The sequence below is a fragment of the Perissodus microlepis genome, chromosome 19 (assembly GCF_051167445.1).
Source record: "Perissodus microlepis isolate ML-2025 ecotype Zambia chromosome 19, ASM5116744v1, whole genome shotgun sequence".
NCBI classification, from domain to species: Eukaryota; Metazoa; Chordata; class Actinopteri; order Cichliformes; family Cichlidae; genus Perissodus; species Perissodus microlepis.
Window position 1 is genome coordinate 20,325,834 of NC_140479.1, and position 142,474 is coordinate 20,468,307.

A 142,474-nucleotide genomic window follows, 5' to 3' on the forward strand; every position below is an offset into this window, starting at 1 on the left:
ATACAGCAGAAGGTTTCTATTTTGATGAAATTACTGGTGAATGCCACACCAACGCCACATCAGTGTGCCACCAGTTTTGTTCTATGTATTTTTTTTAAGTTATGCTCTATTATTTTAAAATCTCTTTATGCTTGTGCCCTAGGAGGAGGCTGAGGCTTTCCGGCTTTAGTCAGATTTAGATGAAAGAACAGAGCAAAGGAGGGTGGAGTTAGGATTTTGTATGTTTAGGGTCAGATCATTTCAGTTTATGTTTTTTCAAACAAGGCAAAGCCAATGCGAAAGAGGCTCTCTGTTTTTAGTCTGTTGTTCTGAAAACAATGATTAATCTCTTTATGCATGAAAAAAAACTCCCATCATGCATCTGCATGTGAAGCGACAGGAAGGCTCATGCTGCGCTTTGGAACCAGAGCACATTTTGGCTTGAGGAAGACTTGAATTGACAGTGCAATTTTGATGTTGTTTATAACCTTGCAGCATATATTTTTTTGCTTTTCTTAACACGCCACTGCACTTATTCGAGAAGGACGCAGTGTCCTTGTGCCTTCCAGCAGCCGAATTGAAGGCTGTGAAAAGTACATGGCAGAGCTCTATCTGCTCTTCTCATTACTTCGCCGCAGCAGCTTGATGTGGCTGGCAAGCCTCATTGTAATAACCATTAGGAATTAGGTTAACAGCCTTCAAACTTGAGGTAGTGACGTCGCTTCGTGCTTATATTCCTTGTGAGCCCCCCACTGTAAAATACACACATGCTTTCAGTTTTGTGTCACTTTGTACCCTTGATATGTGACATCAAATTTTTTTTTTTTTACTGAATTTAGAAAACAGAGAAAACAGCTAATTATGCACACGCCCAAAGTCACTGGGAGCAAGTGAAAGCTGAATCGCTCCTTGTTTTAAGATCGCACAGATTTTATGGCTGTTTTTCATGTAGTTTAGTGACAGCAGTCATTTAAGGAGTCATTTGAGGTACTTCTTGAGTATTTGCTTTTTTGGTACTTCACTATCCAATAATTATTGCAGCATTTATTTCACTATATTTGTCTCACAACTCTTGTTAGTAACTTTGCAGTTTCAGATTATTAATGGAGTCATATGTCAATGCTTTTTTATTGCATAACACAGGGATTCATATATACTTTTTTATTGCTGCTAGTGTCCAATTAGAAACTCTTATTTTGGAGCATAACTCTTTGCAGATTCTTCATATGCCCCACAAAACAAACACGGGCTGAAATAAGGATAAAAACAAGCATGGGAAGCCGTGACAGGGCAAAGTTTCTTGCCTGACCCTTCTGCAGAGGACATGAACTGGCATTTTGAGGCCTTGCATGTTCTTCAGGCCTTCATCCGTATCTAACAACAGCCTGTGGATTTCACTAAAATCCCCAGAGAGTAGCTGGACAGCATTACTGGCAATGCTGGTGATGTTTGTGCCTGTACTCTGCAATGATAACAGTATTTGAGGGAAAGCTTTTCGCATTTTGTCTGTTTCTGTGCGCTCCACTGCCTAGGAATCGATGTTTTTGGTTTCTTCGACATTCTGGCCGAGGCTCAACCCACACCCAGCAGAGGCACATAATTGGCGGTTGATGTAAGGGGGCCCGGGCCGAGCACGTGAGTTAAAGGCTAAAGATACACCATCACTGCTGGGATACAAATTTAATGTTTCAATAAACTCCACGGACCACTAAAAACTACTTTAAACTTTATGAATGGCAGCCTTGACAGGGGCCTATGTGAGTGATTGGTGGGGAAATTATAGGGTCCTGAAAACAAACAGGGACCCAAATGGTGCCGGAAGCGTAAAAGTAACTGAAAAATGGCAGCGGTAGCTTTAGAGACGAGAGCTGGTGTCTGGGAGGTCACCAGTTTGAAATCCAGAAAGGCAGAAAAACTGGGGGGATGTATGAGAAAGCGCCTGTTGGGTGTTCTTTGACAGATGCCAGGTGTAAATGCATGTAGCTGCGTGTTAACATGAAAGCTTTCCTCAGCCAGACACCGCATGGTAATCTAACGTAAATTCTTTTGACTTTAGGGTGTTTTACCCCCGTAAACACACTACATTTGCTGTGTAATTAAGCCGATAAGTTGGAAATAGTTTGAAATTTGTGCTCACTGCCTGCTTGTGAAGTTATCGCCGTTCTGGCTGTTGAAGCTGGTGCTAGACGCACTTCTGAAAATGAGGACTTGCTTATTGCCAGTGAAGCGAGTCGAATGCTACTTGATTTGATTGCTTCTGTTTCCATAGTTCAGTATGCTGTATGTTTATTTATAGAAAGGTCTGACTCAGCTGTCATTTTCGGGCAGCTTTCTTTAGTTTTGCAGAGGAAATCAGGCCCTCAGAAGTGCAGCAGCCAGAAACTAATTGAATGAGAAGTACTCAGCCAGACAGTTTATGGGGTGCTACAGGGCACCCAATTTACTTCAAAGGTAAAAAGGTCATAAGAACATACAGATATTTTTCGCATGCTTGTTATGTCCTCAAGCGAGGAGGCAATCTTTGCTCGTTATCGTTTTTATCATGAGGTTGTTTTTTGGGGGATTGAAACAAACAAACGGTGAAACAGAGGACAGACTGCTGAGACTATCTGTTTACTGTGGGATCATTTAAAGATAGTGAAATAAAACGACCTTATTGGGATTTTCAGCGCTTAAGCATAGGTGGCAGAGTCCTGTATTTAAGGATAATGACTAATCCGCTACATCGTGCCTGTGAAAATTTAGGGTTTCACCGTCTGTATCAGTGAATGCAAGAGAATCTGTTAGAGTGTGTGTGTGTGTGTGTGTGTGTGTGTGTGTAGGAAAGTGCTTGTGAAAGGCAGGAGGAGCAGAGGTGGATTTATTATTTATTTGTCTTGTCTGTTCATAATCACATCTGAGTCGAACGTGTGGTGGGGGAATGACACTTTGTGTGTTTCAAATCCAGAGTGACAACCAAGAACCATGTTTACACAACACAATGTCACCTCACTTGCAGATTGTTAGCACTGCGCCATAATGACCGCTGGAGAGACAAGACAAGTGTTGTTTCTGTACACTATATTTGGGAAGAGCCATGTCTGTCTCAAAATAAGTGTTGGGGCTAACCTGTGAGTTAGCACCCACACAATTCACAAACCTTATATAAAGACACGGCCACAGGAAGTTAGCTAGAGTTTAATGTACAGCGTATCCAGAACAATGCCGGGGCCGTGGCTCGATCGCTGTGGTTTTGAGGTTTGTTTTGCTGGCTGATGAACCCTGTGTGGGTTGATACTTTGACTGGGCCCGAAACAGTAACCCTAACTGTGTCTAAATGGGAACGAGTCCACATTATAAAACACTAACAAACAATAGTGTGCTGTCTACTTTCTATAAAATATAGCTGCAGTAAAAATAATAGTGCACACAGAGTTTTCTCCTTATAAGGTTTAAGTTTGTTATTTGGTTTGGTTGATTCGTGATGAAGTATTGACCTGACACAGTGTCTGCAGGGATAGGTTTCAGCCTCATGGCAAACCTGAGTGATGTATGGATGGATTCGACTGTTCCCTTTAGAGGTCGCCACAGCAGGTCATCTGCTTCCATCTCACCCTATCCCAGCATCCTCCTCTATCACACAAGCTTCTCCTGTTCCTTCACTACATCCTTGAATGTTCTCTGTTCTTCCTCTTTTCCTTCTGTCCGGCAGCTCTATCGTCCCAACATTTAAAGTTTCTATTCTCACTAACATACTCCTACCTTTCCTTCCCTCATACTGCCTTACAACATGCCTTCCCTTCTTCTCCTCCTCTGTATTTGGCCAACAGTAGCATAGTTTCCACCATCACCGTCTTGGCCAGCAGCACCAGAGGCAGCCTTTGGTAACCCGGGCCCTGACTGATCCCGTATGGAAATCTAATTTTTGATGATATACCTGTTTGATTTGGCAAAGATTTTATTCCAGACTCCCTTCCTGACAGGCCCTCCCCATTTATCCTTGCTTGAGACCAGGACTAGGGGCACACTGGATAGTGGTTTGCAAATGAGTTTTATATCGTTTTGTACTGTAGGCTCAAACTTGGTATTAAACTGGTTATTCCAGTATTTTTATACACAGTCTTTTGTAACGGCTTCACCCCCTTAGTTGCCCTGAGTCAGTGCAGCATTGGATCCGAGTTATGTCATTGTGCTTTGTTTATTTTATTGAGTTTTATTGTTTGTAATTGGAAAAGAAAAAAATAAAGTCCAATCACCAAACGGAAACTGACACATCAGAAAAACCAGTAATGAAAGACACACACTAACCTCTGCAAAATATTATAAAAACGACAAATATGCAGCTGGTTTTTAAACTGAACTCAGATGTGACCAAAAATCTGAAGCGTTGCCATAAAAAACCAATGTGAAAGTATTCAGTTGGCTGGCTATTTGAAAAACAGTTATTCAGACGAATGGCTCGCTGCAGATGTTTTGGAGTTTGTTGTTGGTAATCCACAAACACAAGAACATCCCAGAATAAGTCAGGAGGGGAACACACAAGCTGGCAGTTGGCGTCTCATTGTGTTTGTTTAAGGGGTTTTTGGGACCAGACTTTATATTTGCAGAATATTTCGAAGAGACGGGCCAAAGGTGGATCCAAAAACATTTGTGTTGAGTGAGTTTGTCCAGAGCTTTACATGGGTCGGGACTGTGGAAATGGAAAGCTGTCTGACACAGCATGGGTCCGAGGTATTTCTTCTTCAGTGTATCGTTTGATCGCCTACTATAAAGGAAAATATAGTGCATTAAACTTGCCTAAACACAGGTCATGTGAGACCGTCCCTGACATTTAGACAAAACAAATCTGTAGTGAAACTGTAAGAGAACTTGTAGCCTAAAATAGACAATTCTGACTAAATGTCCACATTTAGTCAGAATTGTATGATGTAGTGCCCGTGTCTGCAGTTCTGCATGATGCTGTGAAATTACAAGCAATTTAAACTTTTTTTTCCTGACAAAAAACATGGTTTAGCACATCTTTAAAGGAGCTATTAGACCCAAATTTACATGAAATGAGCTGTTGAAACACCAAATGCTTTGCAGGTAACTTGGAGTTCAAGCTGCTGTACAAGGAATGTGCACGCTTAGAACTTAGAGGCATATAACATTTTTTGTGTGCTTGTACATAAAATTCTTACTTGCGTGACTTGCGTGACTAAACCTTAGGTGTCTGCTGGGAGGACTTGTAGCCGAGCTTCTGTGACATCCAGCGGATTGAAGCTAAGGAAACAGGATTTTATAATCTTCTTGGAGGGTCTAGATGATTTATTTTTCCTACAGCCAGTAATACATCCAGCATTGCAAAGCAGAACAAGGAGTTTGTCATTTTGTTGAACCATCAGTTTCGCTTTGGAGAGTCGAGTTCACTGTGAGGGCTTGTCCCCTCGCGAGCAGAGCCAAGTGGTCTTAAACACAGAAAGAGTGTGAGTCATTGTGCTCTGTAATTTAGGCGCACTGCAGCTGTCTTAAGTGACCACGACTGGAGACCTGTTAACCGGCCCGATCTACATGTAAGACTTTCCTTTCCTGTTAACGTACTAATTATAATGTCACTTCCAGCTCTCTCCCTCAATTGCAGCATGTATAGCTTTAACTGCAATGACAGCTTGCTGCAGGATCTTTCTAGGACAGGCCTGATGACTATTTTGGGTTTCTGACCTTCTTTCCCGACAAAGAGCCTCTGTTAATCTCTTCTATAATTTCTGCACTGATTTTTTTTTTCTGGATAATGCAGCTACTGTAAATACTATTTTCCAAGGTTATGGGCTTTTCTCTTAAACCCTGTAAATATATGTCTTCCTCTATGGCAGTGAGTTGGAGCTGGACAGTCAAGTGGCACAAGGTGAACTGCTAACTCGGCTGAATGGGACACATAAGACTTAAAAGACTTTCCAATTTGTCTTTTTCTCAGCTATTTACGGTTCTGTATTTCAAACAAAATCTCCAAATGTGGAAGTCTGAGGTCCTGTGGTGAAGGAAGAGAGAATTACAGTCCTAATACTGCTGCGCTTTTTCTGCTACAGTGTTTACATTGGTCTAGTCACTTTCTGGTCAGATTGCAACAGCATGTGGTTGAGTAAAACTGTGGTTGTTGCTGCCGCTGCTGTTTGAAACCCATCTTATTCCAGACAGACAGGTGGACTCTGTCTGGAAACTTTTGCAGTCGCATTTAGATGGCAACAGCTTTCTCAAGTGGCTTTCTAATAAAGGGATAGAACATTTGATCAGACATGTTTTCCCGTAAATGGAAAACCTCCTCACTAGCAGATTGTGCTGCCACGTGCATGTCACTCAGTGTGCCAAAACTGGCCATTTTTAGGTGGTAAGTACTCGGGCAGTGAATGTTTATTTTATTTTCAGCCATCTGACTGGTTTTTATAAGGTCAATTTGTGCATTTATATAAACACAGATTACTTTCTAATAATTTGGGGTATATTGGTATATACTGTACTTAATTTCACAGGATCACCAAAGAAAGCTAGTCGCAGCGTGCATCTGTGCTGTGCTCAAGCACAGACTTTAAACATATCCTAAATAAATTAATGCCAGTAGTAAACGTTTGCATTTTTGCATAATATACAGTGTAATATTAGCATTTTATTTAGTGCAGTGTTTCTGGCCTTACTGCTAACTCCTAAAAAATAACAGTATTTCTGCTCAATACTTTCCTGTGCTCAGGAGTTATTAGATGTCTTTGTCTGTCTGATGCAGAACAACAGTGTGAACAGTTTTTTCCAAGTTTTTACAGCGTTTGTTGAAACTGGAAACAAGTCGATAAGAGTGATGTCATCATAAAAGATGAACAAAGGAATCATGTGATCATCTGTTTGTTGGGGTTGTTGTTTTGAAGCCTTTAATTTGGCATTTTGGCCTTAACCGTTTTGACGTTTTGCAACTTGATGCCATGAGTAGGTGGTGGGTGGTGGGTTTGACTGACAACCTGAGGCCACTGCACGCTCATTTGGTAGTAATTTGTCAGTCATCAAGGAGCCACACCATAAAGCCTGTCCTGCTTTATTGTCTGGTTTGCTCTGTGGCACAATAATTTACGTATGATGCTGTATTGAAGGAGTCTTAAAACTAACAGCTGGGACCATGCAGTTACTTTCCTGTAGACTTCTATACAATCAGAATTCTTTTTAACAACTGAGGTCAATCCCTGCTGGCCATTCGGGTCATGATGATAGTATCGCACACTGTTGTTGCCGATTTGTCAGCTACTCAACCATAATGGGAACATTCTACCACATCCCAAAGGTGCTCTATTGGATTGAGAACTTGTGACTGTGGAGGCCATTTAAACACACTGAGCTCATTGTTAAATTCAAGAACCCACTCTGAGATGATTTGAGCTTTGTGGCAGGCTCCAGCAGCCATCAGAAGATGGCACACTGGTCACAAAGGGATGGGCATGGTCAGCAACAATGCTCAGGTAGACCATGGTGTTTAAATGCTCATCGTTTGCCAACAATATATCCCCCACTCACACCACTGAAACTCCATTATGCTTTTGTTTTGCATTCAGAGATGCTCTTCTGCATACCTTGGTTGTAACAAGTCGTTATTTGAGTTACTGCCTTCCTGTCAGCTTGAAGCAGTGTGGCCACCCTCCTTTCATCTCTCCCATCAACAAGGGATTTTTTCCCCAGAGAACTGCAGCTCACTGGATATTTTCCTTTCTGTGGACCATTCTTTGTAAACCCTTAAGATGGTTGCATGGTCAAATCCCAGTAGATTAGTTGCTAAAATATTCAGACCAGCCTGTCTGGCACCACCAACCATGCAGCATTCAAAGTCACTTAAATCACCTTTCCTCCCCGTCCTGATGCTCAGTTTGAACTTCAGTATGCCTAAATACATTATATGTTTGACATAAAAGTGAGGGGTGATTTATGAGTGACTGGAAAACGTCTGTTATCGGTGATTACATTGCATTTCTCATGACTGGATTGGCCTCTTTTGTCGCCTTGTCATGCAAAAATTGCATACATTTGCTCTTTTCCTTGCTGAAATGACAGATTAAAAGCCTAAATGAGATAAGTTTCATGTTTGTGTTCTTATTTCAAAGCCCTTCACTTTCACTTTATCACAGTGCGAAGCCCCTCTGTTGAGTTTGATCCCCTCTGTAACCTCACAGACAAGCGGTTTGCTTCATTGAAATTAGACTAATTATATTCCACACCTCTACACACGCATTTACTCTAAGCTGTACTTTCACTAGCCATTATCTCTTTAGTGTTTCATGACTGTGAAACACCCTCTTCCAAATTAAAGGTCGGAAATGTGCCAGAACCTTACATTATAAGCAGGTTTTTTTTGAGAATTAAAAGCTGCTCAGTCGCTCCAGTCTGTCAGTCTGCACCAGTTTGACATCAGCCGCCAACTGAGAGTTTAGCTTAAGCTGCAGACTATGAAAATCTGTCTTTTCCCTTCAGCTTGTGCAGAGAGAGCGGGAGAGCTGAAATGTGCTTCCACAGACATTTTGGGATTTCTGCCCTGTGATGAAATGCAGCGATAGACTCTAAATGTCAGTAATCACCTGGGGATAAAGAAAAGAGACTGTTATGTGTAGTCATACAGAGGTGCACAGACTTTTTGTCAAAAATATTTTCAAATCAGGTCCTAGCTGGAAGGTGTGCTCAGCTTTTTCAAATCACAGCCACTACAGAAAACTCAGTTTGTTCATCATTCACACAAAGTATTCTTTTTAAAACTTGGCGGTTTCTGGTTTTATTCATGATTTGAGATTTAAAAAAAGATGTATCTATTACTTTGTAATAATGTAAGCAGTGTCTTTAATTCATAATTCAATTATTAATCAGAGTTGGCACTCTGTGCATGTGCTCTATGTAAGATTAGACGACTCAACATAAGCCATAAGAAGGAAGCTTAGACGATACAACACAGACCAGTTTGTCTTTTTTCTCGTCTAATCTAACATTCACTAAAGTTTCAAGACAAAGGGTTGAAAATATATAAAGCAGTTTTTGCCACAGGTTATAAACACAGCGTGCAAATGCACTACCCTAGATTTTATGGGCTTTAACAACAAGCCCGCTCTGGTTTACTCATACATATAATAGTGGCTGTTGCCATGGTTTTGTTGCTTCGTTAAGCAACATGTTAAGCATACACAATGTTATGTTATAGAGCTGAAAGTTGGTTTTGGTGTTTAGACAAAGGAAAGCTAGAGAGCTTTATTTAGGATGCTGTGATTCACTGTGCTTTTCCCGCAATGACGGCCGCTCTTTGATTTACATCTGGACCCACGGAGTTTGAGCAGATGCTGAAAGCTATAGTGGATACATCATTCACCAAATAATCCATCACTGACAGAGTACATCGATGACCAGACGATAGACCAGAAAAAGCTGAAGGAAGTAATTAAGTAGTGTTATACTCAAGTAACTAAATCTACAAACCTTTTAAAAAGTTCACCTAAAAATGTAGTGATGAAATAAGGCATCAGTTAAGATAATTTAGCGTCTTTGCTTTTTTGAGAAAATCAAATCCCTAATCTAAAAAAATTAGGGATAAATACATTTCTGGTATTCAAATTAATAGTTTTCCAGTTAGTTTTTGCATTTTGTGAAGTAATAGATAAAATCATGGCGAAAAGAAAGGTTTTACTTGTCAGTACAGTACGTCATTTTTAAAAAATCACCTGGTCTTTACTGAGTTTTAAAATTAGGCAAATAAACATCCCAGAAAGTTCATCTCAATTTCAGATCGTGTAAGGTGAAGTTATTATGTAGAAAAGTTGGTACTTCTGTAATATTTTTTTTTAATTATCAGGCTGAACTATCTTTATTTAACACATTGGCTTTAGACTGAAATAAAACTGCTCAAGTGAAATTTATCTGATTTATACCACATTTTTAAAAGCATATTGCTTTCCAAGACCAATAAACAGACTTTGATAACACAATAGAAGCTACTGTTCACAAAAAACGTCAAGTTAACAACTAAATGAAAAGGAAAATTCGACACTACAACCCAAATTAATGATTTAAAAAACACTTTTTACGTGTGCGTTTTGTTTTGTTTTTTTTGTCTGAGTACATGTTGTACTCTTTGAGAATTCTTTGCGTTTTTTTAGATGCAAAGTGATGCTTGGTCACTCTTGAAATACTCTCAAGTATGGGTATGTGTTGGTGCATGTGACCACAAACTGCAGAGATTTTGTGCTGTTTCACATCAGCAGAGAATCGGGTCGTGAAAGACTTAATGAAAGCCTTGAAATAACCTTCTCTCGATGCCTGCGGAGATGTTCGATCTGTAGAAATAGAATTGTAATTCTATGCTTAAGTACAATATACCCCTAATTTGTCAGTGCTCTGATTGGAGCTTTGATTACTAAATATAAGTTTATGATAGGTCACTGGATTTTTCTTCTGCTGTAGCGCTGTGGAGACTTTTCAGTAGATTAAATGAGGTCTTTTGGGGTGAGTATTGTATTTCATTCTCCCCTTGGGATTTTATTGTGTGGGTTACAGTAAGTTCAGTCCTTGATAGCACAGGCAGAGTGTTTCAGACTCCAAGAGACGATATTGGGGCTGTTGGGACAATTTTAACTGCTTGGCCTATCTGTTGTGGTGAAGGGAGTGTTTATATGTAGGGGAGGATTGGTGCTAACTGTCTAATTATGTATGGCCTTACGTTTCAGCGTTCCCAGGGTACAGTAACAGTAACTTGATGTAGCACGTGCTCTGTAATCAGTAATGTCAAAGACCACATAAGGCACACTCTCACAGATAAATCTTCAATTTGGTGCAGAACGCACGTCCCCTCTTTTGTTGGAGCTTTAATTATGTTTCTTTCACACAGAAAAGGCCATTTTTGCAGGACTAAATTGATCACCTCCAGCTTGTTCAGCTTATATGTGATAAAGTTTATTTATATGAATCAGTTTTTAACAATAAAGCAGTTGGCCCAAACTGCAGTTTCTCACCAGCTTTTAGAGTACTCAGCAGATCCTTTTGCCTCTGTTCCCAGAGAGCCAAATGGGCCACACATGAAAGTTGATAGACCTGGATGTGAGACACGAGCTTCTAAATTCCACAAACCAGGTGGAAGGCCACAGCTCGACCCCATGAGCTGAGTACTTAACTCTCCACCTGAAGTTCTCTCATTAGAAAAGAGCAGTGTAAACACATGCAGCTGCCAAACAGCTTACACTTTCCAGAACCCAACTCTCATTCTGCATCCAAAATTGAGCCATTAGGCTTGCAAAGTACACATCATTAAGTTAATGCCAATTAAGTTGTTTCGGAATTTATCTATTTATGGCTGACTTCAGGTTAATGAAAGAAGTGTTTGAAAAGGCTTTCTGTTTATTTGAAAGTGGGGTGGGAAGGTGGATTGAAAGATATCTTTATGTTTTTATCTTGTCTTTGTTGATTTAGATTTATGTTATAGGGGCAAAGCAGTTTAAAGCAGACCATGAAACTGATTTGCTGAAGTGTTTAACTAAATGTTTTACTCGTTTATATATATTTTATATATATATATATATATAATTATATAATATATAATATTATTTAAAAATATAATTATATTAATATAATTAATATAATTATAATATATAATTCGCATGATAAGGTGGGGCCAGGTTTCACAATGAGCTCAATGAGCTCACCCGAAACCCTGGCTGATTGGGACCCACACCCAGTTTCACACCTTGGCTCAGGCGATTAGAGGATCATCAGGGGGTCCTTTTGTCCCTCTTTGGGGGGAAACTCCCACTGGGTTTAAATCTGGGACTCTCCACCATTTGACCTTAGAACTGAAGAAGCTTCTCGGATGAGAGGTGAAACGTCTTCAAGCAACTTAAAGAAGTCCAGACGCTTTTCTTTGCATGCTCCTTTGACTACGATGACCTGGATGACTGAGAACCTTCACAGACATACTCGTTTATATGTTATTTTTTTATTTACAGCAATATCCACAAGCAAGGCTTCAAAGTATTATTAATAGTTTTGATGCATGAAATGACAGTTTGCACCATGAGAGCCAGACCATCCCCTCAGCAGCTGGTGGAGACCAAAACGAGAGCTTAAAGAAATTCTGGAGAATTACTTATCTCCAAGCTCTTCTTTTGATCTTATCAGTTTTCTGTCAGGATAACCCCACAATGCTTCCATATTATTGAGGTCCAGGCTCTGGGGAGGCCAGTCCTGACTGATAATGTTCCACTGTGTGTTTTCTGTCCAAGTATGTTTGTACTGCATTGGCAGTGTGCTTGGGAGCGTTGTCTGTAGAAGCTGTTGCCAGTCAGACACTTTCCATACGGTATTACATTGTGGATGAAAACCTGATGCTCCTTTTCTGCATTAATTTTCCCATCTATTTGTCAAGAAACTGGCTGAATGCAGTGCTAAACCATGACAGAGTCTCCACTGTGTTTTACAGATGGCTGTGACGCTCACTATTGCCCGTGTCTGACCTCATCCCTAGATGTTGATGACAATTTGAAACAAAAATGTCAAATTTCAATTCGTCACTGCATAAGACTTGTTTCGCCCTGATTTTCAGTCCAGTTCTTATTAAATTTGTAATACCTCGGCCTTTTCACCCTCTTTCAATTCGTTAAAAAAGGCTTCTTGACAGCCACTCTCCAGACCATTTCTGATGAAGCTTCAGTAGGTGGATCAGTTGAAAAGCCAGATGTATCTCTCACATCCCGTGTCAAGAAAAAGCCTATTTCTAAGAGATGACTTTCAGACACTGTTCAGTGTCCTGAGATTTTTTAAGGTCACACTGCATTCAATGCTGAGATAAGTATTCGGCTAATAGCTCTTTTGGAATCACCCTGTTGCTGCAAAAACTGTTTTATGTCTATCAAACTATATTATCATTGGGATTTTTCAGACTCAACTAGAGAAATGGGAATAAAAACAAAAGAAATCAACAACAACAACAAAAGAAACAAATAAAAAAAATAAAAACATTCATCTGAAAATGGTCATTGGAAACAAAATAAGAAGAAATGAGGAATGGTTCAAGACATAGTACTGCATATTTGCTCTGTATCACCTGGTTGTATAAAGAACAAAATATTTGTTTACGTTATACATGGTGGTTTGCTTTAGGAGTATAAAAGTGGGTGAGCTTAAATTGCTTATGGACTCAAAAGTATGCATGCAGAACGCAGGTTTTTGATATATAAAACACATTCAGTTCTTCCCCATTTCCCCTAAAATAATAATTATAATGATGATAATAAACTCACTGTTCCCTCTCAATTTTTGTACCCTGCAAAATATTGGTGCAGTCCCTTTACCAGTTTCTTATATTTTTATTTAGTTCTTAGATAAACTAATTATCTTGAGGCAAATAGCTCAGAGTTTAGCAGCAAACGTGATTATTATGAAAGTTATTAACAAAATTGAGATATATCATAGCTCCCTTATAAAAATACTTAAATGCTGAGTGAGGTAAAGAGAAACAGCATGGGCCTTGTAAACTCTCTATATGACACAGTATGATGCATATAACCCATGCCTTGGAGCAGCAGGGCAGGGTGGGTGCTTGTGGTCACTGTCTCTGCTCTCAGTGTCTCCAGTGGGCCCCCCTGCACATTTAACCCAGTGGCTTTCTGCCAAACCCCAAGGTAGCACGCAATGAAAATGAGAGTGTTGCCTTAGGAGTTAAAAAAAGTTATGCTTTGATCATCCTCTTTGGCTGTTTATTCCCATGCTTGTTCAGCTATATCTACAGAATTAGTATTGCTGGTTAAAATGGGACTTTAAGTGCAATCGTTTAGGTTTTCTGCTACCTTACCATTATTGCTACCAAAAAGGTTGCAAATTGAGATTCTCCTTGTCTCTTGTCAACCACCAAGCCTGAAAAATACGTCATAAGGGGCATGATACAGTAATTTGTGGTTTTGGCTATAAATATGATGCATGATACATAGAGAAACACAGTATATTCATTTTCCCCAGAGGCTTTGTTAAGTGAGGTACCTGCTGCAATTTTCATAACTTTAAATATATAATGTTCCACAGAGTCTTTTTTTAGAGGTGTTGCCAAAATGAGGAGTACACAGAGATATCGTCATAACTTTTAAGGTAATTAACAACTAATTTTCTTAAATACTGAAGTAATCAAGAAAATAGATAGCTGGATAAACAATTCACTTCACTTCATTTCAACTTTTTATTATATAGCAACAAATTACAACAACAGTTGTTTCCATCAATCCATCCATTTTATTCCACTTATCCTTCAGGGATCAACCTGTCCCAGCTGCCATTTCAATCATATATATTTAGTTGTATTATTTATTGTATTATTTAATTTAGTTTAGTTACTGTTCTTACTGTCTTGGAGCAACTGTGGCCACATAATTTCCTCAGGGATTAATAAAGTATTCTGATTTTGATTCATAGGGTGCGAGACAGGGTGCACCCTAGACAGGAGGCCAATCTGACAAAGAGCTCAGTTGCCTCAAGGTGCTTTAAAGTGTAAGGTAAATGTATAACCCTACAATAATACAGAGAAATCCCCGGCAATCAGAAGACCCCCCTATGAGCAAGCACTTGGCAACAGTAGGAAGGAAAAACCCCTTAAAAGGAAGAGACCCCCAGCAGAACCAGGCTCAGAGTAGGGCAGCCAACTGCCATGACTGGTTTGGGGTGAGGGGAGGACAAGTAACTAATTTAGTATTAAGACAACAGCTTAATATTTTTATTGTCATTTATGTAAGTTTCTACCGAGATCACTCAAAGAAATTATAACTCTTAGGAAGCAAATACAGAACTTATCAAATATATAGATCAGGATTTATCACGGCATACAGAGATAAATGCAGAAATAATGCTCCTATGTTCCAATGCCAAACTGCAATGCAGTTCAGCTTGATAAAAGGCTAAACTCTTTTCTAGTCATGTTAGCAGAGCTTAAAACTGATCATGTGTTTGGCTAGTTGAGTGTCTGGAGCATCAGCCTAGTGGATAATCAAAACGCCCCCCAAAAAGTACTTTATTCTGAAACGATGGATTTCATATTCCTACAAGGTTACACAGCAGCAAAGTTTGGCTCCTACCAAAAAAGAACAAAGTGGGAGGCCCCGCTGCACAAATGAGACAGAGGGTAAGTAAATCAGTCTCTAGGTCGAGACAGAGATGCCTCACAGGTCCTTAACTGGCAGTTTCATTAAATGGTACCCATTATGGCACAATTGTGTTGGTGTGCAGAGTGGTTGATATTGTTGTGTGAAAACCTTTGGCAGTTTCCCCTTCTTTTGAGGTACATTGAGACTATGATTAAACTCACACAGAATGGTGCACCAGACGCTCCGCTAGCAGAATTTATTGCGTCTTTAATCAGCGGTTTTCGGCATGACAACTTCTGAAAATGGGCCTGTGTATGTCTGCGCAAATTCATAAATGGTTTATGAAGAACGATCTCTTTAATTACTGTCAGTTTCAACATTTCTGATCAATATTTATGTCATATGCTACATTTTTTGCGTGACCTCAAACTTTTTTTTAAAGGTTTTTTTTGTCACCTTAATATAGGATTCTCATATAGCAAGGGGACAAAACAATGTCAAGTATATTTTTAATTTGCTAAAAACAGTGTTGGAGAGAAAAAGTCCAAAACAATGTACACAGCTACATGCAAAAATCCAGACATCAGACAGTTCTTTTCCTCCTTAAATTTAGAAAAGCAAAAGCAGAAAATGTTCCTGTTTTCCTCTCTCGTGCTGACTTTGTGGTGACATGGATATTTATAATGGGAGACCAACGTCTGGATGCCTACCACTCTTTCCTCCATAACTGCTGATGTTTGCATCCAATCCATTCCTCTTTTATATAAAATGATCATCAGTGCCATCCTGGATGATCCAGGCTTGCACCAAATTGGAAATATTACAATAATTTAACTCATTTTAATGCACAGAATATTCTTTCTGCAGCCTTAGTTTATGTGGAAGAAGACTAATTCATACTTGTGCCTGTGTATTTTTACCTTGTGGTTACTTATGGCTATTGGTCAACACAATCAAAGTGGGAAAAACATTTTTTGAGGTACAGCATCACCACAAGTGCTCAAAACAGGATTAACGGTCCCTGAGGATATCCGTGAGAAGGAAAGAAGTGGACGTAATCACGGGCCCAGGTTACTGGTCATCAGCACAACCCAAAGATCAGCCAGTGACATGGAAGCAGCCCTCCCTGTCTGTCTATATAAGCTGAGAGGAACAAGTAAGAATCAAGGGAGGGGGGACACTCATATCTTTCAGCTGTCCATCTAAGATTGCTTAAGATATAAAACTAAATGCGTTGATTGTTAAAATTATAAGGAGCCGATATGAAGGAGGAGATGTGGCAATTTTCCTGCATCCACATGAAAGCAAGAAGTTAAAAATACAGTTTTTTGGGGTCTTGTGAGTCACGTCATTTTTATAAGAGCCTGAAGTTAAATATATCCAACCAGGGTGACACTTTTCAAGTTAAAGCTTAAGTCAAGTGTATTATTCGTGTAGCCCTTAATCCTAGCTACGCTCCCAAAACGCTTCTTAAGACCAACATTGTGGAACATCAAATGAACTTTAAGACCTGCAGTGAGAACAACGAAATCCCCCCCCTCCCCATTTATCTGTACTACAATTAGTCACTCAGCTCCAGCTGAAACCTTAAGCAGTCCAACCACATGCCCGAGTTAGTGCTGCTGCTTTAGGCGTCTCCTGAGCTCTTATCTCAAAATGCATCAGAATAAAGAAATTGCTATGGTTAGCCTTAATGACAAAATTACAGCACAAACAGACAAATACTTTATGACTTTAATGATATATGTTTAAGTGTTCAGATGATTTCCATGCTGTACATGTGGACGCACTGGAGTTTGTGTGATAGTTTTTGGAAGCTCTCTAATGATACAGGAATGATGCTGGGGAAAAGGGGAAAAAATATTCTATAGATGGTGCAGACATGTCATTTGCTTGCTCGTAAAATTAGTTTATTAAATTAAAGTGACTCAAAACTTTGACCACAGTGTTTACGTTCCAGTTTTAAACCTGCAATTGTGATTTCTATTTCAGGGTGTAATGAACGTTTATTAATGCTTGTGCTGAATAAAAAAAGTCTCTCACGTGCAGCCTCTCGGTTGTTGACTGTCTATTTCCAGCTCTGTGTACACAAATATACACAGTGGAAACCATGATGGCAGGGATGTATATATACAGCAGTGGAGGACGGCCATATTCCTTCTGGTCATCAGGGTGACCACAGGTGGTTTCCATGTAAAATACCACTGTCTGATCAGTGAATATACACCCCTGAGGGTTTTTCTCAATTGACTTTATTGCTCTTGCTGTCTACAATCTGTCTAAAAATGGTTGCCTGCAAAAACTGCATTGCTTGTTCTTTTCCAGTTTGAATCCCTGTGTTTAAACATTTTTTTTAAAATCTTAGTAGCAAAGTTGTCCTTGACTTTGATTCTGGTAGAGTCTGGCTCTATGATCAGATCAATCATCAGGTTGGAAGCAGAAATGTAAAAAATGAAGGAGATTCTTAGAAGTCCAGTGAGAAAAAAAAAAAGTCTGAGTCTGTTGTTATAATGCAGAGTAGCCCATGCAGCTTATGTGCACCACCTCACCTCGCAGGTTACGGACAAAGTGTGGTTCTGTAAGTTCTCCCTGGCAAACTCTACATTTCTGCTGCTTGTCCACTCTGAACTTTGTTTTTGAGACCTGCATCTGCAGACGAGAGAGTAACAGTGCAACAGGGCTCATAAAGAAAAAGGAGAAATTCAGTGTTCACTGCAGTAAAAATGTGAATTGTATCATTAAACTCACCCAAGTGACCTTGTGCCTCAGGAGCTCCGCCTGGGCCAAAGCCTGTTGCAATCTCACCATCTGCCTCTGGTGGAAGGTTTCCCTGAGGGATACGACTAAAAACTGAGAGACCAGTTGAACAGACCAGGACTCAGGAAGGAGCTGGAGTACCTTCTCCAGTGCAAAAACGTGAGGTTGGCTGTTAAGAAGATCCGCAGCTGCGCCTGTGAGATCCTTGGAGCTCAGGTAGATTTGGAGAAGAGTGAGCAGGAGGACCTCCCTGAATTGTGAGTCCTGGTCCTGGGCTGCCCTGCAGCAGTAGGCCTCTGCAGCCTGGCGGTCTTTCTCCTCGTGTACAAGCATCTGCAGTGCTTGGTAGTGTTCACCAGACCTACCAAGGAGAATGGCCTTTTCTGGGTGTAGGGTTGTTGACTTTACTCTGTCTGCAATGAGTTAAAAATCATGACGTTTACTTTAACTTGCTGCTAATTCCACAATGATTTATTTTAATACGCACACTAATTCACACACCATACACTGTGGAGATGTTATAGAATTTGGACTCCCATAGCAGCTGCTGCAGCTTCCCTCTGGTCACCCTCACTCTTTCATCTTCCTTTTGCAGCATCTGAGTAACATATGCCAGGGCCAGACGGTTGTGATGGCTCTCTTCCTGGGGGCAGATTACATCAATCATGTCTGCACATTTAATTTAGGTTATTAGATTAAGGAGCTGTTGGTGTACCCACCTCGCTACTTAAATCATGGATTAAGTACTCAAGATAGAAAATCAATGCCAGTGGAAACGTCTCCAAGAATGTGAGGACATCTTGTGTTTCAAATTGACCATCTGGTGGGCGCTTGATGAAAACCTGCACACCTGTCTTTATCAAATAAAGTAAAATGTATTTAATCACTACACTGGTTTCTACAAAAAAGGTGGTGCCATTTAGAGCTGTTGACGTATACAGTCGCAGATACATTTATATTCCAATAATCTTATGGGATTTATCGGCATTTAAAACAAGAATTTAAACATAAAAAAACCTCTGGCTCTGCCACTGACTTTATGTTTGACAAATTGCTGCCATATGAGCACAAAGTGGCCCTTGGTTTTTCAATCATATCTGCCACACCCTCATCAACTTCAGTTTCATTAAAACAAGACGATGACAGCCAAAATGATCAGCTCAAGGCTTCAAAACAGGAGTACATAAATCACTGGTTGATGTCCACATATACAGTATATGGTTTATGTAGATCAGAGACAGATTAAAGGAAAAAAACACCTCACTGTTTCTTAGTAAAGCATGGGAGTGGGACCATGAATCACTTTAGCAGCTTTAATGCACTTTACCATTTATTTATTTAGCATTTCTCAGACTCTGATGGAGGGATGGAATATGATTCTTTCTAAAGATAACCCCCTCTACTGCAGATGAGGGTATCAACGTCCTGGAAGAAGCCATTCCACCAATCAGACAAAGCAATTCAGATTTTCCTTTAATTTGTCACTTTTCTATGTCTGCAATACATAGTTGTATTGTACAACTCTGCCCTCTGCAGTTTGGTAGTGAGTGTGAAAAATGAAAAAGGCACCTCTTGGTTTCTTTGTAAAGTCCAATCTGCAAATGCCCACACGGTGTCTTTGTCTCTGAGCTGACTGAGAGTCGCCACGATGTGTCCATATACATCTGAGCAGGAAGAATCTTTACACAAGCCATCTGTAATCTTCATCCAAGTCTGGAAGAATACAACCAGTTAAAATACACTGCTTTCATACATCAAGTTTGTGTGAACATATGTGATGTTTTTTTGGATTGGGGGGGGGGGGGGGGGGTGTACCTTTACTGCATCAGTGTGCAGCCCGTGGCTTTCGTAGAGGGAACCTAAAGCAAAAAATCTGTAAAAAAACAAAACAAAACAAAAGAAGTCAAAATGATTCTCAAAAAGTAAATTATCTGAAATAAATAATCTAAAATCAAAAGCATGGTTGTGTCCTAAGCAAAATATTCAGATTTATAGGTGTGATTTCAGATCATTTGTATAACTAATAATGATTCATTTTCACCTGTGGTGTTGCTCCAGAACAGGGACACAGAGGTCCAGACTGCACTTATTGGGAAAAGCAACAAGCTGTTGGAGTTTTTCATCATCGTTCATTTCTACATACAGCCTCAGGAGGGTGCTGTCCACTTCCTTACTGCACTTCAGGCCTCTCTCTGTCCCCCTTACTGCTCTGAGAAAATCTCCCAGGAAGGCCAGGTAATGATGAAATTTGTTTCTGTCCTCCTTCTTGAGCAGCTGGAGATCTCTGCCCTTGTTTATTTGATCAAGATGAGATTGAAAGTCCTCGCTGAGACACATATCCGGGTACAGGCGGATGATTTCTCTCGGGTCCAGCTCACCTTTACTGTTCAAGTGGGTAATAAGTATACATTTTTTCATATGGAAGAAGCAGAAAGTACACATCTTTAAAGCAGTGTTCTGAGATTTATTTAGCATGTATTTTGGAGTGTTTTGTTACGGGAGAGGGAGTTTGGTCTCACATGAATAGATCTTTGGCTTGGGAAAAACCCTCCTGGTAAAAATGAGCAAATCCAGCCAGGCAAGTGATGGCCTTCTGTAGCTCCTGCGAGGGGAAAATAGTCTTATTTTTAAACCAGGCACATATTGTATGAGCATATTTAACGCACCAATATGTGAACTGAAATAACTGAGGCAGAAGACACTGTGACTCTCTTGAGGCTAAAATGTTACACTTCAAGAAAAACAAGTAGCAGAAAAATGGGAAATGTCTATGATTCATGATTGTGTTAATTAGCCTCTTCATCTTTAACCTGTAAGCTGAGATGTGGCACAGATTACGCTAAAAGTCAAACGCCATCTGCTGCCTTCAATTGCATTCATCGATATCGAATATACCTGCGTATACTCTCTGTAAGGTAACAAGTCTATGCTTTGACAGTCTGATCAATGGTAAATTCAAACCATATTATGCATTGCCAGTTGGGTTTGTAATGCATGAATCTGAAAGTCAATATGATTGTACAAAGCAGCCGGAGCTACAGCAGCACACAAGCAGGCAGCAAAAGTAAAAGATTTGGAGGCTACCTGATAACGCCAAAGCTATATTTTAAAATCAGTGTGATGTGAGTTTACATCCTTCAGTGTGCCTATAAATTCTGTTTCACCTTGTATGAGTCAAGTGGATGATGGCTTTGAGCCCCTTCCAGCAGCAATAAGGCCTCCTCAACCCTTTGGTGCCTTACAAGTGCCTGGATCTGCTCTTCGAATGGCACCAGGCTCAGGCTGAAAATGTCTCTCTCTGTGAACACTAACACACCATCTGAGGGGACATTTGCTTTTGGTTTTTAGAAACTCTCAGAAGGTGCAAGAACGACTGACTATATTTGAGCAAACTGAGACAAACATGACTACGTCTTTTAAAAACAAAAGCAGGCTCTTTGCGATTAATCTGACCTGGATCAGATGAGAAACTGATGTCGCCGGATTTACCTGAAGTGGAAAGTAGACCCCTTGCTCCAGTGAGACTCACAGTCTGTTTGCGTTGCTGATCCAACATGCTGTAAACAGACAACAGTTTGGGCTGCAGGCTTAGGACGTAAGGGAAACATGCCCCGGCTGCCAGCACCTCCTGAGGCCACTGCAGGGGAGGGCGCTGGCATATCCCTGTCTTCATCACAAACATGCCTGAGGGATGAGAATGGAGAAATGATATCTTGGCAAAATAAATATCCTCTGGCTAGATGGATTAATGACTTATGAGTGATATGAAATGAGCTGTTTTAGAAGCTAAGAATAATGGCACATGAATGTAAAGCCTGTTGGATATTTTGGCAGCTCTTACCTAAAAATTCGGGCCCATTCAAGAGGAATTCTCCTCCTCCCAGTGAGGTAACAATAACATGCTGCCTGCTGTGATTATGAGGAAAGAGCTCCTCACAGCTCCCAGTCTGAATATCACAGAGGAGGTACCTGTCACTGGTGGCAAGACACAGAGTTGCACCATCCACCGCCAAGGCCACAGGGTCTTGGAGCACAGAGACTTCCTTTACAACCTCCCACCTGTCCACTCCCACCACATGGATCCGGAGCACTTTCCTGCGGCTGGAAGACGTCACCATCTGCACACACGTCCCCTCCGATGCGAGCAATGAGTCGCACACCTCAAACAAAGACACATGCTGGATCTTCTTCAGAGCAGGAACAGGCTCTAAGGAAAACATGTTGAGGGCAGTAACGCTCCGGTCCCACAGGACCAGCAGATGGTTGAAAAGTGGGACTGCCCTCAGTTGATTTACAGAGTTGCTTGAGCCTAGTTTTCTTGCCCTACCTTCTCTGATTTTGGTCAGGCCAGGGCTCTTGTCTCCATTTGTGCTGCTTGTCAGAATGAGGTGTTGGACTGTTGCATCTTTAGTCCCTATGTAAACATTTTGGTCATAGCACTCAAGGCACTGGATGCAGGATTTGTCCTCTTTTGAGACTGCTCGTTTTTCATATATGTGAGCTTGTCTGAAGGCACTAAAAGCCATTGCAAAAAAGTATTAATGTTGAATAATGGGATGCAGTTCAAGCAGAAGAAAAAGGAGTTCTTTCAAAAGTCACTGATATATGCTTAAATCAAAGCTAAACACAGTAAGATGTTCCTACCTCTCTGTTGTCCAACCTTCCTCTAATTCCTCTACAAGTTTATGAAGTGTAAAAAAGTTACAACTACCCCCATGTGACTATATCCTGACAGGAAATCTATGTCAGCATTTTTTACCGCTCATCCTGCCATGTGAGGACACTTACACAACTCATCCAACAGCCTCACCAAGAAAACCAACTTTTACAAGTTCATGGTGAAGAAGATGGATATTTTTGAGGTGGCCACAGTTACGGCTTCTTGTCTTCTTGGTATGCACGTAGGGCTGAAGCGGTCACTTTGGTCAGTGGATAATGGACAAGCAGAAGCGATCTGCTGATCGTGGTTTGTTTGAGTTTGTTTACAACGTCCGTGAGATGGGCGTGATGAGGTCAAGAGGCAACAGAAACACAGCAAGGGGGATTGTTTTATAGCGATGATTGCCCCAAGGATGACTGAGAGAAGACACTGTGGTCATAAAAACAGAAAAAAAACCTACCACCACAGCTATATCTGTTACAGTGAACTTTGTGCCCTCTGTCCTCACTATGGAATTTGAGTTAAATATACAAAAGGCCCGGAGCAGATTAAGTTATGATGAGATGAACAAAAGCAGTACTAAAAAAGATCTATATGGCAAGACATATTTCACCTGAGGCAAATCCAAAAATCATGCATCATTTATTGTTTCTTTAGTGTGGATACGTTTATATCTAGGCACAACAGATGTACAATAAACTGCATCAGACAGCTAATGATTGTTTTGTCATCAAGAAAAACATACATGCCAGATTAACTTTAAAATCTGTGTGTGGGTGTGTGTGAGTGACATACAAGAGATTATGTCTTCTTTTTAAAAAAAAACAAACACACCAAAATAATGACACTTGAAGGCTTTTTATGTGCAAGGCATTCTTGTGCGAGACTTTCGTAGATCCACAGTATTTCTATCAGACAGCAGGCGTTGTTGTCATTTGGGTAGAGCTGTGATCCTGGCATGTAAAGGTCATTTGTCCCTCCCGCAGTCAGTGCACAAAATGTTGTCACGCTGGGTGAGGAAGCCACGTCCCACCAGTGACACAGAGCACTGCATGCAGGTGAAACACTCACTGTGCCACTGGCGTTCCTCAAAGGAGATGTACTTGGCTCCTGCCAGACCTGCATGCATCAGAGAGCCATGCATTTATGTCAATGTAAAATCATCACCTTGTGTTGCTAACACTCCCTCGACAACACAAACTTAAAAGCTTAAATGTGAGGAGTAGAGCACTTGCTTGGTATTAGATTAACTGAAAACTCACTAGTAATGGGCTTGGTGCAGCCCACACACTTCTTTGCGTATAGGTTGCTGAAGCACTCCAGGCAGTAGGGGTAATTTTCTCTGGTGGTGAAGCGCTGGCCTGACAGCTGCTTTCTGCATCCAATGCACAGAAAACACTCGCGGTGCCAGGGCTTCTCTTGGTAGGTCACCCCACCTGTTGTGATGGCCTAGAAGAAGCACAAGCAAGAGAAATAGAGCGCTTAGCAAAAAGAGACATACAGTGCTATTCCCATTTCTTCCCTTTATTCTCCTCCCTGCAGTGTGACTAACACAAAAATGCCAGAGTCAGGGGGATTTACTGTAGCACTCAATACACGTAATCCACTCAGCTGTAACCCTACCTTCTTACAAGCGGAGCACTGGTATGCAAACTGCTTCTCGAAGCAGGCCACACAGAAGTAACCGGTGTCTTTAGGGATGAAGGACTTGGTTCCTATTGGCTGCTGGCAGCGGTGACACAGGAAGCAGGTCTCATGCCAGCTGTTCCCCTTGTATTCCATTTTGCGGGAACCTGGCACACGGGACGAGAGCAGCTTAGTCAGCATATGGTCCCTCTATGACAGAAACACACCGCGGCCCAAAGCTGGCCTGCTTTGTCTGCAGGGAGGGGATGATGCAACTGAAATAATCTTGGAAAGAATTTTAGGCAAAGGAAGAAATTCTAGTCTTTTGAACTCTTTTTTTCCCCAATAAGAAATAAATGTGTGTAATAAAAACCATGACTATTTGTTGAATTTACATTTTCCCAGGCATATCTTTTTGTTCATTGTAGCTTCAAAGTCGATACTTTAAGAGGTTTCACCAATTCATTGCTGCCTTATCCTTAAATTTTAGCCATAACCTCTGAATATATATTTAACACTATATTATGATCTAGCTTTCAGGTGACATTATCCAGTACCATCATCACTGCATGTACCTGGCATGATGGTTTTCTTGCAGGTGGTACACTTGGAGGAGTAATCCTGTGCATGGCACTCAGTGCAGAGCAACAAATCATCCTTGGCGGCAAAGGCCTTTTCCACTAGAGAGCGGCTGCACTTGCCACACTTGAAGCACTGCTCGTGCCAGTGACGATCCTTATAGGAGAGATCCTGCAAATATTTTGCATGTGATTATTATTGATGTTCTGTAAGGCTCATGGTTCATTTAACAGCTCTAAAACTGAAATCCTTCCACATTTCTCATCTACAGACTCAAACCACTAACCTCACATTCTCATCTCGCACTACACTATTCTCACTGTCTACACTGTTGCTTCCTTACCTTGCAGTTACAGCCGATTGGTAAGGAGCATGCCTCGCAGTTGTTAGCGAACAAGTTCTCGTAGCACTTAGTGCAGTACTGCGTGTCATCTTTCATTATGTACTTCTTCCCCAGCAGGGAGTCTTTGCAGTAATGGCAGTCTAAACGCTCGCTGGTGGGCATCTTATTTGCTTTTCTTAGCTGCAGGTCAAAGAGAGCAGAAGGAGAGAAAAAAATGAACAATAAGGAAGAACAGGAGAGATAGGGAAAAGTAATAATAGTCCAGGCAATTTATCCTCTTTCTCATCAAGCAAGTAAAGAGGACAAGCAATTTCCCCTTCTTTCAAAAATAATTTAAAGGGAAAAAAAACAACAGTGTTGTATTAAAGAGTTCTCTACCTCAGTTGATTCAGAGTGAGGATGAGACTGAAGCCAGAGACTGCAGAGGCACAGGGATGGGGCAGGGATGAAAAGGGGTCAGGCAGGATTATGGGGTATCCACTAGGGGGGCTCTTCTATAAATACAGGCCCTCTTATTAGCAGTGATCTCCGGGGAGAATGGACATATTTCACTGCATCGTTCTGCACCTTTTAAGGGAGTTGATGGTGCGCTGATCTCTAAGCCTTTGGACTGATTTATTCTTTGTTGTCTCATCCCCCGAATGCAAAAAAGCAGAGAGATTTGCAACTTTAGCACAAGAAGATTACTGTTGGGAAACATGACTGACCACCATATAAATAATGTAAGGCTTCCAAATCAGTTTCACATGTATACAGACAGTACATTAAAAGAGAAGATTTGAGCTTGAAAATGCTAAATCTTTTCGACACACTATTATCAGCTTGGACAGTGGTACCATAGCAGAGATAGTTAGTCATTTGGATGCTGTAACATGTCTGGACACACTTGTGGCCTTTGTCAGTGCCTCCTACACACACAAGCAGTTGCAGATGGCTTATGAGAAGTAGGTGCCAGCAGCTTTGTGACTGCCAGGTACTGAACTATATTGCCAGGACCTCTCAGTGGCTATTGAGAGCACCTTGGCAGCACTTCAGAAGGGTGAAGCTGCGTGCTTGTGGGCCTTCAATCCATCCCCAGCAAAATAAGAGAGGAGGAGCAGTAATGGCAGTTTAAATGGTGACCATCCTGCTAATAGCGATACTCTTGTTACTCCTCTTGTTCTTTCCTACCCATTTAAACATTTAAATTCACCTCCGTCTTTGATTGACGGTTCAGTAATTGCATTTGAATCATGGAACATATGCTCCGATCAGTTTTCCAAAGGATCAGGGGAGTAGACATCTTCATAAAAATAGCCTGGGAAGACCACCAGCCCGACCCACTGGTTTAATCCCTCACACACACACACACACACACACACACACACACACACACACACACACACACACACGCACACGCACACGCACACAGGAAGGTCAGTGACAGTGATGAGGCTGACAGGAATGCAGTTTTGTGTAGATGAACTCTATTCCCCTTTGTCTTCTCTCTACATTAACTCCAGTAGCACTCCTTGTGAAGAAATTCATCTAGAATTACACTCTGGTACTAAATCCATTTTGGGATCAGCAGATGATGCTGGTACATGGTTTTGCAGTGTATGTAGGCGGTATCTACAAACCTCTGAGGGATAATGTAACACCATGCTATTTTTTTTTTACCTACGCTATATGTGTTATGTTAGGCTTTAAGCACAAAATAACAATTTCATGTCAGTAATTCAGGCAGGTTTTTTGTAATACATATATATATGTATATATATTTCTGATTTCAAGTCATAGCATCCTTCAGGTTCTTCTTAATTCTAAGCAGATCCACTGGATTACACCAAATTGTCTGGTGCTCTGGATTAAGTTATCACTGTATTGAATCCTTGTCTCCCGCTGCTCTTCATAGCAGTGGCTGCAAATCAAAAAGCCACACAAAATGTAAACAAACCAAGCAACCCAACTGTAGGACCAGTGCGGCCACTGCCTTGCGAAAGCTTCTAATCTTTGTTGCATTGCTTCTCTGTATGTCTGTCGTCATGTGACACGCAGGCAGGGAGGAGGTGACCTATATTCTCCACCAAACAAAAACTCTTACTCCTCTCCCTGAGTGTATTGCCATAATACGAAAACCATGAGAAATAAATTGCATGTCAACCGCCAGTGTTATTCATTGGATATTAAAGCGGAGATTATTGTTTATTACAGCTCTATCTGATAATCTGTGCAGGCATGGTTGTGATTTTATTATCGTGGCTTTGATTTGTATCTGATGGGAAGCAGGTGCTGGTTGTTGTCTCTTGGATTATTAACTTCTAGAGCAGACAGCGCCAACTCTGCCAAGCAAAGAGCTTGCTGATCTTGCATATTCCTTTTTGCCCGCATAATCCTCTGAAGTCAGCAAGTGGGCAACTGCCAACAGATTTCTTATGTGGCCTGTCAAGCCCCAATAAATAGGCCTTTATTTGACCTGGACTCAGGTGTCCTCTTATCTTAATGTATTCAGGCTTTACAATAATCAAATGATCGCAGAGAAGAAGAGAAGCATTTACTTTGGTGGCTCCTTTGAGGTGGTGACTTGTTGTAGACTGAGACAGATCAACACGACACAGTTGCATCTCTCTGAAGCACAAAAGCCTCACTGCACCAAAGCTGACAGCTGGTTGGCATGGTGATGACAGCATAAGTGGGATCCATTAGATTGAGATGAGGAGCTGCCCCAGTAGTTAATAAGTGGACTCACAGAAAGCTGCCCTTTGAGCAGGCCTCTGTGCTTTTCTGCCATGTGGAGAGTCTGCTTTCAACACAATATTTCTAACTGAACAGGATAGCCACACTGGGGGGTCGCCGGGGGGAGGAAAATACAATCTACTAAGTCTACAATCTCACAAAACATTACACCCCTTCAGGGAGGCCCCGTGAATGCCGGGGTAATGCCTTCACCAACTCTGCTCCTCAATCCCCACTCTAGTTCTCACCAAAGTGAGTCATGGTATGAGCAAGTGACAAGATGTGCTACAGAGCCAGAAATCTGATCGCATTACTAAAGAGGAGACAGAATTGTCACCTCTTAGGCATGTAGAGCCGGAGACTTTGTAGAAGAAGGACTTTGCTACAACCCACTGAAATGTTCTCTGGTGACTTGCCTTATTTTGTGGTATTTGGATCAGCTGTAGGTAAAGTTAGCGTTTCACTTCGAATGACAGTGTAGCGCTGAATGTTAGAATTTTTGTAGGCATTTGGAAGTATTTAAATTCTAACATGCCTTCTAGAAAGCTTCTCTTCTTTCTTCTGTGTTCGGCAACACCGTCCTGTAATGGTAGCTTCATGCTTACTGAAAGACAAGCAGTGAAGCATAAATAAACAAGTGTAATGTAAACATGCTTCAGATTCTTAGACAATTATAAAAAAAAAAAACCCACACACTCATTAGTGTGTCTACAGTCTACAAAAAACTGCATCTAACATAAAAGTTATCGTCTAGACTGCATAATATCATCAAAATATTCTGGGAGAATCTTATGGAGAAATTCTCAGATTAAACATTTTCAATTTTCTGTGTTTTATACAGTGAAAAATGTGGTTTGTGGATTTGTGAGATTTCCTAATCACTATATTCTGTTTTTATTTACAGTTTACGCAGCTTCCTTTTTTGGAAATGGGGTTGTTAAAAAAAAAAACTAGGATAGAGGCTAGAAGGAAGATGAAAGGAAATGCAAAGTGCAAAGTGAGTGATAATTACCTCCAGGTTCATCGGTACAAGTCATCTCTGATATGACCATTGTGAAATGTTCTGTATTGTGTGCAACATAGCGAATGTGAAATCTACGGTTAGGGACAGTGACCCTTGTCTGTGGCACGGACAATCTCCCCACCACCATCTGAACTTTCACATTAATCCCCAATTGACATGGATGGATTATTTCTGCCACTGATCTCAGCAACACACATGTTGACCTGTGGCGTTGAGTGGAGGTACTTGACAAAACTGTGTCATCTCTGCGTGGTGTATTGGATGACTGGAAATACCAAAGTACCAGTGAGGATATGGGGTAACTAACAACAGCCGGAAGATTGATTTGTAACCATCACAACACTCTCTCGTCCCTCTCATCAATCAGTTATCAAGGCTTTTGGATGGCTATTTATACCGCCGCCTGCATTACATGGCAATGTAGAACAGTGTGGGCATTGAGTGTGGAAATGACATTTGATATAGATGCAAAAATGCACATTAGGTAGAATCCTGCAAAATATTTCAAGCCAATTCTCATTTTTAACTTGAAAAATGAGAATGTTGACATAATATTTATAAGACAAATTTAAAGGAATAGTTAGGAAATAAGCTTATTTGCTTTCCTGCCAAGATGCAACTGATACAAATGTCATGTCTGTGTAAACGCTATGACACTACGGCAGCAGCTGTTTAGCCTAGCTTAGCTTAGCTTAGCATAGTTACAGGGGAAGCAGCTGTATGGGGATTAAACAGGTATTTGTTTAACCCCATTTAAAATGGTTGTGCTGCTTTTATAGAGCTCAGCTTCACTACAAGAGTTTGTTTGTTTTCAATTTTTATGCTAAGTTATGCTGGCTAGCTGGGTTTATAATAATAATAATAATAATAATAATAATAATAATAATGTATACTTTATTAATCCCTTAGGGAAATTATTCCTCTGCATTTAACCCTTTCACTCAGTGAAGCAGTGGGCAGCCACCAATCCAGCTGTCATGGTCCTGGGTCGTGCGACCCAGTGTTATCAGTTTTAGTCTATTTTGATGTTTATTGTTTGTTTAGGTTCATTAAGTTATTCTAGCTCATTTGTAATTATATTACCCTTGTGTTAAGTCTCCCTTGCCCTTCATGTGTTTATGTCTGTGTGTCTTATGTTGCCAAGTTCATGTTGTCATTTCTGTCATCTCCCTGTACTCAGTCTCCCTGGTTCGTGCGTCTACCTGTCATGCGTCATGTCTGCGTGGTTATGTTTAGTTCATGTCATGTCTAATCTCCATGTTTCCTGTTTTACTTTGAAAGTCTGTATTCAATGTCAGTGTATTTAGTTTCACTTCTCCTGTCCTGTCTTTAGGTTCATGTGTGTCAGCTGTGCTCCCATGTGTGGCCACTTCCCCTGATCATCCCTCATGTGTATTTAGTCTCTGTGTTTCATGCAGTCTGTGTCGCGTCGTCTGTGTTCCCACGGTCAGTCTTTGCAGTTATCACCATAGTCTCTGAGTCTTCTTAGTTTGTCACAGTACTAGTTTTCCCAGTTTAGTTATAGTCTAGTTTAGTCACGCTATCCCTGCTGTGTTTGTACACTTTGTCTTCAGCCATAATAAAGGCTCGCTTTCTGTTAAGTTCACTCCCGTCTACTCACTTGTGTACGCACCTGGGTCCATCACACACACCACCACACGGCCTGTCTCCACAGACCGTGACACCAGTGCCCAGGGAGCAGTGTGTAGGTACCTTGCTCATATAGAAGTGGATTTCCAAATGTGTAAAAGCAAGCATTATGTTTTTTCCAGATAATTTTACCATAATCCAGCCATCTTTTGTCATGTAATACATTATGAACGGGCATCATTGGAAAAAAGAAGAAAAAATCATTAGTATGTTCAAATCTTTATTTTCTTTTTGACACTATCAGACATATACAGTAAAACACAGCAGCTGGCAAGATACAACGATGGCAAAAAAAAATGAACTGACTTCTAACGGATTATTTCAGTGAACTGGCCTCAAATGGTACCTTCTGGAGAAACAACATCCCACCTAACCCCTAAAACTACAGCGTTTTTTTTTTAGGGAAACCAGGTCATATAGCATCTAGAGAATTACTCTCCGGTGCAGCAGCGATCCATGAACAAATTTAAACAGGAGGATAGACAAGCTAAAGCTCCTTTTCTTTGTTTTTGTGCAAAAAAAGCAAAAAAAAAGCAAAAAGAGAGAACATGAAGGAGACAGAAGACACCCAAAAAACAGATAAAAAAAACAATTCCTGTTTCAGTTCACTACATTGTTTGAATGCAGGGTCCACTATGACATTTGGAACCATACTCCATAAGAAAATAACTATTTTTATTCTATTTTGCATCAGTGGACACATCAAGGATGAGGTGTAACGCTATATTTAAAATAAATAAATAAAATAATTGAGAATCACATTTTCCATATGCAGACACTTACTCCCAAACAACACTGTGTTATGATGATTATACAACAACATAGATAACCTTGCAGCAAGCATGAAAACAGATCACATCTTTCACTGTTTTCTTCACATGGGAGCCAATTTCATTAGATCTTAGTTAATACTTACTTTACCCATATGTCAAAGTCTGCCCGAAACCATGAAACAATATCAGGCTATATATCTGAAGTCATAAAGTGGGATGAGAGTGCATCACTCAAATAAATAGCCTAACCAAGTCGATATACTATGTGCTCATTAAATGCTCTTTCTGCTTAATGCAGTCAGTCAGAAATGACAAATTTGTGTGGGAGTTTCATATTGCAGTACAATGGCTCTGTGCTGTGCTATCATCATCATCCACATGGTATCCAAAACACTGTGACAAAAATACAAGAGACAATAAACAATTCACAGCAATATTAATTAGCAACCTCCCTCTCACATAACAGTGACACCTTCTGTCGGATACCACCAGGGTAAAGATCTCCAATTCAAATCTACAAATGCATAATGACCATCTGTCTGATGGTGCGTGCCTGGAGACGTTGGAAATCCGAATTTTAGAGTTCCCAGTCGGAATTTGAATCTGGAACACCTCCTCAAGTGGAATTTCCCTCTCAGATAGTTGGAGCAGCCCATGTAGACCGAAACTAAGGGTCCATGATGGCTGCATTAAATGTACACAGTAGTAAAATTTTAAACTTTTAATCTGTACTGCCACTATTGTATATGTGCGACTTACTAAATAAGCCATGAATGTCTTTTTTAAGCACAAAAAGCAATTATTATGTTATATTGCCTGTGATACCTGAATGACTCTACCTTGCTATGGACAAAAACAAATGCTGTTTTTCGTACACACTAACTTGGGAGTGAAGTCACTCCTGATTTCGCATTAGTGTAAGTATGTAAAGATAAGTAACAGTTTGATTAGCAATGCAAATGAAAACTACATAATTTCAAAAAGACTCAATAAGTACATGACCCTGTTAAACCCCTTTCAGATTGGACTTTGGTAAAGAATGCATGGGTGAATTCATCACTAGTACACACTAGCTCTGCCTTCAACAATATAACAAGGTCCACGTAGACCTTCAAATCTCTAGTTACCCCAGTACCACTTATCAAGGTTATCGAATGCCTTGTATTCTTTGTGGCTTTGCAAGTAATCACAAGCCAGGCATGTGTGCTCTGCCCAAAAATAGGCCTTCTTTACTTTAAAGTGTCGCCGCCACTCAAAGTACCTGAGGTACATTTCCTCATTTTTGTCCAGGAGCAGCAGGTAATCAGCCAATTCCTTGGGCGAGCTGAAGTCGTCAACATGAATGAAGGAGTCTCGTGGGATAAAGTTCTCATAGTTCTTCCTGGGTGGGCCAAAAACCACTGGCACTGTCCCCACATTGAGTGGGTTGTAAAGTTTCTCTGTAATATAGTCTTTGTGGATGGAGTTCTCAAACGCCAGATAGAACTTGCAGCTGGCGATGGTGGGGAAGTAGTCTTGGTCAGAGATGTATTTCCCGAAGGCCTGTCCATATGCATGAACCTCAATGTGTTTGTGCAGTTCATTATAATATTTCACCCGTATGTGTAGCTGGTTCCAGTTGCTTACAATCCAGCACATCAGCTTGTTTTTGCTGGGTGGTACAAAATCCTCTTCCCCTTCTGCTGCTACGATGGACCCATAAGGCACTTCAATGTCAGCATCTCGATGGTAATTGAGAGTCAGATTAAACAGGTTCTCTATCCCAGGCAGCTGGGACGAATGTGACGGTGACTCAAAGTTCATCCATATCCACTTCTGGAACGACGGTCGCTTGAACGGCGGCAGATTGGACAGGTCAGGGCTAATGTCGCGGTGATGGATGACGACCCCATCAGACTTTATGTAGTGCTTCCTGTCTGCTGTGATGAAGCAGCCATCAATGTTAAAGAGAGAGCTGCAGAGGCTTGGGTCGTACGTTTTTCCGAAGGGCCAGAGCCAGATCAGCACAGTGGTCACGTTTTTATTGCTCTTGGTGGAGAAGAGGTTCTTGACCCGGTCTGTGGATACTGTTGACTCTACAGGACCTGATAACCAGCTTATAGAGGGTTTACCATACATCAAAAACAGAGTCACAAAGCATCCCAGTATAAAAATACCAAGCAGAAGGAATTGCAGGATTCTGTAAAAAGTTGTAGATGCCATATTATGTCCTAAAAAGAGCAAACCAAAGAGAAAGAACATAATCTCATGGACAGCAGGACACAACATCAAGATTAACCATCATATCATATTAAGGTTTTACATATTACCAACATGTAATAATGTCTGCTGGACCTCTGACTCTGAACAGAATCGATGGCTTTAAACACTTAGTGGTATGAATATCATAAATAAAAATGTGAAGCCTTTTACGCACTATCACAATACAAACCTGGTGGACACAAAGCACTTTGATGACTCTTCCCACACTGCGTAATCTCACCTTACTTGGCTACAGGTATGCTATCAACCCTGTTTGACAGGTACGCTATCGAACTGGTTTCCCAGTTTCTTGGATTCCTCCTTTTTTTCTCTTGGGATGTATCTACTTTCCACAATAAACATGCCTGTTTCACTCAGTTGTAGAGTGTCTCTAAGTGAGCGCACTTTCTTCACACAAGGTTTGATTTCTCTAGCTTCCAAAAGTTTTGATAGCATTTTATGGTGAAATATTGTCAATAGTAGAAATATAATTGACCTGACTTATGACTTATGTAGTGACCTTCCACCCTGTTTTTACTGCAAATCCAAAACTAGCCCATTCTTTTCATTAGTGATGTGTGGATCGATCCTGAAATATAGATTCCTCCGATACCAGTCATTTATGTTCTAGAGTCGATTCTCACATTAAAATATCGATATTTTAGTAATTTAGGGTAAATCTGTAGTTTATCATTAACAGGAACACAGTGGAAAGGAACTATAACATTCGGATTGTCTACATTCGAAGGAACTACTTCCTCTTCCGCCTTTCATAGTCATGTGCGAAATACGGCTGTATAAATGTGTGGCAGCCCTTGGCGTGCACACTCATAACAATGGCTGAGCATAATTGGAGTCATGTGCAGACGTATTTTACCTCCACAAACAGCTGAGACGTGGTTTGCGATACATGTGGCAAAAAAGTGAGGTGTTGCCGCAACACCACTGACCTTGTCAAACACCTCAGAGTAAATCATATCACAGAATATGACGAACGTATGTTGAGGCGAACTGAAGAGGAGGAGAGGGACAGGTGCTGCTGGGGCGAGACAGACGTCTCTCACGGAGTCCTTTAGTGCTGCAAGCAGGCAACGTGTTCAAATAGCGCACAACTTCAGGTTTTTTATTTCTATATGATGAACTCTGCATTATTAAGTGATAAGAACAAGTAATCTGATGTCCTGTAATCATTATGATGCTATAATTTGAGATACAATAAATAAAAGTTTTTGTACAGAGTATCGGTATCGGATCAGTATCGTCGATACCACCCTGAATTTTACTTGGTATCGAATCGGAAAGGAAATCAGTGGTATCACACATCACTACTTTTCATTCATTCATTTCATTCAAAGGTAATTCCTCAATAATATAGCTGATGGTTGATTCAAACTCAAAATAATTGCAATCACACTTTAACTTTTCCCCACTGGATTAATTATACATGATTTTTCTGATCTTTTTATGATTTCTGAACTGTCAGAATTAGTGTCAAGACAACTACTGTTTGTGATACTTTTTATGAATTGTATGAGTAATGTGTTTATTTATTAATTTATTTATCGTCAATCTTAGGAAAGCAGGGAAGGGCCTCAGCCAGTTGTTGCATTTTAAAATGCAATATGTTAATTGTCTAAACTGTCAGAATGTGCTGTTTTTGCACCTATAAAGATATTTATATAATACATACAGTATATACATATATAGACACATTTATATATGCATAACTACTGCGGTATTAATTTAGTGACTGAAAGATTGGGCACTTTTTGTGCAGCAAATATATGTTGTTGTGTTTGGAGTATACCTTTTAAAGCATATAAGTATTAAAATGTATCACACTGAGGTGATATACTAATATTAGTGGCAGACAACTGCATCGAATCTCTAAAGCAAGCATGTTGACTGTGACTGATGCTGTTAGGACTTTTAATATATTTGGAAAGCCAGTGTGTAATTGGCATGAGAGGATTGCCTTTAGTTGCAAGTGCAACGCTCTGGTTCTCTCTACTATAATGCCTCACCTCACCCCGGATTTATTTTTAGACTTTAGAGGTTTTATTTGATTTAGTGCTTAGTTCTGATAAAATAATTATAGTGTGTGATTTTAATATCCATTTAGATGCTGAAAATGACAGCCTCAACTCTGCATTTAATCTGTTATTAGATGAATTGGCTTCTCTTTATCTGATCATTTTTATTAACATCTAAATTTTACAATAATAGATTGCACTAAGGTGAGAAATAAATTTCATTACAGTAGATGTCGTTCTGAAAGTGCTGTGACTAAGTTGAAGGATATAATTCCTCCACTTTTATCTTCTTCAATGCCATGTGCCAACACAGTGCAGAGCAGCTACCTAAACTCTTGAAAGTCACTGTACTCCCTGGTTTAACTCTCAAAGGTTCACCTTAAAGTAGATAAGCTGGAGTCAAATTGGCATCTCAGTAGTTTAGAAGACCTCCAGCCTGGAAAAGAGCTTTTTGCTCCTTTTTTTTAAAAAAAGAAAAAAAACCCTCTAGTTTTCTTTTCAGCACTGACAAAAATTCAGAGCTCTATGAATTTATTCACAAATAAAAATTCAGCCATTAGAGAAAAATTACTAGTAACCATCTCACAGACTCATCATTACGTAAAGCTGCTTTAAACACTATTAATATTTTTTGGACTCTTGCACTCTGATTAATTCTTCTGAGTTAACTTCAATAACTACAAATGCTTTAATCCCAAATGTCACCTATCTCTAATAATAGGCTACATCCATTAAGATGCCAGTAATTAAACCATTACTTAAAAAGCCATCACTTAACCCACCTGCATGGACTGCTCTTTAAACTTCCCTTTTCTCTAAAATTCCTGAAAGAATAGTTATAAAACAGCTAACTGATCATTTTCAGAGGAACGGTTTATTTGTTTTCTCTGTAATATTGGAGGATCTTTACGTCACAATAAAAGGACCCTTGAGGCACCTTGCGGTTGTGTTTTGACACTGTATGAATTGAAATCTTATTAAAATTTTAGAACAGACCCCCCACATATTTCTTTTATATTTATTTAGAACAGAATACAAACACATACATTATTGGTGCGCAGTTTGAGTGCTCTTTTTCTCACTTGCCCTTGTGTCACATCTAAAATACACCTGTCACTGACAATTCAAGTTTAAATTTTGACTACACTTTTTGTATAGAAACATGTGACAGTGAAGTTAAATAGTGGGCATTAAGGCCAGTTTTGAGATCCTTTCCCAGGCCCCTTAACGCCCACTCACATCCTGGGCCATTTGACCTCAGGAAATCACATGACAGGGTGGGGCTAGGTTTCACAGCGGGTTCACCCGAAACCTTGGCTGATCGTGACCTACACCTGTTTTCACACCTGGGCTCGTCTGATTAGGTAGAGGATCAACAGGGGGTTCTTGACCGACTTGGGGGACACTCCCCTAGGACTTAAATCTGGGACTGTCCACCATTTGACCTTAGAACTGAAGAAGCTTTTTGGATGAGAGGTGAAACGTCTTCAAGCAACTTAAAGAAGTCCAGATGCTTTTTTTTCCAAACTCTTTAGACATCACTTTTTGTCTTCTGCTGTATGTCGCTTGTTCAGTGTGTACAACCTCTCAATTGTATGCTGCCAATTAACCTATATCAGTGTTTTGAATTATAGAACCCTTTAACATAGAATGGATTAATAAGCAGTGTAGAAAGATGTAAATGAATGAGCTTCCATTGTCACTGCCTCTACTGGTGTATACATAAGATATTAGCACTGGTTTTCTTCAGTGCTGTTTAGGGGCATTGACACTTGTGGTGGCTTTATACATATCACAGGCAGGGGATCTCATTGCTCAAGAACCAGCCGAGGATCCGCCAAGGATCCACCATGGTGTTGTCAAGATCAGCTCACCATTTTAAGTAACTGTATTTGTATGTCAATCAGAGATATCCTGTGTTCTCACTGGTGGTCAAAAAAATTTATCTCGGATCCCACACAGTGATCATTTCACTCATAGTCACTGAATATCCTTGACTTTCTGTGGGTTCTGGTTGCCACATTGCAGTAAATTGCTTCCAGTGTGGACATACGCTCCTAGAAATATCAAGGGTGCAGAAAGGATAACTGACAGTACTAGTAGAGGTGAGATAAAAACTTTTTAATAAGTCTACTGTGTCTTTCAATCTACAAGGTTTAATGTGACCCTTTTAGATATTTTGGCTGTTTCATTATTTGGCTAAAACTGGAACTTTTAGTAGACTACAAAATAATATATGTATATGTGGGAGGTTGAGCTGCAGTGATCAGATCAAGCCTGTTAAGTTATAATGTGTGTCTCCACTGTGATTATCATAAGAGGGAGCACTTTTTTTGCATTTTATTTTGATCTGCCTTTATATCTCTAAACCACCAAACTGTGACTACATGTAGCTCATTAACATTTTAGAATTAAAATATTGAATGCATTGTGATGTATTTTGGACACAGAAAGAGCGATGCATGAATAGTCTTCCATTTCACTCCATCTCTGGTAAGAATTACTTTCCAGCTACTGAAGGTCATTTCAAAATGTGATGCTATAGTAGAGCCACTCATTAAAATGGTTGCCTTTGACACTGCATTGAAGTTGATCTAAAGGAACCCCTTTATTGCCCCTTTACTGTAATAGGAAATAATTTTTTTTGCTATCCTGCAATTAAAGAATTATGCAACTGATACCAATGTGATTTCTGTCCAAAAAAATGAACCTACAGTCAGCAGCTGTTTAGCTTAGCTTAGCTTAGCTTAGCTTAGCTTAGCTTAGTTTAGCTCAGCTTAGCATAGCATAGTTACAGGGGAAACCAATGTATGGTTATTAAACAGCCATTTGTTTAACCCCATGTTAAAATGGCTGTTCTGCTTTTTGTACAGCTCAGCTTAGAGTTGTCCTGTTTTCAGCCATTATGCTAAGCTATGTTGGCTAGCCAAGTTTATATATAAATCCACTTATATATAAACTTGTTTAAAATGTTTAAAAGCAAGCATCATACATGTTTTTTCCAGACAGTTTCAGCATAATCCAGCCTATGTCATGTAATACACATCAGGCATCTCTTTAAAAAACAAAAATAAAGAAATACTACAGTACACTTTACAAATGTTTGCTCATTTGTCCATATCTTTATTTTCATTTTGACACTATCAGACATATACAGTAAAACACAACATTTGGCAAAATACAATGATTTGGCAAAAAAAAGTATTGATTGACTAACAGATTATTTCAGTGAACTGGCATCAAAATCAAATTTTTTTGGGATACCCGGTCATATAGCATCCAGAGAATCACTTCTGGGTGCCTCAGTGAACCTCTCACAGATTCAAACTGGACAAAAGAGAAGCCGCAGCTCCTTTTCTTTGTTTTTGTGCAAAAAAAAAAAGAGAGAAGATAAAGAAGACTGATGCTGCCCAAAAAGATAAAATGAAAAAAACGTTGTTTTTTTTTCTTAAAGTCACCAACCACATTGGACAAGAAAGCTTTGTTTTCATACATGAGATTGGACTGTACAATATGAAACCATGACTGGCAGCTTCATAGTTATCCTGTGGGACGTGCCAAGGTCTTGGAGGACAGTTTATAAACTCACAATAGCTTCATCTAAGACGACAACTGGCACAGTGAGTCACACTACTCGAAATGAATAAAAGTGCTGTATTTCTGCTGCATTTTGGCACGACTTTTTCAATTAGGTCATGCCAACAGGATTGCCACCAAATACAAACAAAGAAAAAAAAATCACTCCTCAAATGTAAAAGTGCCTCCCTTGATGAAAATGTCCACCTCAAAACCGTTAAAAGCATCATTTCAGATGCTCTTAATTCTTTTTCAAGTGTCTCTCCCTTTAACTTAATTCACAGCCACTCAAAGCACCGGGCATTACTTACAAATGTACAGCGCAGTCACAGTCACTTCCAGACAACAACTGCATGATATAAAGAGATTTACCATGAAAAATATATACAATGCTGCTGGAGTTCCCACTGTCTGCTAGACATAAAGGAATGATCTGTGTTTTGGGCTGGTTTGATCCAATTCCTGCTTCAGTTCACTACAGTGTTTATATACAGAGTCCACTATGGCATTTGGAACCGTACTCCATAAGAAAAATAATTGGTTTCATCCTATTTTACATCAATGGTCCCTTTGAAATTGAAGAAATGTTAACCTCACTGTTTTTATACTTTGACACAGAAGCTCATCTTGCATAAAATGTTGACAAGAATTTGTACAGTACTTTCTGTAAAAAACATAAATCTCTGTTAATAGCTGCTGCGTGCTGTTGCAATGCATTGTTCAGTGAATTAGCCGTTCCGACAACATCTGAATGTGATGCAACATCTGTGATATATGCAGATACCGAGCTGTCTTTTTGTTGTGTGGTCTCAAGGGTGTGGTGCAGTGCTAAAAGAATCAGAATCACATGGAAACACTCGCTCCCAGACAACACTGAGGTATGATGATTCATACAAAAATACGGGTAACCTTGCAGCAGCCATGAAGATCACATCTTTCACATCTTAAGTTATAATGTGTGATGAGAGTACAGCACCTAAGTGAAGAGCTTAAGCAAATGCTTGTACTACGTGCTCATTTTGTGCTCTTTCTGCTTAATGCAGTCAGTCAAAAATGACAGACTTTCCAAATTAAGATGCAATGTGAAGAGGTGTGTGTGGGAGTTTCATATTGCAGTACAATGGCTCTGTGCTGTTCTATCATCATCATCCACATGGAATCCAAAACACCGTGACAAAATTACAAAAGACAATGAACAATTCACAGCAATATTAATTAGCAACCTCCCTCTCACATAACAGTGACATCTTCTGTCGGATACCAAGGTAAAGATCGCCAAATCCAATCTACAAATACATATTGACCATCTGCCTTAGTGTAAGTATGTGAAAATAACAGTTTGATTAGCAGTGCAAATGCAAACTTGTAAAAATATGGGAAAAAAAATTACAGCTACATAATTCCAAAAATACACAATATGTACATGACCCTATTGAACCATTTTCACATTGGAGTTTAGTAAACAATGCATAGGTGAATTCATCACTAGCACAGATGAGATTGTTTTTTATCATATAATGCCTCATTTGAATAAATATTACATAAATATTTTCACTTTTATGTCAGCCCCTCTTCTCCAGCTAACACTTTCCCCAATGTCAGCTTGTGCCACTTCATAAGCAGGGGATAATAAAAAACAAAAACAAAACTTGCATCATGAATGTTATCGGAACGTTTATACAATCATGCAATCACACTACAAAATAGGACAAAATCATTTAAAAAAATAGCAGCAGATGAGGTTATGTTAAGTAAAACATGGTCAGAAATAATAAAAAAAAACTGTGCACTTGTAAATCATAAAAAATAAATAAAGAATTATAAATTAATAACTCAAAAGGCAAAGTAAGGCTTAACTAAAATTCAAAGGACAAAAAAAGAACAAGCTAGATGTGTCACTGGGCCTCTGAACCAATAGAAAGACACCATTAAGCTGCTCACGACAGAACAGCAACGAACTTTTGTGTTAACTGAAGGACAAAAATCTTACAGTACTGCCTTCAACAACATAACAAAAATCACACAGCGTGATGGCATCAGCCACACATGGGTAAATCAGTCCATTTGTTCACTTTATTAGTTTGTTTTGCAGTTTTCTTCATTAATATAATTCATTAATCATTTGGTTAAACCTAACACTGATATTATGAGGCGCGCACATAATAGCGTTGTGTGGTTTTTCTAAAAATGTTTTCTGTTATATTTATTATGTTTTTGTCTTTTTGAGTTACCTGGGTTTGGGCCGTGGCTGTTTCCTGTCTGGGAAAAAGGGATCTTCTTCTTCTAAATTTTTATTGGTGGTTGGCAAACAACTGAAAGGTGCATTACCGCCACCAACTGGTATGGAGTGTGGGGGGGCAAAAGGCATGGCTGAGGACTCTGAGAACAATAGGCCTGCTCAGAAGGACCAACCATGTGCTCATCAGGAACAGGGATGTTTTAGGTTTACTTAGGTTATTCTGTGCTTAGTTAATATTACAGTGTGTTTTTGTTTTCCCCCTATTGTGTGTAAACGGCCAAACCACTATAAAAGCTACTCTCTTTTGTCTTTGTAATTAGGGTGGTTTGTGAGTTAAGTTATGTCCACTTTGTTTGTTTAAGCTTCTGAAAAATTACTTCTTGTAGAGTTACATTTAGTTAACCTCTTTTATGGGCTTGCTACTTATGTTTTTGAATTTAGTCTTTTTTGAACTTTTTGAGGGTTAAAATAAAGAAAACCCTTTTTGAAGAAATTTTTTACCTGTGTACTTGGCTGCTTAGCCCCTCACACACAGCCCTTCAAATCTCTAACCGCCCCAGTACCACTTGTCAAGGCTATTGAATGCCTTGTATTCCTTGTGCCTTCGCAAGTAATCACAAGCCAGGCATGTGTGCTCTGCCCAAAAATAGGCCTTCTTTACTTTAAAGTGTCGCCGCCACTCAAAGTACCTGAGGTACATTTCCTCATTTTTGTCCAGGAGCAGCAGGTAATCAGCCAATTCCTTGGGCGAGCTGAAGTCGTCAACATGAATGAAGGAGTCTCCCTGGATAAAGTTCTCGTAATTCTGCCTGGGTGGGCCGAGAACCACTGGCACTGTCCCCACTGAGAGTGGGTTGTACAGTTTCTCAGTAATGTAATCTTTGTGGATGGAGTTCTCAAACGCCAGATAGAACTTGCAGCTGGCGATGGTGGGGAAGTAGTCTTGGTCAGAGATGTACTCCCCAAAGGCCTGTCCATATGCATGAACCTCAATGTGTTTGTAGAGTTCATTATAATATTTCACCCGCACGTGATCCTGGTTCCAGTTGCTTACAATCCAGCAAATCAGCTTGTTTTTGCTGGGTGGTACAAAATCCTCTTCCCCTTCTGCTGCTACGATGGACCCATAAGGCACTTCAATGTCAGCATCCTGACGGTAATTGAGAGTCAGGTTGAACAGGTTCTCTATCCCAGGCAGCTGGGACGAATGTGATGGCGACTCAAAGTTCATCCATATCCACTTCTGGAACGACGGTCGCTGCAGCGGCGGCAGATTGGACAGGTCAGTGCTAATGTCCCGGTGATGGATGACGACTCCATCAGACTTATTGTAGAAGTTCCTGTCTGCTGTGATGAAGCAGCCATCAATGTTAAAGAGAGAGCTGCAGACGCTCAGGTCGTATGTTTGTCCGAAGGGCCAGAGCCAGATCAGCACAGTGGTCACGTTTTTATCGCTCTTGGTGGAGAAGAGGTTCTTGACCCGGTCTGTGGATACTGTTGACTCTACAGGACCTGATAACCAGCTTGTAGATGGTTTAAAATACATCAAAAACAGAGTCACAAAGCATCCCAGTATAAAAGTACCAAGCAGAAGGGGTCGCAGAATTCTGTGAAAAGGTGCAGATGGCATACTCTGTCCTAAAAAGGGCAAACCAAAGAGAAAAATACCACACAGTCAGCAGGACACAACATCAGGACTGATCATCTTATCGGGCTTTACATACTACCAACATGTAATAATGTCTACTGGATCATTGACTCTGAACAGAATCTGTGCCTTTAAATACTTAGTGGTATGAATATATACTGTCTGGTGTGTAAGGCAATAGTTTGCTCAAATAAAACTGCTAAATAAAACTGGGATGCCTCCTACAACATATTGCAATACAAACCTGGCGGATTTTACTGAATGCTGAAATCCAAGCAAGAGTAGAGGTTGTGGGAATTTGAGGGAACAGCTCCTACATCGGATCGAAGCTTGGATTAACCTCCTCTGTGATTCGGTGCTCATAGGAAAACAAATTGCAGGTTGGAGCTAGAAGATGCTTCTTTGCTCTTAGGCTGAATAATAACGATCCTTAATGACTGAATGAAGTGTGTTTGATCTTGAATTTACTGGTCTTCTTAATGATGCCTCCTTTATACAAGCAAAAAGAGAAAATGAGAGAGAATCTATTAAGCCAGAAAAAGAGACAAAAAGCAAGCACTTTGATGACCCCTCCCATTTTGCCTACTCTTTCCATACTTGACCACAGGTATGCTATAATCAGTCTTGGCATAACAAATTAGTTTAGTGGCTTTTTTCCTAGTTAGTAGTGATATGAATTTATTTTGGACTTTCCTGTTAGTTGGCTCCTATGAAAGTTTATTTTTTATCACTAGTGTAAAAAAATCTTTCTCGGGGATACACACAGGTTTTAAGCTTGGACAGAGAGAGCTTCGTTAGCCAATTCTTGTTAGCTCATGAACTTTGAGTTCATTAGTGCAGTGGTGGTTCTTGAACTCACTTACTAGGTTTAAGACACTAGGTTTTGTGTAGGGAATCCACTGAGTCACCTGTTACATTAATGTGGGTAGAGATATATGCTTGGGAACACCTCAGTGGTTTTGATGGGATCACTGGTTTAACCAGTTGCCACTCACTTAACCCCTACTTTTAACTGCCTAAAGGCTAGGGTTAAGTTAGATGGTTTTGGTTGCGAGAGTAGGAGGACTGTTCTCCAGCTTCCTTGGCTTGTCCCTGACTTGTAATCGGCTCCTTCATTAGAGTCACTGAATCAGTGCCCAAAGGCTTTTGTCTTATAAACTGTAGAACACTTTGTTAGTAACTTGTTGTGGTGTAGGACCTTAATATTGCGACAACATATCGCGTTTGGTTAGGATTATTTGTTGCTGCTTTTGGTTGTAACTTGGGTTTTGGCTGTTATGCTCTTTTGTACTGGATATCTTACTATCGTCTGTGTCCAGTATAGAAACTTTGTAATCCTTAAGCTGTGTACACACTGGAACTGATTCTCCTGTTGCGTGTCGCTTTAAAGCTGGCAGCTGGTGGCTTGCGGATGTTTCAAATTCTGGTTGCCATATTTACCACCAGATCATATGTTAATTAGTGATATCCTACATTCTCATTAGTAGTCACTTCCATCAGTTGCCTGGGATTTGAAAAATGTTTACCCCAGGCTCCACTAACTTCATGCAGTGATAATTTCACCCATAGTCACTGAATGTCCTTGACTTTTCGCCATGTTGCACTTCCGGTTTGAAAATAGCTTTTTTCACATGTGGAACCATATGGAGGTTTGGGATATGACTGTCCAGTTAAGCTACCTAGCATGTCACTGTTTGCTTTCTAGTTATTCCTCCTCTGTCTTGGTCTGTTCTGTTCTCTTAAATATGCTCCTAGAAGTATCAAGACTGTAGAAAGAGTAGCTGACAGTACTAGCAGAGTTGATATAAAACTTTTTAATAGGCCTATAGTATTTGTCAGTCTATAATCTTTAACATGACAAGTGCCAGAGCAATGGCTTTTTGTAAAAAAGAAGCATATCTGTCATCACTTGGCTAACTGTCAAATACCTGCATCCACACACTCACCATGACTGAGCTAGGCATTGTACATTTCTTAATTCAATTGTGGTTCTTTCAAACTCCATTACTTTGTGGGTTTCCCTATGTTCTGTGCCCACTGAGCTACTTCATAGCGCCACAGAGAAAGCTTGTATTTCCAGCCTGCATGCAGAGATGAGCTTAATCTCTACAAACAAGTGTATAAGACAAAACAAAAGTTCTTACACAAATAGTCAGCTAGTCCTAGATAGTCCTAGATATCTTCTAAAAGTTTCCAGTTAGGCATGGATGTAGGTTGTTATTTTGGGTATCCACTGTGTGTTGTAAGAGAATGCTGCCACCTTAAGGCTGAGAAGAATAGAAGAGCTCTCTGGGGCTCAGCACACCTGCATTTGGCACAGAGGCCACACAAGCCTGACATGCCAAGTGCAGAATCAAAGCTTGAGAGACAATTTTTCTTCCATGCATCCCTGAAGCATATCTGAATCAGTAAAATCAAAGGAAAGGGTAACATGCATCCATGCTTCATCCAAATCTTTGACTTTGTTACACAGATATGCAGCCAGCGGACACACAAGTCAGAGATGGATTGAGATAAGAGCCAAATGAGTGCCACTCGTTTTAAAGGCTTATGGTATCAATACATTTTCATGTAGGGAAAATCCTCTTACAGCACTCAACCATGCCTCCTGTGAGCTGCAGTGATAAGCTCTGTGGTTAACAGAGGATGCATCCCATGCATGCCATGATGTGCTGGTGTCAATTATATAAAACACCCCATAGGATGGAGGTTGACCTGTATTGCAGTGATCAGGTCAGGCTTTTGAAGTTCCAGTGTCTCCAATGTGATTATTTAAAGAAGGTGCACAATGTTTTATTTATTTATTTAGATATGTCTTTCTATCTCTAAACCACCAAAATGAGACTAAGGGGAGACTCCTGCAGCTCATTCACATTTTAAAAAAAGCATAGCTGTGATTTTGTTAAATGCATTGTGATGTATTTGGGACACAGAAAGAGCACCGCATGGGTGAGTAGTCTGCAGCGAAGCCACGTTTGAAGTGGCTGGAGAGCAGTAAGGGGAGGAAAAAAACGCAGTCACACATTTTCTGTGGCAATATCAGTCACAGAAATCTCAAATCCCAAACAGCGTTTTGTAACGGGTATGCAAAGGCTAAAGCTGCACATGTACACCAAAATTGTTGTCTTTAGATTGCAACTCATAATTTCTGGAAGGAGCCCCGCACTGGCTGAAAACGGACACTCCATCTCAGGTGAGAATTAATTTCCAGCCACCGAGCACTGAAGGTCATTTCAAAACGTGACGCTGTAGTGGAGCCACTCTTTAAAATGGTTGTCTTTTGGCGTGACACTGCATTGAAGTTGATGGGAATAATAAAGATACACTGGAATATTTTCCAGTGCTGACTAACAGAACCTAGATAATAGCGCGCGGTGGGTATAATATTTACAGCTATGAGGGCAAGGTTTGAAATACAAGTCACATTCACGGGAGAAAAACATCCATGTCCCCTGCAGTGACTGAACTGTCTAGTGCATTAAACATTTAAAAATGCAGTGTACAATCAAACACCCCGGGGAAAACGAGAAGCGGTCTATATTTGTGACATTTGTTTTGCGCATTTTCTTTTTGGCGTTTGCAATTAGCTACAGATGATTTGCCTTTAAAATCAGGTAGAAGATCAGACATAGGATGCAAGGATGGGGGGGAGAAAGACTCAGCCAAGCATTTTACTCACCATCGCGACAGGCGTGAGTCAAAATAAAGCTTTCTTCTCATTTCCTCCTCCTCACTTTCAAAGACACATAGGAACATACGGAAGATGTGGATGCGTTTGGAATAAAAAATCGAGCCCGCACGCCGTGTTTGCAGCAATAGAGCCCGCATCCATCGTCTTGATCCCGAAAAAATGATGATACCTACTGTAGCAATGTGCGCTGAATCTTCTCCGCTGCTGCACACCGACGCAGAGAATGATGGCTGCAAGTGGAAAAAAAAAGGGGGGAAGAAAGAAAGAAAGAGGGGGAAATCGCGACTACCTCGTTCGCTTGCACACTAAATTCATATCTCGGTGTGCGAGGGCGCCATGTATGCTCAGGGATGTGATGCGATGTGGAATAATTCCCTGCTGGCTGCCCATGCGCTACCTTGCTCTGTTTACCGTGGATGCAGCTGCAGGCTGTGGCGGAGCGCTAGTTTGAGTGGGATGCTGCGATTCCGCTTTAGTACCATATTACACTTTAATCGTCTGTTTAAGGTTCTCATTTGAATAAGCAGGTCAGTCATCTCTGCTGAGAGGAAGCACGGGATCAAAAGGATTCACCTCAATTGGTCTGTACAAATTAATCTTTCAGTGATGTAAAAGCTGAAGTCTGATTGCCAGTTAGCGAGGATAATGCACCACAGCCACCTTCAGAGGCCCAAAAACACAATTCTGTTAATTTTCAGCGAGTTTATTTAATATTTTTCGCATTCTTAAATCACATGCAAAAACAACTTACAAAAAAAGTAGGTTCAATTATCTATACAGAGGCTCACAGATGCAGTTTGCCCCATTAAACCTTGAGCATGCCCCGTGATTTCTTTTAGCCAGTCAATTAATCATTTACGGGGTTGCTCTAGTGGTTTAATGTTGTAATTCAAAACAGTTGGAGGAGTCATCACAGGGTTCATTTCAAAATTAACGACTAAATTTCAGAAGTGCATCAACACGATTTTGCATGGGTCAAAACTTTTCTTACACAGCGTCGGATTAAAGGCAGCCTTGCACAACAGCAAGGCAAGAGGACATGAAGACGAGATCTTTGAGTTTGACTTCAGTAGGCAAAGCAACACCTGGATGAGCCAGAGTCAATTGGAAAACAAGTGCTGTGTGCAGGTGAAGCTCATTTGGCTTTTTTGGCCACAATCACCAAAGGTACCGTTTAAGAAAAACTAGTAAAAAGCATTTAATTGAAAAATAAAGCAAACACACACACACATAACTTGCCAACTTTTAAGCATGAAAGCTGTTGCAGTAATATTCTGATTTGGGAGCGTCGGGAAAATTGCCTGGATCGAGGCAAAAATAAATTCCAATAAAAGTCAGCAAATTCTGGATGCAAATGTTCCGCAGCCAGCCAAGGACGTACAACTGAGAAGATGCTGGGTTGTACAATTAGACAGTGATCTATAGCAGTCCTTAAAACTTGCTGTGAACTGCTCCAGGAATCCAAGCTGAAGCTGAATGGCTTTCACAGCCATGCTTGCTTATAAACCTGTGGGTAAACATGCTGTATGGCTGCGGAAGCCGAAACACCACCAACAAAAATTCTCACAAGTTCAAGTGATCTGGAAGAAGGACTGGGCTGAAAATTAAGAGGCAAGAATAAAAAGACCACTGTATGTTTTCAGCGGAGAGATGGCTTTGCTGCGGGGGCAGTTTTAACATAATGCATGATTTGTGCAGATGCAGCCAAACAGCTGTGGCCACGCAGCTGTATGCACTGATAGCACGTCTAGTAAGAGAAGTATCTGTTAGACTTGTACTGTACCATGGCAACAGCTCATAAATAAGAAGGCAATCTACTGCACAGATAAAAACCAATCTTGATTTTGCCCTCCATTCCCTCAGCTACAAATCTGTTTCAACAACTGAACTGCTATCCTTCCATCCCGCCGCTGTTTGCATCATTATGACTCATCTCAGATTTTAAACTGACATGTCTTTGAAATGTCAAAATGTATGTTGCAGGGTTTTTTTTCCCCGTCTTTTTATTTTCTTGTACTGTATTTTGGGCTGAAGCCGAGTTGAAAGCAGAATGAGGCAACAGCTTTATTCCACCAGACTGCTTTGTTTACTCGTGTCTCTGCCTCGTTCCAGAGTGCACTTTATTTCTGTTCGGGTCTAATATAGTCACAGATCACAGAACTGCAAAACATGCCTATGCTGTTTCGGCTGGTGAAAATCCAGGAATAGCAAAAATGTACAAGGGTGTGCAAACAAGCGTTAATAAGACATCAGTTAAATTCACAATAATTCGTTCAAGTGCAACAAAACGACATACATCAGCGCAGCCAAAATTAGGATAATTAAGTGGTTCACTTGCCTACGGCTTTGCAAATCATTTGGCTTTTCTCATAAAGTTGGTCTTCATTTGCATTTTGCTCTGCGTTCAGCAAGCAGAACTCCATTTAGTTTTCATTTTGTTTATACCCCCATGAATAAACATCTGCTATGGCTCTTAGTCATTTTCATTCCTGCCACTTTCGTCTCTCACCACCAAATATCGCCGCCCATTTGCGAGTTATTTCCAGGTAGATTGATGGTTTGTTGGGCAGATAGTCCAGATACACCGTCTGGCTTGTTTTTGGAATTGCCATTTCAATCTGAGTCCCCTCGTGCCACTCGTTAAAGGATGTTATAGAGATAAAATCAGGCCTGGCTTCCAGTGCTGCACTCAGCGAGGTTTCGTAGTATTTGCCATTGATGCGGTTTCGAGTGTTTTGGAAATTCCAGGGTCGAATGCTCGTGTCGATATATCCCGGGCCTACACTTGGAATGAACATCAGGTTGTTATCTTCACAGAAAGCTTTTATAGAGGCCCAGTTACGCTGCGTGGAACCGTAGGAAAAACCATTAGTGGCAAAGTAGGTGTAAACACCGTCGAACCCTGCTGTCAGGATATCTCTCTTGTCTTTCTCCTCCACCAGCAGTGCGATGAAGATGGCGTCATACGGGGTATCCCTGATGCTGTTGGTCTCGGTGTGCTTTAGCAGCTTGGCCCACTGCTCCGAGTTCAACAGATATGAGTCATACACATAGAAGAGCGGAAGAAGTTTGCCAGTGTTTGTCAAGTACTTGAAAAAAGCCGGGTGCTCTCCGTATCTGTGGAGGACGGGATCGGAAAAACAACCAGATGTCAAAGGAATAGAAAGATGAATCTAAATATGCAGATAACATTAATGATGACATCTGAATGACTCTGTGGGCAAAATCACTACTCACTTCTCAATGATGTATTTAACATTAGTGAACATGTTGACTTCATCCCTTCCTTTGTATGGCTCAATGTGAAAAGCTACCTATAACACACAAATAATGACAAAGATAACACACACACACACACACACACACACACACACACACACACACACACACAGGGGATCACAATCACAAATCCTTTCATTAGGAATATAATGACGTTTCATTCAAGCAACTGCTGCAATCTCTATACACACACCTTAATGTGGTATTTATGAGCCACCTCAAACAGCAAAGGCACAATGTCGTCTGTTGAATCCCCGTTGTCATCCTTCATATTGGGAGGATACCAGGAAACAGCAATGACACCTTAACATAAACAGTTACAGTATCAATATGAAATCTAAAAGAAAAACACACAGATGGACATTCATAAAGATAACTGGATTCATTTAATGTAAATGTGTAATAAATCTGTATTAAATGTGTGCCTGGAGCAATATTATTAGGCTTTCCTTGTATCAGTGTGTCACTATTATCATAGCTGCCGACACAATTCAATTAGAAGAGTTTTTGTTTGATAGTTGGGAACAATATGTTTATTTTGTGTGAAAAACTAAATTCTAACCTATAAATGTCTGTAGCTCACTACATAGATTCAGAATGATCCAAAGAATAGACAACATGTCATTCCTGTTTGAGCTTAACTGCATTGATTTATTTGGCCTCCTGGTCTCTGAGGTCATCCTCCATCAGCTTATCTCAGCGCCACCTTTTCGCCTAAAAGCCAAAGGCGAACAGGCTTTTCCAGCTGTTACTGCCACCAGGGCAACAACAGCTGGAATTTTCCGTGAACCCACATAAGCACATGTCTAACTGACAATAAACCACTTCTAAAGATAAAGGCATACAGTGTGGTGAAAAAGTATTGGCTCCCTTATATGCTTCAGACTTCAAATACATTTCCACACCAGGATAAATGCAAAAATCAGTTTTTTAAAAAATGATTTCCTTTATTAAAAGGGTGAAATAATAATAAAAAAAAGCTATCCAAACCTAACTGGCCCTGTGTGAAAAATGTTATTATCTCCTAATTCTAATAACTGGTTGTGCCAACCTTGGCAGCAATAACTGCAATCAAGCTTTTGCAATAACTAGGAATGAGTCTTTCACATCCCTGTGGAGGAATTTGGCCCACTCTTTTTTGCATTTTTTTTTAAAAATTCAGACACATTAGAGGGTTTTCCAGCATGGACGGCCTGTTTAAGGATTTGACTAGACCACTTCAAAACCTTCATTTTGTTTTTGTTTCATTCAGAGGTGGACTTGCTGATGTGTTTAAGATTATTTTCCAGCTGCAAAACCCAAGGTTTTTTGAGCTTCAGGGAAAAAAAGGATGGCTGGGCATTTTGCTTTAGGATTTTCTAGTAGAGAGCAGAGTTCATGGTTTCGACAATTACAGCAAGTCATCCAGCCGCCCGAGACCACCACACTACCACCGCCGTGTTTGACTGTTGGCATGATTTTTTAAAATAAAATAATGTGTTAGTTTCGTGCCAGATGTAACTGGACTCAAACCTTCCAAAAAGTTCAGTCCACAGAATATTTTCCTGAAGGTTTTGGGGATCAAGATGTTTTCTAAGAAATGTGTACAGTGTGAAAAAATTAAGACATCAGGAAGGGAGCAATATTTTTTATACAGCACTGTATATATTTTTACTAGCTTTTAGTCAAGTACGCGTTTAAATTTTTCTTACTGGTCTTTTATTTCTAGTGTTATTTCTATTGTTATACTTTATTTATGACTTCTTTTTATTCATATTTTGCCATCATTGCATTGCCTGCCTGGAAAGCACTCTGGCTCAGCTCCTGTTGTTTTAAATGTGGTATATAATTAAAAGTGACTTGATGTCTTACCGATGGCTGCTGTACGCAGCTGCTGCATATGAGCCTCTATAACAGAGGGGTCTCTAGAACTGTAAACCCCTAAAGCAGGGTAAAAGTTGGCTCCAATGTCATCAGGTGGGCTGTGTCTCCCTTGTGGATATCCCTGAGCTACCTTAACGTCCCAGTGTGGCAGCTGTGGATGGTCCCAGTGTATGTATTTTCCATCAATCTTTGGGTTTCCATACCACGTGTAGTAGAAGGCATGGAGGTAGTAATTTGGAGGAGGGAACTTCCTCAGTGTCGCTTCCAGTTCTGCATCCTTGTCTGACTGAGCTGCGCTGCTCATTTTGATCTCCTCTGGTTTTTTGTTGCGGTTTTCCCAGCTCTCTGGTTTGGGAAACCCCTTTATATCGGCTGGGCTGCTGAATGGAGAGTCCCGTGATATTAGCTCACTTAAGAACACAGTTATGGCGAGTATAAGCAACACCAGAGCAATTAATGTGATGCAAGACTTGCGCTTAAATCTTGCCATTCTTCAGTTAGTGCTTGAGGCTTTCCATAGTTCATTGTTGAGACACCAGTGAGTGACTGTGGTTGGATGGGGAGCCAGTAAAGCTCAGCCGGAGAGTTTTTACTCAGCCTAGAAATTGAATGATATAAGAGATGTGAGTACGTCTGTTGATCTTCCCAGAAGTGCCCAGTCATTAAATAATAGACAAAATTGCAGCTTTAATTATTTTTGCAATAATGTAAAGCTAAGTAATTTCCCATCTATTAATTAATAAAGCAAATAAAAAAGTGGAAATACCAAGTTTTATTTACACTATAAATACAATAGCTGGTTACAGTACGTCCATTACTGCAGCTTAGCACCACACAGTTAAAAAGCTAGCAGCATTAGCCACATGAACTCTACCTGCACTGAACTTCAGACTTGTCAACACCACACAGGCACCACAGGGCTGACACGACATCCGTTTTATTCGTCTACAGCCTAACAGTTAGCTTCTTCTTGCACTAAAACTATAACATTTTCATATCTCACATGAAACACACCCAGTCCAATGACTCGACCCAGCCCTCATAAATTATTTCCGCTGCTGGGATGCAGAGGACGAGACACAACCTACACTTCTGGTTTATTGCCTGTCCTGGAAAACGTCACAGATCTACAAACACACTGACCTGCGACTGCGACTGCACTGTGACCCATCCATGCGGTATAGGAAGCTGCCTCCTCTTTAGCTAACAACAGTCATAGAGGCGGTTTAACTGAATGACACTGAGTGACAGCGCCCCCATCGCCGTGGAGGGTTCATTACAGAAAAGAATAAAATGAATACCACAGGAATGAATGATGATTCATGATTTCATATTTACTCTACAGCATTTATTTGCAAAGGAAACAGTACTGCAGCACAAGTACGTAAACTACACATAGATCAAACATTAGCAAATGTAATTGCATGCATTGTCTTTTTTTTATATTATTATGTCCTCTTCTTTTTTTGTTGTTGTTCTTCTTGATCTTCTTCTTTCAACTGCTGCCTTTAGGGGCTGCTCTACATAACTTCCTTCTGTGCACCTTGTTTGAGGTCTTTCTCTTTTCCTCCTGCCTGGTTGCTCCATTTTTTTAATGTCCTATCCACTCCAATATCCACTATCCCTCCTCTTCACATGTCTAAACCATCTCAACCTTTTTTGTCTCTCTACTCAACCTGAGCTGTCCCTCTGACATACTTGTTTCTAATCTTGTCCATTCTGGTGACTCCAGATTAAAATCTTTGCACCTTCAACTCTAACTCATCCAAATCCATCTCCTGTTTTTTTGTCATTGCTGCTGTCTACAAACCAAACATCACAGCAGGTCTATCGTCTTGTCTTCATCCACACCGTGCTGCCTGCACTCCCTTCTTTAGTCCTCATGTGTACTGTCCATTGCTTTAGATCATAGGTGTCAAACTCTGGCCCGCGGGCCAAATTTGGCCCGCAGCCTACTTACATTTGGCCCGCGAAGCCATACCAAATTACTATCAGAGCTGGCCTACTGGTATTATACAGCTAATATATATATTGTTTAGTATTAAGCTTTGCTTGTTCCATATTCAGTTTTTCAGCAAAACGTGTTTGAATCCATAAGAAAAGATTCATTCTTATATCTGGAGGAATAAATATATTCCAATAAATATTAACGTTAGCCTGCGACTTTGTTCCAGTTTTGAATTTTGGCCCACTGTGTATTTGAGACACCCCTGCTTTAGATGGTTGACAGGTTTAAACTCATTTACCTTCACTGACTCCACTCCTTGCATATTCATTGTTAATTATATATCATATTGTAATGTTGTGTAAATCAAAGCATTTCTGTGAATGCAACATCAGTATTCAAACCAACAAACCTAATTTGAAACAGTGGTTTAACTTCAAAGATCAGATTTGTTTCAGTGAATAATCTTAACATTTAATATTTACAATAATTAGTTTGGAGTGATTATTCAATCAAATGTTATTCCAGAATTATCTGGGTAGTGACATTTTGAATGGAAAAACCAGTGACACAACCAAAGGAGAAACAGAGGACTCCTCCTTATCTGACCTTCTCCTATGTGAAGTCTGTGGACAGTGAATATATCCAGTGATGATGATAGCCTCCAGCAGTGTTTCCACAGGTTATGAAAGAAGATTATTTTGTGCACATGTTTACAAATAAATAAAAACCCCATTGCTATTTCTTTATTGTTCTGAAAGTGGTACTATGGATCATTGTTGCTTGGCTCTCATCTCATCTCCGCTTGGACCCTCACTGTTTTCTCTGTCACTGATCTCATTGTGTTCAGGCCTTTTTTCCCAGAGGGCTCTGAAATGGGCTTAGAGTTGTTTGGCATTTTTAGCTGCCTAAACTGCCACACTGGTTCACTTCTGCTGCATACAAAAGGATGGAGATGGGAATGTATGAATGAGTGAAGAGGGTGTGTTGAAAATATGAAAGGAGTAGAGCACTTTGAAGAGCTGTTGAATGAGGGAAATGAGAGTGAGAGGAGGACAAATTAAGGAAAGTTAGTTAGTGCATAGGATGAGTGAAGGGAAGCGAGGCCAGCTATGAAGAAGAAGAAGAGTAGGAATGATGGTTGATTCAGATGACATACTTGTGGAGGTATGAAGATGTCTTGGAGAGAGAGCTGTGGACTTTTTTTCCAGATTGTTTTTTGTTTGGGATGGAGAAGTGTGTTAGCACTGACTTTCAAGAAGAAGCACAATGTTCAGACCTGTAGTAACTACAGAGGGATGATAAGCTATATCATGAAGCCATGGGAAAGAGTTGATGAAGCTTTGTTAAGCAGAGGTGGTGATCAATGAGCAGCAGCATGGCTTCATGCTGAGAAAGAGCACCACAGATGTGATGTTTACTATGACAGTGCTGATGGAGAAATACAGAGAAGCTCAGAAGGAGTTGCACTGTGTATTTTTGTAGATCTAGAGAAAGCATTTGATAGGGTGCCAATAGGAATTCGGGAGTGGCAGTGAAGTATCTGAGGGTGGTGGAGAAGATGTATGAGCACAGTGAGACAGGGGTGAGGTATGTGGAAGGCGTGACCTTTGAGTTCAAAGTAGGGTTGGGATGATATCTGGGATTGGCTCTGGAGGTTTTCTGGTTTGCAGCAGTGATGGACAGGCTGAAAGATGAGGTCAGGCAGGAGTGGACAAATATTTATGTTTGCAGACAACATTGTGATCTGTAGTGAGAGGAGAGAGTAGGTCTAAGGGAGACTAGAGAGGTGGAGGTATGCTCTGGAGAAGAGAAAGGAAAGTCAGTAGATGCAAAACAGACTACGTGTGTGAATGACAAGAAGGCAGGTGTAACAATATAGATGCAAAGAGCAGAGGTAGTGAAGGTGGACGAGTTTAAATACTTGGGGGTCAAATGTCCAAAGCAATAGATATTAGACAAGAGAAGTGAAAAACAGAGTGCAGCTAAGGTGGAGTGGGTAGAGATGAGTGCCAGGAGTGATTGGTGACAGAAGGATAGCAGCAGGAGTAAGATGAAAGGTTTACTAGAGGGTAGTGAGGCCTGCTATGATGCATGGTTTGGAAACAGTGCCCTTGACAAAAAAAAAGATATACTGCACAAAGGATGTTGAATATTGACCTGCCAGGCAGGAGGAGTAAAAGAGGAAGGGCACAGACAAGATTCATGGATGTAGTGAAGGAGGGCATGAGAGGGTTGGTGTGACAGAGGATGTTAGATATAGGGTGATGGAGGAGAAGACAAAAGGACCACGCAAATGTGGACCTTCTCTTATTTAAGCCAGGAGAATATAAAACTTTAACTATATATTGTGACAAATAAGTGTACAGTGTGTAAAAGCTGCCCACACATTACAGTCAATAATTTAAAAACAGCGTTTAGGTTCCATCCATTTTATTGAATTTAAAGACTTTCAAACAAACTTGTACAAATTGCAAAACAGATTTTGGTAACACCTCATTTTAGTCTTATTATCATTATTAGGAAATAAATTAAGTGAAATGAAAGTAAACAATGTGAACAGACAACAAAAAAATACAACAAAGAGCAAAACAAAGTAGAAAGAATGAAAGAAAAGAGGCAACTGTTTTTCACAAAATTTCAACTGCACCTCATGTGCAGCACACTAAAGCTGATTCACCAACCAAGCTTATTGCTGGCCAGTGTCTAAGTACCTTCTTGTAGCAAAGGACACCCCATGTGTGGACTGCTAATATGTTGAAGCTCCATCCTGAAGTGTCTAATTTGAAATCATATCTTTTTTTTTTTTTAACTGTAGTACTGTATTTACACACCAGGTGGCAACACAATCATACAGTGATGCTAAAACTGCCTGCTCCGCCACCCACTCCCAACTCTATCAGTTTATCCTGGACGGCTGGCATTTTCCCACAAAGCTTCTAAAAAGCTTTGTGTTTGTTTTCACTGTGCTACATGCACGTTGAACTAAACACTTGTAATATTGTGGGGCATTTTGTCAAGCTTTTTTTTTTTTAAACAATGTAAGAGCTTATTTAGAATCCTGTGAAATTGCAGCCAGTGGTTTAACATTTCTTATCTTTATTCTCTCCATACAAAGATCCAGCTTTGCAGAGCACAATCTCCTTATATTATCTGCTCCCATTTAAAACCCACCACTGTCATAAATGCTTCTGCAAGAACTTAACCCACCACAGACATTCAAACATTCAAAAAGTCTCTCTCGCTCACCTTTCACTATAAATCAAGATCTTTTTTTTTTTTAAATGAAGGCAAATTATCCTAATCAGAACAAATATTAAATACACCAAAGAAAAGGTTAATGCCAGCTTTCTGTGGAGAGCGGCATGTTTTTGTGTGGGAGTGGAGCTGTGGCGCAGGGAGGCATTAACAGAGTGGAGAAATTGATGCCCAGAGGGCGTTGTTTTCGGGTAGAGCGTGTCACTGCCAGCAGCATCTGATTTAGCCTCTATATTTCATTCAAGTCGGTCTGTTCACATTCTCTGCTACTCATTGGAAGTTGCGCTTTCTCATTGGTTAAATATATAAAATGTGCTTGTGCACAACAACCACAAAGTGCACTGCACATGCTGTAACGAGTTTAAGATGTTAAACTGGATTAAAAGAAATGTTATTTGTGTCTAGGGAACTATCATTGCACAGAAACCGCAGTCTGAACTGAAACACACGGAAAAGATTCTCTCGGCTTTTTCAGAGGTCAAGGCAAAATAACGTTGAACCTTCATTTTGTTTTGAAAAAGATTTATGGTGACTTGGTCATGTTGCCGCTCTAAACAGAGTAGCCATTCCTTTACACAACACAGAAGCCCAGAAAACCAGAGAAGAAAGAAAACAAAAGAAAAAGCATTAGAAATAAAACCACCAAAAAAGATTATTTGTTAATAATATCAAAAATACCAACAAACAGGCAAAAAAAGAGAAAAAGATTGGTCACAGCAAATTTATGTACACGTACACATTAAGAAAAGAGCTGTCAGTGGAGTTGACGAGGGGTTGGTTGAGTGGGGAAGGAGGAGAAAAAAGATTCGGGCAATTAGATAAGCCCTGTATCTTCACTATACAGGGGAGTTACAGAGGGGTGCCATGATGGCAGACGGGGGTTGTATGAGGTGAGAAGGAGGAGGGAGAGCCACGGTTGTATGTTCACCTCTTCTTGGGGGCTTGGGTGGTGCGGGGTGGGGTGACAGGCCGGCCAGAATTTACACCACCGTACTGATACTTGGCCTTCTTCTCTGAGGGCTTTAGGATCTTTAAAACACAAACACAGAGAAATGTGTCACTGTCAGTTCACACACACACACACAAACACCCGAAAAAGGCAAATGGTTTTCACACTACCTGGAAGGAGCACATGAGGGATTCGTCAACACTCATCATGCCGCCTGCATTATCAAACTCCCCGCAGTAGTTTGGAGCAGAGAAAAGTGTGACCAGTTGGCGTTTGGCAAAGAACTCGTATCCATCCTCCACAACCTGTTAAAAGAAAGATGACATTATTCCAGCGCCTACAAAAAATCAATACCAAGAAACAGGTCTTCAGCTAGTTTCACAATCCAAGTTTGCTATCAAGGTTGAGTGTACGTAACCACCTACATCTGAAATCAATAAGAAAAACCAAATGCAGAGCTGAAATAACCGTGGGTAACTTAGGAACCAGTCTCCTGATTGTTCAGTTGTATGATCAGTACTTTGAGAAAGTCTTATTTGTGACAATCAACAGGCAACAGTGTCATAAGTGGATGACTCTTTATACTACAAGTGTTGCTCCTGTTTACCTTTCTCCATGCACTCCACTCCACTGGTAGGAGATCACGTTAAGCAAGAGACATCTATTCTATCTCCAGGCCATAAATGAATAAAGTGCCTCGTCATAGTTTGCATAATAATATTTTAAACAAGAAAAAATATTATAAACTGAGTGCCTGTATGTACAATACATGGGAGGAATACAGAGAACGAATGGGAGCAGGAAATTAGAAAGCTTCTATTAATAGATGTTTTCTGCTCTGTTTTCTGTGTCCTCTCATCAACAACATTAATTAAAATCGAGGATGGACATAACTGAAGCAAATGGATAAACAATTTTAAATCACAGAAAAAAAGAAAAAAAAAAAGGCTAATCAATATCCTAGCTTTGTGCCTACAGGGACTTTCACTTCACAATCAGACTCATACCCAATTCCACTCCCAATTACCTGGTGGGCTCTGCAGATGAGGTCCAGGTCATGCCGGTTTAGGAACTTACTGACCACATCTGCTCCGAAGGTGAAGGAGACCCCGCGGTCGTTCTCTCCCCAGCCTTGTACATCCTTGTCTGGATCTGACCACAACAGGTCACACAGCAGACCTGGGATACACACAGGTAGAAGATAGATGGACCCGAGGAACACAAAGCGGGGAAAAAGTGGAAAGGAGAGAATAAACAGACAAATGGAAAAATCTGCTAAAACCTTGGCTGATGTAACAAAGATGATCTACTGATGAAACAGTCATACACTCAGGAAGAGAGAGGCTGTTTTTTCCATTTAAAAATAAACTTAAATTCCTGGGAGGAATCCAGAGGAAGTGAACATGTTCAGTGTCAAGTACGAGCATACATCTAAGAACACGCAGGTACACACAGTACCTGTGTCGGGCACGTCTGTGGGCCTCATGATCCTGCGGATTTGCTCCATCGACTGCAAGTCCGGTGACAGCCCTGGAACAAAAAGGCAAAAAGATTGCTTTTGATTAAAGACACTATAGAGCTATTTCAAACACGGGTTAATAAAAAGCTGCAGTTCAGATTCAGGGCAGCGAGTGTCGACGGTAGCTCCCTCACCTCCATGGCAGCAGAAGATTTTCTCATCAATAATAGCAGCAATGGGGAGGCAGTTAAAGCAGTCAGTGAAAGTCTTCCACAACTTGATGTTGAACCTGCGCTTGCCTGGTGAAAGAAATCAAAAGATATTCTCAGAACTGAACTGCGCCTGTGTAAAGCCTCAGTTTATTAGTACTTACACTCGTCGTAGAACCCATAGATGCGGTTGATGGAAGCACACTCATGGTTGCCCCTGAGCAGGAAAAAGTTCTCTGGGTATTTGATCTTGTAGGCAAGCAGAAGGCAAATGGTTTCCAGGGATTGTTTCCCTCTGTCCACATAATCACCCAGGAAAAGGTAATTTGCCTCTGGAGGGAAGCCACCATATTCAAACAGCCTCAATAGGTCTGTGTACTGCCCATGAATATCACCTGAAACAGAGGTAAAAGGGATGAGGGGACAGGCAAGTAAGGGTGTTAATTTGACAGTTTAAAGGCAGGATGTTGTAGTCAAACAGAGACAGGTAGGAGGAGAATTCTGCCTAGAGGAAAAAAAAGTGTAGAAATATTTTTAATGCTGTGTTTTTCTACCTCCTGACTCCTACACGCACAACTCACTGAAGTTGTTTGGATTTCAATATAAGATCTGCAAGACATGTAGTTTGGTTGGGACATAAGACTGAGCCTATATTAGGACTGCGTGAGCGAGCCAAACGAAACACACACACAAAAACCATTAAAACTGTCACCAGAGCACACAAAGTAAGCTACTGAGGCAAAGAACGCTCGCAATCCACATTAATTACAAAAGGACATCCATCCAAAAATCCACACACACACATATCTACACAAACTTGCTTTAATTTTAACCACTCTCTGAGGATTAACGCTCAATCTCCTTCCTCTTTGACATTTAGACAGGCAGTGATGAGCGGTAGTCGCTCTCACCAGAGCACAGGGTCTCTGCAGAGGAGACTCACTTCATCACCTAGCCAAGACCTGCTTCCTTTTATATCCTCTTGCACCAGCTAAAGAGATGCTCTAATTTGGGCTAAGTGCTCCAGACACAGATGACTACAGAGAGGCCTACCAGAAAAGCGTTGCAATAATAACAGGCTTTATTATGACCAAAACGGAAAGCCAATTCATGCACCACACTCATTACAACATGGCACAAATTACAATGAAATGACAGCCCTTGTTAAGCAGTCCAGCTGTCTGGCCTTAAAATAAAATGACCAATGAAAAAGTAAATTTTATATTGAAGTCATATTGAGGTTGGCTGGCATGATTTTTTCCCCTATTTCACGGTGCCCATCAGGCATCCATGCACCAAAACCCAAACCAAGGCTGGCACCAAATCGTATATGGCTACAGGCCTACACTTAGGACAGCATGCAAAGGCACATTCTTCCATGCAAATAAATAATTTATGGAATAGCTTTAAGTCTGGCTGTATGTTATTTTCTGTTTTTGGTGTTCTTAGCTGGCTGGCTTGTGTTTCACAGCCTCCTACTTTATCTATTTATTTAAAGTTTTGCTCCAGACATGCAGCCCACTGGTCAAGATCTAAGGCATTTACACTGTAGTAACAACTTCATAATCCTTCACATTAATATTACAATATTGAAACTTGAGCGAATTACATATTAATGCAGACATTAATGCACAAAATCCAGGTCACAAGCTGTCAGTATGAAATCAGCAAAGCTTCTTAAAAGTCCAAACTACCACTTTAATTACTGTTTTTAAAGTGATATCTGGAGTTTAACCTGCTCATCAGAGAGACATGAGGAGTTGGTGGGTGGGGGTGGGGGGTAAGAGAGGGATCAGCATTTTTTTTGTTTGTTATTTTCCCATTTTGAGTTGTGGAGGGTGGCATAGTGACATGGTGGTTAGCACTGCCTTTCTGGATGGAAATTGCATGTTCTCCCTGTGCCTGCATGGTTTTCTGTTTTCTGAAGTTCCCAAACACATGTATCCTAGGTTAACTGCTGATTCTAAATTGGCCACAGGCATGAACGGCTGTTTGTCTCTGTTGTGTCTGTTTAGGGTGTTACCTCTTTCTTGCCCTATGACAGGGATAGGCTCATGACCTTGGACTGGATAAGAAGAAGAAAAATGGATGGATGTCTGATGGAGGTCAACTATAGCTTACTATTATGTTAACTTTAGCTGAGGTGTGATACTATGGCAACTTTTTATTTCTCCCTTCTGCACTGATGATGCTGAATATCCAGATTTTACCTGTACAAGTTTAATATATTTTAAATTACTATTAGTACAAGTCACAGCCAGTACAGGGAGTGCAGAATTATTAGGCAAATGAGTATTTTGTCCACATCATCCTCTTCATGCATGTTGTCTTACTCCAAGCTGTATAGGCTCGAAAGCCTACTACCAATTAAGCATATTAGGTGATGTGCATCGCTGTAATGAGAAGGGGTGTGGTCTAATGACATCAACACCCTATATCAGGTGTGCATAATTATTAGGCAACTTCCTTTCCTTTGGCAAAATGGGTCAAAAGAAGGACTTGACAGGCTCAGAAAAGTCAAAAATAGTGAGATATCTTGCAGAGGGATGCAGCAGTCTCAAAATTGCAAAGCTTCTGAAGCGTGATCATCGAACAATCAAGCGTTTCATTCAAAATAGTCAACAGGGTCGCAAGAAGCGTGTGGAAAAACCAAGGCGCAAAATAACTGCCCATGAACTGAGAAAAGTCAAGCGTGCAGCTGCCAAGATGCCACTTGCCACCAGTTTGGCCATATTTCAGAGCTGCAACATCACTGGAGTGCCCAAAAGCACAAGGTGTGCAATACTCAGAGACATGGCCAAGGTAAGAAAGGCTGAAAGACGACCACCACTGAACAAGACACACAAGCTGAAACGTCAAGACTGGGCCAAGAAATATCTCAAGACTGATTTTTCTAAGGTTTTATGGACTGATGAAATGAGAGTGAGTCTTGATGGGCCAGATGGATGGGCCCGTGGCTGGATTGGTAAAGGGCAGAGAGCTCCAGTCCGACTCAGACGCCAGCAAGGTGGAGGTGGAGTACTGGTTTGGGCTGGTATCATCAAAGATGAGCTTGTGGGGCCTTTTCGGGTTGAGGATGGAGTCAAGCTCAACTCCCAGTCCTACTGCCAGTTTCTTGAAGACACCTTCTTCAAGCAGTGGTACAGGAAGAAGTCTGCATCCTTCAAGAAAAACATGATTTTCATGCAGGACAATGCTCCATCACACGTGTCCAAGTACTCCACAGCGTGGCTGGCAAGAAAGGGTATAAAAGAAGAAAAACTAATGACATGGCCTCCTTGTTCACCTGATCTGAACCCCATTGAGAACCTGTGGTCCATCATCAAATGTGAGATTTACAAGGAGGGAAAACAGTACACCTCTCTGAACAGTGTCTGGGAGGCTGTGGTTGCTGCTGCACGCAATGTTGATGGTGAACAGATCAAAACACTGACAGAATCCATGGATGGCAGGCTTTTGAGTGTCCTTGCAAAGAAAGGTGGCTATATTGGTCGCTGATTTGTTTTTGTTTTGTTTTTGAATGTCAGAAATGTATATTTGTGAATGTGGAGATGTTATATTGGTTTCACTGGTAAAAATAAATAATTGAAATGGGTATATATTTGTTTTTTGTTAAGTTGCCTAATAATTATGCACAGTAATAGTCACCTGCACACACAGATATCCCCCTAAAATAGCTAAAACTAAAAACAAACTAAAAACTACTTCCAAAAACACTCAGCTTTGATATTAATGAGTTTTTTGGGTTCATTGAGAACATGGTTGTTGTTCAATAATAAAATTATTCCTCAAAAATACAACTTGCCTAATAATTCTGCACTCCCTGTATTTGTTTTGCTCACAAAGGTCTGCCAGGTTCATTTTACACTCGGTATGATCAATTCCACACTAAGAGCTACTGTATGACTAACATACTGATATGAATGTGAATTTGCATTTTTTGGTTTGTTTGTTTTTTTTAAAAAAGGGCAGCCTCTGCCTGCACTCTTACAAGAAAGTGTAGGATGTCAGTGAGTGAATTATTTACTTGGCCTGTTTCTGTTCCGTCAAAACAAACAGACAGTAGAAGCACAGAGATTATGGGTTCAAAACCAGTGCAGAAAATGGAAAGCTAAAAACAAAACAAAACACAATGCAGAACCACAAATTAGCAGGATTTATCTTCCAAGAGGACGCAATATAAAAGTTCATAAAACATTTTTAGAAAAACAACAGTGCACAACAGCATGGGCTATGTTGTCCATTTGTGGTACAAGCATTAGAGTACAGGTGTTTTAGGAATACTGAATAATACCGCTCAGAGTATATTTGTAAACACTAAGCTAACAGGGTTATTGTCTCGAACGATAGTATAGTGTGTTCAGGTAAGAATATCACCTTGGGGATCATGACGCACACGTCAAATTTAAAGAAAAACAACAAATGTAAATAAAACAGGTTCAGTACACAGATCAAGTTTTCGTGATCTTTAAAATATTACAGTAACCTAATACAGCAATGTTTCCTCCTGCTTCTAGAAACACGCTTGCTCCACTAGCTGAGGCCAAACCCTGTCACATGTTTTTTTTCCTTCTTCCTTAAGTTTGTCCTTTACCACTTTCCTTCAACAAAAATAAAATAAACAGCTGTCTGGTTAAAGACTGACCTTGCCGAATTCTGTGATTTAACGATAATGATGGTGCAAGATGCAAGAAAAGAATCTATTTTAGCGTCGCAGACAGACTTGCAATCAACTTACTCCAGGGTCTTTAATCAAGAAAACTAGAGACGTCTTAATTAAAGGAAAAAGTCTACAATTGAAACTGATTTGTGGTGCAATCTTGTGTTCTGTTCTAACTAACTATCAACACACACCCGCCTAATGTGCTCCCTACTGGGGACAAACACCACAGTCTCGTTAAGAGCAAAATTGCACCAGATTAAAGTGAAGTTTATATTGCACCTTAGCAGAATTTGTAAAATCTTAGTGATGTTTTGCAGTTCCAATAGCTTTAGGTCCTCTTTATGTTTCCATGGATAGTGTGTGAATTTATTCTAGCTGCAGCAAAAGGATAATAAACTTACTCTATAACTAAACTAAACAGGGGCTCAAGTATCCTCTATCACTCTCATTAAAAACACACAAGGATAGCATGTCTTTGGGCAAGTATGGAAAAGAGAGATAATTATCGTAAGCAATTTCTGTTTCATAGTTCATATCATTATACTTTCATATTATTCTCTTCAATTTGTGAACTGTTTGTGCTGCTTCTCAATCACTCCTTGTAGTCAAGAAGTAATAAAAGGTATCTTATTTGCTAGGGGTATAATAATTCTGAAACTGAGGCTCATAAATATAAACCAAGGATTTGGAGAATTGTTTCACATTTACGATTTATCTCAGGCCTGCTCATACACAGAGCACACAGCATTGATGTTTGTGGTCTTTCTTCAACTAATTCAACTGATTAACAAATCTAACCCTTTGGTTATTTTGCAGACAACTCTAATTACAAGATGGTGTTTTTTTTTTTTTTAATCATAGATTATTTTTTTGTAGCAAAAAAAATAAAAAATCCTCATCCTCATAATGATGGTTATTAGAAGTCTGTGTTTAAGTTTACACAGTGGCAAAGCTGCAAGCTTGGGAAACATTCACTAGTAGAATTACAATTAGCAGATGAGATCGTGTGCAAGTAAGTTCAGAACCTGATCCATGTGACCTAAGTAAATAATTGAAGACATTCACTGTTTGGTCTTTATAGTCAGTTCTTGCCTGCCATCACAGCTGTGGGTTAAAGGCAGCTAATTAGCCTGAGGTTATAGGTTCAAGAACTAAACATATAAAGTTACAATTACAAACAGCACCATCTAGAACTCATCAAAGTTAGACCTGTATGGAGAAAGGCAGACATGGCCTTTGTAAAGCTAGCTGTACTGATCACTGAGATGTTAGACATATAGACACCACCAATGTCAGCATTCAATTAAAATTCCTTACTGCTTCACTTACAATATAAATAGCGCCATCTGAGGCTGAGTGTTTAGGTGGTATACAGTAGGGCTGGGCGATATGACCCAAAATTCATATCTCAATATTTTTTAGCTGGATGGCGATATAAGATATATATCTTGATATTTTTTTAAAGACATAAAGTAAGAACAAAAAGAGAGTTCTTAGTCAAAGCTGTGTCCCAGATGTCACACAGGCACTTTTATTAACATACAGCATAGATGTACATGAAAAAAACTACTCAAAAATAAATTATGAGCATTTATTAAAAATAATGCTCCATAAATAAAAGAAAAGTATGTTGTTTTTGTCCATAACAAAAAGCTCACAATTGTGCAGTCAAAATGTAAACTAAAAAGACGCTGAGCATAATAACATAGGCAGATTTCACAGGTGCTCTGTTCCCAACTTCTACTGCGTGACTGACAGCCTGGAGTTTGAAATCCGCTTCAGGTGCCATTTATGGTCCTTATACACACACAATACGGTAATATTATGTTGAAGCACAGTGCGTATTACTACGCGAGGCTCCTCGGTAGCCGTAATGCTCCGACAATCCATCAAGCGGTGCAGCTCCGTAGCTTACCAAAGTCGTACTAAAACATTTTTTGAGAGATTGCTGAGCGCCGTGTTCCACATAAAATCAGTTCGCGGTCATCAAGCACAACCAGAATTCATACATAAGGCGCGCTGTCAACTTTTGAGAAAATGAAAGGATTTTAGGCTGTGCAGCCCCTGCGGGCTGCATGGCGTTAGCGTGGTTAGCGTGGTTAGCTCGTTAGCACGTTGACGCCGTCCAGCCCCACGCACGGAGCGATGCGCAGTAACTCGTTAACGGAGATTTGCCGTGTTCATCTTGTCGCTGCCTGCAGGTGAAGCTATGGGGGAGGAGGGGGAGTTGTGTTCAGTGAAGGAGAGGCGAGGCGGAGTAACGTTGCGTAAAGACAAAAGTGGACGAAAGAGAGGCAAACTTGTGGCTCCACAACTATAATTATAACGTATATATCGATATAAAGGATATGGTCACATCTTATATCTCGTATAAAAATATATCGATATTTTTAAAAAACTCGATATATCGCCCAGCCCTAGTATGATTCTTGAAAGTATTACTTTCAAGGACTGACACATGTAATAGAGAGTTCAGAGTTGTTTGAAGTTGCTGCAATACACTGGAGGAATGAGATAAAGCATGTGGGAGTGTGCAGAGATATGCAGGAGCCAGTTAGACACAGCAGCAGTGATGGCTATTTCAAACGCAAAGAAAGAAGAAGAAGAAGAAGCTCACTTGTAAAAGTGTATTTCTCTGCTTGTTTTTCATTTATCTATAGTATGTGTGTAATCTGTGCATATGTGTGAGTGTATTCTCTGTTACATACATGGAGCAGCTGAGTCAAGAGAGTAACAGTGACTTACTATATGACCCAGGATAAGACAGTGTTACCCGGTCTGGTTACATAAGTCTGAGCTGCATCAAAGAAATAGATTGCTGCTGTGGGCTATGCAGAGTTTGTGGTCTGTGCTTTGCAGAGTGGGGGTTTGCCATCAGTGCACCCAACCCTTTGCAGCCAGACTATAGCATTAAAAATTCAGATTATGTTGTTGTTTGACATTTCAAAAGGCCACAGAAAAATAATCAAAACCTACAGAGTACGTGTTAAACCAATTATTGGACCAAAGGGAAAACAAACAGAGAAAATATCAATGGTGCCCATGTTTTTAGGTTCCTTTAACTTTCTGTGTTCGTAAACAATTTAATTGAGAGTTAGGTCAGGGCAGAAAACACTGACCACAGATCTTCAGGGGCGCTTCCAGCTCCAGCAGGATGGGTTGGCTGAGGAAGATCTCCCTGGATTTGATGCAAAGACCCCGCACCTCCGCCTCTGTCATCTGGACTATCTTCCCCGGGCGACATCCCCGCACTAAGGATGAGACAAACTACACAGTCAGTGCTATTGTCAAGTGAGTGAGTTATCAACAATCAGTGTGTAAAAAAACTCCCAAAAAACAAAACAACACCAGCAACACAAACTTCATCAAAATTAGGCCATGACAGAATAATGCTTCACCTAAGGGAAAAATACTTGTGGCAGTATCACAAAAGCCAATAAACTGAGGGTGTAATGATTCTGTAGCCTATAGCTGCTTAGTCTCAGCCATAATTTAGAAACACGCTGCTTATTCTGTGAGAGCAGCTTGCATCTGAGCACTGGTGTGGGTTTATTGGCTGTGTAGCTGCAGTAGCTTAAGCCTACTTTCTGGCGTTCCGCCACAGCTCTGGGTGAAAATTTATCTTATAACGATAAAAAAGGGGAGTGAGAAATGCAAACGCTGGTTATAGTCAGCAGCTGAAACAGACAAAGATATGAAAAGTGAGATTATAACTTAAGAACTACTTGCTTGCCATCTTATCTGGAGGCTGGAATAGACAAAAGTTAAGTTTTATATTGTTTGGAATAGTCTGTGCCTGATATATTTGACATTTTCAATTTCAGGTCTGGAAAACTTAGTGTAATATTTCTGAATATTTCTTAAAGATGGTCTATAAAGAGCACATTATCAGTCACACAGCATTACAGCTATGCAAAATCATACCAGTAATCAGAGTCATCCCTGGCTTAGAATCAGCCTTTGGGAGATGACTACGCACGACAGTAAGCGTGACTAGTCTATGTAAAGTAAAGGCAATGGGACTGTAATGTCCTGTTTGACAGAAATCTATGCATTTTCTTATTATTACTGACAATCTGATAAAAATGAAACTTAATTTAACAAAAGTAGTTAAAATTATTTAATTGCAACAGTGGAAGAGAGTATAAGAACGAGTTTGAGGGAGGCAGCTATGGTTAAATGAGAGTTGATGAAAGTCAAGATACAAAGTATTTAAGTGTACATTCTGCTTGTTAAATGGTAATTTGCTGAACTGCTATACAGCACATGCAAAGAGGGTTTGAACTGCTATTTTTATTCTCAGTTCTTATCATTCTGGCGCTAGTCGTGTTCCTTTGGCATTGGCTAAAAACCCTGTAGGCGAGGCAAACATTTCTTTACGCAGGAAAAACCACTTGTTATGGTAGTAACTGTGAACAAAAGCTGAAATGAATATAAATGGATAACAGACTCAATAATGATCTCATAATACTCGCTTTTAAGTCCTAGGTTGACATTACAAAAAGCAAATCAAAGCAAGGCATGAAAATATTCTATGCATGGAAACAAAAGTGATGAACAAATCCACAACTGAGGAATTATGCAATAACTAACCATTTTGTTATTGCCTTTAAGCTAGACGCCCACAAAAGAGCCCAATAAAGGGTAGCTGAGCCTAGTGAAGCGAATGCATGTTAGTCAGAGAATGAGTTTCTATACCCTTTTTCAATGTAGCTTTTTCTGTTGTATTTAATGGATACCATTACAGAATGACCACAGAATGACCCCACAAGGGAGCAGTTCAAATTGATGTGTTTGTGTGGAATTCCTAAAGCTTAGTGCCTGATGTTTCTGTACATATATAAACATTTATATGCATTCTGCTTACACTGAGAGTCAAACTCCCTGACTCTCAGGGTTTCATTAGCTAAGAAATCCAACCAAATCTGAGTTTAAGCGAGTGAATCACAGGAATATAAACCAAATCCACAGTGTCAAAAACTGTTCAACGGCTCCTCCGTTAATATTTCTTATCCTCCATCTACTGAATCAGCACTGCTACATTTCCCATCTGCTTCTCAGAGTGCGGAGCATGAAATCGCAGAAGTAGGGCTCTTTACTCAACAGCCCAGCCTCATCAGAGCAGAGCAAGTTAAGCTCGGATGTTTAGCCTGCTCAGCTTTAGCAGTGAACTTTTTACTGTTCGCACTTGCACTCTGCAGGCTGGCACTTTTAAAAGAGATTATGTACTTAAGACTACTGAGGGGGCAAAGGCCAAACTGAAGCAATGACAAGGATTTTGCAACAATCATAAACAGAATCATTGTTTGTTTGTCTTGCTAAACTGTGCGAGCGTTCACATGTTTTATAAGAATGAATAAGCAGTCTCAATGACACTTTTTCTCACGCAGAAAAACAAACAGTAAGCTACTTTGTTATGCTGGAATGCAGAATAAAAGCATTTCAAAGGGCTTTCTTCAGAAACTTGACACAAGACCATTATGAGTCTCTTGATATATAACTGGGAATCTGTGGTAAACACTGGGAAAACAGAGTTTGTGTTTTGTATTACTCTAGTATTCTAATCAGCTCTGAGGCAAAACCTTTGATTAAAGAAGATGCGTCATGTATTTATTGCTTAATTAATACTCAGTTATAACTATTTATGATGCTCACATCAGTAACTGAAAGGGTAACCAAACACTTATCTATGAGACAATAACATAATAATAAAATAAAAAACTTTTGTAGACCGCAAAGATGATTACCAAACTAATCACTTACGAAAGACGTCAAATGCCAAGTTCAACTGGCATTACAAACATGAGCAATGTAATCAACAAGTCACAGTTGGAGCTGAGTGCCAAGGAAAAGTGTGTCAGCGGAGGACTTTTGAGCAGAGATAAATGGTTGGCCAAAAGTCACACACACAGCTGTCTCAAAGTCACCTTTCTGTATTCAAAACAACTCTTTAAATCTGAAATGGTAAGAAACCCAGGGAGATGCAGTTACCACCAAGAATTATCCTAGCATCCTCCACCAGAGTCAAAGATAGCAGTGGAAAGTATGCCAAGGACAGCTGAATTCGCTGTAGTGGTCTGCTATGACTCAAAGGATATCTCAGGGGAACAGAAAACTCACGGTCTTCTCTGAAGCAGCTGGTCAGCCATCATCCTTCTTTCTGCTTGGCCCAAATATCCTCATCCTCAGACATCACCAAAATTCCCCAAAGTATAAAAGCAAACAACGTCATTGTGAACACAGCCTGACTTAAACATCCCTGTGGATGAGCCAAAGAAACACATATTTCACTAATATTCTTTTATCACATGTGTGTTTCTTAATTCTGATGTACCTTTAGTGCGAACAAAGATATATAAAGGTAATGTGTGAGCATGAGTGTCCTGAATCACACCAACCTGCCCACTAAAAAAGACACCTCCAAACCAAGTCACTCCAAAAAAGGTAACTTTATTTTAAAAAAACAACCCAATAGTTAACCAGCTATGATTCATTCAGGATCTAGTGATAAACGACACCCATTAAAGTTAGCTATTTGTGTTTTATTATTATTATTATTATTATTCTTTTCCACTTATTTATAGAGCAGACCTAATAACCAGGTCACTAATACACAAAAATTTGTGGGGGCAGCAAATAAAATAATGACAACCGTCAGCACCGCGGATGTGGGGCAAACGCGTTTAAACCAAAGGGAGCTGCAATACTACTGCGTAACAGTACAACGATTCAACCTACAACAGTAACAATGACTTTATACTATGCACACAGGACGAGGAGGAAAGAAAACGTCCCCGCCCCTCCTTCTTGACATCAGCCCCACATAATTTGGCAAATGGGGTAAAACGAAAAATGCCGCAAACACAGCAGACCGAAAGTTTAATTACACGCTAAAGTAAAGGCCACGACACGATACGTTATCTGCCAAACGTAACCGCAGATTATTGCTGCACAAACACACGCTAGGCTTTCAGCGCTTGCAGTGTTTATAAACACGGCCAGCTAACGGTAACGTTAGCCGAAGCTAGCCGGGCATAGCGTTAAAATGGACTGACGTTAGCCCTACCAGCTAACACTTTCCTGCATTTTGCGAGGCAACCGCGACAGTTACCGGATATTATTGAAACCCCATTTTTTAAACACCGAACCCTTCACCTGTTCCCCACAAAACACACAGTAAATATAACTCAAATTGTTCACCTTCCAACAGCCGAGAGATGAGGCTATCCACGTTCAATTCACCCTCCGCCATCTTCACACTGCTGTTGTACAGTGTTGGCCGCTTCAGTTCCTCCAGCCGACACCAGGGGGGGTTGTTGCTCACAAACCGGTTGCCAAAGACCTTGACCAGGGAGCAGATTAGTGAATAATCCACTTTATTTTTTATTTTTACCTCCTTTATATACATCCACCATCTACTATAACTATACAAAAATATTAATAAAATTACAATTGTTTAAATAGGAATTGGGATGAAATCTAAAAACGTACGAAAAGTATGAAAGGTACAGTAGCATGTAAGCAGCCACCCCTCTATAGACCTGCTACATTATTACTGATTCAAAAAACAAACAAAGTAAAGGTTACATCAGGTTACATATAGTAAACTGATCTGGTTTCTAATTATGTCTGCAATGTGTCAAAATAAATACGTATGTAAGTGGTGTAAAGTATAGTATTTCAGCTTGAGCTGGATGAAGGGGGAAACCGCAGAAAATGTTTCTCTATCTTGCGTGCTGCACAATATCGTTTATTATTTAGTATCTACTGTTATCTACTGCTAGCTAGTTTATTGTGATGGTGCTGTTTTTATTATGTTGCTCTTTGTTGTTTGCTTTCTCTTCTGTTTTTTTTCTCCATACAGGTGATCCAGGCGTTTTGTTTGTTTGTTTGTTTGTTTTTTCCTTTCTTCCCCCCCTTCTCACCATCTCTTCTCCCCTTTGGTTTTCTTTCTCTCCCTCTCTTTCTTTCATTCTTTCTCCCTGTCCTATCCCCCAGTCACGTCTGTCCCGTTTGTAGCAACCGAAAATAAAATAAATACATAATTATAATAAAGGTCAATCAAATGGACCAATATGGCAAGGCCATGATGATCCACTTGGTAAAATAAATCCGCTTGGCATCTTTCTTGGCCTTAAGACAACAATTCTGATGGCTAAAGATCCAAACGGGACACAAAAAAAAGAAAAAAAAAGAAAATGTTTCTCAATGCTTGAGTAAATGTACTTTTCACCCTGTCACAAGTTTGTGACATAATCAACAGAAGCTGTCGGCATATTTCATCACTCTAAAGAGATCATAAACCATTCCTGTGTATATTTTATCAGCAGGATCGTCCTTTGGAGGTAATAATTGGATTAATAAAGTATTCTGATTCTGATTCTGATAATCAACCTAACCAACTGGAGCATTAGTAGTTTGTGTTTTGCAGTGCTTTTTCTGCACAAACAGGTGTATTAAGCTGGGTCAGGATTGAGCAGTCACACTACAGTACACTGTTTCATGAATTATTGCCAATTAACCCTCCATTTCCCACCACCCACACATTACAATCCCACTAGTATTTGTCTCAAAATGAAAACACATTACAAGTATACACAAAATTACCACAGAAACTTAATTCAGTGTTTATTTTACTGCATATATTTATATATACATAGATATATGTATTTAAGTTACAATATTAACTTATCAAAGCAAACAGGATCATATATAACATTGTACAGTTTTGAAAAATAGCCTCATTGTCAATGTTTGTGTAGCTCTTTATTCCCCCCCCCCCCCTAAATAGTCCCTTGAAAAAACATAACAAAGTTAAAATTCTGTGCCCTTCATCTGCCCTGAAGTCATCATCTTCTTCTTGTTCTTCCTGGCTTTGTAGGAGAAGAAGAGCCAGGTGACAGCTGAACCAATCAGAAGGCCAACAACAGCCAGCACAGCAGCGAGCCATGCTTGCACAGTGTTAGGGCACTTTGGATTGCCCGAGGCTTGTGGTGTGATGTCAGTTATGGGTGGTGTGGCTGTGACTGCAGGAGCCACACTGTTTATCTTTGTGAAGATGTAAGGATGTTCCTGGAACATATAAATAGGATGTAAAAGTTCAATTCCACAAACCTGTAAGAAAGCTGCAATAAGAAGTGCTTCTGCAGCTGATTCCTTACCTCAGTGGGACACTTGATTCTGTCTCTGCCATTTGAAAAGGCGTTATACGTCTGTTTTTCCCCCACTGGTTCCATCTAGAGATAAACCCACAAATGCATGTCTGTTCAGCATAAATTGCAGGGAGATGTTGTAATTATAAAGGCAAACAGTTATCCCTTTACTACCCACATTAAAAGACTCACCATGTTATTCCACACAGCTACAGCCATGTCAGCATGTCCCCGTTCACTGAAGTGGAAACAGTCCTGGGAGAAGTATGTGACATCAGGTTGGCCTTCCTGCACGAGGGAAAACACACAATCATCCCTGTTTGTGGGTAAAATGCGTCCTGAGGACTGACAGACGTGTTACTGTCCGCAAACTAAATGTTTACATATAAATACATGTAGAGTGTAGTGGAGGGTGATGGGCACACGGAAGACTTACAGCATTGAAAGGTAAGATGGTGCTTTTAAAAAAAGGCTGGAGAACCACAGCAAAATCCTCTTTGTCGTCATAGCGACCTCCATCCAACAATTTTTCGGTTTCAGTCTGGCAGTAACAGATGGCTGATGTTATTAAGGTAATGTAACAATCCTGATTCATCAACACTTGTTCAGAATCAAACATTTTACTATCATGGCTCCAGTCTGCTAACCTGGTATTCCCGATTGATTCGTTTTGCTTCTGCCAGCTCTGGTGAATTCTCTCCCGGGTCCAAGAAGCATCGGCAGACAAACCTGGGGATACACAGGGAAAAATCACTGATTTGTTATTCATTCTGGTATGAGGCAGTTGTGTCATACAATACAAATTATATCTGATATTCTAGTTTTTCTCAATAGACAGTGCAATGAAGAGGAGGGGATCTACAGGAAAGGGCCTCAGGTCGGAGAACCTCGGCTGTTGTATTTAGCCTTACAGCATATAGTCGCTTGCTCAATCTATCACCTAGACCTGATGTCTTATGACAGATTCCCTAGATATAGACGAGAAGTGATTTAGACTGCCTTGTATTCAATGGTCTTATTCATGAAAAGCTGCTTAGATTGATGAACATACTGTTGCACCACACTGCACCCTAGGGTGTCCTTATTGATCTTGCGAAGACCTTCAATTTCCAGGATCCCCAGCACGTTCACAATCGTCCTGGGAACCTACAATTAAAAAAAAAAAAAAATCATAGAAGAGTTGAGCTAAAAAAACTGGATGAACCCAAATATTTTTTTTGGTTCAGAATCTCTTCAAAGTATCTTCACTTATGGGCTTACTATACAGGGAGTGCAGAATTATTAGGCAAGTTGTATTTTTGAGGAATAATTTTATTATTGAACAACAACCATGTTCTCAATGAACCCAAAAAACTCATTAATATCAAAGCTGAATGTTTTTGGAAGTAGTTTTTAGTTTGTTTTTAGTTTTAGCTATTTTAGGGGGATATCTGTGTGTGCAGGTGACTATTACTGTGCATAATTATTAGGCAACTTAACAAAAAACAAATATATACCCATTTCAATTATTTATTTTTACCAGTGAAACCAATATAACATCTCCACATTCACAAATATACATTTCTGACATTCAAAAACAAAACAAAAACAAATCAGCGACCAATATAGCCACCTTTCTTTGCAAGGACACTCAAAAGCCTGCCATCCATGGATTCTGTCAGTGTTTTGATCTGTTCACCATCAACATTGCGTGCAGCAGCAACCACAGCCTCCCAGACACTGTTCAGAGAGGTGTACTGTTTTCCCTCCTTGTAAATCTCACATTTGATGATGGACCACAGGTTCTCAATGGGGTTCAGATCAGGTGAACAAGGAGGCCATGTCATTAGTTTTTCTTCTTTTATACCCTTTCTTGCCAGCCACGCTGTGGAGTACTTGGACGCGTGTGATGGAGCATTGTCCTGCATGGAAATCATGTTTTTCTTGAAGGATGCAGACTTCTTCCTGTACCACTGCTTGAAGAAGGTGTCTTCCAGAAACTGGCAGTAGGACTGGGAGTTGAGCTTGACTCCATCCTCAACCCGAAAAGGCCCCACAAGCTCATCTTTGATGATACCAGCCCAAACCAGTACTCCACCTCCACCTTGCTGGCGTCTGAGTCGGACTGGAGCTCTCTGCCCTTTACCAATCCAGCCACGGGCCCATCCATCTGGCCCATCAAGACTCACTCTCATTTCATCAGTCCATAAAACCTTAGAAAAATCAGTCTTGAGATATTTCTTGGCCCAGTCTTGACGTTTCAGCTTGTGTGTCTTGTTCAGTGGTGGTCGTCTTTCAGCCTTTCTTACCTTGGCCATGTCTCTGAGTATTGCACACCTTGTGCTTTTGGGCACTCCAGTGACGTTGCAGCTCTGAAATATGGCCAAACTGGTGGCAAGTGGCATCTTGGCAGCTGCACGCTTGACTTTTCTCAGTTCATGGGCAGTTATTTTGCACCTTGGTTTTTCCACACGCTTCTTGCGACCCTGTTGACTATTTTGAATGAAACGCTTGATTGTTCGATGATCACGCTTCAGAAGCTTTGCAATTTTGAGACTGCTGCATCCCTCTGCAAGATATCTCACTATTTTTGACTTTTCTGAGCCGTCAAGTCCCTTTTTGACCCATTTTGCCAAAGGAAAGGACGTTGCCTAATAATTATGCACACCTGATATAGGGTGTTGATGTCATTAGACCACACCCCTTCTCATTACAGAGATGCACATCACCTAATATGCTTAATTGGTAGTAGGCTTTCGAGCCTATACAGCTTGGAGTAAGACAACATGCATGAAAAGGATGATGTGGACAAAATACTCATTTGCCTAATAATTCTGCACTCCCTGTATAATATTATTCTTTTTACATCAGAAAAATAGTCTCACCTCATTGTACAGCATGTCCAAGCTTGTCATCATATGATAGCTGTAGTTCTTAGGTGAGTACATGGCCTGTAGTTTGGAGAGATGCAATCAATAAGGCTATTTATTAACACATGAACTTAGTTCAGTTCAGCCACGACTTTTTGCCCCCCCCCCACCACCCACCACCACCACACCCCATTAGTGTTTTTTTTTTTCTTTTGTTGTAGCCAGCAGCATAATTAAGGCAGATATGAGGGGAATATGGCCAAGTTTGAATCCACCAAGAAAGAGCCATGCAACATGTAAGAGCGCACTAGCAACAACTAACCCTAAGCTGTCACTATAGTCTCAGAGCTCATCTTAAATTGATGCTGCACTTTGATATTCTGCTTCAAAGCACAAACATTAAAAGAGAGACTACCCTGACAGTGGAGCTTGAGGGGTGTAATGGGAGAGGGGGTGTGGGGTGGGTTTAAAATGAGAAAGGAAAAAGCGGGAGCGAGCAAGACAGAGACAGGAAGAAGAGAGTCTCGGTTGACTTCTGTGTTGTTTATGCCTCTTAGAGAACAAGGCCTGTCACTGTGTTCTGTGTGCTTGTTCAACGCAGACATAGGCCGGGGTAGAGGAGGGAGGGGGTGATCTGTGTTGCGGGGCTAAAGCGACAGAATGTGCTTATTGAAAACAAACCATGTCTGCTCTCATCCCTGTCTGACACAATAAAACAATAAACGGGGGGGTGCTCACAAGGCTTAATTATTCTGCTCCAGTGCTTAGTTCCATTTGAGGAGTGATGATATCTCGAGAGAGCGTTTAACACCACTGGATGTTTAAGCACTACACTTGCAGAGGGAAATCATTTTTTCCCTTAAAAATGCCCTTCAAACCACATTTCCTTTGACGACTTCTTAAAGCAACTCACCCGATCGTTGCAGTACTGACACAGGTCATTCCCTCCGATGAAGAGGGTCACAAGCTTCCAGTCGTTCTCAAAATCCACGGCCTATTTTGATTGGTGGTGACAGATTCAGAGAGACAGATTTAATTACATGTGTTTTCCCGCAGAAAACGTGGCAAGGCTTGAGACAAAGCTACATTAAAAATCACTTGGTAATGCATGTTAAACTCACTGGGTCCTCTTTCATGGCATCAATAAGGCGTCTGACCTGTGCCGGGATTTGTCTGCATGGAATTGCACATAATTAGCCCATGCAATGCTTCCAAGATAGCATAGTAATAAAGCCGTTTTTATATCTGATAACACGTCAACGTCAGAACTCACGATATTTTAGCGCCCGATACGGCCACATTGAAACCAGCCTCCTTTTTTCCTGTCCCCTTTGACATTCCTTTGACATCAGGATTAAACTTCTTAAGGATATCTAAAGTATACATTAAAAAAAAAAAAGTTAGGGTACAGAGTTTACTCAGTTAAAGACAAAATACAGTTTTTTGTCAGACTATTTCTGCCATCTAGTGGTGCTTATGTGCACTACAGTTCAACACAGGAGGTTTCTGACTTACTGGGTAATGTTGTGACAGTCTCAAGATTATCATCACCTCCAATGCTAATAAAAAAATAGGCAAACAAAGAATGTGTGTTTAGAATGCAACGTTTATAGTTTATAATGTGCAAAATCTTGTTTTGGTCTCTCACCTCCACGACACTCCTCTGTACTCAGTACTTAGCTCCACCAGACTTTGTGATTTAGCACCAAAGGCGGCCTACATTTGGGAAAAGGTGATTTTACAGCTGAATCATTAACAGACTTCCCCCGTTTCAACCTCTCTCTCATTAAGTTGATATTACTCTCTCTGTTTATAAATTAACTGATTTATAGGTACCTAGAAAAGGTGTGATGTGTAACACTGTTATTACCATTATAAATTATTACAGATTAATCTACTCGCTATGGGTCCCAGAGACCAAAAAATGTGCCAGTGAGTATTTTTCAGCTCTTAAGAACTTGAAAACAAAGAAAATCCGTCCTTTAGACAGTAACGCTGTTACATTTGTCTATTAGTGACGTGATTTATGAAATATTACAGTATTAATGGGTTTTTCTGGTATTCAGTTTTTATTGTAGAAGCAAGTACATTTGATTTATTTAGAAACTTTGAAATAAATTAGATTTGCAAGAACTGAGAACAAACAGAGAAGAAAAAACAAGACGCATAAACCACAGGCAGATAACTGCATAGCTGCCAAATAGTTGACTAAGGCTGTGAGAGGCAACTGAAGGATTTGGATGAAAAGCAGTGAGCGGAAAATTTGGGGAGTTATTTAGAGGATTTATTCAGTTATGACAAAATACCAGTCATGCTCTTGAGCTTACCGTTAAAGAGTCTCCTAGAGCAGCCACTACCTTGATGTCTGCTGGTCGCACCTTGTGAGCTATTAAAAAAGTCAACATGAGTATATTTGACATGTAATCACTGTATTTCAGAACTGAATTATAACACAGGATGAGCACCTGAAGTGGGCACAGAGTTGGACGGTGCCGTGTTTGAACAGGAGAAGTCACTCCCCCAGTTCTGTAATATGATAAAGATATATTTCATAATTAAGACTCAATCATTTTCCATTGTGCATAATGTAGATAATAAATGTTTGCCACAAGTTTTTTGGGGGTATGAAACACCTAAATTATAACCTACCTGGACTGGAGCAGGAGTGGGTGGTGGGCCTGGAAAGGTGTAGCCGCTATTAACAGCCGTCCTAATGAATGGGACTGTCTGTATTTGGAAAGAAAAATGGAAATTAAAAAAAAAAAAAAAAAAAAGCTAATGAAAGCATAAAAGTAATAACATAATAATGCAGAATGTTGAGATTGAGATTCATTTTTACCTCAGAGGGACAAATCAAATCAACGCCAGTTGTGAAGTTTTGTGCAGAAGTCTTGTTGCCCAGTGGCTCAAGCTAAAAGAGCATGAAAGTCAGTTATTTAGTATCAGAGAAGTTAAATAACAATCAAAACAAAAAACCCCACATGGAGCAAAATATTGATGTCATAATGGCCGTAGAAACTCCTACCATATTGTTCCACAGACCACGGGCCATGAGTGTGTGAGCTTTCTGGCTGAGATGAAAACAGTCAGGGGCAAAGTAAGAGCGATCGGGCCGGCCGTCCTTTTATAAAGAAGCCAAAGAAAGGAAGACTTTTTTTTTCAAGTTAAACAAATTCCTAAATGAAAACAAAAATATTGTAAAAGTGTGGTGCTTCAAATTTGTAAGCCATTACCTGTAACTTGGGAAGAGAAAGCCCTCTAAGGAAGGGCTGCAGTATCACAGTGAAGTTATCATGCGTCTCATACCGCCCAGAGTCAACGAGCTGTTGCATGCCAACCTGAGAGGACAGACAGTCATAAGATGACCTCACAAGAATAAAAAGTAAATAAAGTTTTTGACTTTGCAGTGACAGTTATATTCAGTGGACAACGACATCATAATATCGCCCTCTTTCGCCTTTAAAAAGTCCACTTATTTGTTGTAGCAAGCTTTTAAACCTCATGCTGCGTGCAAGATAAATTCATTATGACCTCATGAAATTGTTTAAAATACACAAGTGTCTTTAATTTTTAGTCATAATTATTCAGTTACTATACAATGCAGCTATTAAACCAAAGAAACAAAGAATCTGTTATTATAATTGAAATCTACTTTCATTCCTTAATAGACTGACTGTAGAGTCAGTCTATTTATGCCTTTGAAAATGCTGCTGTCAGGTTTAGTAAGCTTGAGAAATGTGTAATGCACATAAGAAAGCACAGGTTCATGAGAGAATTGTAATTATTTAGTTTATTTATTTTCTTTCTGTATTCATCTCTTATTTTATCACTTTACTCTTAGAGCCATTATTGTAAGCAGTGGAGGAGTAAATTGTGTTTTTTTCTTCAATTTTTTAAAATTGTACAATGACAAATGAAGGAACCCTGAACCTTGACATGTGAAAATTATGGAAAATCCTTCTTTTTAACTTCTCTCTCTTTCACACCTGGTAGCCTGTGTTGTAGGTCTCAAGCATCTCGAGTTCAGCTGATCCGTCTGTAGGACTCAGGGCACAGGAGCAAAACATACTGGAACATAAATGCACAGAGAGTCAATTAGTGGTTTACGATTTTTGGTCAAACTGTTTGTCCAACACAAGAAAATATTGCTTACTTTGCAAGCCAAGTTGGACACCCCAAAGTCGAATCACTGTGCAGATCACGTAGCTGTTTGACGCTAAACAGCTCTACCAGATTGACAACGGCACGAGGCACCTGGAAAGATTTTGACATTGAAAACATTCAGGGATACTGAATGGCTGTGGGAGCAAGGTGCAAGAAGATGAGAACATACTTCACGGTGGAGTATGTCTAGACCTTCACTGATCTGACGGACCACATTCCTGGGTGAGTAATAGTTCTGTAGGGGGGAAACAAAATCTCTATTACAAAAGATCCCAAGCATAAATGTGAAAAACAAATATTTGGTAAATTATTGAATTAGTTATTCCACTGAAACGTACAATTAAACTATTTTGATTATAATTTGAATGCCGAATATTTTCTTCTAGCTTCACTAATGCAGGAGTTGGCTATGATTACTTGTCTTTAATGATTATTTTGGACTGTTAATCAAGTAAAGCAAGCAACTTTTGAGGCTTTTGTCTCTGAAAGATTGTTATGATAATGAGGATAATTTTAAGTTGTCATTATAATAATAAAATATTTTGGATGAACAACATGAAAAATATCTCTAAATTTGATTTCGACCAAAAATTTACATTTGAAATTTAAACTATATTTCTAACAGCTTTTTTTCTTCAAATTCAGCAGTTTATGGCAGTTCAATGGTATGAAACCGCCTGATTATGATGGCAAAGTAAGTAAGTACAATATATAAAACAACAAAGACAACATGTGGAGCGCTTACAGTGTCCTTGCAGTAGGCGCAAATGTCATTTCCACCAATGAACATGGTGATAACTTTCCAGTCATTGTTGAAATCGATACGCTGGAGGACATAAGAGGTAAAGTTCTGTGTTTAATTTGTTCATTATTAACTTAAAGCTGTGACAAAATACACATGACACTGTGTCTGAATGTACACCCACCGGCCACTCTATTAGGTACACCTGTTCAACTCCTTGTTAAGACAAATATGTAATCTGCCAATCACATGGCAACAAATCAACATGTGGACAAGGTGATCTAACTGAGTGTCAGAATGACAAAGAAAGGTGATTTAAGTGGCTTTGAATGTGGTATAGTTGTTGGTGCCAGTTAGGCTGGTATGAGTATTTCAGAAGCTGCTGATCTACAGATATTTTTACACACATCCACTACTAGAGTTAACAGAGAATGGTCCAATGAAGAGAAAACATGCCATGTTGATGCCAGAGATCAGAGGACAATGGCCGGACTGCTTTGAGATGATAGAAAGGAAAAAGGAACTATAGCCACTTGTTACAACCAAGGTCTGCAGAAGAGCATCTCTGAATATACAACAAATCAAACCTTGAAGCAAAAAAGGGCTACAGCAGCATCAAAAGATCTCACAAAGTGCCACTCTTGTCAGCTAAGAACAGGAAACGAATGCTAATGCTTTATAAAAACATGGATCCATTCTGCCTGGTATCGACAGTCTTGGTATTTTCTTGGGTCGGTTTGTGCTCCAATCCAATAAACCATCTTTGTGATGTGGTCAAGCAAGAGATCATGGATGTAAACCAGACAACTCATGATGCTGTCAATATGGAGCAAAATCTCTGAGGAGTGTTTCCAGCATCTTGTTGAATTTATGCCACACAGAAATAAGGCAGCTCTGTTGGGAGAAGGAGGTCCAACCTGTACTAGGAAGGTGTACCTAATAAAGTGCCCAGTATGCATATTTCTCCTGCAGTTATTGCTGACTTACCGAATCGCTTTTCATTTTGTCCACTAGGATGCGCGCCTGTCCTGCCATGTCACTAGAAATAGCAACAAATGTTATCTTTAAAACTTGCTGATTATGTTTTTTTTGTATAGCATGCTGCAAATCCTGCTAAGGTTGAAAGTAAGTACAAATGTGACTTACTCGCTCTTTGCTCCTGGAACAGCCTGATTGAGAAAGGCTTTAGCATCGTTCTGTCCACTGATTCCTGTAGAGAATCCAGTCAGGGAGGGGTTAAACTCCCTCAGGATGTCTGAAAAAATGATTAGAAGTTAAAAAAAAAACAACCCCTCAAATAATGATTTAATTGTTATACTCTTATATTGTAATTTAGTCATTGTGACAGCATTTAGATTTCTTAAGTATACAAAAGTGCCCTTTCATTTTAGCAACCAAACTCATTTTGTTGATTCAGGTCATTAGATTGCATAAAAGATAGGCCTGTTCAAGCCTATATCCTTTAGTGATGGTGATGAGAACCACAATTTAGTTTAATAAGTGAAATACAACTACCATTTTTTCAACTTCAAAAACACGAGTGCAAGATAGAGACATACTGGCCAGAGTTGTCGCAGTGGTTATGTTTTTGTCACCACCAACGCTGAAAGTTGCAGAAATTTAGTTAGTTTTATAAAGTAACTCATCCAAAATGTAAACAAATTTGTATTTTAACTTGTCTTACCTCCATGACAATCCTCTGTCCTGATTAAGCAGTAACAACAAGTTATCCGATTTTGCACCTACGCCATTGGCTGCCTGCAGGAAACATCAGATGCAAGACAATAAAAAGCTGAGCTAATAAAACCCAAAGGAATGAATTGGTTGGTCCTGCAATGTGCTATGCCATAGGTGTTAAATATAGGGCTCCTGGCCACAACTGGCCTGCTTTGCATCCTATTCTACCCACTAAATGTATAAAGATTGCAGAGAAGTCATTAATAACTGCAATTTTTCAAGAAAATCCAATGTGATTACAAAAAATTGTAAAAGTATGACTGTAAAAAAGTTAAAAACATAAAATTATAAAATACTTTTATGATTGTTTACTTCTAAAATATTATTTTTATGAAGGTTTTATGCCTTTGTAGATCTAGTGGGTCTGTAAATTAAGTGCAAATGAGAGATAGAGTTAATTATTTTTCTTAAGAATCAGACTGATCATCCTTTCCTACCTTTGAAATTATTTGTTTATTAAATTTCAATGTTTTTGAAAATTATTAGTATTATCATTATTATCATTACCAGTAGTAGTAGCAGTAGTAGTATTGATTTTACTGTTTGGACTCCCATTAGATGAAATTGGGCTGTAGGAGAAGGGAAACACTCACTGTTATAGAGTCACCAAGCGCTGCCACCACCTTGATGTCTCCAGGTTTGAGCTCATTAACTGTACAGTGGAAAGAACAATGTGACTGAGCATGACTGGACTGAGAAACATTTCCCTCAGTGTAGTAGTGGAATTTAAAAATCATTTCTCACCCGATGTGGGTACGGTGTTAGACGGGCTACGGTCTGTGCAAGGTATCTCGGTACCCATCTCCTAACAAAAAATATACTCAGGTCAGTTTATCTACAGATTTAAATTATCTTCTTTACTTTCTTTCTTTCTTTTCTTTCTTTCTTTCTTTTTTTTACATATCTGACTCTTACTTGAACTGCTGCTTTGTTGTAAAATTCCCCCACTGTTTCAGGAGGGGAATTAATCTGTGTACGCAGGAAAGGATGCTCCTGGGATGAGAACAGAAAATTCACAGTTTTAACAGTTTAACATTGAATTTTATAACTTAAAAAGTCTGCTCTATGAGATGAAAGCATAACACATTAACACTTCAAAGGCATTTTTTCAATAGACTGCAGTGACTCACCTGGTTAGGGCAAGGAAAAGTTATGGCATGTCTGTCTGTAACCTTGGGCTCACTTGTCAGTGGCTGAAGCTGGAGAAGAAAAAGGCAATGAGTGGTTAAGATTTGGGGTTATATGTGCAGCTATTTTGCATCCAGCAGCCTACAAAGTACAATCCACTCATCTGTGCATTCAGAGTGAACAACATTGAGGGGAATCATCGTGTAGATAATCCCATGAAGTAAATCATTAAATCTCTTGTCAGGCATATTAACACTTTAATCTGTGTTTAATCTGACACTTGTTATTTCTGGCCTCATTTTAAATTGAAGGGATGGTTTTAATGTCAGAATAAAAATTAATTTCTAGAAGTCTGCTGCTCTTTCACACCGCCTATTTTCATTTTATACATTTTCCTTTTCGCATCTAAGTGTGGTTTAAGAACTTACCAGGTTTGTCCAGAGTTGAATAGTCAACTGGTCAAGGCTAGACTGTGTGGAAGCACATTACATATGCAAGGTACACATTAGTCAGTAATATTTGATGAGTTGTTAATAAAGGAAAGATTATGCAACGTAGCTGATAGGAACAATGTTACTTACAGAGTCTGATTGGGGTTCAAGGATAGCTGGGGCTGAATGCAACATAACAGTGAAGTCTGCACCGTTGTTATTCCACTTTGGATTTTTGAAGACATGGCTCAGAGTATCCTGAAAACAAATCCCAAATAAAATAGTCAGTAAGGCAGGAAAATATGTCAGAGTGAAAAAAAGGATGCACAGAAAATGCATTTATTTACAAGTAGTTTACCTGCAGTGCTTTCAGGAGAGTTGCTTTATATAGGCGTTTGGCGTTACACTCACACGTGCTACAAAATTAAAAACAATCCTATAACTGTACATGCATAACACAGAACAGACTTGAACGATGTTTTACATGAGTTTTTAACACGTTGCTTTTGGTAGATTTTTATGGGAAACACTCACTTATCTTGCTGATGATATCCACTCCAGGTGACCACATGAACTAAAGTACGATGCAGCTGTAAGCATACACCCAGAGTGTTATTTTTAATTGCCAATCCATATGTTCATGGAAAAACTGAATCCAAAAAAAGGACCATACCCGTTTCTGCAGTAGCTGCAGAGCTGCTTCCACTTCTTGCACCGCAGCCTCAATATCTTCTTCAACCTGAAGAACAAAGAAATGGCAACATTTTGTATTTTTTCCTTTTCGTCACATGCAGCACCAGAAATAGAGCCTTAGCAGAAATTAAACAAGAGATCTTACATGTGACGAACAGGCACATATGAAATCTGCGGGCACAAACAGCAGCACAAGCTTCCAGTCTTCCACCTGAAAGTACAATACAGTATAATGTAAGAGTGTCTAAGTTATTTGTTTTTCATGCACACTTTGTTAGATTAAATTTTCTTGGATAACACAGTGCGCCTCAGTTGGGCGAATGCTTGCAGTTTATGAACTTAACCTGTCATTGTTCATGTCTACCCAGAGAAAACGTAACAGTTTCCATCAATCTCATGTTGACTTTCTGTTTCTGTTTGATGCTTTTGTTCATTCCTCTCATTGTGCTTCATAGGATTTTATATATGTATGACTGATTTTTACTCATGCGTTAAAATGTCTTAAATTAAAGTGGCCTCATTTATCAATACGTTTTTATGCCTGTGAAGCTCTTTGAACCTCTGTATGTGATATTGGTTATAAAAATGAAACTTAAAATTAATTAATAACTGTGGCATTTCACCACCAGAGACATTCCTGAATAACCATGACTGGGGGATTTAAATTAGTTAGTGATTATGGGAGTACCCAAGCACACCATGTCTCCTTGTTGAGATATCAAGCTGAGATTGAGGTTTTAGTGAAAGTACCCTGTCATCTGTTTCATTTGTATTTATGTATATGCCATTGTATTTATAGTGGATAAGCTCATTCACTGTAAAGGTCACAGAAACATTCAGATGTTTAAAATGCATAAATTAATATGATAGGGGTTAATTCTACCTGATGTGAAAGGGAGAGTGAAAGATCCTCGGCTTCTTCCAGTAAACTCCTGCAAACACAGAAACTCTCATGTAAAGAACCCTGCAGCAGTCTTCTTAAACAGTATTTATCTGTAATATGGGCATAATGTGTTTTACCTGGACTGCGATGAGCTCTGAGCTGATTGTTGAGCAATCGCCGTGGGGTTAAACATGGACAGCAACTCTATTCAAAACCACAAAGACATTACAGTGAAGACTGTGGTAGGCGTTAACACACAATAATAATGTACAGACAATGTACATTATGACATAGATGATAACTGATGATAAAAAGAAAGCTTGCTTTCTTTTATGTTCATGTGAAATCAGGGTCACTAACCAATGTTTATGGCCCCTATCTTATCCTTACAGATAAAGGAAACTATATGTTTATTAACCCTGACCTTGAACTGAAGTATTAACTGTAAAAGCTATCCAATACATAATCACAAAGGCCTTAATGATTTGATAGGCATTTTTAAAAAAAGCTTTAATCCACTTGAAGTTGGCAGTGAAAGCTGAAATGATAAAGCAGGTTTATAGTGGTTAACTGAAACAAGATTAATTGTCAAGTTCTAGGCCTGATAACATAATAGGAGATTTAAATGATATAATAATAATTAGTTGGGAAATTATTAACTTTGAAACCATGAAACCGAAGTTCAGTCATAGAGTAACGAAGTATTTTGGGAATTACAAATACTACATGTAAAAGTAATTTCAAAGGTTAACAGTTGATAACCAATGTGATTATTTATATTAGATTGCATTGTACATTTTTAATTTTATACATTCATCTCTTGATATTTGAAAACAGTACAACTGGCTGTAAATGAGACTTACCAGCTAGTCTACTGATAATTCTGGAGGCTTCATCCCTAAAAATGAAGACATACACATTGTATAAGACGGTGGTTGTGTTCAGTTAGGTTTACTTTTAAAGCCGCAGTACGTGCTGACCCATCCAGTGTTTATTCTTCAGTAGTACTTACACAGATTTGTGCTTTTTTTTTTTTTTTTTTTTTTTTTTTGCAATATACCTGTTTGAATCTGGTATTCCCAAGGTATAAACAGTGGCGATATCAGTAGGTGTCAGAGCATGAACTGGTATTGGAAAAGCAAGGAAATGAAATGTCAGCAATCTCATAATGCAACACTAGAAAATATATTTAAAAGCAGACCTATTATAGAAGGATGAAAGTAGTGACTAAGCGCCTTCAGGCAACTGTTGTTGTGATTTGATGCTATAGAAATAAAATTTAATTTTAACTCTCTGCAGTCACTGATTATGTCTGCAGGGAGCATTACCTGAAGAAGATGGGGACAAGTGCGGTGGTAATGGTGAGCAAAGTATGGACATGTACATTCCCGTCTGAATCACACAAAAAAGTCTGTACATTAGTACATTACAAGAACAATATACAGATGATAGTATAAAATATGAATGTGCAGACAAAAAGGTGTGATAACTGGCAAAAAGTACCTCTTCTGTTTTTACTTTTGTCTGGTCACCACCTTCAACGCCATCTAGATGGGACATAAGTCAAAATTAACACTTTTAAATTTCTAAAATACTGAAATTAATCAGTAAAAGTTAGGCAGTTTATAAAAGTTGAAAATCTTAAATTAAAAAGAGTTAATTAGGTTAAAAAATATTAGCAGGTAACAATAAAAAAGTTGCATTTTTCTTATTTTAATTTTGTAAAACTCTTTGAGATTTTTAGTGAATAATCAACTAAATTAATGTTTGTGCACTCCAAATGTAAGCCAGGTGGAGAGATGACTGATTGGCAAAAAAACTCATTATATTTATTTGAGTTCTACTTAGTTTAAAACAGAAAGATAAAGTATTAGCTTTGCTGGGATATACTCTCTCTGAGTGCCCTCATAGATGCTTCTCAGATTTTAAAATTGCACCTTAACAAGACTTCTGTGTAATTTACTACATTTGCATTTTCAACCCAAAGTTCCTGAACATTTATATCTAACATTTTATACTCAGTGTATAAAGTGCACATCAGCAAACATGAGATAATTCTAGTATAAAACACAGCTTAAATACAAGGCACTCTGTAAAGGAAACAATGCTGTCAAACTGGTCAAATTAGGTAAATCATGCATCAGCCAGCAGTGACCGCTCAGTCAAAAGTTCATTCTGATTTCAGCTCATGCTGTGCCTTCTTGCCCTTAAAATTAGCTACATAACTGAGTACATTAAAGTAGTCCAACCTGTTCAGTATTTACCTGAAAACGTCATGCATAATCCAACAAGGATAGCCACAATCAGGAGCGCAGCTCGAGCCATGATGTGGTCAGAGTGTTTTCCACACTGGGGAATTTGTGCAGTTCTTCCTTATTTACCTTTGAGACTCAGAGAACGAAACTCTCACTTGCTGTAAAAGTGGAGCATATCAATAAAGAGTGTGGAAAAGACTGGGATTCCAGAGAGAGCAAAGTTTTAAAAGGCAAAGAAGGGAGCCAGAGAGGAAACCCTGTCAAACAGAAAAGAAAAGAGTCCTCCCTGCTATGTTTGTCCTTAACACATCTGCTCTTATTCTCTTTTACAAGCCCTTCTTATCAGTTTATCCAGATGACAATCGATCGCATCCCTTTCTCTATCTCTACAGCTATAAATGTGCTGTGTCACCTATTGGGACACATAAATCAAAGGACCATGAAATGAGTATCAGTTTTTGGATTTCTAAGTCAGAGATTAAATACCTTTATATAACAATGACTGGCATATTAGTCATATTAGTGAATCAACTGAATTAATAAAATCCATATGTCATGATTTTAGGCAATTTTTTGTGTGTAATTTGCTTATTTTAAACGAAATGACTATTCTGAAGTTACAATTTTACCAGTTTCTGTTCCATTATGTCATGGAAGGGGTTTGTGGACACAATGACACATCGTGAGGATCACATTAGTGATTCACAGTAAAACTCACGTGGGTGTAAAGATACAACTAAGAAAATTATTTGCAGGTTTATAGTTTTCTAGCTTTCAGGGATGATTTCTGTGTATTTTAAATATGCTGCCCCGCAATTTATAGTTGGACTAATGCTTCACTTTGTCGGAACGTGGTTCTTAACCAATAATGATGAATGGGAGTTCCTGGTGTTGCATGTATTTCACCCAGGTTATATAATTTTACAAGTTCACTTTTGGAGATGTTTTGAGATATGATTAGATTGCTAAATACTTTATGAGTTGTGTCCTTTGAGATGGCTGTGCAGATAGACCCGACCCTTGGAATCAGTGCAGGATAATCCATCAAGATATCTTGATGTTTTCGAGTTGTCAGGAGTTTTCCATCAAGAAAAACATTTTAGGTTTATAATGTTATGACATGTTGTATCAAAACAGGCATAAACAGCCAGGTGATAAATAAGGACAAACTGAATAACTAAGCAGAAAAAGATAAGAAACAGCTTCACTAGTGATCGGGACTTTTTTGATCTATGAAAAATGGAGCTAGTCCAGTTAACTGATATCTTACTTACACACACTACATATGTGTTACAACTACTGATTTAAGGGTGTTGCATTTTGGAGAGCCTGAAGGTGTATTGGGAAGGAGCTGAAAGAGCTAAGGTCTACAACTTCAACACAACTGCCTTCTCTTTTCATGTTCACCCAGTTCCCTCGCTGCTGCAGCTTCTCATATTCCATATCAGTGGAATATGGTAGCTATTGGATCTGCAGAAAAGTGCGACAAAGAAGGTGCCTAAGAAGTACAGCCTTGGAAAGACTCACAGCTTTGGCCAGCCGCTTGAAGAGATACACCAGAGAGATTGAAGGCACGAGAATAAACCAGCTGTTCTCCACAGAATACTAAAAGAGCATATGGGAGAAGGACACAACCCAATACTCAGTGGATGGTGGATCTGAGAGCAGACCACAGCAACCACCCTGAACAGGGTCCAGTAGCCATCACAGTGGCAGACATCCAAGAAAGGGTCTCCAGTATGAAGAGTTGGACAGCACCAGGCGCCGACGTGGTTCATGCCTACTGGCTGAAGAAGCTGACTGCACTCCATGAGCGTATGGTAGCACAAATGAACCAGCTGCTAATTGACGAGAGACCCCCGGAATGGCTAAATGAAGGCGGGACAGTCCTGATCCTCAAGGACCCCCAGTACGGTCCAGTCCCATCCAAATAACCTGCCTCAGTACTACATGGAAGCTCCTGTTGGCTAAAATGAACAGGCACATGGGTCAATACGTAAGCGGGGCACGGAAAGGAATTGTCAAGAAAACCAGAGGCGCAAAACCTAGCAGTCAGCCAAGACTGCAAGACTAGGCTGACCAACCTGTGCACTGCCTGGATTGATTACAAGAAGGCCTATGACTCAATGCCCCACACCTGGATCCTGGAATGCCTACACCTATACAAGATCAACAGGACCCTGAGAGGCTTCATCAGGAACTGATGCACAATCCAGCACATAACAGCAGGGTGCAAGATGCAAGCAGGCAGGGCATACATTGAACGCCATTACCAAGTGGCCGGCATAGTGTACAGAAACACCTGTGCCAAATATAGCCTGGAAGTCCCGAGGTCAAAATGGGAGACGCCCCCAAGGGTGGTGGAGAATGGCCGACCTAAGATCCTGTGGGACTTCCAGATACAGACGGACAAAATGGTAGTGGCTAACCAGCCGGACATAGTGGTGGTAGACAAATAGAAGAAGACGGCCATAGTGATAGATGTAGCGATTCTGAGTGATAGAGACATCAGGATGAAGGAGCACAAGAAGCCTGAGAAGTACCAAGTGCTCAGAGAAGAGCTCGAGAAGATATGGAGGGTGAAGGTAACAGTGGTCCCCATGGTAATAGGAGCACTAGGTGCGGCGACTCCCAAGCTGGCGAGCGCAGTCCTAGGAACAGCTAAGATACTGTGCACGACCCTCAACCTTCCAGGCCTCTGGTAGAGGAACCGAGCTTGAAGGATAGACTGCCCGCAGATCAGAGTTACTGTAGTTTAGCTTTTCTTTATTTATTTGGTATATTAATTATTTTTTTTGGTTATATCCAGATATTATGTTTGTTTGTTTTTTTTTAAATAAGCTTCAGTATTATTTTTTAACGATTTTAATGGGAACGGAGCATATTTTCAGAAGTTGAGGATAGATGTTACATGCTGACACCTGGCGGAAAACCCGTATGTCGCTGCTGCAGAGGGAGCTACGTCACAAACCGGATGTTGATACTAGTTTGGAGCTCAGCTCAGAGGACAGGAACAGCTGAAAAAGAAAAACAAAGCCACGACGACGACGACGGTATAAACAGCAGATGTGCGACTGAAATTTACTTTAAAAAGTCGGTGACACCATCGCTGGGCACGACATTTTGTGTCACCAGACCGAATTTGAAAAGGTAGGCAGCCGTCATTTGGAGTTTAGTAGAATTATCTGTTTTGTGGTCGCTTGTTGACTCTGTTAGCTGAACGGCTAACCTGGCGTTAGCTTCCATTCACACGCTGGCTCGGTGCATTTTTACGAAACCAGTCGGTTAGGTTATCTAAAATCCCAATGAAAATCCTCTGAAGTATTCTCTTTAGGTAGCTGGGAAAATCTCTGCTTCGTTTGTTTTCCATTATTCATAATTGCATCGACACCATGTAAAGCCCAGCTGCCATCTACAGTCAGTATTACTCATAACAAGGCATCCAGGAACAAGAAGTACTTCTGTGTTGTAACGACTAAAGTGTTGAAACAGGGAGAAACTGTGCCAAGGCGACTGGAGTGCTCTTTGTTAAGATTATTTACACCTTAGTTTCCACATGTTCCACTGACAAACAAACAAAATAAACCAAATTTTATACAAAATAATGGGAATTGATGAGCATTTTTCAGAGGGCTGGGATGATGTGGCACTGATCCCTGTTCTTACAAAGCCTGACCTGAGATGAGAATGGAAAAGACGAATGAAAAATTAATGAAATGAAAATGTTTTTATCCTATTTATAGGATTTTTTTTAAAAAAACATAGACGGATGTATTAAGCTTCTGTAAGCAGTTCTATAAAGGACAGTATTTTTGATAATAAATTAGAAAAATGGGCAAAGGCAGCTGTTTGTAATCAAAGTAACAATAAGCAAGTTGAAGCCATTTGATTCTATTTTTTGTGGCTTTTTGTCTCTTTGCTCCTTCTTTTTGTTTATCTCGATTATTATTATTAAGGATTATATTTGTGTTTTAAGGGAACTGAGAAAACAGTACTTTTTCTCAGTATCAGTAGAAACATTCATGTTTTTACTGATACTCTTTCAGTTGCTGTGCTATCAATTTTACCAAAGTATTGTATTATGTGTACAATTCAAAACATAGTTAAGAATCGTAAGCTAGTGCATTCATCTTCCCCAGTTCATATAGAGAGAACGCATAATAGATTTTTGAGATAATAACAGAAATTTGTTTTTTTTTTTGTTTGTTTGTTTTTCCATAATCATGCCTAAATTATGCTTATGCCTTAATATCTCTGAGAACAACCCCATTTTTTATTGGGTACAATTATTTTGGATATTTCAAGCATCTTTCTTTCTTTCTTAACTTGTAAAACAGCTATGATAAGTGAGTGACTGAGCTAGTTTTCCACATATTAAAATTTTAAAATGGTTCCTAAAAAACAAATCTTAAAAAAACCCAAATCTTTAAAATACCCAAGTTTTAATGTATTTATTTTTATTTGATGAACAGAGATTGAACGACTCCTTTATATATGTGTATTCAACTTGTATTGTTAATGATTGATTAAAAAACAATTGTGTGTTGTGGAACATGCCAGAAAAAAGTTTGAGACTGTTATGCATTATTACTTTGGCCAGCTCAAGGGTATTATTTTATAAGGGGTCACTTTCTTCATACTGTTTACAATCAGTCCAGAATACAGTCTTAGAATACATAGCGTACTATTTAATTTTCTCATGTTTTAGCCTTAATTTAGTCAATCCCGGTGATCAGACAATGGGGCGCATCTTCTTGGACCACATCGGCGGAACACGTCTCTTCTCTTGTGCCAACTGTGACACAATCCTGACTAATAGGTCTGAGCTAATCTCCACACGATTCACAGGAGCCACAGGCAGAGCTTTCCTCTTCAATAAGGTACAGTGAAATTAGCCATGAACACACCATCTGTGACATGTTTCCCTAAACCAAATGAAATACAGGCATTCATTAGATATACTTTAACTTAAACTCCTCCCTATAGGTGGTGAACCTCCAGTATAGTGAGGTGCAGGACAGAGTGATGCTCACCGGCAGACACATGGTGAGGGACGTCAGCTGCAAGAACTGCAACAGCAAGCTGGGTTGGATCTATGAGTTTGCTACTGAGGACAGTCAGCGGTACAAGGAGGGCCGGGTCATCCTGGAGAGGGCACTAGTTAGGGAGAGTGAGGGCTTTGAAGAGCATGTCCCCTCAGATAACTCCTGAGTCCTTGAAGTGGTATTAGGTTGAGAGGGAAGGCTCAGTCCTGTGCCCTCCTTTCCTTCTCCTTTGCCCCCTTTGCCTTTGTGCTGCACACCACCACCTGCAGACTTAGTGGTCAGTGAAGTTCTGGCTTCACCCTCCCACACCCCTTCTCTCTCTGGCCAATGATCTTAGATCTTTGCTGACTAAAAGATTGGTGTGCTTGATCTATTCTTGCTGAATAGACTTCCCCAAAATACCTTTTGATTGATGTATCACAGGGCAGTCAATTGAAACAGCTGGAAATGCTCTTAGAGAGTTCGCTAAAGCATTTAAGCACTGTCTCACACACAGTTGTCATCACTGATCCACAAGGCATGTGCCACACTTTCATGGTAATTAAAATACATGCATGATAATACGCAGATCAGTCACATTTTAAAGAATATTTGCTAGCTTTTTTATTTGTTTGTGTAACAGGAGCTAGTGGAGCTTAGTATGATCATTATCCAAGCATGGGCAAAGCGACCAGCCAGTGGTCCATACCGCTGTTAAATGAGCCAAACATACTGGTTTAGTGGTATTTGTGTTTCCGTATTGTGAATGTTGACCCAATGTATCTGTCACTGGTTGCACTGAATGCATTCAATATCATGATAGTTGATTATGTGTCAGTTACCTTTTCTTCGCTTGCAGTGTAGTGGATGTAATTGTGTTCTCATCCCACTGATACAGTGAGGACTGCACAGATTGATGTCATATTTAAGTATTCATTGTTGTGCCTGAACAGTAGTTTTCTTTAGATTAGGCTCATTATTTTAATGACATGACGTATTTTAAATGAACAGAGTAGACAACCTGTTTACTTCAGTTCCACCTGTGTTTAGCTTACCATGGATTCTGTGCCTCTGCGTGTGAAGAGCAGCATGCCACTTTAGTGACTTGTCAGGAGCATGTTCCTTTCAGCCGTTCGTCTTCAGTGTGACACAGTGCGTCTGAAAAATGATGGAGACATTCTCTGACTGCGTGGCAGCTTAAAGGACAGGATTTTTAGAGAATAGGTCATATTTGAAAGTCGCTCAGTGATTGTGTGGGACAAGTGTACAGGTTTTGAAGGAATAACTAAAAACACAATGCAGTGGGCATTCATCAAACAGCATTTTCTTGAATCTAAAAATATGTTCAGTACTGTATTTGACCATCGTACATGTATTTAAACCCTTAAACATATCAATGCAAATGCTGCTGAGCTACTTTCAGGTTTGTGACACATCCTCTTTATAATCCTAGGCTTGGGGCATGTTTGGTCATAAGATGAATTGCTTCTTAGAACACAAAGCCAGGCAAGCTTTGAGTATTTATCTTCAAAGTCAAGCCCTTGCTGTTGGAGTAGGCCAGAGCCTGCATTTTATATTGTCAAACTGTAAAATAAAAATAGATAACTTACTTGACATTTGAGGTTAATTTGAGACTGGGTTGGAGCACAGCCACCCAGCCCTGATGTTACCTTAATTATGCTTTGGGCGTTACCAGAATGGTCCAGCCTTCACTAGTGACACTGTTAATGTTTTGCTTGTTTTTTGCAAGGTCATGCTTGATGGTGCAAGTTTTAATTTCCAGAAGACAAAAAAAAATATCCAGGACACTGAAACCATTCATGTTCCAAAGTCAGTGCAGTGTACAGCTAGTGGCCACAATCGAATATCATCATTTTGTTGTTCACGTTTAGCATTTTATTGATAGCAATTGTTTTTACTTTATATTATCTGATTATTGTTTTATTGATCGATTATGTTTATGTTATGACATTTTCTTGTTTGGGGGATTAATATGATACTTGTTTTCCTCTATGGCTATGGCTAGATTTTCTCTGATGTGATTTCTAAATAAAGATGTAGTACCTGGGTTTAAACCTTATGACAGTATTCACTGAATATTTTAATGTATTAATGCTCTTAATAGAAGGCAGGTGTGTTTGTAGTTGCTATCAATTGGCAAAACCTTCTTACATTAACATTTCTGAAAATGAAAGACACATTGGGACATGAAAAAACCAGGATTTGGTACGTGCCATCATGAGTAAAACCTAAGCATTTCTCCGCTAGGTGGCAGCAGAATACAGAGAACCAGGTTAAAGATTTTTTCCTTGGTAGGGTGATGCTGAATCCCTTGCCTGCCTCTGACGTAAACCTGCTTGGCAAGATCTGTAGAGCTTCACTGCAGTCTGGCAACACACATTAGAGATGTTATTCCCTGAAGCAGATAAAAACAAATAAGAGAACTCAAAAATGATATATATTTGATTAGATGTCAGACACTTGAAAATATTTACTTAACCATTAGAGAAAATGTCATTTAAAAAGGAAATCAAGAATGGACCACATCGAAACAAGTCCCATTTTAATCCCAGCTATTCACCACTCAGTATGAATCACCCACGATGTAAAATTTGACTGCATTTGCTTTATAAATAGGAAGTGACGACTAACTTCTGATCCACCCACTAATATTGCATCTCCGCTGTAGAGTTATTTATAGCTCAGCTCCTGTAGGAGGGCTTCTTTGTTGGTGTGTCTGTAATGGTCTGTGTCACTGTGGTGGAATCAACAACAGGTCTGCTTTTCTGCAGTCACTCCTGCAGGCACAATGCACTAAACCCAGCTCAAACAAATATTAATTAAGTTAACTGAACACAATATACTCTTCTGGCCACGGCTATTTTCGTACCCATCGTAGTTGCTTGTTCTCCATTTTTTGATGGATGTGCGAGGCTTTATGGTTTCCACAGCTATTTACACCCATTTAAAAGCTGGATAGAACCAGAGGCAAAAGTGAGACTCCTAGCTCCAGAGAAGTCACGGTGCTACTTTATAATTCAGTAGTCTCTGACTTCGGCTGTGCCTAACCTCTGGATTGTCTGCTGCAGTCGTTATTGAAAAAGCTATCTGGCTAGATAAGGATAATTACACTGTCTTGATCCTATTAGCCTGCATGCAACTAGATAGTCTAGATGTGACAATCTTTATGTAAGAGGGCTGTATTTCTATTTGTACAAGTGCTCTAGGGGAGAAATTTGGGATACTGAGTTTCCTGAAAACTTTGGCCCCAGGTGCCTCCTACATATCCATCAAAGTACTGTTCTAATAAAAGAGTCCGACTTTTGGAAGCTAATCTAATTGAGAGAAAAAAAAGGTAGATGATAGCCTATGCGAATCATCCATCTTCCTTCCACCCACTGTCAAACCCATCAGGGCAATTTTGAAGTTATATTCAGATACAGACGAAGATACATTCAGATGAAGAGGTGGAAAAGCGAGGGGTGAGGGGGTGGGGCAAGAGAAAAAGTGGGTGGATAAATGCATCTGTAATTGTCCAATGATTCATCATCTGCGGACAGCTAATTTAGTATGTCCTCACTTTTTGTCTTTAATTCGACTGGATGTGTCTGCCCGCTCTCCCGTGCCCACAGGAGAGCAGAGATGTATAATATAGAAATAAACTTTTCTTTCCAGCTCTCTCTTCACACACACAAAAGGAGTGACATCATTCTGTCACTGGAAGAAAATGGCATGCTTTCCACTGACATCACTCCACATACTGTTGCCAGGAGACAAGGGAGTCAACATTAGTTACTATGGCAACTGCACTTCACCTTCAAAGCTCCTGACCTTTTTGGTTGTCTATGGTAGACTAGAATGTGTGTGACATGTATATTTGTGACATGTATATGTGTTTGTGTGTGTTTTGTGTATGCGCACAAAACACACGAGGCAGGATAGTCTTCCATCCTTAGTGTTGTGCAACATGAGCATTCAAGGTCTTGTTGAGTCATCCACTGCAATACAGTAGTTGTTACAGGACATGCAAGATTAAAGGACTGCAGTGGAAAAAAAATGCAATGAATGAAACTGCCGATCACATGACACTGGGACACCAAAAGCTCCGTTACAACTTAAGTTGGGAGTCAACATTTCCTAAACTTAAAAAAACAAAAGATGACGGGAGACATCAGTGAGTTGATACAGCATATTTATTTAGATATATATCTTTTCATTTAAAAGACTGACTCATAACAGTGTCCACTGCGTTTACCTGAGGACAGTGATTTTTAAAGAGGTCCAGCATCGACAAGTAAATGTAAAAATGAGCAACACAAAACGGCACAGGTGAAAGAGACAGATTTCCAGCTGGTTTGGGAGTTTTAAGTGGTTTGAAAAAAACAAAACATTTATATAGTACCATATATGGTAAACAAACATGCTGATGATCGAGTTGTTAACAAAACTATATCACAGTGACTAGAAACAGCCCCTTTTGACATAAACTCGAGGAGTTTCGGATTTGCATAAACCAAACAAAACAAAAAAAGACCCCATTGTCGACTCTGTTGTGTGCCAGACAATTAGTACTACAAAAGTGGATTGAAGTCGTCAGCTAGATCACACATTTCACACAAAATGCTTCTTTACTCACTCAAGTAAAAATGTAATTGAGTTTGAACAGAGAGCAAAGGCAAAGAGAACAAGAGGTGAAACATGCGGCTGAAGAACTGCTTCAATCTTCTTTCAATTTCACTCCTTTTTTGGCACAACTGGAGTCGCTTTCTCAGCTGTCATTTGCTAATTGAGTTTAGCCGGCGCATCAATGCCAGTCCTCTGGAGAGGGATACCAGCAGTGGTGGGCATTACAGGGCTTTTTTGGATTAGGTTGAGTTCAGGGCCAGTTTTCCACTCCAAGTCTGGTTCTCTGTGCCACCCTGCACATTGAGGGGTAACGTTGTCCCAACAGGACATTCTTCCACCCCAGCACCGCACACGTCCCGTCTCTACAAGGTGTCTCTTCATCCCCAGAAAGGGCACAAAGCCCATCTGCTTCTACAGTAAGCCAGACTTATCAGTCAGATCTTTAATTTTGATAATAATATAAGTGCTGCCTCAATATAGCTACAGGCAACCCTGCCACTGACATGTGGATCTACCGCTTCCTCACATGACAGACTACTTGCTTTTGATTGCTTTTTGTTTTTAAAGTTGACGTTTGCTTTTCTCACTGCTGGGTTTACATGGAAAAGCTGCATTGTCATATTGACTTGAGCAATTGAGACATATACAGTGAAACCACCATATAGGCTAAGGATCAAGGGCTAAAAGGGTAATTATACCCACTAAAAGTAAACAGTTTTACTCATGTGCCTTAATAACTCTCTGGGAATTACATCTGTCCTTTTTTTCCCCTTGCTGAACACTTCTAACAGAAGCTGATTGATTTAAACAATCCAGCTTATACTGCTAATATGAATATTAGCAGAAGTCAAATCATCATACATACACGTTCTGTACTATGGCTCTGCTCCATTCATGATTAAAAAAAATTATTACAGCATACAATAAAATACATTTCAAAAATATGAATATCTAACAAGTATGACAAATACCAACAGCAGTATTTTCTGACACAGGTCCATACCGCGGTCCCAAACAACAAACCATGATAAACACCTACTACATGAAACTGATAAAAATGGACAGACGGCAAGCTAAATAACAGTGATTACACAAGAAAAGTCACAGAAAGGGCAAGTGATACATCATTTACGATGAATTACCTAAACCCAACACAGTTTAATATGGTTAACATTCCTTCCTTCCCCCCCCCCCCCCCCCCCCGAAAGCTAAGCTCTTTCCACTGAAGCCATGCATACCATCGTGGGTGCACTTATTTTTGTCTTTCTAAGGCATGGAGCACTAGGTTCCACCATGGGATCCTTTAGCTCACTGGACTGAACAAGTGTAGACAAATGAGTCCTCAGGCTTTGCTGAGTACAGGTGGTAACACGTCATTGTTCATTCGCAACTGTATTTCCTCACTTCGTTTTTCCATCTAGCAATTTATTGTTCTCACTGACGTCAGCAGACGTCGACTTCCAGTATCGATGGCAGGACATCTCCAGCATCTCAAGCCCTCCAAAGCGCTTGTGCTGAGCTATGTACACTCCAACCATGATCAGGAAGTAAAGCCTGAAAGGAGCCCAGAGCCACAGGCCAGTGAAACACAGAGCAATGAAGCTGCTCCAATACAGCAGCGAGGCCGCTTTGATCAGAGAAACTCGCAGCTCTGACTTACAGGGTGGTACACGTGCAACGCCATCCCTGTCAAAGGCGCGGGGCTGCCCTGAGTAAAAGTCCCGCAACCGGACCTCCTTCTCGGCCCAGCGCTCCCGACACCAAGATTCTAAGTCGGAGGAAGAGGTGGGAAGTGCAGACACTGGATAGCGCCGGACATGGAAATGGATCTCACGTGGGAAATGGCCGGATACGAGGTGGCGTTCTGTCTGTGGGATGTTCTTAGGGTAGGCGACTGTAATGTCATGGACGGCATCCAAATTATCACCTAGGAAAAAAGTAAAAAATAAGTACAATTTAAAATGATGAATGGGAGAATAACACCACTTACTATTTTGAAAAGATGAAAGCAAATTCATTTAGAACTGTGAAAAACTCAACTTCCGATCCAGAACCACAAACAGTAAATCTTTTAGACATTAAGACAAGCCACTGCAGGGAGAATTATTATCTCTCTTACAAAACCACACTAGTTCACTGGCCCCGTTACTCAGACACCTCCAATTATCCAGTAACTCGCTGTTTTAAAACTACCGTCATCACTGATCTACAGTGCCCTTGTATACACAGGGGGAACAAAATAGATTACCAAAAGCACAGGATGACACCCGCAAGCGCCTGCTCTCACAGTAAAAATAGAGCTTAGAGGGGCACAGTGGATATGGACCGGGAGAACATGATCAGCATGAGTATGTCAGTCAGTGGCATAAAGAAAGGGAGATGAAAATTGGCTTAGTCTGATGATATCACAGTGTTTCACAACACCTGCTTGGAGAGTCTGTGTCACTGCTGAGCATGCAGGGTCGGTGGGGGGGTTGAGACAGCAGGACCAGAGATGGTATTTAAGACCTTTGGAAGACTGCCAGGTTGAGCTCACACAGAAATATGAGAATATCGGGTAGCTGTAATGACTGGCATTGGGATGAAGCATATGTCTGAGACTTTGAAGAATAACAGGTATAATCCCTCCTTGTATGAACAGCGTCAGTGGAATAAGTACAGTCATCGTAGCAGCATGTCATTTTCAGTTGGTTTTAGAGATAAAATATTTCCGTCCTCATGACAGGCTTTGTGTCCTGGTTATTTTCATGTGAACACATTACACTGTCTGGCTGCCAACTATCCTTAACGTGTCTATTACAAGTAAATCGGTCACGTGTTTAATGTAGATGATTTCAGAAGCTGTTAATGTCCTTCAAAGCTGACCTTTTCGTAGTCGGTCCACAATGAAGGTGAATCCTGTGGTGCGGGGATGAAGAACATACTCAAACTTCGGCAGGCTGTTCTGTGCAGCAAACGCATCGCTCTTTGCCCTTGTATTTTCTGCAGAAGACACACACCATAAAACTTGAGTAAAAACTTGTCTAAAAACATATCATGTTACTCATTCTCTCCAGGATAAATGTTTTTACTGGGATGCAATCAAGACTCTAAGTTTGTATCATATGACTGTTTTAAGAAGAGTGCATAAACCTTTATGTAGGCACAAAAAAATAAGGTAAATAAACCAAGAATTGTTTTAAGATGCTAGGAGTATTAGCTGTCTGTATTCATTTTGACTTTGTACTTTAAAACTATTAAACTTAGAGTACCTTTGCGATGAAATTTATACTGTCAAACCAAATACCATGGACAAGATTAACTGTTGCATATTAGATAGCCTTAATAATAACAACAGCCGAACTCATGGGGATACATAATCAAAAAATTCCAGTGTACTATTATAAAAATAGAAGTAACAATAACAACATGGGTTACGGGATATGATTAGATTCATTAATACACCCACTAAAGATAAACATTTATCCATTTATAAAAATCCATGGGGGGGTGAGGACATAAACACAGGAAAGGTGACTATTTATTAGCCAAACATTCCTCAGGAACTTGTTGCTGGAACATGTAAACTATATCATGACTCATAAGTTATATTACGCAACAAGAAGCAAATTCAGACAGAGTACTCAGACAACAGACAGCTCTGTTGATCACACCTGTTGTCATTCCTACACAGTCTCTTATTCAATTCAGTTTTAAAAGCTTTATTAAAAAGTTTGCTCTGACCTTGATCCTTTAGTCTGTATGCCTCTAGGATAAGCAGTGCGGGACTAATGAACTTCCACGTAAGAAGTCAACATACCGTGTATATATCCCCTTGTTTCTTGCGTCAAATCAAGCCTTGAAGTCTAAGAGGCTTACTTGCAAACACACTCGCAAGGGTGCAAACATAACACCAACTGTAAAGTAATACTTAGACCCTACTGGCTAATTATGATGTAACTACATTCAGCTCAACATGACATCATGATATGTAAATGGGAGTTAAGCTTCTCCCAGTAATGCTACTCAGGACTTTGACTGGCTCAAATGGGATCTGAAGGGCCTTTAGGCACAAGTGTCACTCTTGCTTAGACCGAGAGATCAGAGCATTCTTGCAGAAATGGCAGTGACAAGAGATTTAGATATGTCTTATCACTCTGAAATTGTGTTTGCATAACAGTGTCGAGCGCAAAGGCGTGCAACAGGTGGAGCGCTACGCTGAGCTCTGGAAGCCGACTGGTGGGTAACACATTTTGAGAGTAATAACTGAAATATGGACAGACCGCCCCATGAATGAATTAAACACTGCAAGGTTTACACTTCACCGGTAAGGTCGGTGCCTTCTGGGAAGAGCAGCAACTGCAAGGGCTCTCTGATGTCACAAAAGTAGTCCAGCATGTTCTCCAAATGCTTCTTGTCCTCCTCCCAACGACGCTGAATGAAGACAAAGCAGGCAACCTGCATTGCCCAACCTGCAAAGCAAATATTAAGTTGTCACATGTCGGCTTATCAAGGTAAACTGGCTAACATCTTAAAGTATGAGCTGAACTTGTATAACACATTAGTGCTCTAACTTTACATCATACTGTTCCTCTTTTATATTTACATTCAGCCAAGTCAGTCTTAATGGTTTTATCTCCTCTTTCAGCATATATTACATTATAGTTTGTGTAAGTGTACACGAGTGTCTTTGTGTGTAGGAAAGGGCAGGGCACCCACTGTATACCCACCAAAGCCAGGAACAGCCTTAAGCGCAGCCTTGAGGCAGATCTTTTCCAGACGAAGGTAGCTGTACCTGAGCAGACAACACCAAAGGAACATCCAGTCCAGGCGGGTACGGTGGTTCATGATGATCACGCTCCGCTCTCCGGGAATGAAACCATCACCTGTTATCACCACCTTCACTCCAAATACTAGCTCAAGCAAGGACTAGAAAAGAGAGACAAGGATGGAGGGAGCATAAAAGAACCGAAAGGGAAGCGAGGGTGACAGATAGGAAGGTGGTCAGGAATGATGACAGAAAAATCATAGAAAGGGAGGAGGTGGAACTAGGAAGAGGTAAGGTAGGAAGAAAAACAGAAAAGAGAGCCGAAAGAATGAGAAGACAATAAGACACGGTACTGGTTGGATATTATTGCCATTGTTCATGGTCATATAACCAATCACAGGTGATTTTACATGGCACCACCTTGTGTTTCATCTGATAACGAGCAGGTATGTTCGAAATGTCACATTAATAGATAGAAATTAGAGTTCTGCAGTGTGCAAATTGTAGATTCTTTTCTAAGAAAATAAGTACGATCATCAATTGTTGCAGTCATGATACACAAGACCTTTGCCTTGTTCTCAGGAATAATTGGAATAAATGAAGTATAGTTTTGACAAATTAAGAGAAAAGGCACATTTTCATCAGCCTAAGCACAGGTAACTTAAGACCATCTGTCGCACACAGAAGTAGGTTAAGAAAAGTACGCACCACAGGTAGGGTGAGCCAGGTAGCCACAATTCGATCAGTGAGCCAGCGGTACCAAGCAGGAGACAACAACATGAGGGGTAAAACTGGCCCCAGCATGAAGACGCTCCCGAAGAAACTACCCAAAAACAGGGTCACCACAAAGTACAGGCCCCGCACTGACACAGCCATCTGCAAGAGATGAACAAGACAAGATTAGCTGAGTACAAGTCCATACAGAATAAACATAACAGTTTTAAAGAAACACTGTTTTATTAAGTGGGTGGATGATGACAGTCACTGTATTCCAGACTTGGATCTCTGCTATGGAAAGAAGCTAAGAAGGAGAACATTGATAATATGAAACAAATGTGGTTTTTAGCGGTCTCGCCAAAAGCAAAGATTGCAGTTCTGTTGCTCTTTTAATATATTTGCCGACAAACAGTGGAAAATCCAGGGCAGACATTCCTAGGGTGGAATGTAAATGGGGGAACCTTTTGGTCTGTGGGTGACAGATTGTGGGTGCACAGTCACTAAATCATGTTTTGTTGTGGTTTTGGAATTATTCACTGAATGTACTGCTGGAGACACTTTCTGTTATTCTTAATAAAATGGCTTTGTTGAATGAAGATATAATCAGGAACAGAACAGAAGAATTAAAATATTGTAACAGGAACTTGGATGCAATCAATATGGCAATATATGGAGTGTTAAGCCACTGAAAGCAAAAAAGCCTGGAAAATGATACTCTTACATTGAAAGTCTCAACTGATTAGGAATGTTAGGTATGTTTTTACTGCATTGGGTGTGTGCTTAGGATCACTGTCATGCTTAATAATGAAGCTATTGCTAGTCAGATGCTTTCCAGATGGTACTGTATGATGGATGATGGAAAACCTGACAGTCCTTTTCAGTGTTCATAATCCCATCAGTTTTGTCAACATACCCAAATCATGACAGAGCCTCCACCATGTTTAACAGATGGCTGTAGCTGCTTGCTGTTGTACCTCTCTCCTTAACCTCCAAACGGATGACTATTTGAATGAAGGTGCTAAAAGATCGATTGCCACTGATTTTTCCAGTGATTGCTAGTGATCTTTGGTTCAGTCCACTGAGACCATTTCTGATGGGGCAAACAGTGGATGGACTGGTTCATATATTGTACTTTTCTGCTCTTTTCTACTCTAGCACTCAAAACGCTTTATACAACACGCCTCATTCAATTCATACAAGCACTTTTTTTCTACAGCTATGCGCCTTTCTATCTAACATTCCTTCTCCGATGGGGCAATTTAGGGTTCCGCATCTTGCCCAAGCGTACTTAAGCCCCTTTCACATAGAAAGCAACATGTGCTGCGCTGACCGCTAGCTGGAGAAAATGGCCCAAAAATTGTGTTACACTCCACTTGTATGTCATTTTTTTTTTGCACCTGCTCTACGTGTACTAGGATGCACAAGCTCCCTGTCATTTCAAAACACGCATCTCTCATCCATAAAGAATAACGCTCTGGCACTATCCCTACTAGTGAAGAGTGTGTTGTTTCCACAACACTGCTTTCCTTCCGAGGTCCCTATATGCATGTAAACCTGTGTCATAAAGTTCGTTGAACTTGAATATGCACAGAATTAACTTTTCTTCCATGTTTGAACCACTAATTTTCTGATTAGTAGATGACCTGCTCTACCTCCTGAGCTACAGCCACCCTCAAAGTATCAACTGAAGAACCAAATGTATCTTTATCAGGTCTTTGCAGGATTCCTATTTCTTGAGAACATGATGTTCAGATACTGTTCCTTTGCTGAAGATCTGTTTTTTAGGCCTGTCACTTCTTCTGACCTCCACTGGCCCAGTTTCCTTAAATTTTTTAAAGACACATTGCACATCATGTCGAGCTATGCCAAGTCTTCTGATAAAAGCTCTGTGAGAATCAACGTTTTGTGCAGAAATACTATTTTATGCCCTTCAAACTGTGTTGTCTTTGACATTTTTCACAGATTCAACTAAAGAAATGTGAACAAATTCTCTATTCTTGGCTGCTAGCAAAAAGTGCTTAAAGATAAATAAATAAATAGAAATGAACTGTATTTGTTTTTTCATCCCTTGCATTAGGCACCTTTTTTTATGCTTGAATTATTTTATAAGTTAGTGTTAACTGGTCTACCAAGGAATAGAATGGAATGAAATGAGTGAAAAAGTAGCCATTGTACAAAGTAAAGAACCTAAAGACTACTTTCAAAGGTTAGAAGTAATGAGTACAAATACTTACTTACTTAGAATTTTCTGTAATTTACTTGAGTAGTTGTTTTTCTGACAACTTTTTACTTTTACGCCCTACATTTGTAAACAAATATCTTTACTTTCTACTCCTTACATTTTCAAAACAGGCTCCTGGTTTTTGGTTTAACATTTAAGGGGAGTTATTATTATTTCACGTCACTGCCGGTCTTCAAACTGATTTGAGCCTAAACAGTAACACATGAAAGCCAGTCCTATTTGTATATTAATCACCAGGGGACATTGCATAAAAAGGGATCAAAGAGGCAAAACGGTGTGCCATAGTTAGGGGTTAAAGTGGGCCTGGAACAAGTGCAGATGTCCATAATTTGCAGTTGTGGTACTTCAGTATTTAGCTAGCTCTAAGAAAGAGGAGTGAGTATAAAGGGAATACCTTTTTTTACGTGGCAGGTAATTTCAAATGCAAAATTTCTATCACCTTAACAAACATCAGCAAACACACAAACTGTTTCTGTGCAGTTTGTCACAATATGCCTTCTACCTAAAAGCTACAGCTGCTATATTTCACAGGGGAGAGAATGAGAACTAAAACCACTCAAGATAGAGAAAGACGGGACCGGAGAGGAAGAAGAGAGAATTATATTTAAAGGCAATAACTGCTCATGATAGTTGATCAACTGGAACTTGAAAGCTTACATGCAAGTCCTGATTTTTTTATGTCAGATGTTATCTGTATATGTGAAGCAATGATTTTTCATATTGTGAAGCGTTCTGCAAAACAAACTGAGGTATGCCAAGTTTGTGTTATTCAAAAGCGGCATGAAAATACTCTGCAGCTTAGTGCAGCATAAACAATTTAGATTTGCCGTACTGTGATGGATTTAAAGCAAAGAACTGTGTGTGACTAGTGCGCAGTGGCTGTGGTGCTCAAGGTGAGAGTTAGGTTACATCAAGTGTAGCACAGTTGAATTTGAAGTTAAGCTGATGAATCTTAGATTCATTCACTCAATTCCACCTTCATACCAACCTTATACAGCCTAGTATAAAAATAACATGCACAATATACTGTCATCACAGAGGATGCCAAGACAACTCATGAGACATGTGCTTATATCTTGTTGAATTCAGTTGTGCAAATCCACAAAGACGAGTAAACCTCAGAGCTGCAGTGGCCCCGATCACCTAATCACAGCCTGTACCATTAAGAGTTATTACTCGTTTCCCCACATTGAGCCACTACAACCGATTTTAGGGTTCCCCCACGCATTGAATCCCACTTTAACCCCTAGCTGTACTCACTTTTCAGTTTAAAGGTAAAGTCACCCTCTGTTCTGTAAGTAACAGAAAACAGAGGAATTTTTTTATTTTTGTCCAATTGTTTGCTCATATTCTACATAACTGATTCAAACTGAGTGCATTCAGTAGAATTAAAATTTAGACTGAAATAAAGTTTCATCTACCGATATTATTTTATTATTGCATTAATATAGCACAAGGTTCAGTTAACTTTGCACAAAGATAGATGGTAGAATATCCTCCCAGAGAGCTACTTTTTACTTTCTTGCTTTGAGTACATTTCAGAACTTATACCTTTTCACTCGTTGAATAAGTACTTCAGCTTTTACTGGAGTATATTTTAATACTAATATCTGTATTTCCACATAAGTACAGAATGTCTGTACTTTTGCCACATCTGACTACTTTAGAAATTACAATGACTGGTTACTTGGAAACAAACTATCAAGAAATGACAAGTGGCTGCAAATTCTCCACAATACTGTACATGTACTTCCATACTGGAAGAATGGATTCAGTATGGTGAAAGACTGGGACACAGAGACTTACTCATTTGTGTAATTTCCAGGTAGTGGTTGTTATTCATGAGATATACACATTTTTTTTTAAATGTGCTTTTATGAAGCGGTAGTTAAAAAAAGCAAGACTAAAAACTTCACAATGGAAATGACAAAAACAACTACACCTTAAACTTCGGCTGTTATTGAACCTTTGAGCCACTGACTCTGCTACTTAGAGGCACTAAAAACATCACATGGTGATAAACTCGTGGAAAAATTGGTTGAACCACACTTAAACTTTATTGTATTGTAAAGTTTTTCCTCTGCTTATCAGATTCAGGGTCTCAGGTGTAGGTGGGGTGAGGAGTGTGGGTAGAACCTATCCTAGTTACCATAAGACAAGAGGTGGGGTACACCATAGATAGCTCTCCAGTCTGCTGCATGGCTTCCAAAGAAAGACACACAATCATTCACCATTGTCTTTGGATTGTCAGGGGAAGTTGGAGTACCCGGTGAGAGCCCATGCAGGCACGAGGAGAACATTTGTAGGCCGCTAATGAACCTTTGACCCACTAACCCTGCTACCGAGAAGCATTAAAACATTACATACATAATGAACCAATGGAAAATTTGATAAACCACACTTACATTTTATTGTGTTAGGAAAATTATCCTTTGAAGTCATTATAAGCCCATGTACAAACTGTCATTCACATGGTTGCAAACAAAACTGAAACCTGATGCTGTATGTACTTTGTAATGGTGTCAAATCACAACAAAATGCTCAAGAACAATCACATCACTCTAACAAAAGGTAAAAGGGACTTAATTCAGCCCTTGTCTTTTCAGAGATATGAGAGGTAAACATTTCAGCTTCCAATGGTAATTGAAAGTTGAATGTTAATTTGTGCTTCGCAAACTTTCACACAGGTGTTTTCACTTAGTTTGCCTGATTACACCCCTTCTCAAGATCAGATGCTTGACTGCCATCTTCCTCCCTCTCCTGTTCATTTTGTTCCACCTAATTTGTTGCACCTTCTTATGCTGCATTAATGGCACATCAGAAGTGGAAAGTTGGAAAATCTAATCAGGAATCTCATTGGATTTAACTGATTTATGTAATTTATTGGCTGCCTCCTGGTTTGCTTTTTTGCCATTTTATGAATAACAACCCGCATCACTTAACTGAAGAAACAGATGAGCTAATAAGGCTTGTTTGTTCGATTTTTTTCCCTGGGGAGAGATAAGAGTGGATTCCCCGTGTCCACTGAATGCAGCATTAGTACCAAGACTGGAAACCTCCATGTATTTCTTAGTATGGTTCCACCAAAGCCTGGGAAAAGGCTGAATTAGCCTGAAATATGTTAAACACCTGTTATCGCACAAGGCATTGACATAACAATTCAATATTTAGGAAAAAAAAAAAAACACCTTTCGAAAAAAACGACAAAGTGTAGACCAATGTCTTTTGATCAATCAGTCTTATAAAAGCTTCTAGGATGATCTAGTCACACAGCCAGTGTGATCACGATGAAAGCAAGCACTATACCAGTTTGCTGCTAAAAATAAATGTCATGGCCAAGCTGGTACTATCCCTTCTGATACTAAACACAAAACAAGAGTTCATTATTGATCTGTCAGGCAATCATAGTGAAGGAGCAACACTGTGTCATGCCAGTCCTTAAGTATACAGTTTACATATTGTTGTGACTTGTGAGGCTCATTCTCCTTATCTTGCAGACAGAGATGCAGAGATTACATTTACAAAACAGCTGGCCTGAAAAGAAATTCTACACAGTGATCTGAAGTCTCTGCATATTTTTTTTTCAGGAGATAAACAACAAGATATCAAGCCTCAAAACAGTGTGCTTTCTATTTTTTTCAGAGTAGCTGGCACTAGCTGTCTGCCTATTGTTTTGTTGTAAATGCATCAAAAAATGTAACAAACAAAACAAAAAAACCCCAGCAAAGTAGAAGCTATACAATCTTGTACACAGTCTAGGGCTGTGCGATATGACCAAAATCTCATATCCCAATATAAGAAATTTTATCGTCCTGATAACGATATAAATCACAAAAATGTAACATTTTCTGTAAATTCTGTGAATCTCGGGCAGCTCGTCTTGCGGGAAGTGTTTCCAGCTGCGCGTCATGTGGCTGGAGTCGAGTGTTTTAACCGATGCATGAAACTATACATTTTTAGACATAAGTTGTAAAGGCCGCCGTTTTCTTTGTGAGTATTTATTACACGGCGTGCTGCGGGGAAAAGCCTGTTCTAACGTTTGAGTCTAAGGTTTATTTTTTAGCACCTGGCAGCTCTTTTTTAATTCTCATCCGTAAATAATCTGCTCTTTCACGTGATTCAGTTTATTTTGAAAAGTCTCAACAGGATCTTGAGCTTTATTGTGAAAGGTTTATGTGAAACATATACAAGCGGACATGCGATGCTGTTACCGTCATTGTTGCTAACCACAACGCATAGAAAACAGGCGCTTGTCCGTCCATAGTGTGGTTATATTAAATATAAGAGAAAGAGAGAACTTTAAGAAATTAATATAGCCACTACAGTGACCATCAAAACGATGAAAAAATATTGCCGTAAACAGTTTATTTTGCGACACCATGAAACAAACGATAGCGTAAAATCAAAGGAGCTTGCAAAGAAAAGCGTCTGGACTTCTTTAAGTTGCTTGAAGACGTTTCACCTCTCATCCGAGAAGCTTCTTCAGTTCTAAGGTCAAATGGTGGAGAGTCCCAGATATAAACCTAGTGGGAGTTTCCCCCCACAGAGGGACAAAAGGACCCCCTGATGATCCTCTAATCGCCTGAGCCAAGGTGTGAAACTGGGTGTGGGTCCCAATCAGCCAGAGTTGCCAGCAACACGCTCAGACAAAAACTGGTTCACCCAAAAGACAAAACTCCAAAACACAGACTTAACAATGTGGTGTATGCTGTACAGTGCAGCGAGGAATGCCCAGACCTCTACATTGGAGAGACCAAACAGCCACTTCTCAAGCGCATGGCACAACACAGAAGAGCCACCTCCACAGGACAAGACTCAGCAGTCCATCTGCATCTTAAGGATAAAGGACACTCTTTCGAGGATGCCAATGTTCACATTTTGGACAAAGAGGACAGATGGTTTGAAAGAGGAGTGAAAGAAGCCATCTATGTCCACTGTGAGCGACCATCTTTGAACAGAGGCGGGGGTTTACGACACCAACTGTCTGCCATCTATAATCCAGTTTTGAGTTCCCTGCCCAGACGCCTTAACGCCCACTCACATCCTGGGCCATCTGACCTCAGGAATTCGCATGATAAGGTGGGGCCAGGTTTCACAATGAACTCACCCGAAACTCTGGCTGATTGGGACCCACACCCAGTTTCACACCTTGGCTCAGGCGATTAGAGGATCATCAGGGGGTCCTTTTGTCCCTCTGTGGGGGGATACTCCCACTAGGTTTATATCTGGAACTCTCCACCAGTTGACCTTAGAACTGAAGAAGCTTCTCGGATGAGAGGTGAAACGTCTTCAAGCAACTTAAAGAAGTCCAGACGCTTTTTTTGCAAGCTCCTTTGACTACGATGACCTGGATGACTGAGAACCTTCACAGACGATAGCGTAAAATGAAACGATAGACGTTTTTATATCGTCATCCGATATATATCGTTATATCGAACAGCCCTAACACAGTCCATGCGTATCTTAACAGTAGGGCTGTGCAATTAATCAAATTTTAATCTCAATCATGATGCTGGCTTCTCACAATTAAAGGAACATGATTGAGTGCCACTGAAAATGTATGCTCTGCCAATAGAAAGTAAAAGCAAATCAAGCGGTCGCTAGATTAACATGCCTCCATGAGCCAATCACAGCTGTTCCCTGCACTGTGCAGCTTCAGGTTTCCTGGACTAGACGGGCTTAGTAAAAGTGCGTTAAAAGAGAGATACATAACCAAATTCAAATGTGTGGCACGGCAGGAGGTAAAGAGCTTTTCCCTTGAATTGAATCGTCATTTGCTGTTCGGAAATATTGCAAATTTAGGTCAAGTGATGTTAACCAGGAACAAATTATATGCAAAGAGTGCTGTAGAGTTGTGTCTGCACCGCAAAACCACACAGGTAACTTATTCAGCCACCTGAAAACAAAGCACAAACTGCAGGCAGGTCAAGAAAATCACTGTTCAGCTCGGACTTCCATAAAAGTGAGCAATGATGCAGTGAAATCACCAACGCAGTCGCATTTGGGCAAAGATGCAAGGGTCAACCAAACACGGAGCATAACGATGGCTTCAGGAAAAGGTTTAACATACAATTATTTTTCTAAAGTGGAAACACCAGTGCCGTATGTATAACACTACTGGGGAAATAAACAGGGATCTCACAGCTGTCAAGCACTTTGCTATTAGTTTTATTCAGATCAGGTACAATGAATGAAGGGAAAGACTATTTTATGCACTTCACTTGGTGCAATTTTTAAAAAGATATTTTTTCTTCTAACACATGTGCTGAATTTGGGTATAAAAGGAAAAGCTATTTTACTTTACTGAAAAAAAAGCTTTTGTGCCAATAAATAAAAAAATAATTACATTTATAATATTTATTCTGTAGACGAGAACTATCAGACTGCAAAGAAGATAACATAAACAAGTCTGACTAATTTAACGAAAGGAGTTAGAAATGTTTTTGTATTGCTGATCAGACGGAGCCTGTCATTTTCCACCACACCCCGAGGTTTTGGTGGAAAGCAATACAGGGTACAGTCACCTAGATACTGTGAGGTTATCTTTACTGATATCTGCATGATTTCAGACTGAGTCACTAGACAGAAATCTAACCAGAAAACATTCCAAGGGATCGCTTGTGATCATCTCCACGCAAGCCTTGCTCATCTTAAACAAGCCTATTGAAGTTGGGCAAGTTGAGACATTACACACTTTCCTGTATTAGTAGTTTTTAACCTACTAAAACTGCATGTACGCAAGTAACCTAAGTGTCAAATATTTTGATGTAATGCACCTTTGCATGCTTTGCAGAAAACCTGATTTGATGCTCGATGAGAAAAAGCCATGCCAAATGATTTGTGTACATTACAGAGAAGGGGCGTGGAAACCCTTATAATCTGCAAGACTTACTAGTTTTAAAGTTAAGCCCTAAAGCTGGTCAATTACTATTAAGAAGATGAAGGTTTAAACGGAGAGGCACAGCAAGTCCCTTGCTGACGCTGGCATCTCTGAGCTTGTGCTACTGGGAGCAATTTTCTCCAGCAGGTGTTTTCCTCTCTTACGTGAACTTCAGCTCTCACCTTACACTTCAATTACTGTTATGACTGTACAGGCTTCTGGTTCAGACTACCTTCCCCAACACTTTCATCATCCTGCCCTTGTTGACACCTTCTGCGGCATCATGACACAGCAGGTCTCATGGCACCAACCAAAGTGGCAGAAGGTGCATTTAAGCAATCCAAGAGTGTTTGTGCATGATTATGTTGGGATTTAGGGTTTAAGGGTTGCTGGTTTTAACAACGGAAAATGTGAAGCATGAGAGGGCTGAGGACAACAAGCTTGCTCAGCACAATTGACACAATTAGGCTACGTCCCTTTCCACTCACACACACGCACACACAAATAAAAACACACACCCTTGGGTGGCTGCTGAAACAACTAGACAAGGCTATTCATACATGCAGTAAAAAGGCCTGACACACCTGGAGCCATGATGTGAGAACTGAGTGGAATTATGAAAATTTAATTGTTATATAAACATGTTTTTCTTCCGCTTGGCATATACACATGGGGCCTGGTAACACTATTTGTGCAAGACATCCAGGGAAACTTGTTTTCATACTCCAGGGCAAGCATTGCTTGTGAGTTTGATTTATTCCCGTCTACTTGGTTAGTTTAACATTTATTTAATCACCATAGTAATGATCCTGAAATAATTTCCCCAAACACACACACACACACACACACACACAAAGCACAACATACTCTTCAAGTTTGAAATTCCTAGCATCGAGCTAAGACCAGACATCCCAACAGAGCAAAGCAGAGTGAACAGGTCAAGCATGTCGAGGCTAAACAATGAGCTTAAGTGGTGTGTGTTTGTGTTAAGAGACAGAGACAGAAAGAGGAGGAATGAAAGGGGTAATAGTAACGATTTAAGTGCAGGTCCTGATTTAGAAAACTCAATGAGTAACTTGCCAAGATTAAACATGTCAAGAAGTTAAGAAACTGATTTCATTTCTTTACCTTGCAATTTCAGAAACCAGTTTCTCAGCGTTTCACTGATTTCTACTGAAATCCATTTGCATCATTGTGAAATTTGGACCAAAATATTCATTCTAAGGGCAGAAAAAGAAAGTAGCGAGGGAAGATAATAAACATAAAATCAATACACAGGATACATTTGTTGTATCAGAAATGTGACAAAAGCTCCTGGAAAAACACAATTGACTATAGAAGGCTTAGTAGAGGAAGCTGGTGGCTGTTGTCAAAGAGGATGTGATGGAAAATCTGGTCTAAACTTTAGTGACAAAACCATTTTTTGTCAATCAACTTCCACATTCTTTGCAAGCATACTTCCTGCACGCAGGTGAGGAAGACATATTAAGTAGTCCTGCTCGCTTCTCTTTTTTTGTGCCCACTTGGCTCCTGTCCTCCCCATCTTTCTTTGGCACCACATTTAAGAGGTGTGGCAAGCAGCTTGCAACATTATGCCACATTGTAAATTAATTAATTAATTGCACTATTTTGTACATGCAAAAAAAACAAAACAAAAACTGAAATAAATTAAAAATCAGAGATGGGCAGTAACGCGTAATCCGATTACTTTTTTCAAGTAACGAGTAAAGTAAGGGATTACTATTGCAAAAACGGTAATTAGATTACCGTTACTTTCCCGTAGGAACGCTGCGTTACTGCGTTACTAAAACCTTGATTTTTTGCAAGAATGTCTCATGACAGTGACGTAAGCAAGTGCGACGTTGGTGAAAACAGCTGTGTACAGAGCAACAATGGATAATATATCGAGTGCGGGAGAGAGTATGAGCATGCAACGTTTAAAGCGTGGAAGTACTGACCTTACTTTAAGTTTGATTCCATAAAAAGTGACATATACATTAGTGTCCGTTGTGCCTGGGAAGAAAACTTCTTTTTACAGCAAAAAAAACCCCTAAACTTCCAAGCAAACACCAAGTGCACTACGACATAATGGGAAATTCACAGAGAAACTCGCGGATTCTTCCACTGACCGCTGCGGCACACCTGCACCAGGGTAAACCTCCGCCTACCCTACTCCTGCTTTACAGGTGAAAATAGAGCAAAAGGACCGCTGAGTCTTTGACTTTATTTATTTTCTGCTGTGTTTTACTTGCATCTATTTGAAAGAGTGAGTGTAAACACACACAAAAAAAAATTATTTTATGTGCTGGAATTAGGGCTGCCATGATTAGTCGACTAGTCACGATTACGTCGACTATTAAAATCGTCGACGACTAATTTAATAGTCGACGTGTCGTTTGAAGCTTTGTAAGATCCCAAAAGACGCAGGAATAAGTAGTAGGATTTAAGAGTGTAATAACGGACTGAAACAGAAGATGGCAGCACTGCATGTACAAGGATGCCAGCTGCCGTTAAACCCCGAAGAAGAAGAAGTAGCTCTGTCCCAGAATTCATAGCGCGGCCCAGCTCAGTTGTCAACAATGGCGGCAGCTAGTTAGTTTTAATATTACTCTTATTATTCTTTCTGGGTCACAAAATACACGTTTAACATATTTTCAGGCGAGAATGTAGCTGTGTAAACCTCAAATATCTGCTCAGTTTATCAAGACACCACATATTTTCAAAAGCGCTCCGATGTTTTCGGAGACGTCTGTTACCCACTAGCTCGATAGCTAGCCGGGGGCCGTGAGAGCACCGGACTCCCGGCAAATAGTTTTCAAACCCACCGCCATCTTTCGCTACTCAGGTTAAACATATATAAGTCACTTAGATAACTTAAAAATGTTATTGTTTGGCCTTTTTTTAGTATTTTATTTTATCCTGAGACAGCTGATTATCAGAAGTGTGAGATGCTCAAGAATTTACTCCGGTGTCCTGTTATAGTTTAGATAGCAAGGAGCAGACGGCTGAGTTTATTAAAAACAATCTGCAGATTTCATTAAACTTTAATAAACTATCATCTTGTCTTTATTTTTAGTTAGCACATACCTTAAACACTTAAAGCCGTAAGCTAATTATAGTTATATAAGAGCAGATGCTGCTGGTGCAATAAGCTGTAGTTTTACGTCCAATGGATGATGATCTGATTAGTCGACTAATCGCAAAAAATAATCGGTGACTAGTCGACTATCAAAATAATCGTTTGTGGCAGCCCTAGCTGGAATGTGCAGAAAATAGGTTGAAATATTAAACAAATTTCTTCCAGTCAGAGAATGTTGCATACAATTAAATTTTTGCTTGATGCATAAAGTTAAAAGATTAAAACTAATAAAACAAGTTTTAAAAAGGGACTTTTCCATTTGATTACATTTTGTATGATGGATTATGTAGAAAAAGTAGAATTGGGCTGAAAAATCTATCGCTTTATCACCTATTCAGGTTGTAAATCGTGTTTTTAAAAAGTAACTAAGTAACTAAGTAATTAATTACTTTTGAAAATAAGTAATCAGTAAAGTAATGGGATTACTTTTGGGGGAAGTAATCAGTAATTAGTTACTGATTACTTTTTTTAAGTAACTTGACCAACACTGTTAAAAATGCAAAGCTACAAAAGCGCTTTCCAAACAGGTAATCAAAGAAAACAGAGTTGCTTCCACACAAACTAGACTAATCAGCTAAACTATTCAGGCCGAAGTATAAATCTGTTTAATCACAACTCTGGTCGAGCGGATTTGAGAGAAAGTTAGAAAGACGAGGCTGAGTTGTGCAGAAAAGGGATAGTGGATATATTGGACAAAGGACTTTGAATAAGGAGCTGCCTAAGTCTGGTCCCAAGAAAAATGTAGCCAGAATTAAGGAAGGTGTTTTTGTTGGTCCTGAAATCGGTGAAATGATGCTTGACAATGAGTTCAGAAGCCAAATGGATCAGCAGCATGGGAAGCCTTCGTGCAGGTTGTCCAGAATTTTCTTGGAAATCACAGAATTGTGCTCAGCTTATGGATAACATGCTAAAGGCATTTCAGCTAATGACTGCCGAACATCACTTTAGATGCACTTCTTACGTTCTCATCTCGACTTTTCCTCCCACCAAATCAGCGATGAGCATGGAAGAAAGACTTCATCAAGAATAAACTGATATCAGGGAAAATTCAATCCTAGCATAATGGGTGACTACTGTTGGTTCTTGCTAAGTCAAGCGCAAAAGCAAAAGTATTAAACATTTTTTAACATGTTTAATTTTGAGCTAAATTGACAGAAATTTGCTTTAGCGTCTCTGTCTGGTGTTGTGTTCTGGTTTATTATCAGAATACACACATTAAAACTATTTTGTAGGGGAAATGCTTGAAATTCCAGATATTGTGTTGCTATATTGATATTCAAAAGTGATGTGTATCTCAAAAACCTGACGCAAGTTGGTTGTACTTCTGAAATCAGTGTAAAAAACAAGAACAAAAAAACAGATAAAAAGCAGGTGTGAGGTGCCCAATAGCAAACAAAAAAAAGTTTTTTGTAGAGCAGTGTTATCAATAACTATAACAACAATGTCATGTTAAGCAAGTCTTTGTTTTAGATAAGGGGAAAGCTCAATCGCCTCAGATAAAATCTATATGCTGGTTTGTTTTGAAATTATAGAAATTTATTAACCTCCTAAGGCTGCCTGAAAAGGAAACTGATGTGCAGTTACTTTGGGTACCCGTGTTTCCAAACTACGATATCTTTTAACTAATATCATCCAAGGGCAACTGACAGCAACTTACGCCACCTTTAAAGCAACAATAAAAGTAGCTAATGGACAATCTATCGTACCATACTTTTTCCACTATCCCAGGGTGGGGCGAGTAAGGAAGGAGGACTTTAGCCAGAAAGAAAGCCCTGATTAGCCTAGATTTAAGTTTAAGTTTAAGCTAAGAATTGTGCCATATTTTATCTGTAAATAATAATATTGCTACGTAAATATTGACCTAGCAGCAGCCTTTAATGCAAATAAACCACAAGGAGATACTGCAGAGTCAAATGGATTGGCTAATGGAGACGCTAATGTTTACATTCTGACAGTGTGTGCTCTATTACGGTGAACACATGAGGTAGGGGTAACCATACAAGCACCACTTTGCCTTAGCTGATGTTTTCCACAAACTGCCTTTATAATCACTTGGCTACAGAACAGCTCATCTCCCAACGTACACGCTAACTGCTACATTTATTATACGAGAAGCTACCTTAAGGTAAACTAGACTTTCAATGGTGGTGGCTAATGCATCGAGTTTTGTGAAACACATACAATTTAAACATACCCACCTTTTGTGCTTATCCTTCACAATCAACGATCGGTGCGAGTGTGCTAGTCACGTTAGCTCCGGTAAGTCCAAACGCTGGGTTGCGACATACTAGCAGCTAGCTAACTAGCAAACATTAGCAAGAGGAGCTCCGCCAGAACACGAGAGCTGGCGCCGGTAGAACACCGGCTGAAACTGCCTCGCACCCGCTTTGTTTTGTGAAGTATTTGCAGCTCTAACTACGGAGCCGAGGCAGCTTCGCTTTATACGAAAGCATTTACTCACTATTAAAACACAAACTTGCAGCATCAGCCTTAACGTTTAGCTAGCTGAAGCCGACCTCTCAACTTGTTACCTCTCACCTGTCTTTACAGACAGGAGTCGACAGGGGGTGCTGTTTGCACAGGATAGCTTCATTAAGGAAAATGACGGTCTCAAAACCGCAGACCTGTGCCATGTGGAGCAGGTTTTGCCAAGGAGAGCCCTCATAGAGAACGCAGCGTAGATTTCGCAAGCTGATAGTGACTTTCACTGACACATTTCTTATATTTTTAGCAGCAGTCGAACTAGTTTGCACCTTTGAAGTCGTAGGATGTGCAAAAAGAAAGTAGTTGACAATAGAGAAAAATCCAGCTAAGAAGTACTTAAGTACTTTTTGTGCACAGTATGGTTTTATGCATTTTACGCTTATTCATCATATATAATTTCAGCAGTATTATGGTTTAATTAATAAAAAGGTCTGAAATGCTTTTTATTGCTGCTTGCCCAGGGTGAGCTGCTTCAACTATTTTATAGAAAAGCATGCAATGTATATTTAAACATTTTGCTCATTATCTATTGTACAGGTCCTCATCATAACGCATTGAGAGGTCAGTGCATCATTAACAAAGCAGCAGTCACAGGCGACAAAGGGTAAGAACAGATCATTTGAAAAGTAAACAGTTATGCAGAAATAACCAATGGAAAACAAAAAAAACCCCGTGTTTTGATTTCACTAATCAAAACACAATTCCTTTAAACATTAAAACTGGTTAGCAATAAACAGGGAAAGTACAGAGTACACTCAGAAGTTCCATCATCATTGAAGCTGGATCAGGCTTTCTTTCAAGATATGCAGCCTTTGCAGTGGCCTAAATTTCTTTAAATTCAAATAATGTTCATTGAACAGATATGTTTCCATAGGTAACTGCCTTTGTGCACATTAAATCTCTCTCTCTTCAGAGCTTAAAATCTTTTTACTTATGTTAAATTGTTCTTCAGCAGGATTCTTGTTAGTCATATATCAGACGTCATTCAGGTACTGATGATATACATCTCAAGTCCTCCAACGCAGCCTTTTAAAGTAGTGTAAATCTTTGCATATGTCATTTGTTTCTTTTACCCACAGTTATGGGCTGTTCTACTAATACAAATTACCTCAGCATTGAGGGATGTGTGTGCACAGAGCGGTCGATGCGTCTTAGTGTGTCAGAGCATGCACACGGCAGCCTACTCTGTGTGCACGCATGGGGAGTGAGGTGGAGATGGACTGACAGACAGCGTAAAAGAGAGAGTGCACCTAGTTAAACTCAAGACTTTTCCATGACTTGCTCCCTGTGGCATGCACTCTATCTGAGAGACTAATTGAACTGCATGGCTTTATCAGTATAAACTTTTCAAGGGTCAGCTCCATCACTTCAGAGGACGATGGAAAAACGTTGTGTTTTTTCAGACTGGTGGCAGCTCACCTTCGAATAAAAAGCGGCAGCTCCACAAGATTGATGACGGTTGTTTAAGAAAATTTAGCAAAAGAATTTTGCTCATTTTCTCCCAAACATATTCCCTAAGAGAATTCCCCTTATCTGAGAGCTCAAGTATTTTTAATCCACGGAAAAGTTAAAACACAAACACTTGTTTGCTGATAAAAGACAACTTGGGAGGTAAGTGTAGTTTGTGTAATTCACCTTTTTTTTTCTTTTTACAGCGAAAGTTATGACCAAACTGACTGATAGCGCTCGACATGAGCAACAACACTGATTTAAGTTAAACATGCCTTTCCCCTTACATAAGTCCATGTGGGAGAGAGAGTGACTTTTTAGGCATAGTACGCTGTGTTTTGGTTTATTTTGAATAGAATCTATTGATAGCCCTTTAATGAGGTTTTACTGGAAAGAAAAAAAAACCCATTTGGTTTGTTTTTTTATATAACATTCTTGCCTCTGATGACCTATTGCGCTTTTTTGGTTTTTCAAAGAGGGTTAGATCTAAATCCTCTTCCCTTTCACTTCTCTTCCTCTACAAACTGACATGTCTCAGCTCTACATCTGTAACAAGGCACACACAACGCTGTCACTCCATTTTTATTTTCTGTCTGTTTAACTCCATGTCCCTGTCTCTCTGTCCTCACTTTTTCCACTCTGATCTCTATGGAATAGCAGCAGCCTGTGGCTTAGCACATTAACGCACAAAACTCTGACACAAAGTGGACGCCAGCGGTCTTGTATTGATCAAAGCTTTAAAAGCTTTAAACTGAGATGCACCTTGCATCACTGTTAAACAGAGAGCTCAGTCCCGGGGTGCTCTGACTCATCAGCCCTCTGGGCTTTTAGCTGTGTATCCAACTGTTGCATTATGTCTTGTCTGATGAGTTTCAGAGAGCGGATTATCTTTGCAGGGATGCAGGATTTCTTTCAAATAGCAATTTATGGTGTTTTGTTCTCGATTGGTTTATCACATGTATCAGTGCTGTAGTGTAATTTGGAAAGTACATTGGTTACATTTTATTGGGCAATAATGGCGCTGAACAAAATCACAGGTGTCACTTTTACTATGGTTGCCTTTTACCTTATCTCACTGAGCCTTATTTAGATTGGCCACCAAGAGAGATGAAAGGTCTTTGACCTATGATTTAGCAATGTCAAGGCGCAGGTGTCATTATGCTCTCCCTCCTCATCATCCTTCATTTTACCCCCCTGACTCCTTAACCTTTTAATCCCCCCTTCTTGTTTGCATCCCTATCCATGTATCTTATTCTAACTCTTCCCTTGCAAACAGTGCCAGATATGTGTCTACGCTTGGTAGGCCGACTCCAGACAGGTTATAAATAACTATCTGAGTTTTTTCTTCATGTCCTGAGAGCTCTACTTTCTTCTCACACTTGAGGAACCATGGGAAAAGAATCTTTCCCTTACGCACATGGCGCTCATAATAACAGACACAGTTGTACATAAAACCTTCAAGACCCTGCACCCCTTTGCAAGCTTCGCACAAACACAGAGGCACAGTTATGCATGAACACAAAGAATAAAACTCAGTGGCTTACAGAGTAAGGTTGCAGCACTAAAATAGCAAGGGAACTGTTTATAATGAAACAAAACCTGAAGTGTGGGAATGCAGAGAGCATTTCTACTGTTGTGTAAGTATGGGAATGTTGTTGGAACAACAGAATAGATTAAAAGTACGGGATAGCGAAAGAACAAGAAAACAATCAAAGTGGAGCAAAAAGGGAAAAATCTAAAGTTGCATAAAGGGTAAGCGTTTTGTTTAATGATATGTTTTAGGAAATAAAAAGGGGTTCTTGTGAGTTTATGCGCAGAGGAGTGATAGTGAAACAGTGTTAATGTGGACTATAGCTGGGAGTCGAGGCGAATTCAGGGGTTGGCAGGTCAGACTCTGCTGACACACCGGGATCAGCGATGGGATTGTTTCCATTGGAAAGAATTCCAAGAATGAGCTAGAAGAGCTATCAGTGACTTCACTCGGAGGACTCTGACAGCAGTTTTAATACACAGCCAGGCGCACACGCTCTCACACACTTTTAAAGATACTGCATCTCATGCCAACAATGGTGTGCGAGACACACTCCCCTCCCCCCCCATGTCACAGAGTTCTCAGTGACTCTGACCGAGCAGTCATCTTACAAAATGAATGCTGTCACCTCTGACCACAAACGCTACAGTTAGCAAAAAAGATTTACAGTGTAAAGAAATTTTGACTGAATATAAGATGAATGTAGTTAAATTCATACAGGCCACAGTTAAATTTCATAGAAAAGTATGCTTAGAAATGATGCACATTTTGGGAAACATTTACTTTAATTTACCTAAAAACAACATAACTGAGTAAGTTAGAGCTGAGTTTTCACTGTTTTTTCAGGAAGCAAAATGTTGGTGTGCTGTAGAAGTCCTTAGTGATAGGTTTAATTCACAGTGGCTTTGCAACACAACAAAAAAATCTGATGCAAATGGTGTTAAGTCCTGTCTTTTCACTTTCTTACTTTTCAGCATTATTTAAAAAAAAAACAAAAAACACGAATGAGGAAACAGCTTGAACTTGTTTCAAGGAACATTTTAAGGTGTTACAGGTAAACATTCCTGCAGTCAGATCTTAACTTGTCCTGATGAGGGTATTATAACTTTATTGTTCTGCCATTTGCTTGTCTCAGTTTGGTTTTCAGAGTTAGGTTTGAAGGGGGAAAAACAAATACAGTTTGCAGGGTTGCAAAAAGTCCAACTTCAAAGGTTCTTTACTGAGTTAATCGGCTACAAAGTGACTGAAGAAAAAGAGCTGAAAATAAGAACTGCTTAAAATGTCAAAGTTCCATGGAAAGATGCTGGAGGGCCCGCTTTCATATCTCCCTTAACCTCGTAAACACAGGAGCTTTCTTTATTAAACCTGAAGTATATTGCTTTCTTCAGCAATATTTGACGGACGCCGTGGAGTTCAGAGGTCTCTGGCTGACGTCATATGATTGCGTAGCTGGATGCAAGTTCAGTCAGCTTCCCCAAGGGCTGTAGTTATCCTTTTCTAACTTCTTGTGATTTCTTCTTTCCATGATCTCATGACTTTTTCCACTGAGATCAAGAAACAGCTATTAAGAATGTCACAAAGGACATTCATTTTCTAGTCTATTCAAAACCAGACGTGGCGGCTTCCTGGGCCAGACACACACATTCTGCAGCCGACCACCATTATCAGCTGGGGGGGTATTAATAACTCTTTATGTTCCATTTTTTTCCAGGAAGAAGGAAGCGGGACAGAATGACCTTTCATTGTTCCATTTCCAGGAAGTGACCCTAAGGCCCCAAGAGTACCACCTTGGCCAGTATATGAGGCCCTTGGCCCCCAAAGGGCCTACTGCAGCAACTCTTATGAACTATTCCCAGTACCAGGCAATCCAAGCTGACCTCGAGGGTCACAAATAGAGCACATGGCAGCAAATCACCTGAGAAGTTTCCATTGTAACAGTGATCAGAAAGCTTTTTGCTTAGTCCCTTAACTCCCCCCCCCAGTTCCCGGTTACAGCTTTTCCACTCAACCACATTTTATTAGTCTCGTTTCATTCTGGAGAGTGTTTATGAGTAGTGCTTGAGGAGCTGCTTCCTCGGGGTAAGACGGCGTTCTATCCTTAATTTTGCAGAAAATGGTGAAGTCTTTCAAAAAAAACTGGCCGGGAAACCCATCGTTCTTTATACTGCTGGGTAGCACCACCTTATTTTAAACGTACCATTTAAAAAATAAATACATTTTTAAAGAACTTAAAATGAAATCGGTTCAGTGTTCAGGAATGAGGTTTTGCTTATACTAGGTGTAACACTGTGTGCAAGCTGTAGACAGGAAGTAACATGCGGCCTGCTCTCGCTTCTATATATACACACACATATATTTGATACATGCATCTGTTTTCGTAGAGAGAGAGAGAAAGAGATTCTGTATGCGAAAGATGCGAAGCAGGAAGTAATACTGCTTTTCTCTAACCATTGCAGGTGAAGTGAATGGAGAGAAGGGGGGTAGGGGTTAAGATAGAGAATGTAAGTAAACACTGAAGTAAAGTCTCTTGGAAGATACTTCAATTGTGCTGGAGGACTACCCCTCTAAAAACAGCCATTAACTTGTATTGTAAACATGGAAGTCAGACTCACACAGCTGGATAGCAAATTCAAATGTTTATTTACAGCCTTTGTAATAGTCACTGAGAAGAGTGGTCTAAATACAAAAATAACAGGAAAAAAAACAAAACAAGAGAAAGATGGCGGCTTATCTCCCTGAGCTTTACAAAAACAATGTGGGACCTGCAGGTGACAGGAGAGAGAGATGTTCTGTACACAGCCCTAATGCCACAAAATGAGAAAATACAAAGACAATATCTCAGACATGCTTCTACAACAGTTAGAAACTGACCACACATACACCAAGTCATGATGACTGAGTGGAGAAGAACACAGAAACACTGTAGGCAAATAAACTGACACATTACTACCAGAGAACCAGTAACAATATTAACAGCTTTTGGCAAACATCAGGAGTTCCAAGAACGACGTGAACAAAGATTACTTCTGCAAACTGTGGCCCACAGTGCGAATTTTCTACAACCTGTATTTCATGGTGTTGCTTCAAAAGTATGGCTGTTTAAAAAAAACAAAAAAACAAAACAAAAAAAACAAAAAAAAAAAAAAACAAAAGAGGAAGACTGGGAAAGACAATCAAATGTGTACAGCTCAGAGTGAATCTCAGACTTTGTTTTTCTAAAAAGTTACAAAGAAATCAAGAAGGAAAAAAAAAAAAAAGACGATCAGTGCACTACAAGGCCTCGGGAGTCGGCTCACTAGGAACAAGTATTTACATATCCTTCATTGGGTCTGTACATTGCTTTATTAAGTGCTTTTCAAAATTTAACGTTTCCCATCCTTATTCAGTTTTTCTCTTTGAACAGCAGCCTGTCGGTGACACTTTTTGTTCTCAGTCAGATCATTTTGCCTCATCATCAAAATACTGTCCATCATAAGGCTTTCAGGAGGCCAGTGTCATGAGGGGGATCATAGCATAACTTGACTTTGGTACATAACAGGTAAAAATGAACTTGTCCCACATATATTTATCATGCATACCATTTTTCACCTCTTTGATTTTCACAACACTTCTATTTTTTTTCCCCCCCATTTATTTTTTTAATTTTTTGAATGCGAGTGGCTGACAGTGAAGGACAAGAAACCCCCCCCCCAAAAAAAACCAAAACTAAAACATTCCCAACAACATTTTGCACAAAACCCATTCAACAGACAAGTCACAAAGTTTCAGCTTCTCCAGAACAGACAAGTCTACAGCAGTGGCAATTACAATAATAATAATAACATAGCAAACCAGATTCTGAACACAAACATTGACAGTGTACTGTACAATAATTCCCACGGGTACCACAATAGTTCTGCATACAAGTAGGAAGCCTCTGGGGTCATGACGCCAGCCATTTTGAAGTTAGGTACAGAGCAGTAGTAGCATCCTGCAGTGCGAGACCTGTCCATGGAGCACTGAGCTGCCGCTGTCCAACAGGACATCCGGTCTGGGCCGAGACACACACGGTGGTAAGAAGTAGGTGAAGGTTAGAGGTGTGCATTGTCTGATCTCTTCCAAGTCTGTTTTTGATTGAGTTGCAGTCCAGGAGGATAAGTTACAATGTCATAAAAATGTGTTTATCTGTGCATATTGCTTCTCGCGTGGAGTGATTTTTTTTCTTTTTTGGTGTCATGGGAAACGAGACGGCGTCTGTCAGTTGAGTGAACTGGAGTGCTGATGTGAAGTATAACCAGTGTATGAAACGGGAGAGTCCATCAGAAAGAAGAAAGAGCGTATGGGTGCTATAACACAGCCTCTAGTGCTGCGAGTTCTGTGCTGGCTGTCCATTTTGAATGTTGCTATTCTGTTCCTCTTCTTCCTCTTCGTCCTCCTCCTCCTCACTGACCAAAAACTCCTCTGGAGGCCAGCGAAGCTCCCCGCTCTCAACTTCTCCTTCTGTCGGCTCAACCACAATGGATGGGAGGCGATCTTTGAGCTTACAGCAGCGGTCAAAATCCGAGGGGTCTGGGAATATCTGTAGAGAAAATACACAAATGGTTATTAATCTGTCATTAGCTGAACGGGGATACTAGTCGGGCTCTGAAATGTAGAGGAGCATCAGCTGTACCCCCCCCACCAAAAAAGTTATTTGTAAGCAAGGCTTTTGGATTCCTACAACTTAACTTGAATCTTGTGCAAGTGTTGCTAAACACCTGCGATAGGAACGGGTTGATTAAAATCCCAGTGGCATACCTGTGCTTGCCCAACCCACATTCCTTCAGTTATACCAGCTTTCTGCATAGATGCTGCACAAGGGTCTGTATGGGTAAATGAGGCATCTCTAGCAGGACTTAGGATAAATGCTGCCTCATGGTTAATCTCAATGTCTTGGAAGGAATTGTGCCAAGCAGCTCATAGCTGCTTATGAACGTCACCCGGATTATACAATAGCATAATCATAACATTTTAAACCAAGAGTTAAAAAAGTAAAATATCACTGCGACATGATTTGTGCATAATTAGGAAACCTATCCCTGTAACAGTCAGCTTTTGAATATTGTACACTTCTGTGGATGTAAAGTCAAAAATCTCCTCGGAAAGAACACGAGATCTGTTGCGTTATCTGCAAATCCATGTATGCTGATAAATGTGGAGTGTCACACTAAAATATTTGGATCTGAACTGAAGGGCATGAGAGACAGACTGACAACAGAGATTACACGCATTCCCTGTCCTGGCAAGATTTGACATCAACCTCCGACTTTCTCTGTTCTCAGGAACAGGAGGAATGGCCCAGGGGAAAAAAGCCTGCCACTCCTGGTCCAAGAACAGCAGTTTTTTCCCCCCTCTTTTTTGCTGTTGTTTGGATAAAGTGGATGAATATTTTTAGACCTGCATATTTCATTCCTAGACATTTGGGGGTGGGGTAAAGGGGGCGATGTCGCTGTCTGGGCATAGAGCCGAGTGGAAAGAAAGCATTAGATGGGGCAGGAGAGAAAGTGAGACAAGAGATAGAGGAGATCCAGCTGTGTCCAAGTCTCCATGAATTCCATAGGAGACAGATGAGAAGGGAGGAAAATCTCTCAGGTTATAAAAGGTTGTACATGTCCATTAGTCGTTTTTTTTTTTTTTTTTTTTTTTTTACATTCTTCAATCCCAGGTGCATAACAAACTGTGCCAAGTAAATGCCATGTAATTATGTGTGCACGCAGATCCGTATTTATGTGTAATGCTTGAGTCGATCTGCATTTCCGGCCAGCATCGCTAATCCTCACTGTGCGTCAGCACCAAGGGGAGTTGGGCAGTGAGTGACCTTGCCTTCGGACCCCTAGCTAACACATGTAATCACTTTCACTTCCAATGACAGGAAGTGAAGACACATCACCCAGGCACAATGTAGGCTATTTTAAGCTCTTCTAGCGTGGTTAGTTGTGGTGGGGGGGGGGGGGGGGGCACTGTATGCCTGAATCATGACATTGCCTTGTGATAATTCAGAAAGTTAACATCTACTCAGTTTCCACCATCTAGTATCATAGCTCATATTTATTTTAGTAGCTTTTGTAATAGCATCTGGGATTTTATGGCCATGGTTACTAGAGTCAAAGTCCTAGGAACTCATAATAGAGGGAGCTACTGATGGAGCATCACCAGTTCATACAGGGCTTCTCTAAGGAGATCCTGGGACATTGGGCAGGATAAGGATAGAAAGAGTGAGGGAGTGACACACTGGCACCCTCCTTTTCTCTTGGCCCCTCTCAGACAGACTCACAGCTGTGGTGTGAATTGAGTGGAGAGGAAGCGGGCCTTTTCCTCTAGGTCAGTCTACATCCTCTGAGTCAAAGTCTGCACACACAGCTCTATAAGGTTTATAAATGCACCAAACACACAGTTTGACACTATAATGAAGTTTTAAATGATCAAAATGAACTTAACAGGAGACGACCTCTTTGATAAGTATTCCATCTTCATGTTAATTTCCCTCCCGTAGAGTATTGACAGAAAGCCTTTTAATTTTTAGACAGTAAAATAATGAAGCAGCTGCATATTCCAATAATTTCATTTCTAAGATGACCCTGCTCAGCTGACAGCAAAACAAAGCCTTTGGCTACAACTTGTCAAGACCACCTGATAGCCGCTTTTAAAAACGCTAATCTGTTGAGGGTTTATTTTTGTGACGGACCTCAGATAATTTGAATTTGCAGACCTCGGATAAGTCAGTCGGATAGACAGACTTTGAAGTTGTAACAACTATAATCTGCAATGTCCTTTCCATTACATATTAGAATTTTAAAGAAAGAAACAGCACAAGGCCTGTGCAATTTAGCTGTAATGCTTTCTTATCATCGTAATCTCAGTATCTAGGTGGGCATTCTTGCTTTATCTTAAAACACAGATTTTTATCTGCGAAAATTCAGATATTTGCTTAGCTCGTAATGGTGGAAGAAAGAAAATAATCACTATATCATTAGATGATACTCAGATTCATGATAATAAATGGATAAAAGCAGGTATAAAATGACAATGCTGCATAAAAATGCACAGGCTGGGAATTTGGAAGGAAGTGCTGTTTATCTGTCATGCATGCACGTGTGTCCTACCTGGAAGGAGAGTCTGTCCTTGCTGGGGCTGAGCCTCATGTCCTCCATGGGGGTGCTGTTGATCATCACCTCAGTCATATCTCGGCTGGGCACAAACACTGGGCTGTAGGGTTGAAAGAAGAAGACAGGCAATGTGATTAGACACAGTGACGATCATAGCACAGTTGCCCGGCATCTGCAGAGAAAATAAAAACACTAAGAAGATTTATAGTGTTGAATTATCCAAATGTTTCTAATCAATAATAATGTAATCCCCGTGTATTTTGTATGGCATACTACTGCGCAGACTGTATACAGTGAAGATAAACGGATAAAAGTTCAAAGGCTATAATAACTAACACAAGCATGCCAATGAGAGAGAGAGAAACACTTATCAAACCATCTATTTGCAGCCCAGGTCTGAAAGTTATGGTTGATCTATTTCCCTGCTGATGTTTGACAGTTTTGTTTATACTCTGCACATCTCCACCACAACACAACACGCATCCAGTCCGTCTGCTTTGCTAATGCACTGCAAAGCTGCAGAGCTCATGATGCGGCTTGCATAAGGTGGCCGTTTCTCAATACAGAGTGATGTGCTCTTGTGCTAGCAACCAGAGAACAGTCATTGTGAGAGTGTGCTGGGGGCGTGCTGTGGTATTTGACTGGGGAGGAACTTGATGCACTCAGTTCCATCAAAGCTTGGCCAAACTTTCCATTTCAGATGAAAGTAGCAAGAGGTTGTTTATCCAAGCTCAGTACATTCACTATCCAGCATTGTCGCAGTAACGCTTAAAGCAGGTCCCAAGACTCGCATAGATGCTGTCTTGAGACAAGATGCTGAGGGGCCTTCTCACGCTCTCTATTTAAAGCCTGGTGCCTAGTGGTCAGTGGCCACAGGCTTGTGGTTTGTGTGGTCACTGGCTAAAAAGGACAGAAAATAGAGCATGCCAAGAAGCTCACTCACATGCTCACATTATCCAGTTTGATGGGCTTATTTATTTATTTTTTGGGACAAGATGTGTGGGCTTCACTTAACCTACTTTAAATCAGAAATTCAGACGGAGGGTTTATTTTTAGATGCATCAGAAGCATGAAAATTATATATATATTTTTTTAAAAGGTGAAGCCTGGTGAAAATGGTATTATGGTATAATTTTTCTTTTTTTAAGGATCTGCTGAATTCGCTGACAGAGACATCATATTTTATTAAAGAAATAAATATATCTTGATAAGGGAAAAAAACTGAAGTCTCTCTAAAAACAAATCTGTCAAACCCTGACTTTCACTTCATCTGCCATTACATGGAATATATTATGTGGAATTTCTGCGTAAAGTACAGTTCTGGCTTATTATCTCCATGCATGACTCATTCAAAGCGCAGCGTCCTGACAATCCCCTCTGCATTGCTTCAACCTCCATGTTTGAATGGATTTTTATTGTTGACCTTTGTTTTTGTTTGGGAAATTGTCAAGATGACAACAACCCACAAGAACTTTATTACACTTTGTATTGAGAACACCTAACATTAAAAAGGTAAGAGAGCCACAGGCTAGAACAGCACTCAGATCATTCACTCATCCCTGGTACAACCCAGGATTTCTAGGTCTCCGCTTTGTGTATCTGAACCTTTAATCAGTACCGTCAACTTTTGAATGTAACACATGTACCTATACACATACTGCAGTTTCTATATAACCTAAATTAAGATGGGATTGTTAACAAGGGGGACTGAATCATGAGATATGAGACAGTCGGAGATCTTTAACCCCTGGGGCATAGAAATAATCAATTTTTCTATCCCTAAATATACACAACCTCTTGTTGTTTCAGGAAGAAAGACTGCCATCATAGCAGGGTGTACAATGGCTCTGAAAATGTTAAAATTAAAAAGCTTCCGTCTGAATCACTGTTAAGTAACCTTTTCTGCGCTAGTGAGACGACTGGCCAGAAACAATAGCCGGATATCCAGAAATAAACCGAGGAGGCTTGAGGGATATGCAAGGTTTAGGATGGGGAAAAAAGTCAGCTCAGGTTATTCTTTAACTAATATCATCATTCAGTGGGGTTCAGAGGAGCGTGAGGCAGACATGCAAAAACAGCAGAGGTGGAGACAGAAGAATGACAATGAAGACCTGAGCAGGAGGAGAAGAGGGGAAAGGGAGGGAGAGAAGGAAAAGAAAGATAAACACTTAGGACTTGCCAGTCATATTTCTGTTCGGGGATCTATAAACATCCTGCTCAGCTAAGAATAACAGAACATCAGCCTAATAAAACACAAAGGGGCACAATGAGGAGGAAGTAGGGGTGCACGAGTAACAAGTCAACCTGGGAGGAAACAAACATGCACCAATAGTCCTGGAATTACTGCTTCAAGTGTCAGGGAGGGATCGACGACATGCCCCTCTCAAAGAGGACGCAGGAGTTATCCAAGCAACCAAGTGGTATAGATTAGATGCATTCAGCATGACCGCAACTCGCACGCTTACATGTGACCTTAACAGAGTTAAGGAACAGACCGCCTATTTCTGTAAGCAAGAAACACATTAAAGATACATGACCTCAATGATTAATCGGTGAGGCTGGTGGTGCAGATGGCAGTTAATCTCTTACCTTTTGACCCAGTCAGCCTAATGCATACCTGGTCCTGCCAGCTTCCTAATGCCTCAGCGAGCCAGGCCACAGATGGATAGCCAGTACCATCACCAGGCCACTACGGTCCAATATGTTCTTGACCATGTGTCCAAAGTTTAGAGCAATTCAGTTAATTAGTTGATTGCTGGGTTCAAGCATAGCTCTTTAAAGCGCTTGCTGTACCAAATCTACTCTACTTATTCTTAACAACGCTGACCTAACGCTGGAGCCTTTTCACATACAAACGACATGAACTTCTTTGGGTTTCTACAGGAAAGCCTTTCCAACTGCTGTCAAAAATCTTCCTTTTCAAAACATGAACAAAAACTGAGCCTGTTTGTTAAACAAATGTGACGGTTGTTTTATTCACCTGTCCCTGAACTACAAAGAGGCTAGCTCCATGCTAGTTCCTTGCTTCTCAGTAGTGATGCCAACTGGAGCCCAAATGGTCTTTGCAACAATCTCACGCCAGAAGAGGAATGTGAAACTTGCATTATTAACATTGTTTCCCCTCTGAACACCCCCGCTAGTCCTTACTACTACTACTACGACCATAAATCTAAGGCAATGTGGCAAACACAGAGCGAAGCTGATGACGTTCAGTGCCAAGTGCTGTGCTTTCCACCACCCAAGTCACCCAGCTCTGCAGGTATGCGGGGCTCAATGAGTAGGACCCTCAGAAGTGAGCAGGAACAAATGAGTTGAATCCAGATTCCTGTAGGCTGACCATCACTGAAAACACATCATATATCAGTGTCCTCTGCGATGTATGTGGAAAATTATCTCTTTACACTGTTGCCAAGTGCTTACTCATATTGAATAGTTTGAGGAACCCAACCAATGGAAGACCTTGATCTCTTTATATGTGATGTAGTATTTTATACAAGATGATGGCATTTTGGGAGAGAATGTCTTCTTGTTGGCACAGAGAAAGGCAAAGACTTCAGTGCAGCATAACAATCTTGTTTCGCACTCTGAAACAGTTACACCACTCTGATAAAACTAAAGAAGTGAAGGTTTCTGACAGCAGAAACATACAAAAGACAGAAGCGCAAGCCTACTGTAAGTAAGCTCAGGCGAGAAAGCAACGTGTGGTTAAAACAAAGAGGTCGATTTTGAACTTCCTGGTAGAGACAAACAGAGGCCTACTGAGGTTTTAACAGTGCTTGCAAAACCATTTTTTCAAAGCAGCTTGCATATCCTCTGTACAGAAAGAAAAATATTTGACAGAAGAGAATTAAAAATGCCTGAACAAACAAAGACACATTCCTTATTCCTCTATCAAAGAGTGAATTTTGGAGTCATTTTAGGCTACTGATTGCCGGCTATGGAAAATGTAACACTGATAACAGATATTAGTAATAGATAGGGCGCACTTCTCTTTTTGCACGTTCAGTATTTAAGACCAAAAACTGAAAGCAAAGGTCCTATTACATTCACATACAGCAAAGTAAGCCTATATGTTCCGAGTTTCATGCATGAAAGTGAGAAGAGATCAACTTACATTTATTGTCAAATGGACTGAAATAAGCTGAAAATGATGACAGCACAGTGAGACTGATGCACCTTTCTAAACTGGCGCATGGAGCAGTACCTAAACCTACCGAATATCCTGGTAACTATTTGATTTTTTTTTTTTTCTTTTAAGACGGAGACCTAGAATATTCTCGTTTTCCAATCTGAGTGCTGTGACATTTCCAATTTCAGGGGCAACACCCCACAGAAAATCTCAAAGGAAACATGAGTGGGTGTAGCAACAAAAAAAAGGGTGGCTGATTTTAAGGGAAATCACCAATCTAAATGAAACAACTAAACCCTTCATTGTTCTTGTCTGTCAGGTGCAATGTCGAGAAATCCAGCGCCTGACATATAATTAGTTACGATTTTGAAAATGCATAAACAAAAGCACACACATAAACAGGTACGAACGGAAAACAGAGTACTCACCAGTATATCTGCGGTGAAAATACAGACATGAATTCACACCCGCTGTCACTTCTGCTGGGGGATCTAATTGCTGCCGCTTACTTCTCTTTACTTTTATTTATTTATGTATTTATTTATTTTTTTCTCTTTGTCTACCACAAAAGCAAAACGTGATGCTCACGCAAAGCGAAAGTCACTGTTCAGCGAAGTCTTGAAAGCCTGCCCTTCAAATTGGTGCGTCTGATCAGATCCACAGCTGTGGCGGAGCATTTATGCGAGAGGCGTGTACTCGAGCAGCCAGAGACACACCTCTCCTCAGCACGAGCCAAAAATCCTCAATGGCAGCTCATTAACGACAAGAGCCAATCAGAGCACAGGCTGACTGGAGCTCATCCAGCCTCCAGCCCTGATGACGGCAAACGCGGCTGAACCCGCTCATTGGGGACGGACGAAGAGATGCTGCGCGATGATTTGCAGTCTCTAAGGCAACTAAATGACAGCCTTACCTCCCCTTGAATGACAAAAGCACTCCGATTCGCCCGCTAGTTTATTCGTGACATTTATCCAAATGAGGAGGAAAGAAAGGCTCATTCATAAATATATTCCAAGGGCAAGTCAATGTCTGTAGACTTCGGCAACAACGCAGGATGGTATTTATTTATTTATTTATTTATTTATTTTGCAAGCCTTTACTGTGTTATATCATAGAATGCAAGCACAAGATGACCACAGATTGTTATCAAATTATTGTCAGCGGATTTTGTTTTCCATGACCTCACCATGCTTATTCTGTGTTTTTGGTCAATATCACATAGTCGACCTTCACACCTCACAGAATGCCTATTTGCGTTTTCCGAGCCCGCCATGTACTGTACATTTATTTCAGAAAGAGCAGGTGCACTCTTCAGGGGCTGGTGATATAATGCAGGTAGGACTCCACTGCCCCCTTGTGACCAACTAAAAACAAGTTTGATTTGTTGCCCCACTCATTCAAAACACTTTGAAATAAACGCCTTTATGATACAGCAATTAGTATCTACAATATTTCTTATATGGTTCTCCTATTTAAAAACATCTTCAGTATGCCATTGACACAACATATTGTTTCAGGCAAATTCATGTCAAACAGGCATGGCTTAGTTACTAAAAAAAGAATTTGGATTGCAAAGTCTATATGCTATATTTGCCACTTGCCAGCTCTTTGAGACTTGGGTAAAAGGTAATGCCTCAGCAACAGATAGAAAGCTGAGCATTACAATATAGCTCCTCTGGGTATGAACTCCTGTGGTGCATGCACAAAGCTGTTCAACAATGTGTCCATGTAGTTTTAAGCCCCTGCACTGTGGGCACTGTGTGGGTGTTGGAAGGGCTGCATATCTCACCGCAGTTATATTTTATTTAAAGCCCCTGCATAGTATAGGACTTTAACATTCACACCCTTGAATAGGCTGGAGCTAAAGTTAGCAGCATTTGCCACTGATGTCATTGCAGCATATTGTTACAAATATAAACAGGTATTTTCACTTGGTTCTTTGCCATCCTAAATATTTATATACCATTAGCAGCTACCTTGGGTGTGAGTGACTCAGCCAGTTACATCATCACATCACTGTCACATGATGTCATGGGCAGCACTGAGTTTGGCGTCCCCTAACAAGACATCAAGAAACAACATATGCAAGATTTAAGATTCACTGACACCAAATACCCACACGATGTCACCAGTGTCAAAGAAGTTTCCGAGAAGGGACTGAACAAGATGGGTGGCAGCCAACAGGAAATGCTGCTAGCCAGGTTAAACTCATATTTAGTAATTGCATGAACTAATTTAAACTAAAGTGATTTGTTTTACAGCCCTCTCAATAACTGCATGAAACTATAAACTATAACTGTAAGATGTACATTCACAAGTAAAACTGGATGCTGTGCTGTAAAACAAACATAATCAGTTTATAGTTACTTTTTTAGAATAACACATTTAATTTGAGTTTATAAAATAGAAATATAAAAAATATTATTTTTGTTAATTGTCCTCAAAGTTTAGCACTCAATACCTCTTTTTTTCCTTTATTACAGCCCTTATGCCTTTTTTCTGTAAAAAAAAAAAAAGATTTCTAAATATAGAAATAAAAAACCTGACCTATCAAAGTAACTGTGACAAAAAAGGTTAAGGAAAATATTTACGATGCTGCAAATTAATAGGTTAGAAATGATGTGTCTGTGAAGTGAGCTTTGCACTGTTTGTCAGCATAAAGCACAGTGTTTGAATACATGATTTATTTTGCAACCACACTGCATGAAACAAAAAGACCTGCTTCTATTTGTGCATCAATGCCTCTCCTAGCCCTGATACTGGTTAATTATAATTGATGACTAATTAATTGTAAATGATTTTAGGATTAATTACATTAACTTATCTCACAACCATGAAAAGTTAAATCTGATAATGTGAACAGTCCAAATACACAGTAGAATGGATAGTGTGTCTATAGCAATCCTTTCCCTCACTTAAAAAGCACAGAATCAAGAGAATGGCGACCCCCACTGTTCAATTTGCAGATGTGCTCACCAGCTGCTTTTTTTTCATGGCTTCACAAAAAACAGCTGCACATCTGGCCAGGCATGGATGTCTCGGTGGAGCAGAGGGGAGGCCGAGGACCAACTGCACAATGTGTAAATGAACGAGGCCCTGAAGGGGACGGCAGTCAACAAGCACCCGTTGTGTTCCTGGCTGCTTTTCAAAGTAGGCTTAGGTTTCTTCTTGGACTATGATCATACCAAGTAATGCTGCATCTGCCATGGTCTTCTTTTATTTATTTTCGTTCTCTTTTTCATCATCACGGTTCTCTGCTTTTGCTGACATTGAGCACAGCTTTGAACAGAAACCTACTGGAGAAGCACAGTAAAGACATATTTCTCAGTCTCAAGAATGCGCAGCAGTTCTGTGTGTTACAGCCAGGAAACATGTTTTTGCAGAATAAATCTCTCCTCCATACATCAGCCTGACAGTTTCCATTTTCACATTGCTTTTTTTCCCCTTTCTTTTTTAAAAATATGTGTTTACGTCCATTAGTGTAAGCATGTGCATTCCTGTATGTTGTACCCTGTTTGGGAATATGAGTACTTGTAATTTTTTCTTATTCATTCATGTGTGTTTGTGCATGTGTGTTGCTTAGGGACATCTGATCACCGGGCTTGCCGCACGCCACACCGCTTGCAGGTGGTCTGTCTGCACTTAGGGGCCGAGAACATTTAATATTTCATAGGAGCAGAGTACACCCCTGGACGCCGTCATTGAGTCCACATGTCCTGCAAAAAGAAAGCTGGTCTGTGAACACTCGGCTGAAATATGCGGCCTGCCGGCCCCCTCTCCACCATGCTGCTCGCTCACTTGCTGGGCCTCACAATTAAAAGCTAGCCACAGCTACAGATGTTGGCAGCTGTCTTTAACCCTTGATGTGCCACTCTGTTATTACAATCTGCTATTTTATCCTGTGTGAAATGTAGATAAAGGTCAGGTAACTTACCAGAACGTGTGTTGGTTTACAGAAAAGAAGAGGTCGTGCGCTGGAGAAAGAAAAGCAGAAGCCAAGAAAAAGCCAGACAAAGAAAAAAAAGGAGAGAGAGAGAGAAGAGAAAACAGCAAGAGTTTCCCAAAGCATTTCATTTTGAGAGGTTCCAGACTGAGTGTGCGAGCATGCAAGCTAAACCCTCAGCTCCAACAGTTTTAGTGCCCCCTCCAACCTCTATTCACCATATAAACAGGAAACCAAAACCAAAAGTGTTTATAATCACCTTGCAAAATCCAGTGTTAGGAATTTCAAGCTCAGGTCAGAATTTCTTTCACCATTCGTCACATTCCAGCGAGGCCAAACCTTGCTCTGTATTTGCCGTCATGTACGCTGTGGAATTGGACTTTGGCCAAAGAGAACAGAAGGAACTTCACCGGCACCATTATTCAGCAAGGTCAAACCCGATTTAGGTTTGAAACCAAAGCCAAAACAGGGCATCTTGAAACTGTTAGGAAACTATTCCAGATCTTAAACAGACCAGGGGGACTGTGTACATCTCCCTAATTGCACATGTCAATTTATGTACAAGCACTTGGTTTAGTCAAGCTCCATTACCCCCCCACCCCCACCCTCCATCCCACCTCACTTCTCTTTTTCATCTTATTCACAAACTGAGCTCGGTGGATGTATATGAAAATTATAACACATGATTATGTGTGTCGCTCACACCATTAAGGCGTGTATTCTTTAGTGGGATAAACGGTGAGGTAAAGAAACACACGCACACGGGCGCTCAAAACAAGTCGCTGAGACAAACCATTTCAATTCACAGCTTGACAGCTTGTTAATGTTGTGTGACTTGTCTGGGAACAAAAGATGCATTGCAGAAACTCAAGATTGCATGTAATTAATCCAATCCCAGCAATAACTCTCTCAGATGTTTACTGTATTCCGCTATCAGTGCTTAGGGAGACAAATGAAGACCTCACACATCCATGGGAGTCTGCTGCTTCCAGATAGAGCGGATAGCAGGGCAGGTGAAAGAGCTGTTGCTCGCTTCTTAAGCCGCCGAGCACTATATAATGTTTTAACACACTTATTATAACCCTTTAGGGATCAAACTACCATAATGCTGTCATCACCTGGTCTCAGAGCTGTGGTGCGTTTGTGTGACACAATTGTCCGTGAGAGAGAACCATGGGAGAGCGACCAAAGCAAACACAAAGCAGAGATTATGTAGGCTTTATTTGGTCTTTAATAGATCTTTTAATAGATTCACATTGATTGCTGACATATATATATATATATATATATATATATATATATACATATATATATATATATACATATATATATATATATATATATATATATATATATATTACCCAGTTTCACCTTTACATGGCAGGGCTGGAGCGCATATTATTTCAGACACCAGTCCTAAGCAATACTAAGTGAACACAGGGCCAGTATTGACTATACCAATATTGATACCAATACTTTTAGCTTTTGTAGGGGAGAGCAGTGTCTCATGATTTATGAGATGAATCATAATCCAATTTGCAAATTCTGAACGCAATAACCACTAAATCACTGTGATTTTTACTTTCTATAATAATAAGGAAGTTAACAAAAGAAGAAACACCTTTCAGCTTGTCATATATTTTGAAATTGTTTTATTTTTAGACCTTAAATGTAAATGTGCCTGGCTCTTTCTATAGCCCACAAAAATGCATGCGACAGTAAGAACAAAAAGGTTCTGATATTTTTTAATAGTCCTTTAAGATATATTTTTAAGGTCAATTTGATATCAGTCTGATACCAATACCAGCGTCAGTATCAATGCTATCAATATTTAGATAGATCTGCTCACCTCTAGCAATGGTTCATTATATGGTGCCCCTGCAGGTGGTGGATTACTAGTGGGAAAATTAAGGAGCTAAATAAAAATGGATTTTTATTAAATAAAGTTTACCGATGCGATCATGCAGACCTTTTCTCCAGAAAAGTTCAACTGGATTCTTTAAAAAAAAATTCCTAATAAATGTAAAGAAAAAAAAAACATTAAAATTGTGGCGTATGGCTCGTGAAATTGTTCCTGCTTCTGAGGTGGAGCTTGCCAGGAAAAGTTCAAGAACTGCTGCATTTGGGGAAAGGAAAAAAAATCTGTCAATTAAAAAGAAATCTTTTCACAACAACTTCACAGTGTCTGTACCCTGGCTATTTTGGATTTTCAAGTAAATAGCCATGTTTGCAAAGCAATCTTCTGGTGGACACTTTTATGTAGGATGAAAGTGAGGCAAGGCTCCGGCACTGTGACCTCAAAAACAAAAACAACAAAGCTGTAAAAGTCAAATCATCTTTCTCTGCATCTGCAAAGTTGTATGCTTATTATGCAGGAGAGAACAACCATCCAGAAGCATAGCGTTGTTACAGTCCTATCTGTGATTCAGCTTTGGTGTGGTTCTTGATTTGCGACACTACATGACTAATCCTGGTTGGTGTGGAGGACGGTGACTTTCATTGCCCTGTCGCGAGCCATAATGACTTCAAACACTAGGGTAGCCTATTCAAACAGGATTAGCTGTTTTCCCCACTTCACACAGACAAAATTACCCTACCCCACCAAATATTTCAATAGTGGGTACATTGGGTTGTTAAAATACCTTTAAAAGGTCACCCAAAGCCATCATCAAGGTTTGTTGTCTCACAAGTTCTGAGTTACACTGAGAGGCGGTCAGGATGTCTTCTGGGCTTTGCAAAGAGGGGAGTCACTCTCCCGGTTCACAGGAAAGATGGCCAAACATGTTTGCTCATGCCATGAGGCACAGTGTTTTCAGGGGAACAGCAGGAGCAGCACAGGGTGGGAAGGAGTGAAAGAAAGAGCGAAGGAGTCTGGTGGCCACATGTCGCTGGTGCTGCTCAGTGCTTGGATATTGCAGTCTTTCGTGTTAAACATCAACACATAGGCTGAAAATAAACCAAATACAGGGTTAGAGTTGTGGACTGACGTAGACAGGCCTCAGCTAGGATTTCTTCACAGTTCAGGGCTGAAAACCAACCCTGATCTTCAAAGTTTCACCTCAAAACACTCTGAATGACTTAAATGCTTCAATATTTCTATTCATCTCCAGATTTCACTATAATACCAATGACTTAGTTCAGGTGATGTTGCAGCCTGATGTTTACGAATTCAGATATAAATACTTACATGACCGTAATTCTGCTTCAGATCTAAACATCTAAGGCGATTGTGGCTCAAGAGTTGGGCGTTCGCCTTGTAATCGGAAGGTTGCCAGTTCGACCCCTGGCTTGGACAGTCCCGGTCGTTGTGTCCTTGGGCAAGACACTTCACCTGTTGCCTACTGGTGGTGGTCAGAGGGCCCGGTGGCGCCAGTGTCCGGCAGCCTCGCCTCTGTCAGTGCGCCCCAGGGTGGCTGTGGCTACAATGTAGCTTGCCATCACCAGTGTGTGTGAATGGGTGGATGACTGGTTGTGTAAAGCGCTTTGGGGTCCATAGGGACTAGTAAAAGCGCTATACAAATACAGGCCATAAACTCTCTTAAAGTTCTGCAAAACACAGTTATTGATTCCACTATAGCTGAAAAATTATATGCTGGTACAATGCCAGCCCTGTTGCCATATTAAGAGCAGACATGCCTATATTAGTGTCAGCGACACAGAGAGGTATGTCTCATTACCACACAGTAAAACCGGTAAAAGAAGACTTTAATTGCTTGGTTGCTGTCCTTTGAAAAGCCAAGTTTTCCTTGGAAAAAAAAAAGCTTCCAAAAGCAGACAAACAGAGGTTAAAGCAGGAGGAGAGAGCCACATCAAACGAGGGGAGTACATGAATCTGTCAACAATGAAGGGCTATTACTGTAGGAGCAGCACCCAGCCTTTGGGAATATGCTGTCAGCTTTGTCATTAAAGGACTGACCTGCACAGGAGAATCCTCAGGCTAGCTCGCATACTGCTGCTGATTTGCTGTTACTTAGCAAAATTTTGTGATCACAGTCATGCAAAGAAGGTTTCAAAATCGCACTCTTTTTTCCAGGTCTAGAAGAATGTGTGTGCGTGCACGATTAACAGCATATGTGTGTGTTTGCATCCTGTCTGTGAAATTAGAAACACAAACACATCCGATCTTAAACAAGCTTACACCATCCAACTTCTGTGAGCAATTACAAAAGTATCGACATCATTACACACCGACTTTGACATGCTAGGCTTAAACCCTTCACCTTTCCCAATGAGTAAACACACAGATCGGTGATAAAGCTAATGGGGCTCCTGCAAACGAGCCACACGGGGAGCAAAGAGAGAGGGAGTGATCCATCTCCATTGTAGGTAACCTTCTCCTCAGTCCAGCCCGGGGACAGGGGAACCACCGCAGAGCTTGTGCGGTAGTTCATGAACCTGTCTGTCTGCTGTCAGACTGCTGTCACACACACATCAGGGAAAGCATCAATACACGCTGGCCTTTCCCCTCGTTTTTCCAGGTCTATATGTGCGTGTTTTGATTGCTGACGGCCATGTCAGGAGTCAAGTAGAGCCTCTTAAAATGTGGCCTAGGGGCAAGGGTCATCTGCTAATGAGTAAAAGCTTTTTTTCCCCTTTGTTGGCAGGGAGGGAGTAAGGAAATGTGCTCACTAGGTGGTAGCGAGGTGAAGAGGGGGAGAGAGGGGAGGAGAGAATGTGTGAAGAGATGGGTAGTGGCAGGGGAGAGAAAGGGTGAAAGGGCCCAAAGGGGTGGACGGTGGTGGGGGGTGTCAGGAAGTAGAGCGAAATGGGGAGACAAGAGGTGAGGTCTCAGGTGAGAGGGGGTGATAATGATAAACTGTGCTTCTCTGCCGTGTCTGACAGACAGATGGAAAAAATGGGACGAGAGAATAAGATGATTAAAGTGAGTTTAGGTTTAGAAAGCACTTGATTGAATTACTTTTAAAAGTCCAATTCTACAGCACAGGCAGCAACCATGTGGCTGTGGTGGTTAAAGTGAAAGCTTAAGTCTGTTTGTCTGGTTCTCAATCCCTATGACAAGTCAGACTTTAAATGACCAAAATAACTACACTTGACTAGCTCACTAGCAGCTCAGGTTTTACTGTATCAATGGGAAATTTTAGCAACTGATGAGGATTTTTAGAACTTTAAGCCGCAGAAATTTACAGAAACTGTTTAAATGTCTAGTGTCACACTGAACATGTTTGCTTTTTACTCATTGCTTGTCTGTTTTTTACATTTTATCCTTGGTGTTTGGCGAGCTGAAGAAAAATTTCCAGAATAAACGGAGAGTAAACGTATATTGTAATCTACTCCATGCTGTATGTGGATGTGTGATAAACAGCTACTATTATCAGGGATCCACATGCAGCACAACGGTTATCCCTCCCCGCTACACACGAGGTGTCGTATAGGAGCTTGTCAGAGGCCAGACTGACTGACCCTGACATACTCATAGTGTTTCACAAGAAGCTCCTCATACCTCACGGTTTTGTCTGTATCCTGTTGGGTCTGAGACCCTGACAGAGAAGCATGTATGTATGTAGAGGATGTGTATATGGGACCCTGGTGGAGAAGAAAGCTAGCCCTTGTGCTTGGAGAGTTAACCTAAAGTGCTGCAATATCACACAGTGCAAAGAGATGCTTTTTGTTCCCTTGGTTCATCTGATATGACCTTTACCTCGGCAGCCAAGAGGTGTATGTGTGTGTGTGTAGCTTTGTGAGCGTGTTTGTGTTAGCAGCGGCGGGCCGTTTGAAGACGCCTTGATGGTTCTTTTGGTGCTCTCCAGGAAACGTTTGTCTGTGCATTGGATGAGCTCCTCCAGATGTTCCCATAACTCCACCGGTTGTGTGTGCGCGCATGGCGCAGCGTATATCTAGATGAGTGAATGCATGTGCGCGTGTGCTTATTCGTGTACATGTCTATGTGTTTAGATAGAAAGAAGAGGAAGGTGGGCCATGTTCCAATTAGAGATGGGTAAATTGTTGATGTAAAAGAAACTAAAGCTAACATTTACAGGCCGTGACTCTGTGATGTCTCCCATTGTGCCTTCGCTCTGCACTGTGGCATTGAGCCTAAAGTACCGTTCAGATGAGAGACGGGCCTGAAGGACTGTTTTTAAATTCCACATTATAGTTTCCAAAGTGCACTTCGGTGCTCTAAACACATTTTAACATAAAATCACCA

At 40.2% G+C, this 142,474-nt stretch overlaps 10 protein-coding genes across 13 annotated transcripts; 1 reads left to right on the forward strand and 9 right to left on the reverse strand.

Moving 5' to 3' along the window:
- Positions 1-16,779: 16,779 nt before the first annotated feature.
- LOC146365916 (transforming growth factor-beta receptor-associated protein 1) lies at positions 16,780-23,277 on the reverse strand. Its single transcript, XM_084914956.1, has 11 exons — positions 21,658-23,277; positions 21,306-21,500; positions 20,981-21,135; positions 20,336-20,418; positions 19,858-20,199; positions 19,632-19,689; positions 19,386-19,529; positions 18,536-18,670; positions 18,318-18,459; positions 17,808-18,229; positions 16,780-17,708 (listed from the first exon to the last, which is right to left on the reverse strand). The coding sequence occupies exons 1-11, from the start codon at positions 22,340-22,342 to the stop codon at positions 17,565-17,567; spliced, it is 2,505 nt and encodes an 834-aa protein (XP_084771082.1). The 5' UTR covers positions 22,343-23,277; the 3' UTR covers positions 16,780-17,564.
- Positions 23,278-23,327: 50 nt separating this feature from the next.
- Positions 23,328-25,498, reverse strand: fhl5 (four and a half LIM domains 5). The gene is made up of 6 exons (XM_084914957.1): positions 25,403-25,498; positions 25,025-25,204; positions 24,678-24,852; positions 24,100-24,269; positions 23,739-23,925; positions 23,328-23,595 (listed from the first exon to the last, which is right to left on the reverse strand). The coding sequence occupies exons 2-6, from the start codon at positions 25,184-25,186 to the stop codon at positions 23,444-23,446; spliced, it is 846 nt and encodes a 281-aa protein (XP_084771083.1). The 5' UTR covers positions 25,187-25,204; positions 25,403-25,498; the 3' UTR covers positions 23,328-23,443.
- A 5,447-nt stretch (positions 25,499-30,945) lies between these two features.
- LOC146365918 (4-galactosyl-N-acetylglucosaminide 3-alpha-L-fucosyltransferase 9-like) lies at positions 30,946-33,625 on the reverse strand. Its single transcript, XM_084914777.1, has one exon. It carries the CDS (start codon positions 33,452-33,454, stop codon positions 32,306-32,308), a length of 1,149 nt encoding a protein of 382 aa, XP_084770903.1. The 5' UTR covers positions 33,455-33,625; the 3' UTR covers positions 30,946-32,305.
- Positions 33,626-38,558: 4,933 nt separating this feature from the next.
- Positions 38,559-47,113, reverse strand: LOC146365919 (4-galactosyl-N-acetylglucosaminide 3-alpha-L-fucosyltransferase 9-like). Its single transcript, XM_084914621.1, has 3 exons — positions 46,603-47,113; positions 43,168-43,412; positions 38,559-42,913 (listed from the first exon to the last, which is right to left on the reverse strand). The coding sequence occupies exon 3, from the start codon at positions 42,903-42,905 to the stop codon at positions 41,823-41,825; it is 1,083 nt and encodes a 360-aa protein (XP_084770747.1). The 5' UTR covers positions 42,906-42,913; positions 43,168-43,412; positions 46,603-47,113; the 3' UTR covers positions 38,559-41,822.
- Positions 47,114-47,296: 183 nt separating this feature from the next.
- Positions 47,297-52,980, reverse strand: manea (mannosidase, endo-alpha). Of its 3 annotated transcripts, none has more exons than XM_084914620.1 (5): positions 52,900-52,980; positions 51,745-52,354; positions 50,087-50,196; positions 49,852-49,928; positions 47,297-49,731 (listed from the first exon to the last, which is right to left on the reverse strand). In XM_084914620.1, the coding sequence occupies exons 2-5, from the start codon at positions 52,244-52,246 to the stop codon at positions 49,098-49,100; spliced, it is 1,323 nt and encodes a 440-aa protein (XP_084770746.1). In that variant the 5' UTR covers positions 52,247-52,354; positions 52,900-52,980; the 3' UTR covers positions 47,297-49,097. The 3 variants fall into 3 exon arrangements, with proteins under 3 accessions (XP_084770746.1, XP_084770744.1, XP_084770745.1); XM_084914618.1 differs by lacking the exon at positions 52,900-52,980 and adding an exon at positions 52,631-52,870; XM_084914619.1 differs by lacking the exon at positions 52,900-52,980 and adding an exon at positions 52,771-52,865.
- Positions 52,981-56,117: 3,137 nt separating this feature from the next.
- LOC146365921 (serine/threonine-protein phosphatase PP1-beta catalytic subunit-like) lies at positions 56,118-71,551 on the reverse strand. Its single transcript, XM_084914605.1, has 8 exons — positions 71,440-71,551; positions 67,359-67,490; positions 59,741-59,971; positions 59,562-59,666; positions 59,367-59,438; positions 58,936-59,087; positions 58,079-58,213; positions 56,118-57,988 (listed from the first exon to the last, which is right to left on the reverse strand). Exons 1-8 carry the CDS (start codon positions 71,489-71,491, stop codon positions 57,884-57,886), a joined length of 984 nt encoding a protein of 327 aa, XP_084770731.1. The 5' UTR covers positions 71,492-71,551; the 3' UTR covers positions 56,118-57,883.
- A 1,354-nt stretch (positions 71,552-72,905) lies between these two features.
- On the reverse strand, positions 72,906-88,568 carry LOC146365922 (phospholipase B1, membrane-associated-like). The gene is made up of 43 exons (XM_084915711.1): positions 88,283-88,568; positions 87,522-87,565; positions 87,347-87,410; positions 87,079-87,142; positions 86,882-86,916; positions 86,156-86,222; positions 86,019-86,067; positions 85,281-85,346; positions 85,116-85,181; positions 84,977-85,032; positions 84,801-84,858; positions 84,593-84,700; positions 84,440-84,481; positions 84,014-84,082; positions 83,799-83,876; positions 83,628-83,688; positions 83,477-83,535; positions 82,831-82,904; positions 82,706-82,749; positions 82,293-82,401; positions 82,134-82,185; positions 81,150-81,230; positions 80,574-80,639; positions 80,394-80,494; positions 80,227-80,308; positions 79,474-79,578; positions 79,266-79,361; positions 79,080-79,151; positions 78,890-78,967; positions 78,706-78,766; positions 78,568-78,626; positions 77,889-77,956; positions 77,756-77,799; positions 77,514-77,613; positions 77,362-77,413; positions 77,154-77,234; positions 76,256-76,321; positions 74,443-74,537; positions 74,039-74,120; positions 73,828-73,932; positions 73,584-73,679; positions 73,401-73,475; positions 72,906-73,311 (listed from the first exon to the last, which is right to left on the reverse strand). The coding sequence occupies exons 1-43, from the start codon at positions 88,341-88,343 to the stop codon at positions 73,054-73,056; spliced, it is 3,249 nt and encodes a 1,082-aa protein (XP_084771837.1). The 5' UTR covers positions 88,344-88,568; the 3' UTR covers positions 72,906-73,053.
- Positions 88,569-91,248: 2,680 nt separating this feature from the next.
- LOC146365923 (protein yippee-like 5) lies at positions 91,249-95,377 on the forward strand. The gene is made up of 3 exons (XM_084914282.1): positions 91,249-91,423; positions 92,982-93,153; positions 93,260-95,377. The coding sequence occupies exons 2-3, from the start codon at positions 93,013-93,015 to the stop codon at positions 93,482-93,484; spliced, it is 366 nt and encodes a 121-aa protein (XP_084770408.1). The 5' UTR covers positions 91,249-91,423; positions 92,982-93,012; the 3' UTR covers positions 93,485-95,377.
- Positions 95,378-97,472: 2,095 nt separating this feature from the next.
- Positions 97,473-118,207, reverse strand: lclat1 (lysocardiolipin acyltransferase 1). 2 transcript variants are annotated; one of them, XM_084914280.1, is made up of 6 exons: positions 117,847-118,207; positions 103,379-103,546; positions 102,633-102,831; positions 102,228-102,374; positions 100,789-100,905; positions 97,473-99,850 (listed from the first exon to the last, which is right to left on the reverse strand). In XM_084914280.1, exons 2-6 carry the CDS (start codon positions 103,544-103,546, stop codon positions 99,324-99,326), a joined length of 1,158 nt encoding a protein of 385 aa, XP_084770406.1. In that variant the 5' UTR covers positions 117,847-118,207; the 3' UTR covers positions 97,473-99,323. The 2 variants fall into 2 exon arrangements, with proteins under 2 accessions (XP_084770406.1, XP_084770407.1); XM_084914281.1 differs by lacking the exon at positions 117,847-118,207 and adding an exon at positions 113,638-114,160.
- Positions 118,208-123,733: 5,526 nt separating this feature from the next.
- On the reverse strand, positions 123,734-133,035 carry lbh (LBH regulator of WNT signaling pathway). Its single transcript, XM_084915196.1, has 3 exons — positions 132,794-133,035; positions 128,234-128,336; positions 123,734-125,670 (listed from the first exon to the last, which is right to left on the reverse strand). Exons 1-3 carry the CDS (start codon positions 132,820-132,822, stop codon positions 125,452-125,454), a joined length of 351 nt encoding a protein of 116 aa, XP_084771322.1. The 5' UTR covers positions 132,823-133,035; the 3' UTR covers positions 123,734-125,451.
- Positions 133,036-142,474: the final 9,439 nt, after the last annotated feature.

Bases quoted from the DNA above. Each gene is read 5' to 3' on its own strand.
- LOC146365916 (XM_084914956.1), bottom strand. From the start codon at position 22,342: ATGGCTTTTAGTGCCTTCAGACAAGCTCACATATATGAAAAACGAGCA. The intron at 20,200-20,335 runs GTGAGACCAAAC...CCACTTGAACAG, and splicing joins CAAGCCAAAGATCTATTCAT to TAAAGGTGAGCTGGACCCGA. The intron at 18,230-18,317 runs GTGTGTGAATTA...AACTCATTGCAG, and splicing joins TAACATCTCCACAGTGTATG to ACAGAGTAAAGTCAACAACC.
- manea (XM_084914620.1), bottom strand. From the start codon at position 52,246: ATGGCAAGATTTAAGCGCAAGTCTTGCATCACATTAATTGCTCTGGTG. The intron at 50,197-51,744 runs GTAAGACATCAA...GTTTATGTTAAG, and splicing joins GCTGCGTACAGCAGCCATCG to GTGTCATTGCTGTTTCCTGG. The intron at 49,732-49,851 runs GTGAGTAGTGAT...CGTCCTCCACAG, and splicing joins GTTAAATACATCATTGAGAA to ATACGGAGAGCACCCGGCTT.
- fhl5 (XM_084914957.1), bottom strand. From the start codon at position 25,186: ATGCCCACCAGCGAGCGTTTAGACTGCCATTACTGCAAAGACTCCCTG. The intron at 24,270-24,677 runs GTACATGCAGTG...CCCGTGTGCCAG, and splicing joins CAAGAAAACCATCATGCCAG to GTTCCCGCAAAATGGAATAC. The intron at 23,926-24,099 runs GTAGGGTTACAG...TGCTTCTTCTAG, and splicing joins AGTGCTCCGCTTGTAAGAAG to GCCATCACAACAGGTGGGGT.
- LOC146365923 (XM_084914282.1), top strand. From the start codon at position 93,013: ATGGGGCGCATCTTCTTGGACCACATCGGCGGAACACGTCTCTTCTCT. The intron at 93,154-93,259 runs GTACAGTGAAAT...TCCTCCCTATAG, and splicing joins GAGCTTTCCTCTTCAATAAG to GTGGTGAACCTCCAGTATAG.
- LOC146365922 (XM_084915711.1), bottom strand. From the start codon at position 88,343: ATGGCTCGAGCTGCGCTCCTGATTGTGGCTATCCTTGTTGGATTATGC. The intron at 78,968-79,079 runs GTAAAAATGAAT...TTCCAAATACAG, and splicing joins ATTTGATTTGTCCCTCTGAG to ACAGTCCCATTCATTAGGAC. The intron at 77,414-77,513 runs GTGAGTTCTGAC...AATTCCATGCAG, and splicing joins GTATCGGGCGCTAAAATATC to ACAAATCCCGGCACAGGTCA.
- lclat1 (XM_084914280.1), bottom strand. From the start codon at position 103,546: ATGGCTGTGTCAGTGCGGGGCCTGTACTTTGTGGTGACCCTGTTTTTG. The intron at 102,832-103,378 runs GTGCGTACTTTT...TCTCTTTTCTAG, and splicing joins CCTGGCTCACCCTACCTGTG to TCCTTGCTTGAGCTAGTATT. The intron at 99,851-100,788 runs GTCAGCTTTGAA...CTTTTTTCCTAG, and splicing joins TGTGGACCGACTACGAAAAG to GTGATAATTTGGATGCCGTC.
- LOC146365918 (XM_084914777.1), bottom strand. From the start codon at position 33,454: ATGTTGTGTCCTGCTGTCCATGAGATTATGTTCTTTCTCTTTGGTTTG.
- LOC146365919 (XM_084914621.1), bottom strand. From the start codon at position 42,905: ATGCCATCTGCACCTTTTCACAGAATTCTGCGACCCCTTCTGCTTGGT.
- lbh (XM_084915196.1), bottom strand. From the start codon at position 132,822: ATGTCTGTATTTTCACCGCAGATATACTG. The intron at 128,337-132,793 runs GTGAGTACTCTG...TCAACCCTACAG, and splicing joins TTTTCACCGCAGATATACTG to CCCAGTGTTTGTGCCCAGCC. The intron at 125,671-128,233 runs GTAGGACACACG...TTTTCTCTACAG, and splicing joins AGGACAGACTCTCCTTCCAG to ATATTCCCAGACCCCTCGGA.
- LOC146365921 (XM_084914605.1), bottom strand. From the start codon at position 71,491: ATGGCGGAGGGTGAATTGAACGTGGATAGCCTCATCTCTCGGCTGTTG. The intron at 59,972-67,358 runs GTCAGTGTTTTC...CCTCTGTTTCAG, and splicing joins AGCGCCCCTGAAGATCTGTG to GTGATATTCATGGGCAGTAC. The intron at 59,439-59,561 runs GTGAGGGAGCTA...TTTTTGTTCCAG, and splicing joins AATCTTCTGCTGCCATGGAG to GGCTGTCACCGGACTTGCAG.